The sequence below is a fragment of the Argopecten irradians genome, chromosome 9 (assembly GCF_041381155.1).
Source record: "Argopecten irradians isolate NY chromosome 9, Ai_NY, whole genome shotgun sequence".
In the NCBI taxonomy this organism is placed as follows: Eukaryota; Metazoa; Mollusca; class Bivalvia; order Pectinida; family Pectinidae; genus Argopecten; species Argopecten irradians.
Window position 1 is genome coordinate 4130234 of NC_091142.1, and position 137931 is coordinate 4268164.

Here is a 137931-nt window from a genome sequence, read left to right on the forward strand (position 1 = left end):
CTATTTAGTGATAAGGAATTAATTTGTTATTGATTGATTAATTTAAAATATAAATATAAACTTTATTTCTTTTACATCGATTGAGAAACAAGTTATACAACTTATGTAGATCACTTTCGATGGCCCGAATGTAAGCGCGCGAGGGGTCTTAGTGTGGGAGGAAACCGGAGTGCCCGGAGAAAATCCATGTGATCGGGCAGGTGACCCCTGACCTTTCCACGTCCGTGTTGGGGATCGAACCCCTGCCGGCTAATTGAAAGGCGAGCGGCTTAACCACTACACCACCCGATCACCCAATTAATTTAAAACTGATTTATATCAATTTAAATTCAATTTAATCATACAAAAACTTATTTATTTTTAAAATATTTGTAGAAGTTTAATGGTTTTTATATCACAGAGAAATCGGATTACCTGTAGATATTTTGTAACCTGTAATCATTATTGAAAGTGTTTATGTTATAGCTATAATTTGACAATTATGAAGAAATTAATAAATTTGATTAACACAATTAACATATCATTTACTTAAGTATGTAACAAATGCTAATTAATGTAATATAATGTCTTCTCTGACCAGTGTACAATTCATAACAACGTTCCTTCTAATGATGAAAATGTTGAAATTCCTTGTATCACCGATGTCGAAACTAATTCAGAAGAAGTGTGTAATATTTTTAAATCCTTGAACACAAATAAAGTAACTGGTCCTGACAGCATAGGCAATTTTATATTGAAACATTGTTCAGAATCACTGTGTCAAATCTGGTCTCATATCTTTAATATTTCCCTTAGATCGGGTTGCTTTCCAACCATATGGAAAACAGCCCAGGTTTGTCCTATTCACAAGAAAGGCACCAAACAAGACGTGGCAAATTACCGTCCTATATCACTCTTATCAAATATCTCAAAATGTCTCGAAAAAATAGTCTATAAACGCATTTATAACTTTCTCGTGGTAAACAATCTTCTCATTAAGGAAAATTCTGGTTTAAAAAAAAACGATTCTACAATTAACCAATTATTAAAGATTACTCACAAAATTTACAAAAGCATTGATGACGGAAAAGATGTATGTTCCGTGTTTTTGGACGTTTCCAAGGCATTTGATAAGGTATGGCATGAAGCTCTTATATATAAACTAGAGAATATTGGTATCAAAGGAAATTTACTTAATTGGCTCAAAAGCTATCTTAAAAATAGAAATCAATTTGTTGTTTTAAATGGTCAATCATCAGAACGTAGGTATACCAACTCTGGTGTACCACAGGGCTCTATACTTGGCCCTTTACATATTTTTATATATGTTAATGACATTAATGTAGGGATTCTTTCGGACATCAATTTATTTGCAGACGACACTTCTCTCTCGTCAGAAATTAATAACCCACACTGTATTAATAAGTTAAATAAGGATCTTTCTACTCTCTCAAATTGGGCAAAGCGTTGGTTAGTAACTTTTAATGCAACGAAAACAGAACTTGTCATATTCACCAAAAAGCGCACTCTAAATAACCCTGATCTTCAGCTCAATAATATTACTATCAATCACGTCAACACACACAAACATCTTGGCATATCATTATCTGGAAACCTAAGCTGGCATGTGCATATATCTGATATTGTAGCAAAGGCTAATAAAATATTAAACATATTACAGTCATTATCGTACATAATATCACGTGTCGGTCTTGAAAAGCTATATAAATCTATGGTAAAATCTATCCTGGAATATGGTTGTATTCTATTTGATAACTGCAATCAGTATGAATCCGACCTTATTGAAAATGTCCAGCGACGGGCTGCTCTAATCTGTACAGGGGGGTATAAGGTAACAAAATATACAAAAATTTTAACTGAGCTTGGCTGGGAGCTACTAAGTGATAGAAGGAAGTATTTTAGACTTAAAATGTTATCTAAAATTAAACATGATCTCGCTCCTCCATATTTGAAATCACTCTGTCCACTTCTTTCACAGCGGACTCCAAACTACAATTTCAGAAATTCTCATACACTACTTCCAGTTCCTTCCAAAAAAAACATTCTATCACCAATCTTTCTTTCCAAAAACTATTAGAGACTGGAACAATCTTCCCGAACACATAAGGAATAAACCCACTCTTAACTCTTTTTCACAAGCACTATCAAAACTTTCGACTCCAAAATCAAATCCAATAAATACGCATTGGCATGGAAAAGGTAAAATCAATCAATGTAGATTAGGAATGGGCCTCAGTGCCCTAAACAAACATAGATTTTCTTACAAATTGACACCAAATAAATATTGTGATTTATGTGTAGAGTCTCCTGAGGATGAAAAACACTTCTTTTCATTATGTCCTAGATTTATAATCCCACGTACAAAGCTAATTCAAAATACTTGTAAAGAGCTGGCTCCAAATGTCAATCCTGACCTTATCATCAATCTCATACCTGATATCTTTGTCAAAATTTTATTATATGGCTCTGAAGATAATACCGATTCATCAAACAAAATTATTTTTGATTCCGTTTTCGAATACATCATCGACTCCAAAAGATTCTAAATAATTATTTCTTTACACTTCATTTCCCCTTCCATCTGCATCTGCATTGCTCTCTCCCCCTCCTTCGCCTGTCTCTCTCTAAGTCTCACCCTCTTCTCTCTCGATTTTTTTCTCCCTCTTCCCTTTCTCATTTTTTTTCTTTTTTTGTCATGGAATGTTTGTGTGAGTGAGAGTGTGTGCGTTATTCTAATGTATTGTCATGTATATATTGTATTGTCATATGTGTCGCGGAGAGCATCTAGTAGCCCTAGGGCTGTGTGCAATCCTCGTTAAAGAAATAAATAATTAGAACATATAATGTCTCGGAACATGAGAAAGTTTTCAACATTTTCAACATTATATCGAAAAAAAATATTCCCTCCAATTTCTATGAATTATATTAATACCACCTGTATGATAAATTACATTCACTTTTAAAACCCCTTTCTTTAGGATTTTTACCTAAATAAACAATATTTATGACTTAAAATTATTATATATTTGTTTCTCTCTTATGTAAGAATTATTTGATAAAGTAAGGTATCTGTAAATCAAAGTTTGTTTTTTTTGCATTGATTTTGCTTTACAGACAGATGAAAACAGGTTTACAGCCATGGCCTAAGTGTTATGTGTATTACCTTATCTCAGGTTTGACTGCAAAATCCAAAACTCACACATACATGTACATATCTTTTTAGTCCAAGAACCAGAATAAATATCACATGATATGCATTATATATAATCCAATAAGGACGGTGACTGGCACAAATCATAACACGACACAAACATTCTAGTTCACATGCTCCATTTGTCCACTATCAGGGCTAATGTTCAACTGTGAACCTGTATTTAACACAAAACAAATATCCGTGTGTTATGTAGAATGGTCATTTCCTTAAAATGTGATGAGTTTTAAAGAGCCATCCACATACTTTACCATTTTGAGGTCCGAGAGAGTTATTTATCATTATTTGTAATTGATAAATGTCTAACACAATCCACTTTATTCTTTGCTTGTTGTGTAATAGTCTTGCCCGCCACATCCACTTTTGTTTAAACATTGCACCCTGGCTCATTTATGTCGAGTCAACTAGAGATGACTTCATTATGTCATAGTCACCCACATTCAGTGTCCATTAATCCTTCCAATTTTTCCCTCCAGTTTGTGTTGATACATCAGAATCTAACCTGTTCAGTAGTGTCAGCCTTGCATGCCCTAGTTTTCATATCTATAATTAACCTCCGAGGGAAAGGGATGGTCAGTCATCTCATGGGGCTTGAAAGTATAAACAGACCTAGGGACTCTCAGTGTCATGTTTCAGCAAAATGTTGATTTTCTAGCCACCAGACTCCAAGTTATTGAGAAGACTTTCTCAACAGAGTTCCTCACTAGATTATCTAAATGAGACAAATTTAAGTGACGTTTTCAATATTCTAGAGACTGGTCACGCCAGTCTATTATGATATACATCACAACTGTTTCAACATTGGTTCATAATTTTATGTAAAATTATTTATTTAATATACATTGTAATGTTATTCTCTAGAAAATGATTATGCTGTACATTAAATGTCTTAAACTTAATCAGAACTGTTTAGGTATAGCATAATTATTCAATGTGATTCAACAATCTTCTGGATTCTCTAGGCAATAGACGATCATATTTTTAATATTAACCGTCAAAAAGGTTTTTTTTTTTCATTTTTTCACAATTTTATTTACTTCATGGTGTGTAGATCACGTTTACAAAATATTAAAGACGTAGGATAAAGCATTTAAGAGATATGCGACTTTGAATGAGGCAACATGTAGATTCATTAATGACAAAATTAGCGACGTCAAATCATCACGTCATGAATATTGACGTCATGTCACAAGGCTGCCAATGACGTTACATAAAACATACAGGTGCATATGACTATGCTTTGGACTGGTCTTTAACACCTGTAATTTATCAAAAAATGGTTTAGCTCGATCATTTTTACATGAAGCTACACCGGTACATTGTCCGTTCTATCTATCAAAATATAAGATAATCTGTGACACGTACATGTAACAATCTAATTCTACGATGTGACGGGGTGAAGCACTGCCTGCTATGTGTAACAAAATATTTTCGCGTTTGATTTAGTTTCATGGTTTGGAATTTTAAAATGTTTTCGTTGGTAGATATATTCATGGTTCGACAATGATACCATTAATAAATCAAATATGATATTTTTTTTAATATTCATGGTTCCAGAGCAACCGCCAAAAGAACAAATTCACGAGGAAAAATTTCATGCAATGATATTGATTTGTATGTTCGTATTTAAAAAGTCAAATATCTGTGCATTTGATTAAAGTGTACATGTATATGCTTCCAGATTCTTTTAACTAGAATGTTGGCATACGAATAGCATTAATGGAGTGACCGATGAGATATATACCGAAGAAGTCAAATAATATTACATTTATGCATGAACAGCTTTTTATCTACATGCACATGGATGCGTATGCGCTCATGTGGTAAGAATTGACGAAGTCTGAATAGATGATGTTAATAAAACCGTCAAAACTAAATTGAATGTGGATTAAATTATCAAATAGAAAGACTAATGTATGAAACATCGTATTCGGGTTAGATGAGGTTTTCAAAGTAGTAGTGAATAGAGCCCGAACCCTCCGATCTCTTTGCGTTCACCCTTGGAAACCACAGTGTACATGTCTAAACATCCGTCGTATAGGCTGATTACGTTGGTAACCAGTAATATATATTTTCAATTCCCCATGTTCCTTTCCGTATGACCGGAATAATGTCGTTCTATCTCATCCAATATACGGCATATAATATATACAATTATGCGGATTTATATATATATTGTTATACCTATACATTCAAGATCCATCTTGTTTTTGTATCAGTTGTTCTTAATCTGATTATAGTGTGCTGGTTTGTTAAATGGTTTTTTAAACGATATGACGTGGACAGTTCATACATGCACTCGGGATCGAGCAAAGTGGTTACAATATCTAGCACTCAGGAAATGGTGGTGGGGAAGGAAGTTATTATGGTTAACAAAGGCAAATCAGTTTAAAAAACTGTTGTTTTTTTTTAATCAGATCAACATTTAAAACAATAAAACGATGTAGGGATGCCTTTTACTGTTTTGTTCTGTTAAATGTGTATTTTAAGTCAACTATTTAGATTTCTTAAACTGTGAATCAGGAAGTGTTCGTAGTTATCCGATTCACACATTTTAAATTTTATATCATGTAGATATACAACTGGATTTAGTATACTGACCCATTATGGCACATAAAACAAAAACCTGTGGATGGAGTGATCAAATTTAAGAAACAATTGATCGCATTTACATTTCAGACTCTTTCCTTTCAATATATCTTATAGACAACTCAAGAACTAAACATATTTTTAGAGTTCTACTTTATATATATTTCGGATAAAAAATGTTAAGAGAAATTGCAATACACACGATTGGAAAAAGACGAAAAAAACGTTTCAAACAGAGGGTTCTGAGAATTAGTAACAGTTTATATCTGAGAGATCCTTGTGATCCACGTTTCTTTTTAATATTATTTCAATATTTAAAGGTATTGTTGGAAAAAACAACTCATTTAATTGCTATAAGAGATATATTGAAATAACTTTTAATACCCAAAACTAATCCATGATATTCGGGAAAATTAAAAATTTTGCCACGAATGTCACACAATTAAATAAAAGAAAAAACGTTCCACTAGTGATATCTTTTATTAAGTCTTATATACATGTTATTCCTTTATTAAAAAAATTTAGTTAAAAAAACCAGATTATTCTCAATTTTTATCTTTTCATTATTCCATATTGGTGATATTAATACCGCGGTTTTATTATCAATATTTGTGAAATATTTCAACCTTAAATTGTACCATGATTTAAAAACATCTATCCAGAAAACATTTTTATCCTTTTCATTACTATATTCAAGTAGTCATTGCCACATTTGGCCAAAAAAAGAAAATTTACCTTTGTTTTCAGAATCACACTCCATTTACTTTTTGTTCTATAAAGGCTACTTATCCAAGTAATTTTCAAAGCATTGATCTATGCCACTAAGTGAACCATTTTAAGGCCACCATCCAAATATCATCTGGTAATTACATCTTTCTTAACTTTATACTTGTTACTATTCCACAAAAAATTGAAAAGAATTGAGTTCAACTGTTTGACATCAGGATTGGGTAAAGAAATAAAAAGGTGATTCAACTGAGAAATAAAAAGAGATTTAATAAGTGTGATTCTACCAAGAGGTGTGAGATTTCTTATATCCCATACCTTTATTAAACTTTTAATTTTTACTAATTTTTTATCATAGTTCAATTTTGGAATTCTGTATAGGTCAACATGAAAGTCTGTGTCGAGAAGTGTAAATTTATTGTCTCCCCATTTTAAATTTAGGTCCGGAAGAAGTGTATCATTGCTATATATTTTACTTCCAATAAAAAATTGCGACAGCCACGCATTAACTTAAAAATTGATGATAAGTTTCCCCCTTGATTGACAGCAGAAGTAGCATTTCAATGTAATTTTTTTATCCATTTTCTCATATCTGTACCAAAGTTAAAATATTTTAGTGATTTATCAATAAATTTCCATGAAACTGAGTCAAAAGGTTTTTCAAAGTTTATGGTAAGTAACATTCCATGTATGTCGTGTTCTTCTGCAAATTGCATAATATCATATACAAGTCTAGGGTTTTCACCTAAATATCGCTCTGATATAAAACCTGTTTGATCAGAATTGATTATTTTACTTAGAACTTTCTTCATCCTATTTGCAATTGACCCAAAAGCAATTTTATATACCGTATTTAGTAGAGAAATAGGCCGCCAGTTTTTAATGAAGTATTTAGATTTATTTGCTTTAGGGATACAAGTGATGATTCCCTGACACAGAGTAACTGGAAGTTGTCTATGTGGAAATCCATAATTGATTGACCTCACTACAAAAATACCTAACTGGTTCCAAAAAACATTTTTAAAAAATCAGGTGTGTAACCATCAGAGCCAGGGCTCTTACCATTTTTCATTGTTTAAGTGTACCGCTGCTTCATTTAAAGTTATCAATCCTTCTAGACTTAAAGATTCTATATAGTTTAATTTGGGGACATCCAAATCTTTCAAAAAAAAAAAACATTTCAATCAACCTCTTCAATATCCTTTCCCACAGAGTATAATTGTTTGTAAAATGATTCAACTTCATATAAAATTTCAGATTTATTTGTAATAAATTCCCCATTGTTTTTTTCTGTATTTTAGGAAGGATTTTAGATGTAAAATTTCTGTTAACTAGATAGAGAAAAAAAATTGTTGATTTTCCCCTTCCTCTAATCATAAGGCTTTTGCTCTAATCATACTTCCTTTTGTTTTCTCTAATCTGATATCTTGCAGCTCATTTTTTTTCGAATATAATCGTCACAGTCAACCATATTGTTATTTTTCAATTCTTGGATTTCAATTTTTAAATTGTTTTCTCTTAAGTTAATTTGTTTTTTCTTGTGTGACGAGTAAGAAATAGATCTGCCCCTGATTTCCATTAATGCTGTTTCCAAAAATAGTTGGTCACTTATAATAAACTGCAAGTCTTCATTTCGAATATTAAACATATTGTTAATGTTATAAGTTTGTAAACAATATTGAGATTTAACAGAAAGAATAATATCATTTACTAAATTTTTAATATCCCTGGTCTTGTAACAAAGAATTATTAAATTTCCAAAGTCCTTTATCCTTTTTTGAAATCATTAAATTTTGATGTAATTTTAGAAAAGAATGGTCAGATCTATAACCAGATTCAATTGAAGCATCTAAAACACTCGATGATAAATTTTGTGACACAAGAAAAAAAATATAATTTTGATTGTTTTAGAGGGTTGTGTTTTCGCCAAGTGTAACGCCTTACATAGGTATGTTGTTGCCTAAACACATCAACTAAATCTAAAGTTTCTATTAAATCCAGAACCTTTTCCCGAGCTTTTGAATTGTAAGTATTTAAATTGGTAATGATATAGTATTCCATTTGTAATATCTAGGATCAATCGAGCCACTTTGAATTTGCAGCTTTCAAAAACATCCGATTTTTTAGCACATAAGTAAACTGATTAATCATGGTACAGTATAGCTTGTCAGAAACGACGGTCCTTGTATATTCCATGTGTATTTTGAAGTGGTTAGATGACATTTTCGGTATTAATTTATAGAGTAATTAGACACATTTACCTGTATTATCGGTAACCGAAATCCTAGTTTAACAAACAAAAACTGCTTTTCCATTTAAGTCACATCTTGTTTAGACAAGCTACGCTGTTCTTACATTTTACATTGTACATGTTAATATGTACAGTTATTATCAATGCCCATGCCTACACAAAATATAGAACATATGTACAAAAAACGTATAGTACATTTGTAGATGCATTGATACATTGAACATATTATAGCTCAGTTCCATTGTGGCATTTAATAAATTAATAACAAAATCTCCATTTGAGATGATTGTATATGCACAGATATGTAATTTGATATAAAACAGCTTATTAGCCAGTGGATTAATCAATAAAAAAATAAAGGAATAAAAGTTTGGAGAAAAAAGACTTAAATACATAACAATTATGTAAAGATGTACGAAAGGGTGGTGGAGGGCAAATTTAAACGTTTTCATCTTGCTATTTTTCAACAAATGGTTTAGACAGATTGTAAAAATTACTTTATGTTCCATATAAAAACGATAATACTATCGAGTTGTTCTCAATTCCCCTGTAGGTAGCACATATGTGAAATCTGCTAGGTTTTATGCCGACAAAACTCAAATGCATATATCGTCGAAAATTGAGCATTTATTAAATGCTGATGAATTAATCGATAAAAAACCATGCGCGTAAAAGGTTAAGTGATTATTTTTGAAAAAAAACACCACAAACTTAACTGATAAACAGCATGGTGATCACTCAAATGACCCCAACGGTGTGGATTTTATATGAGTTGCTAGAGAATGTAGAAGTATATTTTCAATTGTGAGATTTTATCAGGTTCCAAGGGAGAGTGAAATGGGACGAAATTTCAAAGCTACTCTAAACCACAATATACCAGAGAGTTCGGGCGCGAACATAGCAATGCATGCTAGCCAATTTGGGTACTATACATTGTATTTTATGGCGGAAAGATATTATGACACATATTAAGGTAATAACGTTCACGTAGACGAGAAACTAGTTTTCATCACGTTATAAATATTATATAAAAGTAACGGAATAAGCAATCATTTTGATCTAATTTTCAAAAGACACTCGCTAAAGCTGGTGTGTGTTCAAAGTTTGATCATTAACTAACTAGAGTTTCATAAACATGATAACAATTGTCATTTGTTGGAGAATCTCTATCAAAATGCGAGTTATTGTATATGAATGCACAGTTGCCTGTAAGAGCCGCTGATCCTTAGCGATCTAAGTAATTATCAATAGGATGTAAAGAAAATAACAAAACCAGGCAATGAACCCGATTCTATATCGATTTTAGCTTTCCTAATTAAATTAAATCTAGTTTTAACATACTATTTGACTAACATATAAGTTCATCTTCTTTCCATCTGGTGGTTTTTATAGATCGTTATATAAGCACTTTTTCTCATCATGTTAAGACATATATAGGCGGAGATGCTCTGTATACACATTACACAAGGAATGAGGTCCTTTGATATCGATAATCTTTGTTGTTGAATGATCTTTAATATATGTGCCAGTTAAGCTGTTGTAGTTTCTCTGCAAAAGGCATTGAACGTTTGGTCTATATCATTGAATTCCTTTGAAACGATAATATTGTTCACGAATTTGAAAGAATTTATCTATTTTATGATGTTTAAACGTGTTGTTTATGTCTTCAAACTTTGATAATACTTCTTTTTATTTACAAAAACTAATATCTCCAAAAGGTTTAAATGTTGGAAGCAATATGTATTTAAGATATTAAGTGATTTATTGCAAGCCAAGCAAAAAGGATATGGAAATGGATAAAAAAATAATCCCAATTAATTTTATGTTATATATATTAAATGTAAGTGTCTGTAAACACAAAAAATATTATCCTAACATCTCAGATTTATAGATCAACGGACAACTGATAAAGGGTGTATCTTATTTTCAACTATATGGTCCTAAAAGGCGACTGAATTTGACATCATTTCTTGCTTTCTTGCTTTCCTCTTTTTACATCTCCCTTGACACCGCCTCACTATTGGCCTGGGGTTCAGTGACCGTCTTTCTGCCTAGCTCTGGATTTTATATCCTGATCGAAACACGTTTTTGAAAGTGGTAGTTTCAACAACTGCTTATCGCTCAGTATAAAGGGAGTGGGACGACTGGTTCGCCCGTTGTCAGTGTAATGTGACCGGTATGTGTATTCACTGGTGTCTCTTGCCTCAATGAGAATTTCAAAAAATGATTTCCACAAATTGCAAAGACCACATTGGCGCTACACACACCCGGCCATATAGATAAGACGGTTGTCCTTTTATTTCACGGATCTATATTAAGTAATTAATATTTGATAACACATGAAGTTTAGATGCGTTATAACCTATTTCTTATACTTTCACAATGAAATATAACGTTGAGCAGAAAAGCGCTTTTGACCAATCGGAATACAGCATTGACAATTTTGATTGTTACATTATTATGTTATGCACAGAAATATTTTAAAATAGAAATTTGATGTTTTGCTCACAAAAATACGATGTACTAATTCAATTGCGCAATTACCTTTGGCAGAACTAATAGTGATGGTCTTCTGTAATTAGAAGAGATAAAACAAATATGAAAACTAGAATATGCTCTATATTTTTATGAATACCAGTAATATTTCTTCTCGTGAGGTGAAAACTTTTTTTCACTCGTGCTTCGCACACGTGAATAGTGTAAAAAATGTCAACCTCATTCGATTGAATATAATTGATATTCATCAAGAAACAAGGAACATTCTCTATATATATCAGTTCGAATGTCCTGATATTTTTTTCGTTATATGTGTACATATATGAATTAGGAAATAATTGGAAATTGTAAAAGAATGTTTAATTTTTCGACAGAAATATTTTTTGTTATCGTTTGGTGTCAGAAAAAATACTATACAAAGACTAATTCCGTTCAATACAAATTGAACTAATAATTTAAGTAAAATTGTATTATTACATTTGTACCTATTATCGCTGAAGATAATGAAGAAGATTTTATAAAAGTAGGTGGTGTAATTTACATTACCAATATTACTCATATTTCGAGTCATATATGTCCAATCCCTTCTAAAATAACTCTTCCTTATATTACTACTGCAATGTCTAACTGTATTGCTTAAACGTATTTTGCATTTATATGATTCAGATGCAACATTTATCTACAGAGTGGATGGTGAATACTTAGGTGATGTGTAAAAAAAAAAAAATGAACAACATTTTAATTTCAATAATGTAAAAGCGAGGACCAAATTACCTAAACTTGTCACATCATGGGCTTCTCTCTTCAGCAATGGTCTTGTCATTGCTGTTATTGTAAATGAATAACATTCAAACACCAGAACCATTTATTGGCATTATGTAACTAAACCTTTCAAATGAACCAGCAAATCAATAATGAAATGCACCACGACACGTCTCCTGCTTGCCAGAGAGAGAGCCCAATATATAATCCTAAATGGAATGAAAGAAATACCTATGTCACGCGGGAAAAAATCCAGCAAGTAAGCACGGAACTTCATCGATTATCATTATCGCTGTATATCATTACATAGATAGCAATATTTGATGTAACTGTATATAACTTCTTTGATAAAACAACAACAAATAAACCTCACAGGGTCATAACAGTGATAATACCCGGACGTTAAACGCATTCTTTCAATATTAAAGATTACGGGTTAATAATGGCTTCGAGTATTTTGATATATAAACTTAAAGACAAAACATATCCTGATCTTGCTCAAACACCAAACAGTAGCATTAAAGAAAACAAATACAAGTTAACATTAACGGACAACTGAAAAATAAACTCAGACTGTAGCATATCCAGGATACCAATTACAGATTACAATGTGGCAAACTCAAGCGTTCATAACATATATCACCTTGCATATTTCAATGAGGACACTAAACAGGCTTAACCAATCAATACTTAAATAAACAGACATACAAACAGTATAAATAAACCTGCTGCCCCTATTGCACGATCGTAAAAGGTGACTAAATTAAGTTTCACATTTGTATTATTCCTCCTTACCTATTTGACTTTCTTCTTCCAAAAGTCTATCTCGATACCACCGCTCACCGCTTATGATAAAAGCTCGAGTCTGACCCCTTACTGAGACAGGTCATATTATGTAAAAGTAGTATTGTCTGCTCATGGTGCTAAGCCTATAGGGAAAGAGACGACTGGTCAGTATAATGTGACTGGTTGGGGTGTATTAATTGTTCTGTGGCATCGGCGGTATGCAGTGATATAATACTAAATATGGTAAGGTTTCTACTCATAAAAGGGTCCGCAGCACTAACATACTGTTGTGTACTTAAGATATGTATATTGCATATGACGAAAAATGCTATTTAATTTCAGGGTTAGAATTATTTTTCTTATAAGTTATCTACACATAACATAGTTTCTAAAATTGCTAAATTAAGATCTTTGAAACGGATCACAATTGTGAAAAGAGACAACACGACTATACTGCAGTTTCTCCCTCAAAACATGCACAAATATACCCTGTAACACACTGCATACACGAGTAGACTTTCTCAAATGACGCTGACTGTTAATAGGACGTTAATCGCAATCATTTAACCACTAACTCCAATTCATTTCATAATTTATATGGAATAGTTCATGTTGACCTTCATTCGATTGATTTTCATTAGAACCTAAGGATTTTTCTTTCGTGTTACAGGAATAAAAGACCATATATGTTAATATAAGACAAAGAACCCAACCACAAGATAGCAAACATTGTATAACAAATAAAACGATTTATGAGGTAAATGCCTTTGTGAACAATCAGACTGAAACTTTGTTCTGAAAATCAGGTCCCATGATTGATCACACAGTAAATAACCCTTTGCTGCATGCACGTGCAACTTACTTAGTGTTTGCAAAATGTGCATATCAAATAATACAATAAATTGTGATTCGTTTTTAATGGGTATTCTCTAGATGACTGGAACGAAATCTTATTTGTATATTTGCAATAACACTATGAGGCACGTCATATCAATGTGATATTTTACGAATGACATTTTACATTGAAATACGTAAAACACAACGACGAAGCAAACATGCCGAATATGCATCCAGTTTTCTTTAATATGTTATTGAATAAAAATAAAAACTAAACGGGACAGGTGGGCGAACATATGGAACACCGTTTTTTTTCTAGAATGAGATAAGAAAACACCACCTTAGTAAAATAACATTACAGATATATCTATATCCAGGTTCAGACGATAACATCTTTTAGTACTCATTTTTATTGACACATTGGCGAGTCATTATTATTGAATTACATTCCTCTTTGTCGCGGTTATCAAGTGATTGCTAAGGAAAAATAACTTAATAATCCCGAGTGTAAGATATCTTTACGTGTTTCATAGTTTCGTGACATCATCATTATATGCGGCAAAATCATCAACAATGTTTACCTGATGGCGTCGCAATAAAAAAAACTTCTAAACGTTTGACCCTTGCGGAAGATATAAGTATCAATACCTATTAGGACAATCCTTGTACGACCCTATCAATCAACTAACAGATATTGTTTCTTTGATGACATACGTATAAAGTTCTAACACGATATTAGCACTTTTGAAAAGCGGGTCATTTTTCCAAGGATGATTGGAAAGATATAACAATCAAAATATATAAAACGAAATACACTATTAGTATCTGTATACTGTCAGTGATTTTGTGAAAGGAGTAGATATGATAGGACCAGTATTTGGCCTTAATTTTTCAGGCCGAAAAAATATTAACTCTGATCTACATCAATTTCACATCAACAAATACTCTCATACTTGCCATTCATCAAAACATATTTTTTTATAACCATGTACACGATGTGCTCCACCTATGACGTCATCAAATTGATGATTTTCCTCTTCTCGCCTAATATGGCTAGAAATTCATCATCTTTAGGTTAGAAAAGGCTTGAAATGGATTTGGCCGCCACCTTGGATCAACTTTATATTTTACATGGATATGCGGAAATACACGATACACAACGTGTGAAAATCTCTTTCTGCTCCACGAAGGCGGCCACATTCATTTTTAGAGAAAACCACTCAAAAAGTATGATTTTTCAAGGATTTTTGTGAAAAATGGAGGGGAAACTGCATGTTGATGACGTCATAGTGAACATAATTGGCACATGCGGGATATTTTCGGGATGTAATGTGTTAGCAAATGTATTCAACTGTTATATGGCAAAATATGTTGTTCTTTACTGGAGAATTAATTTTGGGGCCATATTCGAGTCTTAACGTACCTTCTCCTTTGTGACCGTCCTTAATAAGTAATTTTACTAGTTCCTTTTGTGCCTCGATGAAGGGGTTGATTACCTTTAGAATTCGACATTATTTTGCACACACTGTTGGATTTACTACTTTGCCCAATAATTATTACAAACTAGTTGTATCCTACCAATATAAGTCTGTAAGGACCCAATGTTTTCTCGAATACAACCGTTGATATTACTTCTTTGACCCATACCATTTACATACAGAGTAATTTATTGTAATGATCAAACGCCTGGCGTAATCTACAGTGCCAGGTTATAAATAAAACTTTTTGGCGATAACACGATCACACACATAACGACTTTCACTCCAAACTCTCAATACAGAGCCGTGAGTAGAGGTACGTACATGTATTGAATGTTTTCATAATAATTTATTGTATGATAACTATAGCGCATGATGTAGTAAGTCAATTTTGATAGTTTTGAACATTTTGTTAATGGCTTAAGGTACATATTTGCTACCGTGCACACCTCTAAGAAAGGTACTGGTAAATGTTTTCTAGTTTAGTCTAAATGGTCTATTACGTTTCGGAAACAAACCATAATCAAAAAAAGTATTGCATAAGAGAATATTGACATGAATGATAGGATGAAGATAAGCGCCAAATAAATGTCATTTGCACTTAATATGTACATCTTTGCCAACGGTCAATTTACAGGATGTTTTGGTCAATTAGAATTTAGGTATTGATGTTTTTAGTATAATTTTGAATGACCAAATACTTCCATGATAATTGGTTTATATATCCAATATTTATTCCAGGTATATATCAATGTGAGGCAGCGAAGGTTTGAAAATGGAAACGGATTGTCCTCTTCTATGGAGGATTTTATTATTATTACTCATTCCGTTTTTTGTATCAGGTAATGAACAGTTCGTTTTTCTCGCAGTTAATCGGAATCAGTAGTTTCGATGTAAAAATGATAAATTTCATTTATAAATTATGAATGAATTTTCGGAAATGTAATAGTTCCCAAACAAGTGACTATTGGTCATCATGTCTATCCCACTCGAGTTAGTTAACACTAACATTTTAGCTTTGCTATACCAAACTGCACAAAAAGAAAATTTTGGGTCTTTAGTATATCTCGAATTGAACTCTAAAAGTATATAGTAGTAGTACCATTTTTTGTCATCTTTCATAATTTCAGAAAGCTATTATCGTTTACCTTGTGTTTACTTTGTTTTCAGGAGTGAGATTTAACGTAAAAATAAAAACCGGGTCTAGATCATTAGCCGGAACTTCAGCTAATGTAAAGATAGACATAGAGGGAACAGCAGGCAATGCAAACTCAGAGTATTTGGGCGATGACTTCGACCGTGGAGATACCGACCATACACAAGTGAATATTAATGTTGGGAAAATAAACAGGATTACTGTATACCATGACAACAGTGGAGCTGCGCCAGGCTGGTACTTGGATTATGTATGTACACTCACTCTGTATTTCTATTTGTTAAATAAGTTTATATGTCAATTGAAAAGTTAAATCCCCCCCAAAAATGCCATATCTATGTTTATTTGCATATGTGTTTCAAGAACATATTAGATACATATATATATATACATATAAAGGTGCATTCATGCGGATAGACATATATAAATAGTTTATTTGACCTGATAATTTATTTTCTTTATTTGAACTATTGAAAAATAAACATCGTATTAAAGTTGCATGTGTTTACTGTGGTTTAGATCGAAATGTACGATATGTCAGCACGTCTTACATATACGTTTGAATGTAATTGCTGGGTGAAGCACGGAGACCGACGAACCATGAACTCTAAAGGTACAATTTTCCTTTGTATCTATTGCTATTGATTATGTTAATCATCCATACAATCTAATACCAGGGTGGTAAATAATACTTTCGTCAAGTCTTTTGCGATCTCGAAACCCACTAATCTATTTTATTCAGTAAAGCAGATATTATGATAATCTAGAATATTGCTCATATTTTTTGAAAACTAAACTTTATCAAAAATCAAGCATCATTGTAGCCGTTTTATGTACAATTGTTTACCACACAGTGGTTCGTTATCATATCAAGATAAAACATATATTTTTTTTTGGTTTTACAGAATGTTACTATTACAAACCAATTGCCAACTGCCTATCGACCCCTATCAGAGTACAGTGCCACATTGGGAGATGCCCAAGGTGTATGGAAGGGTACTTTATCGACAGATATTCATGTAGCTGTAAGCAAATTATTGATTAGCTCAATATATGTTCTAGCATACATATTCCTTCATAAGTTCATGTACCGAGCGATATCTGATACGGTTTGTGAGGGACTATTAACAGCTAGGGTCATGTAAGGACGTGCCAGATTTGTTATTAGAGGAAAGCCAGAGTAGAGGAAAGCTCTGCATTCATGAAAAAATACGCCTTCTATTTCTTTTTTCTGTTATATGTATTTCTTTATCTTAACCTAAAACACAAAATGGCTTGTGAATGGGTATGTGAGACACTTGAATATCTCAATAATGTCTGAATATGTCCCTTATATAGAAAGAAGTGTTCTTGGAGATGTATGTTCCTTGGATAAGAAAATGCTAATAATATATATATAAATGAAATAAAATATATAACATACATTTTGTATGCATTTAATCATTATACTCACATCGCTTCAGGAGGATCTGACAATATGCCATAAAGGGCTATGGTCTGGTGACCTTTCTGATCGACCAATAAAAATTCTACCTCCCTGCCGTCAAAATATCTTTGCGTGTGTAGTCATCTCGATCAAAGAACACGGCATAGCTATATACTCGTATATATACGTATGCTGCGACAAAATGTTTTTCTCAGCTGATACGACTAGGCGATTAAAAATCATTTTATCCGAATTGTGGGGAAAATGAAGATCATGATCATAATTAACGGGATCCTTGATGGGATGTTGTCAGATCCACTATTGCACGGGCTGATAATAATAATCTAGATTTTATCAGATTGATTTTTTCTCTCTCGTACTGACACTACCTATTATTCTAGCGTGTGGAAGTATACCCGACTGTAGTAATACGTTATGTCGGAGTCGGTCAGACCGCTGGTGTACACGGTGTAGAGATGCTGACCTGTTCAAACTGGACAACGGAGGAAGGTCATGCGCAAGTAAATATAACAAAATGAAAATGTGTATAGTATGTATATATACTTATACATATACATATCAAAGAAACACAATTTAACAAAGGATGACAATTTCTTTAATATATCTCTATTAAACACAATATATCTTTGTTGATCCAAAGCTTTAATTTGAATTGCCTGTTGAAATTGTACCTCGCTGATGATACTTGTAAAAAAGGTATAAATGAATGTACGATTGTCAGAGGAAACTTTGATTGCTAAATTATGTATTCGCGAATCTGTAAAAAATGGCGATACTCTATACAGAAAATGTCACCATGTCTTTAAGCTAGGTGAATCTGGTTTTGTACATTTTGATCGTTTTAATCAGTTTTAGCCTTTGTTTGATATTTTTTTTCCATTTGCATCACCACTTTACATTCACTTCCAACCTCCTTCTACTATATAAACTAACCAAGCCAAATTTAGTCTATGGGGTATATTTGACAACTAAAACGTGGCCATTTTGAAATCATTAATGTGGATATGATAACGTCAACTGATCACCGTCAAAATGGCTGTTCCATCTGGTGGATTAAATCGTCGTTGGTTAACAGTTTTGATGGCAATTAAGCAATGGTAATGTATAGACCCCAAAGTTAAGTTGATAATGTAAATATATATATATATTAAACTATCTTCCTATAGCCCGCATTACGAAGATTGTCTGCAAAGCTCTGGCATCTATATATACCATAGATCCCATAGAAATACAGTGTAATGCTTAAACATTTTAATAACTGTTGATTGTTAGTAATTATTAATAACAGTAAATAACTGTACATTTAGTAGTGTTCGACTGTTTTAGGAACGTGTTCGTGGGAGGACCGGTGGTGTTGGCCCGGGACGTGTGGAAGTCCGGATACTCACAACTACGCCAGGAATTGTACATGTGATAGCACTAACTTCAGGAGAGTGTACGATTCCACACAGGCCAAATGTGAATGTAAGTCAAATATATCAGATACTTTAATTAATTGATATATTGCTTCTGAAATAATGCTCTATGAAATAGAAGGTTAATTAACTTTACATGACATATAACATATAATGTAAACAATAGATTTCAGATTTTGCGCACCAGTAGACAAAAAGAAAAAAAAACTCACGGAAAAAAATGTGTCAAAGACCAATTATTAAACAAATTATCATGTCTATATTTCTATATCACATAAATAAAGTCGCCACGAAAATTAGATGATTTCAAATCTGTATTCAAAATATGCATTTATATGCAAGGCCAAAGATTGATAGAAAATGTGTATTTCAATTCATTACAATTTCCCTTTAATTTGTTGGTATTCAAAGTGACGAAGGTCCCTGAAGTTGTGACTTGCCGAATGAAAATCATCGACCAACGCAACGACGAACGCATGTCTCTAGTGCCAGCTGGACAACCGAATGATTGCTCCAATCAACAGGACTTTTACGGCAACATACAAGTCAAGAAAGTGGAAACAGAGACAAAATTCGATCTTGTAGTTGACGTAACTCACCTCGATGCTCTAAAGCCACATTTCGTTACCGACTATGCATTCGGTGTCACTGATGTTAAATTTCACATCGTGAAAAAGCCATTGACAGGTAATTGATATAAAGTGTAAGTAAATATGTGACTTGCTGTAAAGAAGACTGTACATGATATTGTCCGTTAATATAATCAATAAATGAAGCTAGTGCTAATTGTTTACATCAAATCTAAAACATAATATTATTTATGAATGTATGCTATAATTTTTTTTTTTGTTTTGTTTGTTTGTTATATCTTTTTTTTTTTTTTTTTTTTTTTTGTATTTACAAATTTTTGAAAATGCTGGGATTGGCAGCGAATATCGTCATGTGTTACTTAATAGACATGTTCTATCTGATGCAGGTCCGGAAATAGTTACCACTTTTTCAATCAAAGAGGACAGATACAGTACAAACCCTTGTAGTGTCGTGTCGTATGACCGCGTTATGAACAACTCCTTCAGAAACGGTGATATGGATAACGGACAAAGGTAAGATAACCAATTTTATTATTACACAATAATATCTCCATATGAACAGTCCTCAAAACCAATGTTTATGGAAAGGTTTTTGTATTTGATTGAGATTGGAAGGTAAAACACTAGGGCAGCAAGCAATGGCAAATAATGTGTACCTTATGTCCTCGACGATATGTGGTAAATGCTTGTCACCAACAGTCCGTTTAGTGGTTATGATAGGAAAACCCAGAAGAAATACTGAGGACAACAATCTGCATATTTCCGTAATACTTAAATGATATGAGACCCAAGTGTGTGATTCTTCCTCTTTACAGAGGATTTTCACTGATTGAACAATATTTTTGAGAATCAAATAATGTCATATGTGACGGTATTACTCTCAAAATGGTATTTCCCTGCCTTAGCTTATAGGATCAGTCACATCCCAGTTAACGACATAACATTTTCAATTTATAAGCAGACGAATAACGCGTATATTCACTATGGTATTGGAATATTAAAGGATGCCAGCAGCATGCTGCTTTAAAGAAGTTTTTGTTTTATTGTGAAAGGCTCTGTCTGCGATTTGAAGTTCGTGGAGGCGGCCATTTTGTGTCAAGGAATGTCCAAACACATGCCATACATTCAGTACCATACCCTAAAACTTCCTCTACGAGGGAATTATGTTATTGGTATGATAATGCATCACCAGAACACTGCCTGGAGCATTCCTCCTGTGCTACAGAACCACTGGACACGACCAGTCGTATCCTGACAAGTCGGGACTTCACAGTGACCTTAACAGGCTGGAATGACCCCTCTCCTGTACCGGGAGATCCAAAGTTCGCTTCCGGTATACACACATACGTGGTTAACATGTATGAAGTTAAAAAATCTGGGTATGATTTCCTTGACGTTGCCAGAATTCCTGTTATACCGGCAGTACATAAAGAGAAGTTATCTCCGGTAAATATCAGCATTCCCTCCAATTTACCAAATCCAGCTATGTACGCTATAGTATTAGAAGTGACGGACATTGCTAACAATGTGCGACAAGCTCGAAGATTCGTCATGTTTGACAATTCATCAACCGTAACCTCGCGGGATGACAAACATTTCTATTCCACAACAGCCTCTAAGAAAACCAGCCACAGGTGGCAAACAAACCTTGGACAGATATGTTACTCCTGGACCGACAAATACTACAACGACAAATTCCATACTCTGAATCTTCTAAAACCAATACGAAACGATCCTCATGGCTTGATATCTGGTGTGTACGAACAAACAACTGGAATCCTACCCGTATCAGGAACTGAAAATATCCACGGCATTACGAGGTTTTACTACACACTAAGACGGGATGAGATGGTAATAAATAAGGCAGATGTTCCTGACTTTACGTCACAGAAATTATGTGTCTCACCAAAACTAACTGATGGGGAAACTTATCGTTTAGATTTAGTAGCAGAAGATGTGATGACCCATACCTATACTGACTCCCTGGTTACTTACATTGACTCCAGTGAACCTGACATAGTCGATATTTGGCTTGAGAAAGACGGATATGAGCGACTCTTTGTACATAACAGTATCGACTTGTCTAAAATGATTCTCACATTCGAGGCTTCTGATATACACAGTGGTATTCACTCCGTAGACTGGTCTCTTGGTACAATTTTTGGAGGGAACGATATTGGACAGGGCTCCATTGGTGTACAGCGGCTCGGCCCGAACGTAAGTATCTCTTCATTTCTTTCGTGTGAATGTCCCGCCAAGACCGTTATATTAGAACAATGACACATGTTAATTTAAATGCTCCCAGCCATCAACATGTACTTCTTTGACTGGCACTGACATGTGGTGGACGAAAAATATTAAAAGTGTAGTCAGATCCATGTTGACTTTATTTCATCTTAATTTGAAAACCCTTGTTTGATCCACGTACAGGCCAAAGTTAAAATACGATACTTTTATCCTGTAGTAGAACGCAGCATCTGTTTAAACGCAAACGTCATAAGTCATTAGTCCATTACCAATTGGCCATTGGAAAATAAATATCTGATAATGTTTCGAAAACAGGTGAACTGATGTCGTATTGTGAAATCAACAATTGGATTTATATTTCAGATCACTTGTCCGGATGCTGTACTGGCGTGTTACTGTCCTTCTGTAGGAGTTTGCTCCTTTAACAATTTCACGCTCCATCTGAACTCACTCGTCCACAACCACACCCATAAAGGAAATCACAACCGCCAGTACCACTTTACCATAACAGTTACCAATATAGCTCAACTTGTCTCTGTAGAACATTTAGAAATCCTGGCTGACGACTCGCCACCCGCCCCGGGGGTTGTGATGGAAGGGACGGTCGGGTCACCAGACATAGACTACACGAGTGATGAGATAATTACTGTTAACTGGGCCGGATTCATTGATCACGAGAGTGGTATAAAGTTGTATAAGGTCGGACTGTCGACAGAGTGTTTGGAAATTACAAAGTTTGGACAATTGCATGACAATGTCACGAGTAATGGAACTTCTATCCTGGAGACAACGTTAACATCATCTCGTTCTTTCTCTACCAGTAGATGGGAAGTTCTACGTGACTGTAGTGGCTTACAACAACGCCATGGAACCATCAAAGCCTGTCTGCTCGGATGGTATCATTCTGGACAGGACTAAACCAAAGTTGGTCAACTTTACGTTACAGAGTGCGACTATGAGAGAGACCTTTCTATGTTCTGATGGTAGCGCCTGGTTCATCACAGCAAACTTAACGAAACACGAAATACGTGACAAAGCGTGCAGTGAAAAGTGTAAGAACTCTACATCAGATAACTTTGTCTCGAGTCTTCCCAGGGACATAAGGGATATAAAATACGATCTTACTCCGACCTGCAACATAAGTGCTTCATATGGTACTATCTATCTCCCGATCGATTTGATTAACCTAAAATGGGATGTAATCGAGGATGAAAGCCAAACCCACGAGGCATTCTTTGGGATAGGCTCAACAAAGGATTGTGGATCTTCTCCAGATGTAATAGGTTACCAGAAAACTCATCACAAATATTTCTACAAGAAACGACACACTGGCCTTAGTAACGGAGATGAGTTCTACATCTTCATCAGAGTTACCAACAGTGCCGGCCTTGGTACGACGGCTGTGATTGGTCCGGTTCTACTGGATGAGTCCCCTCCCGTCTGTCCTATGATCCTGATACCAAGTATCCATGACGACATTTTGTTTATCAACTGGACCAATGGAGAGTTCCGTGATAGTGATCAACATGAGGACATATCGTCCTTTAACTACCGGATTGGTAAATTGGTTTACTTCGTATTTCTTCATTGGTAACCTTGCTAGATCTAAAAAATCAAATAGGAACGATATACTTGAACTAGAAAAATATAGTTAAAGAAAGTATGTTCTACAACACTTTGTTTATTAGCAATTAACAATTTTTCATTTCTTAACTGCAGAGTCAATTTCATGACTGGTGCCTCCTTTAATTTTCAGGCCGTGACGGGAAACTAGTGTCCGGATTTATCCTTCTTCCTAACACTGGATGTAATGGGAGTAAGTGCTTCAACATTGACGTGTCAGATATACAAGCCTACGACATCCATGCAGGATGTGAATTCTATATTGAAATTTATGCCTTTAATAACGCCGGTTATTACTGTACTGTCGATACCGAACCATTCTATCTTCCATCGATTCTGCCTCCTGGTCATGGGATCGTTTTTGACATCACACCTGGTAACATCTCCCCTCACAAGAGCTACGATGACGTCGATATAGCGTTAGCGTCATCTCAAGTTTGTGTTACGTGGGAGGGATTTGAACATCATGGCGGTGTTTCCTATGAATTCGGAGTTGGACAATCTCCTGGAACTGATGATGTGGTTTCGTTTCACCAAATCAGCAATACCGGCGTTCATTGTGATACAGTTACTAACCTGACCAAGTATACACAGTATTTCTCAACAGTCCGAGCGTCGTCAACAGGAGGAAAAAGGGTCGGAATCTCGGACGGTTTAATCATGGTCAACGAAGATAATATTGATTCTTCAATCCTACAGGTTTATGATGGGCAAGGATGTTCTGGACGCGCACACATTCTAAAAGAAACCGTGTTTTCAACAAAAGAATTAGCCTTTATTCCAGCCGACACAAATTTCCATATTGGACATACATATACCTTTATAGCAAACGCGAGCGTTTCCATTCTTAGCGAAGAAGCTATCATTCACACTCAGAGACAGATAAAACAACTATATTACACAGCTTTTACACCAATGGTTCGCTCCCCTCGCTTCAACGTGTCATCCAATGACGATAAGAATTATCATGTCAGATTATACGTTGCTGACTGCGTCATCGATCATGACATCATGTTTGCATCTAATCGGGTGTCAGTCTACTGGGACAATGATGATTTCCATCAGTATGTATCACATTACGAAGTAGAACTCCGGGTGGTATCACGTGACAATGCATCACAAACTGATCTCGTGACATTGGCGTACGGCAAAACGTCTGGTAATACCGCGGTCTACAGTTTTAATGACGTATCGTTAAGATCCGGGAGGTATATTATTTCAGTCAGACCTTGTATTCGGGAGATGTGCTTGAAATGGACCAGTTCTGACGGATTTGTAGTCACGGATGCTACGTATGATGAGTTTAGTGTAGAGGCTAACTTGCATAAAACAGGAGACGCGTGTTCAAGTGTTAGCCTAACAATATCAGATATTGAATGTCCATCCGGAATAGATCAGGGGTGTGATGTTATTGCGCGGTGGGGAATATTTAAGGACAACACAGCCACACTACAAGTTACACCATGGATTGCACATCAAATATCTGAAAACCAAACAGAAAATTTCATGGTGAGTTTATTTGTTTTTAAATTACAATGCTCCGTTAAAAAATATACCATGATATTTTTTATATATAGTAATGTTTTTTATATATTATATATTGCTTTTTACCCGTTTCGTGATCTTGTCATTTTAGTTTATATATTTGATGAATCACTTTATTTACAGATCTCACATTGTATCAAGATCCCACTGTATCCTCACCAGACATTGTTTACATGTGTTGAACTTTACTGCCCTTTGGGAACCTCTGGCTTACAATGCGTCCCTTTAACAGTATCAGAGGATCCCAACAGCTTCGACAAGACGGCTCTGTACGAGGTAGACTCTGATTCAGATGTTGTCAGGGAAATAAGGAACTTCATCCACGCTTCAAATTTAGGAAAAAGACTCGCGTCGTTACATGAGGCCGAACTAGACTTCTCTGCAAAGCCTGTTCGTGTTGGCGGGATAATACTTGGATTGGAGGATCGCCAAGTCACATGGTATCTACTGAAGGATAAAATGAACCAATCATTCACGTGTGACGATAATCCCCTGTGTGTAACTGTCCATCAAACTGTTGGAGGATTTTGTCCTTTTCAGGGGATTGTACTTGAAAACGAAATAATCCACTACATCTGTGCAGAGATAGAAAGCTATACAACTCCAAATGGACAGATACTCCCTGCCTTTCAGACTTGTGGTGATGGGTTCGTTTTTGACGAAAATCCGCCCGAGAAAGGTGACGTCATTATTATATCACAGAACGGGTACATCACTAACAACAGACATATGCTGGTCCACTGGGATGGGTTTAAGGATTTCCATGGTTACAAAGACCTGGGATACCCGGACAGTATATCCAGATATGAATATTCAATAGGTAAGATGGTTAGATCATAGTTTCTTCACTGTATGTTGAAAAGCTGCATTGAATTGCAATGAATGAAATATATATTTTTTCCGATTATTATTGCTTTGTTCATGTTTTTGGGTTTGTTTAGTTGTTTTCTTTTTTTCTTTTTATTTTTCTTTTTTTGTGGGGGAGATATACAATTTCTTACAACATTAATATCCTCTATTTCAAAGGAAGCAATCCATATGGAGAAGACGTTGTTGCCAGGAAGACAATCGGTCATTCGAATTCCGTGAAAATCATCAGTCCGAATCTCCATCCGGGTTCCACGTATTATGCCACCGTTACCGGTATGACTTTTATTAGTTCACATTTAAGACACAAAGAACACATCAATCATTACATGTTGATAATCTGTTTTGTATACATTGTATTATTTGCCTTACTAATGTGCTTTATTTTTTTTTTAATTATCTATCTACAAGCATTTGATCACGTGGGCCATTCAAGCACAGTTGTCTCCCCTGGAGTTCTGTATGACGACACGCCCCCTGTACGTGGATCGTTACATGTTGGAACCTATCTGATGTCAAAAGACTTTATTGAGTCAGAGGTCCACGTGCACTGGACAGGTTTCGATGACGACGATAGTGGAATCGATAGGATACAGGTGGGAATTGGATCAACCAAATCGGAAACAGATATCGTGAGCTTCCGGAACTTTTCCGGGAAATGCGCCATATTTACTGACCTCTCTCACTACCATGACGGACATGACTATTATGCTATCATTCTGGTGAGTAACTTTTCTTGTATTCAGAGTGACAAGACACAATCAATTATCGTGTAAGATATACAATTTATGAATCAGACACTTTTTTAGATTATCTTTTTGTGTTTTTCATTCAGGTGACAAACAAAGCGGGACTGTCAGTTCTGTCAGCGTCAGAATCGTTTGTTATAGATAAATCCCCTCCTACAAAAGGCACAGTCCAAGATGGAGTTGACGTTCAATCGGTAATGCAATTTTGTGCAATTATCTGAACTGTTTCATGAAGTGAAGAATTAATAAGACTGTTACTGATTGAAGTATATGATTGTTATAAAAATTACTATCAATATGGTTTTCATGGCGAAACATATGGGTTTTTTAAATGCAAAAAAATCGTGAGGGATCTAGCGATCAATGATTGTTCATGGCTTTCTATTATCATCATGAAAACTGTAAGGAAACAAATTGCTTAAGTTATTATAGACGAAAATGAAATAAAAAAAAAGTGGAAAAATATGTGCGGTCAATGGATCTTCGTTGTCATTTATATTTTATTGTATTTACAGCCGGACATTGACTTTCAAGCTAACACGACACATGCTGGATGTCATTGGTCCGGATTCAGTGACCCTCATTCCGGACTATTGTATTATACAGCAGGTCTAGGTACCCAGCCGTCAGAGGATGACGTCAGGACCATGACTTCAACTGGAACACAGACAGGTAAGAATGAAGTAATATCACATATGTCAGGTATATATATACAAGGATTCAATTTCTGATATTTATTCTAAATGCTTTGACATGGATATACAAGTGTGTATTATAATAATGCATATTTAGAACTTTTGCATCAGTTGTAATCGTTCCTTTATACGACAAACATTGTAATATGATATATATGAATATCAGAAAAATCAGAAGCAATATGACTTAAATCATTACACCAAAAGCAAATTGATTGTTACATCCATAGAAGGATAATGAAATGATAAAACCAAATGTAAAATTGGTTTGACAGTAATACGCTGGCAGCATACACTTGTCCCGGGAGCACAGTATTTCTGTAACGTACAAGCGTGTAACGGAGCTGGATTATGTACATCAGTGTCATCCAATGGCTTTACTACAGACACTTCTCCACCAGTCCCAGGTGTCGTCCATGTAGGAATTGATGGACATCACTCCAGATACTGGCCTCATCCGTAAGTAAAACAATAAATTACTACGCATGCTATGGTAGTTAATGATGTACCACAAAAGAAAATTAAAAATGAGATAATTTCTTTATTCCTCATAAACCTATTCACCGAAACAATTTATTTTCCAAATACCAGGAGAGGTTGGGAATAGCATGCAATCCACGGTTATCATTTCTTTGGGTAGCACGTGACGTCATATATGTGCTACATTAGAACCATTCGAAAAGTTCTCTCAATGCACCCTTTCCCTGTATATTACAATTTAAACATTTGGCGTGAAATTGCACGTTATAACAAATATTTGGGTTCTGTATGTTAATACAGTTTTAAATTATAATAGCTTTGTAAGAAATAAAGCTCCCAGTGGGTTACCGAACTAAGGTACATAGTCACCAGATCAACACAAAACGGTCCATTTTAACAATTCATATTGGATTCTTGAATATTCATTTTAAAAGTAACCGGCGGTCAAAATGTTATATATCCGTGTAAATCATTGAAAACATTTGCAACAATAAATTGTGAATCAGAGCAATTACAACGCGGAATCTGTAAACACTGTGTCGTCATCGTGACGTCATCAGATTTTATTGTGATGCATTAATTGCAACGATATAAAATATCGTACAAAATTGTATCTTTTGCAAAGTGTCCTCTGAATGATAGGCGACAATAACTCATATGCGTAATCTGTTATGTAGTTTTGCTATGCAAATATATCCCTATGGTAGACAAATTTGGTAACAACATAAAAAAATGTTCTATTTTGGTACAGAGATACGATTCAAGCCCAGTGGTTTGGCTTCTCTGATGTGGAATCTGGGATAAGAAGGTACGAAGTGTGTATCCGAAATATTGATAATGAAACATGTGACGTTTTACCTTTCACCAATTTCCTCCTGGCCGACTATATGACTATCCCAGTCACCCTTCCACTAGACAAGACCCTGTGTGTGATCGTCAGGGCAGAAAACCATCTTGGAATGTCTACGGAAAGCGTCTCCGACAGCTTCGTCGTGGATCCAACCCCACCAATACTGGTCACCAAACCAATTATCCATACTGAAGAAGGATACACTTCACTGAACAATTTGTATCAATTTGACCCTTCTGTTCTTAAACTTTCATGGAAGTTTCAAGATTCCGAAAGTCCTATTGTAAAGCACATTGTTTCAATCACAACGCATCACGAAGGTCACACACCAGTAGAAAACATCCACTTAACGAATATTAACGAACTACGTATGTCACTTCCAAATAAAGACTGGCTTAAACCAGGAGATACGTACATCGCAAGAGTGACAGCTTGTAACGAGGCAGGACTTTGTACTTCTGAGAAGTCAAATAGCCTTCCTATAGACCCAACTCCTCCTCATCTTGGTGGAATCACTGAGCCGATGACCTGGTACTCTATAACTGAATCAAATATTACAGTGTCAGCAATAAACATCACTTTATCTGGATTCATAGATGTGGAATCTGGTGTCAAGCTGTACCACGTGACCGTTAGTAAGACATACAGCGGATCTGAGCTTAGTGACGGCGTTATTTCCTTTACACCATCAGGCTCTGGGATAGAAACCATCCAAGTCTTATTGAATGACACAATCGATGCAGGACAGTTACTGATAATCACAGTTTGGGCTGAAAACTTTGCTGGACTTCAAAGTGAAGATGGTAAAGTGACAGTGACTGCTGTGTCCTCAAGTCCTACTAATAAACATGGAGAACTGGAAATTCTAAAACATTCCTGTGATGTACATTATTGTAACAAGGATTGTACGTGTGCTGTTGTAGGACAAAAATGTCACGATGTTGACGTACCCACTGAGTGTGAGAGAGACAACACAAGTTCCTCTATATCATTGTATATTGATGTCATACATGGATCCGTAAATACCCTGATATCGGCGTCTTCAGCTTGTATATCTGCTCGCTGGACAATAAACGGGTCAGATGTCGAGGACATCAAGAGATTCGAATGGAGCATAGGACAAAATGATATGCCCGTTGGAACTGGAATATTTGATCCCCTGTATGAAAATCTGTGGTATGACATCGGAAAACAAACATCAATTGTTCATTGTTTGAGAGGTGAACGCTACCTTAAGCATGGAGCTAGTTATGTGGTCTACGTCAGAGTTTGGATGTCTGCATCAGAGTTTATTGTGTTTACGTCATCTCCGATTGAAATCGATAACACCCCTCCATCTGTAAGGAAAGGTAGTTATATCAGAGAAAATGGCCGAGGGTCTTGTGACCGTGACCTTGACATTACCACGACACTGGATTCGTTAACTGCATGTTGGGGAAAAGTATTTAGTGACCATCAAAGTGGAATCTATTCCTTCTTGGTGTCTCTGGGAACCATTCCAGGAGGTAAGATATTTAGGTCTCATACAAAGTCAGTTGCTATCTTATTTATCATTTCAAAAATGTCAATAAATGATTATTAAAATAACCAAGCTGTTTCTTTATAGTAACCTATAATACATTACTTCTTCCCGTGTTGATTGCTTGATACATTGACAACTATTTTGAGCGAATTTTGCCATCACTGAACTTCTGCATCATTTGTTTTGACAGCTGATGACATCATAACCATTGATGACGTAGGTTTGAACACTTCAATGTCCTGGTCTGACTTGACTCTATCTCCAGGAACAAAATATTACGTCACCGTCACGGCTACAAATCAAGTCGGACTCCATATAACGCTTGTATCGGATGGTGTATTGGTCGACCAAGAAAATCCCTATACAGGTGAAGTGTTTAATACAGCGAAGTTCTATAATTCACACTCTCAAAATTATCAAGATGTTGGAGTGTCGTTCCGAGGATTCGCAGACCGTCATTCAGCCATCAAAACGTTTCTTGTGGCTTTCGACAGATCAGGAAATGGAAGCCAAGAACTGTTAAAATTTGAAAGAATCGGTATACAGAATACACACCGTTATACGAATATGAATCTTACAGATGGACATTGGTATAGATTTGCTGTGAAAGCATTGGATGCTGCGGGATTTGAAAGTGAAACAATATTTTCGCCTCAGTTCATGTATGATTCTTCAACGCCAACTGGATTTGCACCGTGCGAGTACACGAATCTATTTAACGAAACATTAGAATCAGAAAACGGAACTTTAGTTTGGACGAAACCGCTAGTCAACAACACGCACCCATCTGTGTATAGAGTTCATTTGGTATTTACTGAGATTGAAGACGGTGAATTGGTCGAAATTTCGTTTGAAGATCAAAGACACATGTATCCCATTCAATCTAATATGTTCGATGCCAATGAAGTTCATGCATCGTTTCTGAGTTCGCCACTCTTTAACGACGACCGAAACATTGTTGTACAAATGGACAAATTAGACACCAATGTAAACGTGCAGCTTCTGATAGATGTTAGTGACAACATCACACTTACAAACAACACCGACAATTCTGTGATCGTGCGACAAGTTTCGCCATCAGAGCTTCACGTTACTGTCAACGTACTCGACGAAGAAAGTGGAATCAAAAACATTTTTGTGGGGGCAGGTTCCACACGCGGCGGGTTTCAGATCCATCCGTTAGTTATTGTGCCATGGTCATCAACACTCTTCACAGAGGCACTGCACGGACAGGAGGTACATATCACCGCTATAGCAGAAAACCACGCCGGAGATCGGAGTCACTTTCACGCCAGTCCTGTTATCGTGGATCACACACCACCACAGATATCAAACACAAAGATGACAATAAACTACAAACAAATATCGGAACAGACATTGACCAAGGTCACCCTTACTTGGGAGGTGACTGACGCAGAAAGTAAAATAACTCAGTGTGCCTGTGCGATAGGTATGTCTATGTAATAATATTGATAAATATGGCATATCATGTGCATTAGTTTTAGAGTTTTTCTGACTATATACCATAAAATCACAAATAATAACTAAGTACTCTATATCGATAAACATACGTGAATGTCTTAAATGTGAGTCAATGCATTTTTATTTCTGTTTCAGTGGATGACGACAACATACCAATATATGACGGTATAGATGTCTCACTCAGACAGTTTGTTACACCATCGATTCCTCTTACACATGGTACAATGATATCCGCTCACGTCACATGTTACAACGATGCTAACATGAAACAAGTGACTACTGTTGGACCGAAACTTATTTCTTATCTTCCTCCAGACGTGAAGGAAGGTGAAATATCCTTCGTAACAACAGCTGAGACATCGGCCGGAATTCCTGTTACCTGTCCGAGTTCACCATTAATGTTTACCTGGGAAGGTATCGACGACTCATTTGGAATCGAAGGCTATTCGTACCGTATCATCCAGGGTGACCGGGTTACAAAGGACTGGGAGGACACGGAGATGCGGACCTCGGTATCGGTAGAGGACATCAGTCTCACAGACAACCGTCTGTACACTGTGGAAGTCATGGCCAGTAACTACGCTGGGGTTCATAGCGAGGCCATCAACGCCTCTATTCTCGTCCTCGGGCATGCTCCTATTCTCACAGGTTAGTGTAAAGTTATCGTCGTCCTCAGATAAATGCACTTGCTATTTGTTCATAATTTTTAGGAGTGAACATGGATCAAAAGAACAAGAAAATATCAATTTTGTAACGGATTGCTAGTTTAAACGTCATGATAAATAATTTTTTATGATTTGATCATATATTAATTTCTAAAGGAAGTATCGCCAGATATCAAAGAAATAATGTATCGTCGTGCATGATTTACGTCTTAATAATGATTATCAAGAAATTCATGATTGATGACATTTTGTTTTACAAAATTGTATCTGTGAGGTGTGAACACGCTTGAAGAAAGCTTCTTTAGCGACTTATCTATAACGCCTAACCGAAATAATGCATGAATGACCAATTCATACAGAGTATATTTACATAATTATTAGTTATGACAATGTAACGGTAAAATGTACATCTCAGGTTATCTAACCTTTGTTATTTATCACATTCAGGTAAATATCCACGAATCACAAGAACAGGCAAGACTTTAGATGTTTCATGGAATGACGTTTTTTCTGTACGACCTGAATTACAGCCTTCATACACCGTTACATTGGGGTCAGAAGAGGGTTTTACCGACATTGCAAGTCATAAACATTTACAAGAGCAGCGACACTTGTTTGATGTCTCCTATACCGGGAATGGCGTATTCACCATCATAACCTGTACATACATAACAGGGACATCGGACGTGTTTCGTGGGAGGGTGACAGTCTCATAGAACAGCTTGTGTGCTTTTAGTTTATTGCATTATCTGTATTCTTTTCTTTAATGATTCACTGGCTATGCTGATTTGTGACTTTGATTATTATATGGAATGACTTTGACCAATCCATAAACAGATATAACAATGTGTTTTGAAAAAGTATCTGTAATGGAAATGTGCATTTCACTAAGCTGCATTAATCTTTTCATGTATAGATTTATGCTTCAAATGAATAAAATGCTTATCTCTAAGAAACGTTGTCTTTGTTTTCACTTGTGTCTATAAGGGAAAATTTAGAAAAAAACGTTAATTCAGATAGCTCCAGGACTCTACTTAATAAGAAAGTTACTCAGATAAATGGATTTGAGCCTTCCATTGTTCCAAGATGAAGAACCTACAATGAATCTCCATTTTATGAAGCAGAATAGTCACTTGATATATATTAACATATTATGTGCCATGCTTCTTTGAAGTTTATTTAACATACACATATTGATTTCCTAATATACTACCTAGCCATAAAAATCTTGCATGGAGAATTCTCGACTTAAAGGCTACCTATGATATCGAAGACGGTAACAAAAAATACCAACGGACACGGAATCAAAAGATAGAGTTATGAAATAATTAGCATTTGAATTTTTAAATTCTGGTTGGAAAGACAAACTTTTGATAAGAAAAAAAACATGTAACATTGAATGATTTGCTTTGAAAGGGTAATTTTGACTGTAGCTATGGGTAAATTAACTGTTATCATATTACTATATAATACCTATCTATAATATTCCACATGTACACAGACTTTAGACAGCAAAATCCATTTTGTAATGCAAAGGGTCTTAATGAAGTTTAAAAGGGTAATTACCACGAAGCAAAATATGACATAAATATATTGTTCTACATTTCTTATGAAACATATAACAAGACATTTTGACAAATTCCATGATATTGTTTAGTGTTTTGATTTATACCGCTGAAATTCCAAATCGTCGACCAATACGTTTAAGCAGGTATAACATGTATGCTGTACCCATAACCGAGCCAAAGTCACGTACGTTAATCAGATGCAATACATAACAGTTGGGAGTTTGTGAAATTATATTTAGACAAGAACATGCACCTAATAACTTAAACACTACTGTTAGAGCGATTTGAGTAGTTCTAGACAAAAATGTTTTACTACACTGGCAAGGGCCGGGTTCAGCATACAAGACGTCCGACCACAATGCGTAATGGCGGACAGCAAGCGAGTTGGAACATTTCACATACATTTCACTATTTTTCTTGCATATCACAGTAAAATCAACTAATCTAATTTCCATTTGAACTGGTTTGTTTCCAATAGATATATGCAAATTTTAATATACTCTTAGACTGAATTGTCCTTTTAATACTTAAGACCACATAAATTAAAACGATGTTCATCTGCCAAGTTAAAGCAGAAGTAAGGGATGACAGATTAAGCGTTTTGAGGTCTGTCTACTTGAAGACATTGACAAAATAGCTGTTGTCACTCTGCACTAAAATGAAACATATTGCATATATATTTTTATGATTGCAATGAAATCATTATCGAAATCAAACTAATAATCAATACATTAATAAATGTAAGCTTCTGCTTGTTTTTCTTTGAGTCACATGTTTTGAGTCTACTTAAAAGATGATTGTAGGATGGTTTACCTTATATTTCTCATCAAACACCAAAGTGGTGTGGTTTTGTATGTATAGTGTAATTATGCAATAATTTATTCAAATTTTTAACGATAATTTTCATTGTTTTAATTTGTTTATTGTAACATCCCATCAAAGAAAACATGATATTGCCGTTTGTAACGTCGCTTCTGCGTGATACAAAAGGGAATTATTTCTTAAGAAAAGTGTCCCTGATTAAGGTTTTTTTAAGAGATAATCTCAAATATATTGAATTATATGGATTAATTTCTATTTTTATAATCAATCTTTCTTTGTTTTCATACTTAATCTAGATTTCTAATTGGTCAATTTCTCCCATGCAACTATGAAAAAAATGGGCGTACATCATACATTATCGTGACGTCACAATTGAAACATTGACATTGCGTATTGATTTGGAAAAAAAATCTTGAAAAACCAATGGAAACGTATTAAAACGTATTTTCTTTCATGATAAGTTTTTAATTAAATATAAGCATTCATAACACTATTTCTTTAATTTCATCTGATTATTAAAATCCTACTACTAATCCGAAAATACAGCTGCCTTAACCCGAAATCCTGCATGTATGTAAGCGAATTTTTTTTATCTATACACATTTTATATTTAAAATGCATGTGTAAGCAAGGTTTTTTTATCTAAATCACAGTGCAATATTTCTGAAGGAATAAAACCTTATGTTTTTGACAACGAAATAACATACCCCGGTTGCGAACCCTTATTTCACCTCAAAGGTTTCATTTTAAATTTGAGTCTGAAGTGTTTAAAGTATTACAGGTTTTGATAATTGACTGGCGTGTCGATCGATTACCTTTCTTTCGTGGGGTCTGATAATCTTCACATAGATAATGATATTTACTTTTACATCAAGGTTAGATTTCTTTAAACTCAGAGTAAATAAATCTCACATTTAAGTGTCAGCGATAACACCCGGAAGTAAAAACATTAATTCCAATCGATTGAAAACTAACCAATAATCATCGACAGTCTTTTCAAATAAAAGAGACCAGAGATCATGTTATATCAGTAAATCTTGATAAGAAAAAATATATGAGAATGAACTAGCTGTACTCACTGCTAATTGTTATTGACGATCTCAATTAAAAACGATATAATGCATCTCTTTGTTTTTGTTTTATTTCCCATAAGAGATATAGAATAGATTTTAATATTTAGGAAAAGTCAGAGCAAAGTCTACTATTATCACCTACTATGTAATAGTTACCTTTTGCTGTGGAATAGTTTGTGAACTATTCCACGGGAAAAGGTAACTATTCCACAGTTGAAGGTAAATGTAGAGACCAGTGAAATAGCTTAGCATGTAGTCTGAAATACATCCTCATTCACTAAATCCACGGAGAGTTGGATTAAAGATTAACCCATGCACTTGTCAACGTTGTCGTGGTGTATTTGTAAACTTATTTTCATAATACCGATATATACAATTTTCATCACTTCATTCAAAAATAAATTTTATCATTTCTTTCACAGCCTCTGTATTCAAAATCAAGAAAAGAATTCACTTAAACAAATCCAGAGGAGAGAAGATTAAGAATAAATTCCATGAGACAAATGCTGATTTATCTGCCAAAATGAAATTACAGACTGATGCAATGCTTGACATGATTTTTCCATATTTCGTTATCCAGATCACTTCATATTCCATAAAAATGGCATCTATCAAACAAATTTACATCCCAAAACCTTTCATTAGGAAAATAATCCCAAACGCTATGCACCGATAGTATTATGATCCAAAAAATGGGAATATTCTGTTTGTTTGGTTTTTCTGTTTGTTTGGTTTTTTTTTTTTTTTTTTTGGTAAATTTTGATTACCGGTAGCTCCCTCTAAGGGCTGTGCTTCATGGGAAAAGATTTTTGTCCAAATCACTTAAAATTTATATCCAGAAATCATCACTTCTGTGTTCAAAATCTGCATACAGAGCTACATATGTATGGTCCTCCATGTTGAACTGTGAAAACTAAACCGAGTTAATGTTTCAGTGTGAGTACCATATAGTACCTGTGAATGGTTCTTTAAAAAAAACATGCAAATCATGATTCTTGTTTTCCGAATGAGGTAATTAAATGAATCATGAATAGGTTTCAAGGTTTAAATAGGTAGTAAGGCTTAACCTGGAGCTGTGGAATAATTAAATAATACCCAGTGTAATGGTGGAGAGTACCAGTGACTTTTCGGTGCCATGCTTTAGTATGAGAAACACCTCAAACTGTGGAATAGTCAAGATAATGAAAAATTCTCGGCCCTTACGGGCCTCGAACAATTCTTGACTATTCCACAGTTTTCGGTGTTTCTCCTATACTTATATACTTAATACAATGTACTATGTAATCAACCGAATAAACCTGAGTGCAGCGCTATTTAAAATTAGTAATATAAACATTTGACGAGTGACATATATCGATTTTTTGGGTGCCGTAGATCGTGGGCTCGAGGCCCGGACAGGGCACAAGTCAATAAATTGTCATCCTTTGTTAAATTGTGTTTCTTTGATATGTTAGACACAATGTGTCATATGCACTATGTGCTGTTGTTGATCCAAAGGTCTAATTTGAATTCCCTGTTGAACTTGTACTTCGTTGATGATTAGAAAGAATTGCCAACTGTGACATATTCATTCTTCCCTAAATTAAATTAATATCATTGGTGACTTTTAGACTCAAATAGCGGATTGCTAGTCGGATGCAGTCGAATGTCATCCCGCCGCCACAAATTTAATTTGCTGTGTACCCGACGTAAAAGACAATGTTTAAATATTTTTTATACAAAATTTTTTTGAGATCTCTTTATGTATGTCTTTTAGTATCTGAAAATGATTTATATTTCTGTTTTTTCACAATACAACGAGATGACAAAGTAAACAAAACGCTCAAATATAATGAAATTTAACTAATTTATATCTGTTTCGTTTTATTAATTCGTTTATTAGTAAATTTTACCATTATGTTTTGGAAATAACATGGACAGAGTCGTTGCTTGGAAACAAGATAATGTTCCTTTGTTCCTTAGAGTTCGTTACAAGCGAGTTTTATTCTAACCATTGCCCAATCAATGCATTTATCAGGGCTGTGTCCTAAGACCATCATTTTTTTATAATTGTTTTTTCCCAAATATTTTCATACATATGTACATAAAAGATAATGCATAATCACACTTACTACACACATTTAAACACATATAGTAGTATAGCTTGTATTTCATATTGTAGGCTATCATCACTTATACTCATTACCCATCACAGTTATTGTGAAATTTCGTTACTTGTTTTTGAGCTTGTTATATCTTTCAATCCCAATATTCATTGTCATTTACGCTTACCAGATATAGGATATATTTATACCCCATTCTATACACATGACATTTTATATTCACACACACAAAAATTGTCAGACAGATACGGCGTATTATTCCATACGAAAACTATTCCTTCATTGAGTTTATTTTGAATAGATAATCTAAAATAGATCGAATTATAAGCATTAATTTCTATTTTTATGATCGATTTTTCTTTGATTCATACTAAATCTAGCTCTCTGATTTGTCGATTTTTTCTTACAACTATGAAAATAATGGCACCAAAATCCGACGTTATCGTGACGTCACAATAGAAACATTGACGTTGCGTATTGATTTGGACAATAATCCCTTGAAAAAGCAATGGAATCGTATTAAAATTTATTTTATTTGAACATTAGTTTTTAATAATATGATCATTGATATCACTATTTCTTTAATTTCATCTGGTTATGAAAAAAAAGTGTTTGCAAAGAATCTACTACGCGGATTCATACAGTTTGCAGAGATTTTTTTATTTTACCCTGGTGAAGTTAAAAAAGTTACATGAAATGTTATAGATATAAAAAAAGAAACAAGAGTATGTTTTCCGCATAAACTGCCTCGCGGTCTATCCATAGTACACTCATATTGTTTGGTTGTTTCTTCTTACCTACAACTGTATTCCACTTACATACAGCTTCCTCAACCAAACATCGCACAGAAAAAAACGCTTTTAAGTAATGACATTTAAATGCCATTTAATCCAAACAATGATACACATTTTGCATTAATATTGCATGTGTAAGCAATATTTTTTACCTAAATAACAGTGCAATATTTCTGAAGGAATAAAACACCACAGTAACATTTTGTTATTGACAGCGTTATAACATAACCCGATTTCGAACACTTTGTTTCAACTCAAAGGGTTCAATTTAAATTTTAGTTGAAGGTGTTTAAAGTATTACAGGTTCTGAAAAATGACTGGCGTGTCGATCGATTACCTGTCTTTCGTGTGGTCTGATAATCTTCACATAGATAATGATATTTACTTTTACATTAAGGTAAAGTTTTTGTAAACTCAGGGTAAATAATTCTCCTATTATGTGTCAGCGATAACACTAGGAAGTAAATTCATGATAATTCTATTCGATTGAAAACGAACCAATAATCATAGACAGTCATTTCAAATGAAAGAGACCAGAGAAATATTGATAGAAATATAGGAAAAAATATATTAGAATAAACTATATGTACCTACTTACAGATAATTTTAATTAACGAAATCAATTAAAAACGATAACAATGCCGTGAGCGTTATCAATATTTGGTTTCATTTCCCATAATGGATATAGAACAGTTTTCAACTGGTACTAATTTAATATATTTAATACTGTGTGATTAACCAAGTAAGCCTGACTACAACGCTTTATAGTATTACTACTAATATAATCGGGCAGTTGCCAGGTACTGACCGCTGGTCGGTGGTTTACTCCAGGTACTCCGGTTTTCCTCCATCAATAAACCTGCCACGTCCATACATGATACTGGCTGTTAATAGGACGTTAAACAAATAAAACCAGTAATATAATCAGTTGTACAACGCGTGCTATATAACGAACTTTCTTCTATTATAAATTCAGTCTTGTCTCGGTTCATTTAATTCTATTAAGAATTAAACACTAACGAATGTTAACGAATATTGATAACCGCACTTCTGGTGAGGGCAATATTTCTCTGTCTTACCGAGGGCAAGACGCCATATGTAAACATCGTGCCGTGTTGAACTTTGACCTAATCATCATTTCAGTCAGATTTCACGCTGTTATCACACTTTTAATTCGCTGTTTAACCGACGAAATGGTCTGTGATTAAATGGTTTTGATACAATATTTGTTAATATCTCTTTATGCATGATTTTAAGTATCTCGAAATTATATAGATTCTTGTTTTTCACAGTACAACGAGTTTAACAGATTATCAGTCTGTCAACAAAACCCTCCAATCTGATACTCAATTTAATTAAGCAATACCCATCATCATGGTGTCCCTTAGCGTTGTCTTCTAAGACGATCGGTTTCTTTTTTTTTAATAACCATGCAAAAGAAATGTTGCTATTGAAACTATATCAACTTTATACTACAAAACACTAAAGACTTGTGATTTGGTAAATGCGGTGCGATCCACTTCAATTCAAAAGTGCCAACATAAATCAGAGTGAAGTATGTTAAGTACTAAAATATTTGTCAACTTAACTGGTATTCTCATTGATAATGTCAAACTCGTCGGACCTAAAATCTAGGCTTGGGTATTTACTTTATATTAAGTTGATGATTTATAAGTTTATTGTAAATAAATCTCATCGCTGGGCGTCACTGATAACACCCGGTAGTAATTTGATTCAAAAATAATTATTCGATATTTTTCGATAGCTTTTGTTACCAAAATAGCGATAATGGTTGAATGATACTTGTGAATAAGTAAATGAGACAAATTAATGCTTATGTTTGATTAAGAAAGGAAGCGTCAGGAAACGACTTTTTTAATGTATCTTTTTTATCACGAAACAGATATACATTTCAGAACAATTTAAACATAGCATGACCTAAGAAAATATATTTGTACAGTAACACCGTGCTCCGAAAACAGTGTTTTGTGTCTATTTTCTTTCTTAACCCGAATCATAAACTAACAAGGATGCATTATATTTGGCTATGAATTTCTAACTTGTTAACTGGATAAACTAATTTGCCCCGTCTTAAATAGCGTAATCGATAACACAAACAATAAGTTTTATCGCATAGTCCGCCTGATATCCACTGATTTCACACATTATTTTCTTCATATGTCACTAAAATAATATGAACTGTAACGCCTTTCATTGACTGGTAATTCATTATGAAATCATTAACGGACACAATAAAATGACATATGTCGGGACTTCGCGGATGACAGGACTAAATGACGGGATTTTGGCAATAAATCTGAACCTGAGATTATTCCAAATAAATGATGATGTAGCTATGAGATAAAAAGTATCTTAAATTCGTTTTCATTTTGTATGAATTTATGAAACTCGTCTCGAATATAAAATATTTGCTCACCGAAGGTTCGCAAAAATCAAATTTCTTAGGTTCGTTTTATCAAACCGCATATGACATGAACACATGATAATATTTCAATTTATGTATATACTCTAAATGATAAATTTTGCGGAAGGAATGTAATCGGCTTTGGAAAACACCATTGTTTATCGAAATCAACAGCAAACCAATCCAAACAATGCTTCTGATTGAATAAACATATCAACACGATTGTAAAGTACTTTTTATCTATCAATACGTGTTTGAGCTAATTGATTATAATTACGTGTATATAAAAGTAGGTTCTGTGACTGTAAGCTTATTTGTATTTTGCACATCAGCATGCCTTAGTTGTCACAGGCGAAGGTTTTATTAAATGACCTTCAATAGGATGATAGTTCGATCGTAACTTTAGCTATAGTAATCATGGGACAAGGAAGTAATTCCAACCGTGTGGACAAAACAAAACGTGTTTTATCCACACGGTTGGAATTACTTCCTTGTCCCATAACGTTTTGTTTTGTCCACACGGTTGGAATTACTTCCTTGTCCCATATTTACCATTTGAAGTAATTTGTATCCAACAGACTTTTGATTGCATCCTGTGTCACCTGGAAAATCCTGCTGATATTACTTCTTTTAACCCTTATAGCAACCATGGCTACATTATCAGTGACATGTTTCTCCAACCATTCACTGATTTGTCACCAGTTTTAGGCGTGGGAGATTTCTCTGTCAACTCCTAGGGTATGACACGACAACAGAACCATTGAACTATCGTCTCTTCCTGTTCTTTTGTATATGTGAGAACAAAATAATTCCCTACCTACATGTATGAGGATGTGACAACAAAATTACATCCCTCAAGGGAATTCCTGAATGTCCTATCATCGGCAAGCCTCGGGTTGGACGTTCATGAATTTTCCTTGGGTAGTGATTTCGTTGGCACACCTTCTAGATAGGGACAGTTTCTATTAATCAACTCGTGTTTATTAGATAGAAATCTTAATGCATTGATTTTTACTCATACACTTTATATAAATTCCGTGGGTGTAGAATTTTGCGATATACTGTTTGGAACTAACTCGCTAGGAATTATTCCATTGCAGCCTATGAAAGCGTTATTTACGAAATTAAAAGTCCCATAAAATACTAGCAACTCTATAATCCTGTAAACAAACTTCCTTTCGCGGTCATTAAATTTCGCTGTTTTCATTTCAAATCAAGTTTGCAAAGATTAATATTCTCAATAAATAGGAGGAATCACTATCAATAAATAGGATGTAGATAGTATTTCGCGAAAGTAAATCACACGCGAAAGTAAATCACGCGCGAAAGTAAATCACGCGCGAAAGTAAATCACACGCAAAAGAAACTTGGTTTGCAGTATCATATTGTGTATCATAATATATTTTATAATATGATGATACCGTCCGAGACATGTATGTGATAATTTTGTTTCAATTAGTCTGAGAGATTGAACTTTATCATATTCATTGATAAACACAAAAATTGTCTAAGTGCAAGCGTTTTATTGTTCAACAATTAATATCTCATTCAAAGAATCTGTGCCATTTTATAGGTGTTTGTAATTAGTATTTCTCTGTTAAGTCTTGATAATGTTGTTTTTATTTTATACAAATGAAACTTCATAACTTTACCAAAGAGAAAACAAAATTACTACATTGATTGTTCTCTGAATATTTATGTTAATTATCTATCTATTGAAATTATAAAACATGCTTGATAATTCGATTCCATTACACACATATATGGCCAATCAGTTATTGATAGCAAACCTACATTCCTATACATCTACTTCAGCCAGTTGCTTATTGCTCATCTTCACAACGTTTCCGCTGCTTTGCTGACGTTTAAAAAGTGATTGATAGCCTTTCATTTCAACCGGATTACGCATAATTCCTGGTGCTAAAATAGGACTATCTAACAGATTCAGCGGTTCAACATCGTGTTCCTGAAGCATCCTTGGTATCGGTTCCGAATCCATCTGCACCTTGGCTGGCGGAGGATCCTCGTCTTGAACGTCGATAGGATTGTCAGTCCCTGTTTTCGATAACAAGTTTGAGCCGAGGAAGATAGACTTGGCGGAGGCCATTCCCGGATTGAGCTGGCTTGTTGATCCTTGATTCCACAATTCGTCCTCTAAACTCCACGTGCTGTAAATAAAACATGATTATATCCACTTACACATTGGTCATTCAGGCATAATAATAAGATTACTGTAAGAGAATAGGCATTTCCTGCTGTTCGATTCCTTCTCAATTATATTGTGTATAAAATAAAAATTATGTTGCTATCGCATAATTCTGTATCGTGTCTTAAAACTATATATGTGTTATATTTACCTATAGACGCAAATCATGAAGGAAAGAGTAATTAAGATGTATCCGTCTTTCGTAATAATTTATTTGAAAGTGCAACTCGAGCAAATGTTACTTTTAGATATATCTTTTTTCGTTTGTAACATTTGAAAAAGTCAATGATTATCTTACCTATCCACGCGTACAGTGTACTTCTTCAGCTTTTTGTACCTGTAGACAATGAAGATGCATAACCCAGCTACAACAATACTGGAACAGAGAATTATAGCTGTTAGTTTCCCGGCGTTGATCTTACATGTGAAGAAGGCGATGTGATCAGTGCAGTCATAAAGAGGAGGACAGGGGTCGTCGGCACATTCGTTGATTTCCTCGTCACACCATTGTTTGTGGTACCCAGAATTACAGGTGCATGTATACATGTCATAGCTGTCAGCTCTTGCGCTGTCATTACAAGGGGAATTGCCGTTATCTGCCTGTGTACATCTGCCATAGTTACAAGGTGAAATAAGCACAAACACATGTAAGTCTATTCTAGCTGTCCTTTGGCCACCTCTGTCGCTGCCAATCATTTTATAATGTAAATGCCCATGGAAATCAGTCTCCGTTTTAATCCTCAAATCGGTGCGTTTGTATGAGGCACTTTGACTAGGCGTAAATGTGTTATTCGGTACAATGGGATCAGCCGAGTCTTCTTGGACAAGACGCGCTCCGGTTGGATGCATCTCACGGCTAACGAACGTCAGGCTCTCCCCTACGTCAGCGTCAACCATCAGCAGAGATCCAATATGGTGTTTCGTATTGTTACCTTCTAGGAAAATAACAATTTCAGCGTCTAAATGATCCGCCAGTGTAAAGTTATCATTATGGGAGAGGAACCCTACAACTGGTGGGTCATCTACTTCAGTCACGTGTACCGTTATGACCTTTGACACTGGATGGCTGTTACTACAGGGTGAAGTCCCCTGTGCTTCGATTTCAATATATATTTGTCCAGAAAACTCTTGTGGTGGTATGAAAGTCAGTAACCCGTCAGCAGTGACTGTTAATTGGCCTGCTAATGGTTGCTTGCTGGAGAATGTCACTGGGTCATTTTCTGCATCAGACCATGTTAATTGGTGAATTATTGTAGTGTCCTCCGCGGTATGTATGACGTCAGTTGTGATGTTGGGTGGGGTATTAAAACACGTGCTGCGCATCGTAAATAGTCCAAATTGGAATGGTGACGTCAGTGCAGTATCCGCGGCAGCAGCACGTTTCTGTCTAGTAACATCATCTTTACCTTTACCAACGAGTGTTTTATGGCATACCTGTAATAAACCATACCGTATTGATAAAAACATGTAGTGGGTATAACGAACGCGATTTAATGAAATTGCGAAATCATTCTGTTGTTTTTGGCGTATGGAACGAAATACAATTATGTACAGTACATGTATTAAAGTCCGCAATTTTTAATTGCATTATCGGGGGTTGCTTTTATTTTTTTTGCAAACGTTGTTATCGCTTTTCACATCAATGCAATCCAGAATAACAAGAAATTTAACTTGATTTTTTTTTTAAATTATTGTACTAGCATATTTCAATAGTTACATTTCCTGATATCTTTTCTCATATATGATTAATACAAGTAATTTTTATGAACCATATTGACTGCAAGCAAATGCTTCCATAGGCTTGTTTTAAAATGTGAAATGGTGACCGTGTGTAATATGCAACCTTACCTTTGTTATCAGATATGTGCCGTTGTTTAGTTTATTTATGCTTTCAGGATCACATTCCTCTTGAACATGTAACCATTTTCCGTCCTCTGTGAAAACGAATCTAGTTTAATATCGGTATGAGCATACGTGAAAATATAATTGTTCTGCCATTTTATCGGCATTTTATACAATTTTATGTAGGTCTTGAGCCGAATATCGACTTTATACCCTAAAACGCTAGAATACTCCGGACTAGTATACGAGCAAACACCAAATTTGAAAATTGACAGAAAGAATTATGCATACCGAAACAAAAAATATAATTAATTTGCTTTAAAGATTGTTCTATTTCAAAGGCAAAAACATATCTCAAATTAACTTAATATAGATTTTACTATTTTAATTATGCATTCCGGAATAAAATACATATCATTATTTTGCTTTCAGAAATTGTTCTAAACGCGAAAAGATATTGGCGAAATTAAATTAGAAATAGACGAAAATATGTCTGATTTGATAATGTGTATAGAATACTATTTATACTATAAAACCACATGTATATTTACCAGTTGTAGGGTTATCCCAAACAGCCAGGGCGGGCACTGTGTCGTCGTTATAATCAGCCGCGTTGATCCTGACGCTGATCTTCATTTCTAGTTCGGATGACTCGATAACCGGCATCGGAGAAATGAAAAATGACAGTCCCTGGTAGTCCTGGAGTCTAAGAAAAAATATTTTGCCTTTAAGAACTACAAAATGATATTGGGAAATTTAAAATACGATTCCAACCTCATAGCATACCATCCAATAGCCATTACATTGCTTTGTGATCCATTTATTACCTAAACGAACTCTATTGTCTATAATAAATATACGACAACACAATACTACAATGCGCCCTATATCAGAGTATTGATTTACCTGTTTGTGAGAAGTCTTGATGTATACATCATTGTAGTTTTAGGGTCGACTATTGAAGGAGAAAACTCGTCGGACGCATCAGTGCCGTAATTCTTTGTGACGTCAACGGTCGAAAGAGAGCCTATCATTATACCACTGCGACGTGCTATGATACAGGAAAGAAGGATGTTTTTAAAACAAAATACACGTAATACTGACAATAATTTGATTATGCATCATATCACTTGATCATTGAAGTTATGAGTTTGAAGGAAGCTATGTAAATAACACATAGTTCAAACAAAGGATACAGACTCTTTTTATTATCCTGAAGGATATTACATATACGTCGTACTAAAATCAATAATTATCTATTATTGCCTGGTTGAGAGGGCACTATTGCCTCATAGTATTGACGAGGGATGGAATAGTCCCACTATCCCATCACGAGACAATACTATGAGGCAAAAGTGTCCTTTCAACCAGGCCATAATGGGTTTAGTACATCACCCCCACATGTGACTCGCTTTCATGGCATCATAACAGAAGCACGTCAAGCGACACTTCACAACACTTCACAACGCTATCTTCATTTCGACACCACGTTGTTACATTACTAGTACAACATATGAAATATGTGTTTCTATAACAGGATTCAGTTTCATGAAGATTGAAAGTAGAAGAATATAGAACAAGAGTAAACTGTCTTCTGTAGAAAAGCAACATTTGCTTCCATCCCCGCACACAATAGCCTGTGCGCCATCTTTACGTCTTGATCGAAACACAACGTTATATTGACGTCATGCAATGGTGACGTCACAATGCATCCACGTTCAATTTTGCGCCACATCAATAGTGGCCGCTTGCCCTGGCACTATTTCACATATTACGAATACCGCTGAAGAAAAATTTAATTCAATATATGCCTGATTTATTCACAAAAATCTTCACAAAAAGCCTTAACAGCCATACATTTATACGAGAAAAACAAAGATTGCTTCAAACAAACCTTTTATCTCGATGATCACATTAGCATTATCCGTAGATGTCGACGTTTGCTCCAGTTTCTTAATTGTTCCATCTGAAGCCATCATCAGTGTTATTTCTTCGCTTTCATTCAACATCAGCCGGAAATCCTTGCGACCTTTCAGGACATTTTTATAAGATTTTTAATTTACTATTTAACATTTTAGGTAAAATTTTTGCTTAACAGTTCAAGCATAATTTAATAATCTTTAAAAAAAAATACGAAAGCAAACAAACAACATTTTTTTATTGTGTAAGCAGGAAATAAACATATTTCTATAACAAACTGGTAATAATAAGTCTAAAACAAATACATATGCCAATACCGCCCAATTAAATATATACATTTTTTCTTGCGCAATGCTTGATAACTCTATATGCCATCCGCCATGTAAATTTTGCAAGCGCATAAGCGTGTTATCACCAATGACCTTTAAAATGGCGTTTTAAGGCTGCTTAAATAATTACGTGTTGATTGCTGTAAACAGTAAAGCATAAAATAACATCTTTCTGTAACATACGTGTGATACATGTAGGTTTCATGGGAATTGCACTTCTCAGGTGAGATCTCCCCACAGCCACGAGTGAGTGATGAAGACAGCGACCAGGCTCCAGTAGGAAAGTAGATCCGCCATGTGTGTTGTTTGGATGATCTCGGAATTTTGACACGGTTGAGTTCATGTTGGTGCCGTTGAACCAGAAATGTCCGTGGATAATTTCTGCCTGTCCCGTTTTTGATATGCCAGCCTTGATCATAGGTAGAATGTCAGACGTGTTCTCAGTTGTTCCAATACTCCACTCTGTACTCAAGAAAAATAAAATAGAAAAAATATAATTGCAGAATAAGTATGGAAGACAATATTTTTCTTAGTTGCATATACAATCAAGTCATAACTAGAGATAACTTAGTTAACGCCTTGTGCTTATGTTTGTCTAACAAATATATATTTTCATGCCAGTTGATACTTCAATAAAATAAAATCACAAAATCTGACAAAAACTATTGCACATTTGTTCTTAAAAATGTATGATATGCTAAGACCTTTTAACAATAACATAATATTATAATCGTATTAAATATATCATTCAGTTACTCTACACCAGACAATTTTATTCTTACCGTACACATCGGCTATATCATTTTTACTATTCCATGCCACGCCGAAACTGTCCTCGACTTCTGTGAATGACACATCTTTAATGGGATTGCCATTTCCATCAGTAGCGTCATATTCGAATAAAGATTTCGATGCCACATGTTTGACATCTGGGGGATACAGCTCGACATTGAACTTACAAGAGAACCTTCCCGTCGTTCCTGCAGCATTGTAGGCCCAGACATTGAAGTAGTATGCATCGCCGTGGATGAAGAACTTGTCATCATCTAGGTAGATTTGACCATTGGTTGCCAAGCCAACGTCAGTCATATTGTATAAATCGGTGTCATTCTCAGAAGTTCCAATGCCGATAGAGTAGGAGTAAACCTCACTCTCAGGATCTATACAGGACCAGTAGGCCGCTACAGTGTTGTTGGATCCGATATACTCCGTAGGCTCGTCCATGCTGTTCAGGGGATCCAAACATCTGACATATTCACATATAGCTGGGGTTGTATCTACCATAATACCGTTGGATCTTGATACAGATTCCTGTCCGGCGAAGTTCACAGCCTTGATATTTACGTAATATGTATGCGTGTCCGTTATTTCATATTCGTATTCAGACCCATTACCAGGAGAAGCTATTGTAGGCAGTAAATCCAGGTCACCGATTTCAATTTTCATGAGATCAAAGTCACCTGGTAGACATGTTTCTGGACAGTGATCGAGACAATCTTGTTCACAAGGCAAACACATTGTCTGATACAGCCGCATAGCGGATACACTATCCGTTGAGTTTTCATTGTCAGTTACTCCTACCCATATCTCCTTTATGCTACTCTCACCATCATAAAATCCGGTTCCTTGCAAACAGGGTTTTCTGATATCGGTTGGAATGAGAATATGGGTAATTACAACCTCAGACCGGAAGGGATCGAATACGTCCTGGATGCCTGGTTCATTGTCGTTGTCATTTATCGTGTTAACAAAAGTTTTCAAACTTTGACCGAAATCGATTCCATTTGCAATCGCCTTAATGACTCCGTTTATATATAACTTAATATTGTATTTTAATTCATCGCGCGAAGATTCCGATACCAACGCAAATGTAACAATTTCTCGCGATTCATACGGATTTGCATCTAATGTGATCCATTCTTCTACATTTTTGTATTTGCCAACGACCCAAAACATAGCATCCCATATATCACTTCCATTCTGCTGTGTCCCCATAATACTTAAGCCGAAGCCGAACTGTTGAGGATTTGGAAGTTCGCCGTATTCGGTATCTGTGAAATTCCTGCCTTTAACAGTCGTAGTGCCGAACGTTGAGGGCGTTTGTGTGGTTGGCGTCGTGGGTTGCTGAGTTGTAGAAGAGTTAGATTCATCATCTGACTGCTCTGGTATCGTCATATTGAAACTCACCTCGTCGATGGTCGTTCTGTATGGTGGAGTATAATTAGTCGGGAAGAGCTGAGATTCCGATCCAAAAGAAATAATTGATACAATATTATCTCCCCTTGCTGCTTTTAACGATACTGTGTAGTTGCCAGGTATTAGAGAAAACTCAGTACTCTCCATTCCACTTTTGATAAATTTGGTTTGGGCCGTGTTATAACCTATTGTGAGAGTGGCTTTGGTTTCAGTAAAGTCGACGAATTCTGGACTGTATGGTGTGGCCATCTTTTCCCATGAAACACCACTTGAATTATGAGCGGGAAAGGTTGTTCTTTGATTCGGACAAAGGAAATCCTCTTGCGTTCTGGCAATAGCGATCCACGACGTTATTGTATCTTTGGAAGATTGAAACGTGGATATTGAAGACCAATCTGGAGTTATCTTCACATCACCATTTAGAGGGCCGGATGTGTCCACTCGGAATCTGGAACTGCTGACCGAGGAACTAAGTCCAGCCGTGTTGAGTGCGGTCAAATGCACGAAATAAAATGTGTTAGGCAATAACGATAACCGATACATTGTAGCTTTGGTATCCCCTGTCACTAATATTGAATCAACCTTGAATTCATCAGCAACGGTTTTCAAATCACAACTCGTCATTTGGTATAACGTTACCTCAAAGGATGCGATACTGCTTTCAGATTCTGTAAAGTTTCTCCATGAAACATCAAGTTTATCAAAATCAGCGACAAATAAGTCATCATTTCTGTCGTCTATCACGTTTCCGATTTGTAGTTCTATAGCCGTGAAATCAGGAGGAGTGGTGTCCACCAAAATAGCTGATGACGTCACAGACTGACACATATCGGCCTCGTTCTCAGCTACAACTGTGACGTAATAGGAATGACCATGCACCAGGTGAAGGTCTTGTATCTCCGCAAGAGTATCCAGCCCATACGAAGACATCGGTTTCTCATCAAACTGCTCAAATGATCTATACATTGTATCACATGCCGACGTGTTGTTATCACTATTAGATAAGTTGAATGCGGAACTGTTGCTGGAAACTCCGACAAGGTATTGTCTTATCCCTATATCAGACTGAAAATCTGTCCATGATGCAATTATTTTTGAAACGTCTGACTGCACATCTGGTGTTTCGATCGATCCTAGAACTATAAGATCTTTGAATCCTGCCTTGACGCCGTTCGAGGTTGATTTTTCTTGACTTCCAGCCATACTAGTAGCTCTAACTGTTACATAATACGTCACGCTCTGGGCTGTCAGGTTCAGATTACGGAACGTATAAGATGTGTTTAACCCTACGTTAACATAATAGTGAATATTTGATCTGGTTTTCTCGTAGCGATTATTATCACCTAATGCTACCTCATAGTATCTCACTGTCTGTGTAGGACTTCCGGTGTCGTCTCCAAAAGTGTCCCAATTAGCAGATAATTCCACGACGCTCTGCTGGTAGCTTATGTCCTCTTCTAGACCATCGCGGACATCGCCAGGGTTTGGTGGCTGGATACGGACAGTGACACCGTCGGACGCAGACGTGAATGTTCGATTTAAAGCGTCCCTGACTCTTATAATATTTATGTAAGTAAACCCATTCTTCAGACTGAATTCGTCACTATAAAATGTGTGTGCGTTCTCAACAACATCTTCGAAGTCTTTGATTACGTTTCCTAGGAGATCCTCGATTTTCCACTGTACCATTTCTATAGGACATGTATCAGAAAAGCGCCAGAATCCACGAATTGTGTTAAGACTACTTTGGTAATCTTCGTCCACTTCGGAGCCCCCATCACCAACGGTCAGCATGGGTCGAACACTGACCGTTACACTGTCCGAGTAGAACATTTTGGACAGACCGCCTTTATTTGTTACTCTTGCTGTCGCATAAAACATGTCCCCATGGCCAATGTCTAGGTTTCCAAAGAATATTTTACCCGTTGGTGAGATATCTTTATAGCGGCTAATATCAGTATGTCCAGGCTTGGAACCAAGTGCTACCTCCACCCTATGTAAGAAATTGCAAATTCAATGTAGCTTCATCATTCTATTTTTGTTCAACATCAACAATTTCGTTCAACCATATCAACCACGTTCTTTAAAAAAATGTATATACGAGATTGCCATATGCTATATGTAGAAGTACAACTTGAATTACAATAAAAATATTTGTTTTCGGATTACCATTTTGATTTAAGATTCAGTATGAAAAGCCATACTGACTGAAAACAACATATTTATCATGTGGGATACATGGAAATTTTCGGTGCCGACAGCAATAATTTTGTGACTGAATATCTAAATGTTTATATAGTGTCAAATAATCAGACAGAGGTAAGTCGAAAGTTTAAAATAGACAGTTTATGCATATGCATGGTATTTCGTTGTTAACATATCATTAGATATTCAATCTAAGTTTTGAATAATAAAAAATAGAGAATAAAACACACCAAATTACAGACCATTTAAAAAAAGAAATATAAAAGTAATAATATGTATGCTTACTTTTCGATTTCAGTTTCTTCGTCCGCGACATTCTCCACCAAGACTTCAACGTATGTCTGAGGGATTTGACATCTTTGATGAACAGTGATTTCTTCCCGAGACATTTTCGTTACAACTTTGACGCTAGCAGAAGACGGAGGGGTACGATCGACGGTAACAACTCGAACGTACGTCGTGTTTTGATGCAGGACATTTGAAATTGTTAGCTGCACTGAGACTTCTTTAATTGCTGTTTCAACCAAAAATTCAGCCACATCGACAGATGTCTTGCGTCTACCATGCGGTATATCCCGTCGGATGGGTACCTTGTTGTTAGGCGAAAAGAAATTTACTGTCAGTGATTTCACAACACTCTCTTCTTCAACGACGAATTCCCAAGAACATGCCACCATGGACCTTTTCACAGAGATTGCTTCGGTACATTTCAGAGAGCGAACCATAGGTGGTGATATATCGGCGATAACAGGATCAGTGTTCTTAATTTTGACATTACCAGCGGAATCTTCTAATTCTAAGGCCAAAAACGTAGCAATACCAGATTCAGGAGACAGGAAATCAGCTGGGGTTTTCATAGTCTCAATTAATTCGGTGTCTTTCACATCTGTCAGGAACGGAAGACTACCGGCAGAAATAGACATAGTATTAACAGCAGAGTCATCAGAAACATTCCACACGAGATTGAGAGAATCCGTATTAGATTGGTAAAACACATCTCCGTAATGTATATAATGTGTATCGTCGACTTCAGGCCCGATGTAGTTGATTTCCGGAGCCGAAGTGTCGAGTTTGATGCCGTCCGATGTAGATACTATATATTCCTCATTGCAGTTGTGACCAGGCAGAGCTCTAACAGTAACATAGTAGGTATCCCCTTCTGTAAAATCCATATGAATCTGAGCTTGTCCGTGTGACGAGTTGTGAACCATCAGTCCGTACCCAGTGTAAGGTAATACATCAGATTTGTAAGCATCAGAACCAATTGCCCATTCATACTTCCTGATGTCACACGCTTCACTTTCAAATCCAGCAAATGTCACGTCTAAGGAAGCCCGGTCGATAGTATAGTCGTCGTCGACATATTCCTCCCTACCATCAGATATTTGTCCCGGTACGTTTGCCTTGAGTACCACAATTGGTTTAGAGGAAACTACGTCCGATTCCAATCCAGCGCCGTTGGTTACTTTAACGGAAACATAGTATTCTGAATTTGATTCCGTAAACGTTTCAAGTTCGAGGTTGGAAACTGTCATGGTGATTTCGTCTCCTCTGTATTCTATAAAGTTTCCAGTGGTTGATAAATCTCCGGGGGATGTGCCGACTCCTACCCACACCTTGCTGATTCCACTTTCTGGATCCTGTCCAACCCAACTTAATGTTAAAATGTTAGGATCGGTATGTAACACTCTGTTTAAGTCGTCCAGTTCTTCATCTTTCATTGGAAGTCCTATATGTACCTAAAATCATACAATGAAAACAGAATTTGTAATACTTTTTTACATTGTTTCTGATACTATTCTTTTACTTTTTGCTATATCGATGCAGTACAGTTGCCATGTACTAACCGCTGGTTGGTTTTTTTTTTTCATGCAGTTTCGAGGACACACTTTAATTGATACTTTGTAAAATTAATTGTAATAGGTTTATTGATTTTACACTTTATATTTTCTCTTTTTATGATGAATACGGTACATTTTATCTTTGATACTCCAGTTGTTAGTATCACTACCGTAATATGCAAACCTAAAAGCTATACTGTCAACTTCATTTTTTTTTAATTTAAATCTACCTCATCATCCATGGTTGCATACAGAGTATTCAGTTTTGAAACAAAAAATATTCCAGTGTGGATATTGCGACAATAAACTAAACTGTGGAATATCGAGGTTGGGTTCACCAGTGTTTTTGAAGTCGTCAAGTACTTTCGAAGCAAACCAAAACCGAAGCATTACGATGATTGGGTGTGAATGATTATAAAACATTTCCATATATTGGTGCAATTTATGCAGTTAATTAAGTGTTTACATATACCTTTGTGAGTAACGGAGCTGTCCCATCAATCACGACCCCAAATGATTCGTGGGAGGTGGACAGAAGAGCGTGGTTTATGGCTGTCACAACAAGTGAGTACTTTGCACCGTCTACGAGATTTAGTTGATCAATTTCCATCTTGACCGGCCCGTCGTTCAGATCTGGATCTGTCGTCATGTATGGCGCACTTTTAGGCCACGCTTTATGTTTGCTGCCTTGATGTTGTCTGTTGATGAAATATCTGTATTCTTTGATGCCGGAATCATCATCTTCAAATAACCAGGATACATCTAGGTGGTCGTTAAAGCTTTGGTAGCGGTGTCCTGTCTCTGTGTCATGGAGGTAGTGCATGATTGGTGTTGTATGATCAACAATGAATCCGTCTGACGTCACTTCCACCGTAAGCCCCGCCCCATTCTCAGCAGTTACCACAAACTCTACCTCATCGCGATGATTCATGGCAATTGACCTTTCTGTAAATTGGGTCAGGTCATCCACCTCAAAAGTCTGAATATGTTTACTGTTGATGAATAAGGAAACATCATATTTGGAGATGTGGCTTTCAGGATCGGTGAAGTTATCCCAGTTACAGGATTTTGTAGCCCTTTCAGACGAAAAACCAATATCGCTTCCTATGTTTGATCCGTCGAACACAACGCCAGGCAGTGGGTGTGTAGTATCAATAAGTACTGAAATTTGATACAAAGTTTATATATCAGTTGATTAAAACACTGCTTCTTGCCGTTATTGTTCAATATATAGTAATTTTCATTGAAGGGAAACGTAAACTGACCGCTTGAGACAGTGTTTGATTAAAGCAATATTTCACGTTTTCTTTCAAAGTATTCGCAAATTTATGTCTTAAAGCACTGTTGCGAAATTACGTGAATTTGCGTATATCATAAAAATGTTAATCGCTACTTTCCAAACAATAAAATTATCATGACTTAAACATTATCATGACTTTAACACGAAATAAAATATGATACAAATGGTATATATAAATAATAATAACAACTCACCTCCGTCCGACGTGGTGCTGTTCCCTTTCGAGTTGATAGCTGCGTTGTACGCCTTCACAGTGGAATAGTATGTCGTGTTGTGTATCAAAGCAAGGTCCTCTACACACGATCGCTTGAAATGGTGGGTTAGGTTGTGGAAGGTAACAATGTTGTCTTTGCCAGGAGATGTACCAACGCCCCATATAAAGCTGTATATCAATGGGAAAACATAAAACTAACTATTGATTTTTTTTTTTTGCTATTGTAATACAGGATTTTTTTTTTTTAATTAAACATAAACAGTTATTCCGTAAAAAAAGATATTTTTGACTAGAGGTTTTGATAACCTTTGTAAGTCATAACAGAGAAAAAGAGAAATAGATCAAATTATGTTGAAATTGTCATTTGGAACCATAGATAATGATCAACAAAAGATTTAAGACTTTAAGATTGATGGAGCTGTGATTGTTGTAAAGTTGCCATCATAAAATAATTGGGAATTACACGTTGTTTACTGTATGATGTTGGTACTTGTTGTTACAAGTTTGCATACGTTATCTATCTTTATTCTCCTAACTAATCTAACGGAGTCTTAATTTTTTATATTAGTCAGATATTACGAAAACAATTGATCTAACCACTTGTATCGTCAAGGTATTTTTTTCTAAACAATATTCCAAATATTACAATAAGTATAAGTTTACAAGATACCGATATTACAGTTAAACACACTTGATACACTCGGTAAATAAAGCCAAATACATACTCTTTGATACCAGACTCTTCGTCATAGAACTTCACCCACTCGGCACATATAGTGGACGTATCCCACTGATAGTCTATGTCTGTGTCGAGTTTGTCGCCATCATGGACGACTCCCACACTGGGCGGGGTCAAATCAATTAGGATCTGTTCGTCACCATGCCGGGCGGTATTCAGGCCAACTGAAAAAATATAAGAAGAATAATTATACACGACAGTCACATAATATGCTTTATAACATGAAATATTTGTGAGTTCGTGTTGCCGTGGTGTGAAGCTTTCAAAGTGGGTAGAAATATTCGTGGTTGGGGTGTGGAATGACATTTAAACCGACACCTACGACGAAAATAACGAATATTTCTTCCTCAAATTATGTAATGTTACACACACAGTGCATTCCACAAAACCGACACCTACGACGAAAATAACGAATATTTCTTCCTCAAATTATGTAATGTTACACACACAGTGCATACACATATTCCTCTTTTTATTCTAGCATAATTTAAAACTGAATGTCGAAACCGTATGAACTTTCAATGAGGAAGTTATGAACAAAAGTCGAAATGAGAACATGATAAATGCGTAATGTAGATTGGATGTACAACCAACGTTTGGAATTGAATTCAAATTGTTTATGAATCATGGTATACATTTCATCTTTTAAACAACCATGTCTCCATTTCTAGTGAATATAGAGGAAATCACATGAACAATATGCTATAAACAAACCATTGTTGACTGCTCTGAGACGTAACCATGCTGGGATTCCATGACCAAGTCCGAGGTGCTCAATGGCCACATACGGCTCACCTCTTGTGATGTAAGTCTGTAGTTCATATCCTCGAATAGTGACGTCATGTTTTGTTTTACCAAGTCCAAAGTCAACTCTCGCAAGCTTAGAAAGTGGATCGGAAGCATTGAAATAAACTGCTAGAAGGTCGAAATCTTCGTCATAGAATATTTCAAGGACTTTAGTGAATATGGGTGGTGTCGTATCAACCGTGAACGGTGTACTATGGCAGACTGTTGTCACGAGAGCTCCGCCGAAGACGATGCTGTTCAGAGCTCTAACAGTGGTATAGTATTTGCCATCTTGGAGGTGAAGGTCCTTTTGGTAGCCGCTGTTTGTCCAGTACTTCTTACTCGAGTGATGTTGGTGTGGATCGGCCTCCCCCACGACATCCTGCGTACACATTGACTTCCCTACCATCCAGGTATAGCCCCAAATATCACTCTCGTCGTCATGGAAACCGTCAAAGTTCACTGTAATGACATATTACAATAATCAAAATTTAAAAAAAAACAGCTAAAATAGATATGTACATGTACGTTCAATGCTAATAATTGTGATCATGGTTTGTACGGAAACTTAAATTGAACGAACCTATTTCTTTTGTTTTCATTGAATCAACTGAACATTAGAAACAAATTATCAGCATGCATATAAATTCAAATATTAAAAAATGCATTACCTGAAGCTAAGTGGTTGTTGATGGTATATTTCTCGTCCTCTAGAGGTTTATGGCCGTTGAATACAGTTCGAGATTCCTCGTCATCAATTACCATCCTTAAATAATTAAACACATATGTCGAATCAGCTGTATAGGACAAGGCCTATAACATTGATTCATGTTAGCAAATCAAAACATATTTAGGCATAAAAAGTCATTGTCATGCGACCTTAACGACATGTTAAATTATATTTTTACATAATTGTCTTTTGGGTATAAGATTTTATGCATACATAAATTAATTTCTTTTAGGTATATTCTAGATTGGTTTGACAAGTTTAACAACCTATTAACATCAAGGTTCACTTAAGGAATGCACAAGCTTACATAGAAAGTAGAGTTGTCAATATCATCACCATTTAAAACAGACATTTCGCCTTACCTATGGTTTTCGTTCCACGTGACTTCCACACATCTCTGAGTAAGGGCTGCTGAACACCCACTGGCATGCATTGTCACTTTGGCGTCTGGTCCCAAAGGACCTGTGAACGGAGGCGTGAAGTCTACGGTGGTACCTACAGATGACAAATAGGCTGTATATCCTAATACATTGTTGACTTTAGCGTTGATATAATAAGCCGTAGCGTGAGCAAGGTCTAAATTCTCGTAGAGAACATATGAACTATGACCTACGCCAAGACGTTCGTAACTCTTATATGTCCCGCTCAGACGCAGTGAAGCTCTTGGTCCCTCTACAACTTCATGCAGGTCACATATTTCGGAATGGTATTCATAATCAAACGAAACGCACTTAATTGAATATTCCAAACAGAGCTTAGCACAATCTACGGCTGACCTTGCTTTAGCTGATTTAAAATTAGGAGCCGTGAGTTTACCATCCCGAGGGACTCCGAAATACTTTAGTTCGTCATTAACTCCATCTCGAGCTGTAGTCTTGTCAATATCAAGAGAATCCCAGGGTATGAATTCGCTGCCATATTGACCGGAACTAAATCCAAGAGCCTTTTCATGTGAAGGTATCAATGTGCTATCATCAAATACCACCACTGTTCCGCTGATTTTGTTGGGATGACTAGAGAATTTATACGATGGGTCCACTCTACCATCGGGAATAGTTGTATCATATGTTGGTAACATACAGTAGGAAAAGGCTTCCAGTCCTTGTGTGTTCCTAGCCTTCACTGTGAAGTATAGAGGTATACCACTTGGTAAGTCGTTGGTAGGTACTAGAAGAGACGCGCCACCCATTTCTGTCCAGTCTACTACATTTGTTCCACCGTGTTGTGTTCCGATTGCATATAATAGTGTTACTTGGCTTGTTTCGTCTAATGTTGAAACTTCTAGCTTAAAGGCAGCGTCAAGAGGACTTCGGTTTTGAACTTGCTCTAGCAAACATCCCCGAGGACCTTCACGCCTTTTTCTGGAACCTACAGTGTTCGGAGGAAATTCCGGTGGGGAGGAGTCCTCGCCTTTCATTGGTGTTGTAAAGATGTTCTTTTTAATTGTAGGTGTTGTGTATGACCAAATACTCTTATCAAATACTGTTACTGTCTTGAATAAAAGGAATATCTCTGCAAAACCCCTAAGGTCCAGTTTCAAGGGCACAAGAACAAGGTCCATCTTCGCTCTTTCGAAAAATATATAAATAGCATTTAAATGGCATATGTTGAAAAGAAAAATGACGGAATATGTTCCATGATAGCATCATACATTTCTCGTTAACATAATTTAAGTTCATGTCGTGACCCTGAAAAACAATGTTATCTCATATTCACATATTAAAGAATAATCTTAATATAAAGCTGATCAAAACAAATATACTTATTATATCAATGTATCAAAACATCATAAACTAGAGATATATTTATATCAAATAAAAATATATGAATATACATGTATTTTTCTTCCGCTATCAAAGTCTTGTTCGACTGGTCGGGACAGAACAACGAGGTGCATAATTAAAATTTTATGGGGATATTGTTTTTCTTTTTAATTGTATAAAGACTAAGGAAAAGATATGTAAACAAGAAATCTAAGAGTCACCTACATGTGCGTAATTGGTGCAATACGTAAAAACGCATATGTGGCAGTGTAGTGTGAACTTCTACATTGATTTTCAGATATATATATATGTATATTTCAAAATGATTATACCAATGATCCGATGATTTAAATAGTTTTCTTATTAGTTCTGATGTAGAAGATGGATACGTATCATCAAACCCATACTGTAGTTTCCATAGTTATCAACGTCCGATGAATGACTTGGATTACTGTACTTGTCTAAATACATATATGTACAAGCTCTTATCGTTACAACTTTGTATTTGCAGCTCCGACGTTGTTTAAAATATTTCATTTTTCCTCTACCGGCACAGACGCACGCCTGCAGCTGTCTGCCTATCATTCGCAATGTTTGACAAAATTGTTTTTCCAACAAAATCGGGATCTTAGAAACGCTTAAATTATCAAATTTATAATGCGTGCCGCATTCAAACGTTCAAATGACTTTGACGCTTTAATGCACTGGTTCGGGAATTTCCGATTTATTTATAGACAGATCGGACAATCTTTTTTTTCAGTAAATTTGTACCAATCGATCATTGTTTTATAGCGGATCACCTGGGTTACCAAGAAAATAATAACATTTATTTAGCATTACATATCTATATATAATCAAGATCCCAATATAAGTATTAGAGATCACTTTCGACCTATATCGAAAACTTACACGGGAATGATAAAATTAGCATTACCGTTACCATTTTCATAATTAAACTAATTAAATGTTTCTTTTTTGATCAACTATAATTTTAGAGTGCGATGGGTTTTTGTAGCAGTGGTTGCTGAATATTTAATATGCGAAAAGTGGGGAAATCTAGATATTTTCACTAAAGTTTATTATCGATATCTATAATGAAAACATGAGCATTTTTTTGTTATCTTCAAGAATTATCTCACAGTACTATTGATTTCCGTTTGATCTATTCCCCTTCCTATTTCCGTATTAATTTTCAAAGTCGGTACTCACGCTACATCCAGCGGAAACTTGCTGAATCCTATACTGCCCGTGGTAGGGAAACTCGTTTGTAATAGATAGCCGATAAGCTTTATACCTCCTTTGGCAAACCCCAAATTAATTGCAGCTGTACCCCAGACGGTCGCGCCCACGCCGGGAGTAACAGTTACCTTAGAAGATAAAAAAGATTATAACACAAACAGTACATGTGTCAAAATTAACTTTACAATGATATCAAAGTTTAAAGCTGATTTATAGGTAATTATCAATATCCTAAAAAGATAAATGATTATAATGTTAACGAATAAATAATTTAAAGCATTATGTTTACAACAAGATGTACGTATCTAACACATGTCAAATCTAGCAGTTCATAAGAGAATTACACCAAAATGTGCCATGAAATTTAAAAAAAATCCAGTCGTTCACACTAATGAAAAAAGATCCTAATAAAAAGACGCTTCACTCATTTTTGAATCACCTTTTTCAACATTGAGCAAAAATGTGAACACATTAAGGGAGGATGTTGGTTAGTTTTCCAGTAAATGTGTTTTCAGCGCAGATTTTGTTTTAAAATATGTTTCAAAATAAAAGTGTGTTCAGCTCAGATTTTGTTTAGTTTTACTGCAGTAAAAGTGTGTTCGGCACACATTTTGTTAAGTTACACGGTAAAGGTGTTTAGTATGAAACAAGGGTCTCACTTACTCTTGCTTTCATGCTAAGGAAGCAGACTCCCAGTGAAACATCAACGGTAAGCGATCCACCCGCTCCAAAACCTAATAGCAAAAAGGGTAATGTCAAAGAGATGTCAAACTTTAAAATTGATTTTATTATCTTATAATCGATTTCCTTTGTACCTGTTTTTAATTCGATATTGAATTGATTGGTCTATATCTTTTCTTCACGCCTCTATATGAAACATAAAACGAAATACGAGATTATAGTGACGTCACATTAGAGAGGAAAAATAATATCTAAGAAAATCGATTGAATCGTACATAACACGTGTTTTATTTTATAAAGTAGCATGAAAATAATAGTTACATTTATCTTTTGTATAAACATTGATATCACTATTATTATATTTTATTTTCGGTGATTGCTAAGTGTCAAACAGTTTGCAAACAAAAACCATTAAACTTCTATAAGATTGAAATTACAGTGACATCAATACTTGAATGTATATGTTTTCATTTTTATAAACACCGAGTCAATATTCATTTGTTCATTGCACAAACGCTGCATTCTCCATGGTACCGTGCTTTGATAAACAATCTTATTATTAATATGAAACATTAGATAATCTTTCTGACATGTTTTGAAGAAATGACATATCTTATATAAAACTTAAGGATCTTTCTATCCATATGGTGTTCTATCGCCCTTGTAAAATTTGAAATAATGACGTCGGCGACACCCTCGATGATCATGTTATCTAATCATGCGATATTATAAATATTTTTCATATGTGGATAGGAAGGAGAGGAATATTCTACATGAGGGTCACAAAATGATGTCACACCCAAGGCTTGCCGAGGGTTTTTCAATATATTGTGATCCCGAGGGTAGAATATCCCTATCCGTCATTTCCATGTATGAAAGTGTATTTTTCTCTTAACATCGATGCTTTATTGCAATTTTACTACTATGTATTTCCGCCATTTTGAAACAATTTAAAAAAGCGACTGCAAGTCAATTCTCCATATATGAATATTTTGCTAACACTGTGACATCACGAGGCTTTATTGCATGGGTAGCCATGCAATACAGCCTCGGATGACATGAGTGTATTGTCCTAGACCAACCAGAATTGCACGTGTTGGTATGAGAGGAAACACTATATGGACCTCAACAAATGTCCATAATTGGTATGTATGTCCTTTTCAGAATTTATGTGAGACGGATATATCCTGTAAGGAAAAACGCTGTCCTTACTGTGGATCATAAAATGTAGCTATTCAAAAAAACTAAACGGAGAAAGAAAGAGAAAGTCCACTTACCTAGAGTTAACGGAACAGGTCCAACCATAAAGAGGCTTTGTAAATTGAAAAATGTGATTTCAAACGGATCTATGGGAATGTCCACGTCGATACAGAAATCCATCTTGTCCTGAAATTCTTTGCCTAAGATTTTCAAAAGGCCTTTTGGGTTCTTGAAAAGCTGAAATATCGTAATGTCTGATATTTTCATCCATAAAATGAATAACTAAACCGCAAACACCAGTATCATTACCATTTTTCTTTCCATATCGGTGCTGAAAACTATAAAACTTATACAATAATACCACACTGACGACTTCTATTCAATTATATATATATATTTCGACGACTTTTTTTCTATAGCAATCCTTTCTATATTCCATGTATTTCTAATTTCTAACAGATTTTAACAAAACAAACAAATAACTGATATTTGGAATTTGCTTCAAAAGATGTAATTAATAAACAGTGATTTTCTCGCCTGAAGAGAAAAGATTAGTATCGAGATGTACGAACTTACCTCGGACACAACTGAATCTCGAATTTTTCCAATAAGATGCATGTCATGTGAATCCATGACGTCGTTTTGCGATATCGATAGAATCATATCACCGAGTGACATTTTTCCTATCTCAGGTAGAGAAATCCCTCCAAAACCGGAGCCTAAATGTGGTAGATGAATTCCAGAGCCTAAATTTGGTAAGCTGATGTTCGGTAAATGGATACCGGAGCCTAAATTTGGTATCGAGATACCGGAGCCTTAGTGCGGTAAAAGAAAAAAAAACACATTCGGTATGAATAGGCAAACAGAGAGACAGAAATATTCATTTCCTTTTTTTTGATTTAAATCGTATGTTCCTTTATATTTCATATTCATATTTTGTTCAATTCATATTCAATGTAAATTTTGAAAGGTCAATTATGAAGCTTAGTCATCTTTCTCCATTGGTTACAACATATCCTTTGCTGTCTAAAATGGTGAACTTCTAAGTTAACAAAAATGATAAATTCCAACTGATGCAGAAATATGAGTCAAATTAATTACATGAGTGGCAACGAGAACTATTGTTGAGCCACTGTTTTATTATCCTTTTTATAGTATAAGTTTTGACTGCAATTCTCTCATAAAACAATTTTGACTGTTTTAAACATCAATAAATCAGAGGATGCAGGCAGAGTTGACAGTCATGAGTTGCAATAATATTAAGTAGGTGATGTCTAAATCAATATGCAGTACTAAACATCAATGGCAAGATATCGAATATTTCAAAAAGCGAACGTTTTCAGCAAAATCAGTAAACACAATCGTGTTATGCTAAAACAAGATAAATGTCACTCTGATCCTTAATTACCATCTGTTTCTTAAATGTTTACCAAAATTCACCAACTAATAAATTGCATAAATTTTATTTCTACTCTAATAGATATTGATTAGAAATGAAAACAGGAAAACATGATTTTCTCCTTTTTCCCTTTGAAATTACCATGAACCCGGAAAAAATCGGATATGAATAGCACACAATATGCAGTTGACCCTAGGACATCTTCATACAAATATTTTGCTCATCACCGAGTGGCCGTAAAACTGCCAAAATTACCATTGCTTATGAGGAAACTCACCATCACAGTTGTCTACTCTCGGGAATTTGATGTCGGTTGTGATCTTTAGCCGTACAAGACAAGAAAGGAATTCTTCATGACAGAGGGTCACCTCGGCGCTCAGTATCACTTCGTTGTTAATGACGTCACCGTTGAAGATGAGATCGGCACTGAGTCCAGCAATTGTCAGTAAATGTATGCTATGATCATGACCTATAAGGAGAATATAAGCATTCCTGACAGGAAAATGGATCATAATGTGAATATGATAATGTATGGTATATAGCCGTCATCCATAATATAAATAATGATTCCCAAAGAAATCACTGTTGTGTATCATGTTAATCAAACGGTTTATCAGTTTTGAAAAAGAGACTCTCTAAAGCTCTTGTCTTTTTTTTTAATTTTAAAATAAATAACTAGCGTTTAGATAGACATTATATTCTCGTTTGCCTTCAGGTAAACGAACGACCATAAACTGCGTCATAATATGGTTTCGCCATAAAATCTAGTGCGTGACAGAGAGCCAATATTCTGTTGTATAATACTGCGAATAAGCAACTAACTGTTATACAGTAAATGTTATATAAAAAATACGCTATGAAAAGAAGTCCAGGGTTGAAAATCTTAATTAAGATATGTAGGAGTTGATTAATGAGAGGTGCTGTAGGTGTTTACACACTGGAGTGTGTAAACATCAACGTTAACTAACTGATATGGATTTTTTCTTAGGTTTATTGGATACAATAGCGTGTATTACCTTCACTCATATAATAAATACACTATCTTACTAAGTGTTCATTTCATTTGAGATTTTATGAAACGAGTCTTAGTTTTTTTTTAATTTTTGCAAGCCTTGGCGAGCAAATATTAAAACTTCGAGATGAGTTTCATAAAATCTCATATGAAATGAACTTTTTTAGATAAAAAACTTTTTTATCACATAACTACAAAAACCTATAAAAAGAATTTCACGTCAAAATGTATTCTGAAAATTTAGTGGAGGCCGCCATTTCATCCCACCGTCCTCGTAATCCTGACGTCATTTTATTGTGTCTAGCATCGCAATGGTTTTGCAGCCACTGAAAATTGTTCTAGGTCGTATTACACAAGTAACCTATGCAAAAATATCTTACAGGCAAAATCACAGGATATCAGGCGGATTACGTGATTAAAAGGTGTATGATTGTCACAGGTAGGATGTACACGATTTCCACGGAAGTGGATGTGTCGCCTGTATAGCATCACAAAAAATAGTTAGTTATTTACAGTTGAAAATATTGTTAAATAATTAGGTGAAGTTATCAAGTCCCGTTACTCTTGCAAATATTGATGGATCTGACCAGTATCGAACCCACCTAAGATCTCATTGATATTTATTTATTATGGCCAGGTTGAGAGGGCACTATTGCCTCATAGTATTGTCGAGGGATGGAATAGTACCCGAGCCGAAGGCGAGGGCACTATCCCATCACGAGACAATGCTATGAGACAATAATGCCCTTTCAACCAGGCCATAATGGGTTTAGTGCATCACCCTGACATGAGACCGTTTTTCATGTCATCGTAATAGACGCACGTCAAGCGATACCTCACGACGCTATTTTCATTTTCACACCATGTTGTTTTGTTTTGTTTTGTTTTGTTTAGTTTTACGTCCTATTAACAGCCAGGGTCATGTAAGGACGTGCCAGGTTTGTTGGTGGAGGAAAGCCGGAGTACCCGGAGAAAAACCACCGGTCAGCGGTCAGTACCTGGCAACTGCCCCACATGGGATTCGAACCCGCATCCCAGAGGTGGAGGGCTTGTGGTAATATGTAACACCATGTTGTTACGTTTAAAGTACAACATATGAATTGTCGCAGAAATCTTGGATTCTATAAAAACGGGATTCAGTTTCATGAAGATTAAAGGTAGATTCTAGATAAATATAGAACATGTGTGAATTGTCTTTTGTGGAAAAGCAACATTTGCTTCCTTCCCCGCACACAACAGCCTGTCCGCCATCTTGAAGTCTTGGTCGAAGCGCAACGTTATAATGATGTCTTGTAATGGTGACGTCACAATACATTCACGTTCAATTTCGCGCCTATTCAATAGTGCCCGCTTGCCCGGGCGGCACTATCTCAAATAGTAACCATGTGTGTAGCCAATCAGATTCAAGTAGTTTGTCACGTGATATACTCTAAAGCAATATACCAAATGTGGTTGAAATCGGATAGTAAATACTAAAAGTAATCGAGATTTTGACGATTTTAAGGTCTCGTTTCTCTTGCAAATATTGACGGATTTTGCCCAGTATCAAACCCATGTAAGATTTCATTGATATGAATCAATACATCAAATGTGGTTGAAATCGGACAATAAATACTAAAGTATTCGAACGGAAACCATGGATTTATCTGTTTTGACGATTTTAAAGTCACGTAACGTTTGCAAATATTCACGGATTTTGATACTTATTGAACTCATCCGAGATCTCATTGATATCAAACAATTTATAAAGTTTGGTTGAAATTGGATGATAAATTTTTAAGCTATCGACCGGAAATCATAGATTTATCTGTTTTGACGATTAAAAGTCTAGTATCTCTTACAAATATTGACGGATTTGGCCATTATCGAAATCGTTTGATATCACATTAATATAAAGCAATACACCAAATTTGGTTGGAAGCGGACAATAAATACTTAAGTTATCGCACGGAAACCGTTTCCCGGACGCCGACATAAGTAGTGATACAAAAGTGTCGCCCTTGCGTTGCAGGCGACACAAATACGGCATTTGACCGTCACCCATAATATAAAATTGAAGATGTAACCGTGACCGTCAAAAACATGATAAAAATATGACATATTACCGTAGTCTAAGTAGCAGTGTATGCTGTGCTAGTATTTCTATTATTTATTATTTTACTATATCAAACATTTACTTTAAATAACCATATCTTACCGTCTAAACCGATGCCATGGTCTGCAGAATTGACATTTATTTGAAGCTTCCAATCACATGGCCTTACACTGATATCGACAGACACCATTTTCATGACTGAACCATATGGCAGCATCAATTCACAAGATAATCCCAAACAGTCAGCGTGAACCTGGCATAAGTGCCCCATCCCTTTGTTCAGACCATCACGAAATGTTGGACAAACTAGTTATAAAAGAAAAGAAAAGAATCGAGATTTTTTCCTACTTTTTTTTGCTTCACAATACCAAAATATATGCATGATTGGACTCCAAAAAGTTTATATTAGCGTTAAAGTACTGTAGATGGTATCCTTATTGAGAGTCATGTCGCGAAACATAAACTCCCGCGAAACCAAAGCACTTCACGTTAGGGAAATCTTGCAATCATGCATCCGATATATTATATTACATGATTTTTTAAATGAACAAAAAATAAATCCAGGTTAATTATTACTACAACGCATTAAGATAATGGATGGTTTCACGTTTTGTTAAAAAATATAAAAACAGTTTTTTCCAAACTGAAAATAAAAATAAATAATCATTTTGATATTGATATATACGGTAACTTACTACTTTCAGTCATTGAGAACAGCTTGTTGATCATCGAGTACTTGTCTCCTAGCCCTTTTGCAGCACCACCGAGAACGTTCCGAAGTTGTGGAATTGATAATGATCCAGCGGGAAGAGATGGCATAGTGTTCATTGCCCCAGAAAGCTTATGAATGACGTTGTTGAAATCCGTCGCTAGTGCCGGACTTAGAATATCAGTTACTTTCGACACCGAATACTTCTTAAGATCGATGATATCCAAGATATTTGGTACTTTCATGCTAAAAATAAATAATAAAGTATGTTTTGTAGTGGTTTAAAGATGCTCCACCGCCGACAGAGCATAAATGGTATTCATCATTTGAACCATAATTGGTGTTTAATCGTGTATATTTATGCCTAATTAACACAAAAAATAGCATAAGATAATTTATTCGCCTTTGATGGATGCGCAATCATTACTTCATTCCATATAGTGCCACGGATTTTTTTCTGGATGCAATTAATTTTTTTTCATATTTTTAAAGTAAAATTAGAAGCTCAAACTTTTCAATGGTGGTAATGATGTAAAGTTAGTAACTTTTATAACTGAAGAAAAATACTAAATCGTCTGCTCCTGTTTTTGATAGTGAAAAAAATACCATTTGTCAGCGGTCGAGCATCTTTTAGTATAAAACCAACAATTAATATTAACAAGTTTTACAAACAAAATACTTAAATAATTCAGAGTTTAAGTTTCAACTAAAATATAAACGAAACTTTGAGCGACTATGGAAAAGGGGAAATCAAAATTAAGACCAAACATTCGAAACCGAACAAATTCATAATTAGAAATTGTCAAATGGCGATTAATGAATTAACCCACTTACCAGTCTTAACCCTTTTATTTAGGTAACAATGGTTCTGAGAATATATATTGACAATAGTTTTAAGTGATTTACTAGTAATTTTAAACCCTTACTTGTCTCCAGAAAACATATTTTTCAGGTCAGAAAATGAAGACAGCGAATCTTTCATTCCACTCAGGAAACCACTCCCGACGTTTTGCGATGAGTCTGGGTTAAAGTCCGGTTTGTATGCCGGCTCCTTGGCTGGGTCCATGTTATTGATGTCATTGTCGTTAATGCTGCTATCAACCTCCTCTGTCTCTTCATCGGCCCCCTCCTCATCTAACGCTCCGGCTTCGATGACCTGATCCATTATTATCAAAGACAGTTCGTTGCATTCTTCTATCCACTGCGGCATTGGCATGAGTCTATCCAAATACGGAGAGGGGTCGACGTAGTTGTAGTCTTCGTCTGGTCTTGGAGGACCCGTAATCCTCACTCTCATAGCCAAGTGGATATAATTGGGCATGCATGGAGATTTGTCGGCTCTTCCTATCTTTATACCTGCATCAACGTATGTCCCGTGAGCAGAGACGATTTTGTCAGGTTCGACATTATCTAGCACGATCTCGAAACTCTGAAAGTCGGCATCTGTAGGTATTATAAGGAGCTGTGTTGAAGACCTCTTGTACACCATTCCATTTACCGGACATGGAACCTGTGATTCGATTTAATATTTTAATTGTTATTGTGTTTTTCAAATATTTGAAAAATGCAAACATCAAACGACCGGTTCCTTTTTACAAATATGTTATGGTAACAATAATAACATAATAATTTACAATGTACAACTATATTCAGTCTTTTTTAAACGATTAAATGTATTAAAAATAATAGTCTGAAAAAGCAACAACAACCAAAAAAAAATAAAAGGCTGAAACAAACCGTTTACTGTTGATATTTTTTGACCTAATGTAATATTGACATCTATAATTCGCATGCAAACTCTTACATTATGATCATAAAATGAATATTGAATTAAAGATACTGTACCGCTGTCGAATGATATGATCCTGTCTCCAAAATAGGAGCAGACGAATTAATATTTTTCTTCGGTTGCAAACGTTCCTTACTTTATACGATTACCACAAATGAACAGTTTGAGATTAAAAATAATGAATTGCGTCACAAACAAACTCCATTAAAGTATGCCCTATATGGAATGAAGTACTGATTGTGCATTCACCAAAATAAAAACAAATTATTTGATATGTCTACTGTTTTAATTAGACAACATCAGTTATTTATAAATTACGAGTATCGTTTATGCTCTGTCAGCGGTGGAGCGTCATTAATGTCATAATGATGTACATCAACTTATTATATTGTTCATTGGTACAGTAACATATCAACAATTCCGAGGATCACTAATTGATGAAAATTAATGAACATACAGAATATACTCACCCTCGACCTTCTGTTGAGAATGACATTCACTCCTGTAGTTTTGTACAGTCCTGCAGAGTCAGTGGGCCACACTCCCTGTCCGCACTTGGCATCTTCTTCACGGCGACGTGTAGGGAATTTTATGTTAAACTTGGGACCAAATATCTTCTGTATCATTGACTTGGCTTTGATGATCCTGATTACGCAAACATGAAAATATAATAAGGTAGCAATCTCCAGATATCTCGTTATCAATATAATCGTATCAAGTTATTTTAGTTATCTTTTGGATCATTTATATGCTTAAAAAGTGGTTACTTTTAAATTAAACGCTACGATTAACCGGTACATAGGACAAATTAATTTCTGTATGACGTGATAATGTATGGTACGTAACAAACATCACGTTAAAATATGACGTTACAAGTATTAAAAGATAGGACTAATCGACGGTATATCGTACTTTGCAGACGTCGTTTTAGGATTTCGAAACCCCGTATTGACACCGTAAGACAGGCAAATTAATAATTCTGAATTTATGGTTTAATTGAAAGTAAGCTACATACATATCACGCAGGAATTCATATGTAGACTTGATTCCCTGAACCACATCCATGACTGAGTTAAACGTGTCTATGACTGGTTTGGCGAGTTCATATAAATCATTGAGTGGTCCCATCGCCTCTTTGAAGTCTTGAATCAGCTCCGCCTTGATTTCTCCTGCCTGTTCTTCCTGCAAATAAGTTACCAACTGAGTAAGCGTATCAGTAACATTGATTTTATCATGTAATAGAGCCGATTTCGATCACATTTTGACATTTTATAAAATTTCAACTAACATTGTAATACTTTACTTAATGAAATTACTCTTAACCACCAACGATAAAAACAGTCATTCCATTCACTTTATAAAGAGCGTACGATAAAGGAAACTCTATCTTAGGTTATATTTTTAATATACATATTTACGTTTATTAAGAACTACACATCTCCAGTATCAAAGCATTTTGTCCTTACCATATGTTCTATCCCATCGGACACAGTCATGGACACATGTTCTATTGTAGAACCGACTATTCCGTCAGGCCCTGGTTTTGCCAGTCGTGCTAAGAAGTCGTGAACGTCAGATATGATTCCAGCAACCTCTTCGCCGATTGTCATCCAGTAAGGTGTCTTACCTTTTATAACAAATAAGGATTGCAGGTAAAGATAGACAATTCATTATATATCACTCAATATTAATTGAGAAAATAAATTGCAAAATTGTTTAAGCTTATTATCATCCTGTTTAAAATGTATTAGGTTTTGGAAATTGAAACTGATCAGTTTACACATAAACTCTCTATAAAAAGCACATATCAATATTTAAAAGAACGTCAGAGAATCACTCTCACTTAACCTGCTTGTAATTAAATCGCACATTTAACAAGATATATATATAAATTATTCCTAATATCGATACCTTTTAGGAAGAAGCATGCATCGAGCACTTGATTTTTGACATCCAAGAACATTGAAATTGCCATTTTGATACTGAAAATGAAATGCAAAACAGACATTAAGCAAATACTTGTTAATATATAGATTGATAAAAACATATAAATGATTGGATTTTTTACTTGCGTACACAAAACGCGATTAGTACCTGTTAACTCAAAATTAATAAATCAAACATGTGATTTATTTAACCAACAAAATTGCAATTAACTAGCTACATAATCAAAGTCATATTATTTAATGCATTAATATCTCATACTTCATTAACGCCTTCGTCATTCCAGACATAGCTTGAGACGGGTTGGAGAGTACAGATTTGACAGACGAAATTATGGTAACGATTGAGTCCATTAACTGCTTGCCTATATATGGTAGTGTGATCGTTACAGCATCAACCACGGTCTGGCATCAAAAATGAAAAAAATGAAATTCAAATAATAATATAAAACCAAATTACATAGATAGAAAACCGATAATTTCGAATTGCATTACCTAGAGTTAACATTATTTTAGAATTATCTTATGGAAATTGTAAAAGTAAAAAAGAAAGATCCAATACAAAGTTATTTTGAATAAAGTGAATTCTATAAGGTTTTTTTATTTATATTTACATTGACGTTTCTTTCACTGTTGATAAACAAATGCATGTTAAGACTAAAATTAAATGATATGTCACCAAAGAACAAAAGAGTATTTCAACTCACATTATAAAACCCCATAATGTCATCTCTGACATCTTCAATAAATGTCTTGACGCGGACTACGACTCGTTTGATGTCATCTAGCCAGGGTAAGCCACCGAAGTCAGCAACCTTCTTCATCAGGGCCACAAACTTGTCTGCTGCTGCCTTAATCACCTGAGGTAGATTCTTCACAGCACTGACGAGGCTGTTGAACATTTTCTGAATACCTCCGTCTCTAAACGTCTGTACCATGGTTTTGAAATCGTGTACAGCTTTTTTTATTGGATCTACGGTGTTTTTCATAATGGTGTCAAATATGTTCACCAATTCTTTGACACCATTGATACCAAAATCCTAGAAAAAAACAAATTGTAATTTTGTGACAATCGTAAACAAATTAACGCTCATATTTGTCGAGAACGTATGATACCTACATGATATACTATTATTAAAATACTGATTAGGGATGCTATTTCGAAAGACAAATACCTTATTCCAGATACTTTTTTATCATCAAATGTGCCAGCGTTCTGTTAACTTACTGCATTCTCAAGAAATCAAGAGCGTTATTCAAGCATAAACTGTGTAATATTTAAACGTGATCGAGTGATTTTGATTTTTCATTCATTTCTGCTTTCATAGTTGAATCCAAACAATTTATCATTTCATTTAGCAATTGAATTATATGAGAGAAGAAAATCAATTGATTAACACTATCCATATAATCTATAATTCATTAACTGTATCATATACATAGATAATAAATCAATTTGTTTAGATTTTTATATTATATTACAACTATATAATTATATTTTTTCTAACAAAATCTTCAGTTTTTGATAAAATACCATATGCAAATAATATTAGTTTTCTGATAACGTTACAAATGGATCGAATTTAAACAATACCTCATTGTTTAATTACCTTGAGAACGTTGAGATCGTATCCAATGTGTCCCTGGTAGCAGGCTAAGGCGTTAAATACGTCGACTTTGATGTTCAACATACCACAGTAAGCCTTTATAAAGGCTGTATTGTACGAATCGATCAGAAAGTGACCCTGGAGAGGCTCTAGGGAAATATAGAAATACATTCACTGTTTATCATTGACCAGTGAGAGTATAAATAAGAAATATAAATAAATAAATAAAAAATAAAACAAATGAACAAAAAAACGTATTGTATGCATATCATGCTTAGATGGATTTTTGTCAATGCGTTTATTGTGCAATAAAAATAAAAAGACGAGCTCTTAAAACATTGTATAAATCAAGATTTCTTTGTACTCGTTTCTTTTAATATTGTTAATATGTACTTTCACTGGTTCGTAGAAATACTCAATCTCGATAATTCCCGACAAAACTTACTTAATTCTAGTTCCATCCTATTTCTTATTGTGAGTCCAAACGAAGCTCCAACATCACTAGATCCGATCTGTTTATCCCAGTTGATGCCCGGTATTGTAATAGCCATCCGAAAGCCTCCCGTCGTGTCAATATCGATGAGTCCTCGTTTAAGCCTCACTAGAGCCGGATATGAGTAGTTTTTCCTGCAATAATTCAGCAACTTGGTAAAATTTTTGTCTAAGAATTGATGCCTTTTATCGCATATTCCGAAATAGCATAAACGTTTTCCGTTGTCGTTCCTTTGTTAACAATCTTGTTCTCGGAGAAAAAAACACCGACCAGCGGTCAGTACCTGGCAACTGTCCTGCATAGGATTCGAACTCGCGACCAATCGGCGAAAAGTTTGTCTAGGTACCTTTACCACTAGGCCACCGCGGCCCCTTGATCTTCCCATATTTTGCTAAATAAGCAATTTTTTTTGCTAAATAGGCAAAATATTAACACATAGAAATAACTGAAAAGAATTATAGATTATGAAAGTACTTGTAGATACTTAAGAGACAGTCAACTTAGATAGTAGTTAAATGCTTCAAGAAATCCGGTTATTAGAGTTATCATGTGAAATGAGGTTGACATTAAGTATTCCCAGTACTAATAAAATACTTTGAAATATAAACAATGTATTCGAGTATAATAAGTTCGAGTTAATGTCATTGGATACTTGTGACATCCTTTCTCTTACCAAATGCTTAGTAAATCACAAAGTTGACTATACGTTTAATTGATCGGTAAAATCTTCAGTAAGCCAGTATTGTGTGAAAAAATAAATAAAGAAATATTTTAAAAGTGTTTTTGTCTATCAATGCATCAAGCATTACACCAAAAACAAAAACATGGCATATTATATTTGAAGTTACCTTCCATGCAGACTTTTCATTCATTCATCGGTAATAAGAAGTTTTATATATTTTTTGAGTGCGGGAGAGAGAAAAAAGAATAAGAAAGGAATACTTTGGAATGGAAGAGGGGAGACTTAAAATAATTTACTTACGTTAGTACCATATCATAATGTTCCGGGAGTAGAGTCTTCCCTCTCGGGTGATGGGTAAATGCCTTCAGCGAGAGTTCCTTCACTAAGTCATGGTCATCGTACAGGGCCGTATGCAGTAAGGCGTTAGCACTCTGAAATATATCCATAAATATTCATCTTTTACCGAAATTGACGTTATGTTCTCCTAATGTGAGTAAATATTTATCTTAAGACATAATATTTTAAAATTAAATTCGAAAAAAAAGAACAAATAATTTTCAAGAATGGTCATTATTGTATATTTATATCAGAAAATAATTCATAAATCTTTCAAACAATTGTTATTAAAATCTACAACTTTTGAAAAAATCTTAACATCAATATGAAGTTATATCAACTCATTTTATAATAAAATAGTTTTAGTCTTATCCAAATTTGTCTGACGGAGCACCACAGCATGGTGCTTTTTTAGTTTAACGTCCTATTAACAGCCAGGGTCATGTAAGGACGTGCCAGGTTTGTTAGGGAAGGGAAGCCGGAGTTCCCGGAGAAAACCCATCGACCAGCGGTCAGTACCAGGCAACTGCCCAACTTCGGATTCGAACTCGCGACCCAAAGGAGGAGGGCTTGTGGAAATATGTCTAGACATCTTAACCACTCGGCCACCGTGGCCCTTCAAGACATGGTAGTAAAATATAGATCGTATTCCTTGAACCAGTACGACTAAAATATTTCTGGGTCGCATAGGGTTACTTTAAAGACTACCCTGGACGGACATTAAAACTACATGTAGTGTCAATGAACGGATGAATATCACATATACGAATTTTAATAAGTCACACACCGTATGAAAAAATTGATTTGGATATAAGGATTTATGTTTGTAAAGTTTTTTTTATAATTTTTCTCATTACTAGACCTATTAATCATTTCAAAACCTTCTGTGCATGCTTCCCCGACCTTTGACCCGTTCATGAATATAAAAACTAGCAAAACACGTGCTTTATTACACGTGCGAGAATACGTAACACCCTCTTTTTTCGTACCTTGTTACACTTAAATTGCCTCAAACCGAGAACAGCAGCTCGTCTCCAGGAAGATGTCCCCTGGTTGGGTTGTAGATAAGATAGGATGTGATCCAAAGATCGCTCCATTCCCGAGTTCCCCAGGGAGTTGATGAACACCAGTTTAGTGACGATGTGGTTCATTCTGGGTCGATCCACTTCCGTCACGGATCGCTTCCTTCTTTGCTTAAGAATTGGTGCTGATTTAGCTGAAACGAAGTATCTTAGAATTATAGTGAGACAAAGAGGCATGTGATTGTGTCACTTCTTCCAAACATGTTCAACGTGAAACACGGACATGTATGGTAACAATACATACTTTCGTTATGAAGTCCAAGCCAAGCTTCTAATTTTGAAATTATGGTGTCAGATCTTTCTGGATCTGTCTTCCTGATGGCTTTAGCTAGGGATCCAAGTGTTAAACAAGCTCTCCTTTGGGTCTTCGTCAAAATCTCACTTCCTACAACATTCAATTAACAAACAGATGAAAATGTGACCTTCTGTTGTTTTTTTATTATTCATTTAATACAATTTTTATTTATATTTAATTCTGATTGAATTATTACCAAACCATTTGTATCATTTCTCACCATGAAACTCGTTGTCCTTCCCAAAACAAATATGCTCTATCTTCATCACCAGTTCCTGAAATAACCATCATCGTCGCCAGTTTAGAAATAAGTATGGAATTCGACAAGGTTGGTCTTTATATCAGCCTACTAAAAGCTATCATGCAATTTTAAAACAACCATCGACATCATGTAATGAAATAAATACGCCATTGTTTATGAAGAATAGTTTATAAATTATCTATGTATCGGAAGATGACTTTCCATTTAGCTAATATTTTTCATACTCTTAGGAAATAGAAACCAATGGGGATTTTTGTATCAATTCCCCCAAATATAAATTTATATATCCATGAAATAATTTATGAAAGAATATAAATAATCTTGATATTCCAAGAACGTGGAAACCACTGATCAACACTTTGAAGCAGATAAAACTGAAACAGATCTACATGAAACGAAATCCGAACAACAAAATTAATATATCAAATCTAAATTTAAATTGTTAGCTATAACATACGACTGTAAGAATGAGAACACATAATTGTGTCTATAATGATATAAGTAACAGACCAATAAGCTGTAACAGCACATAAATAAAACATATTATGATCAATAAACTGAACCTACATTCTTCATTTTACTCCTAGTAGAAAGTGATTGTAAAGGAGAAAAACAACAGGCATATATTCTGCATTCAAATTTTCATTTAAATTTAAGACAGGGAGAATGAGAAAAGCATAAGCTATACGATATACTGAGAAAAAAAACTAATAATAGATGTAATAAATAAATAACAAATATAAGGATTGTGAAAATGAGAAAGACATAATCTATACAATATATTGAAAAACACAAAAAAACAAATAACATATATAACTACATTCCATAGATTGCCTTTAAGGACAACGAGAAGGAGAAAAACAGAAGGTATACAATAATTATGTTATGAAAAAAATATTAATCAAAACAATTAAATCATATTTTGTTCCACTTACAGGCAATGGCGATTCTAAGTTGATTAGATGCACTAAGATTCTGAACGCCTCTTTTTCGTTGAATTCTTCTTCGCTCAGCGTCAGGTACTGAAGTAGCAGCCTCTGAGAAAACTCATCTCCCTTTCCTCCCACGAAATCAATGAACAGTGACCGCTGGTCAGCACAGACGGTATTGTTGACGTCGCAGACCACAGCCAAGGCTTGAGTTACCAGTGTCTCGTAGTCCTCATCATGGAGGCCGAAGACAATAGTCCGGAGTTGTCGCACGCATGCCGTCCTGTTCGCTGAATCTATTATATAGACAAATAAAACAATATTTTACAATTTGTACATACCGTTATTTACATCATAACAGATCTTAATTCTAAGCACAATGGCGATTAAACTATGACAAATTATAGCAAATTATATTTTTTCTGGCGATGTTTGTAAGAATGTCTTCAAAGAAATTTGAATCAGCCTATTTTAAAAAGGTCGGCATTGCCCATGTATCTAGTAAATAATTATCCATGTAAAAGGAAAGGGTCGGGGTGGATTTTACATAGTTTTAAATACTGGTTCGATTCCTGGTCGGGGCACTGGTCATGGATGTGTATTTTGTCTTGTTCTTAGCTATTGGCGCCCATTCAAAATAACCCTCGAAAGTCTGAGAGTCTCGGGTTGAGAATTAAGAAAAACAAGGGGAGCAGTGTAAAAATAGCGGGTCGACTTGCTTTTTACATAGACATAGTGTTAAAACGGCTTAGCCAATAAAGCATGTTTTTGGCTAAGTCGGTAGAGCCGCATATTTCCACACCGGAGACCCGGGTATGATTGCTGGTCGGTTAACTAGGTAGACATCATATTTGTTTGTCCCTGGTCTTCTTCATTTTATACATATTATTCTACGATTCTGTGGAACATATCCTACATGTGGTGTACCGTAATTTCCTGCATATTGACCACGGATTACATCAGCAAATGCTTTATGCAAGCTATATGTAGTAATTATTACGGGTTATCTTAATATAACTTTACGGAAACCATAGCATATGTATGATTTTGCTTCCCACGTACTATACTTTGGTCCGGGTAATACACATTAATTGATTTAACCATATTTCTTACTATTGTGAAATGTACTTTTAAAGGAAGACAGAAAGGTAACGCCGTATGCATTACACGATTTGCATGTGTAGTTGAACAGGAACGATCATATTGTTTGTTCGTACTTTAAAAATCAATATATCACTGTCAACAAGGGACAACATTTTCCCACACTTCCTTGTCCAGCATACCTACATATCAAATAATGACTTATTTATAGTACATCTTAACGTCGAGTTGAATAATAAAAGCTTTGAATACATTTCAAAATATGCATTGTAATGTTTACACGTGTCTTACGTAATTTGATTGATTATAGCTACCTGTTAGTGGCAGTGCAAACATATCATAACTAAACGTACAATACGGCATAAATCATATATCTTGTTAACTATACTTGTTAACTTCCTGATCTTGTATACTTTTGAACAATGTTATAACAATTGGTTTTCAAGCTGCCGACCAAACCGTCAGGATACCGCACGTGACTTTGCATTTTGTATTATGTATGCTACGACATTTTTAGCGGCATCGAATAGGCACACGTGCGCTTGCGAGCATGAGGCATGGCTACATACTGCCTGGCGATCGGCCAATGTTCATTTTAAGATATATATAAAAAATATACTTATTCCTGATGATTAAATTTCTATATATAAAAAAGTAAATGAATAAAAATGATAAAAATGATTTGTTCTTCAAGATATCTTTCGTACGGCAATAGGAGTACAATAGGGAACACCTTTAGCCATTTTATTATTTTCAGTATATATAGGTGATACGGTACATTATTCATTATTCGTGCCCTTTTATTTGAAGACATCGTTTACATTTGCTTGAGTCTAAACACATATATTTCTCACAAAATTTACTGGTGAATAAAAATTACCAAAAATCCTAAAAAAAAAGACAATATTATATACAAAACATATGGTTTATCTGTATACTAGTTGTTTTTTATTACATTACGATATCATCATACGATGCAATATATATGTAACATAGCCTGTTCATTGAAAATATCAAACTGTTCAACTTGAGCCACTTAAAACGAAACTCGGGACTGTAAACTATAAGAAATGAATATATATGAAATAGAATCTCTCATTTCTTATACACAGCAAATATTTCATCCCTCTTCCTGCAACATATTTTTGTAAAAGCAAATGCAAACTTTTTTTTTGCGCTGGCCTACAGTTTTCAAATTCTATATTATATTTAAGAGGGTGGATAATGAAAATTGTATTTGATGGTTTCACTCACGTTTATCTGGATTAGCCCGAATACATTTGAGAGCGGTTTCCATTTCTTCACTAATTTGCTGCAGCGTTGTTTTATTCACTTTCTGAAGCATAAATTCATGTAAAAAACCACAATGCTTTTGTATGGTAAAGATATACACAACAATATGATAGTACATCTACAAGTACTCATGTATTAGTATTACATATTGATCAGAATTATATTAAGTTAAACCTCTATGACATCACTGACTTATGATAAAAATGATACAATCTGAACACAGTAGATATTATACATATATTCCTTTATAAAATTTTGCCCTTGAAAATAAGATCTTGCATACCTTTTTTTGTATGTTCCACTATAAAGAAGTTACAAGCAGCCGTGTCGATTCTAATTATACAAGAAAATATGAGTGCATGGAATTTATCATCCTCGATACTCCAGGGGTTACTATCACTGACGATATATCCACTCCTGGAGTATCTTATAGTAAAACTGAAGGCAACACAGATAATTTAATCCTTTGATTATGTGCATCAAAGGAATTTTAAAACGGTACACAGTGGTTGACTGCTTTGAAATTTGGCGTCGCTCTCTCTTAAATATCCAAAGGAAGTATCTGCAGGCCTGTGTTTGGTCTTTTTTTCTCCTGAACTGCCTCCAGTTTTACTAGGTAGTCACGGGATAATCAGTAATAGTAACCCTTGTGATATCAAGGATGTGAATTTGTGCACTTAATCTTAATTACGCAAATGAAAATGTACCGAGGTACGTATTTTAAGTGTTCAATAAACTTACCCCAATCTGTGGCATGAGTTATTTCCAGCGGGAGGAGCACAAAATGAAAATATAAAATGTAAACAATATTATAAACATTTTAATATGGTATTTTAATAATAAACTAATATAGGTTTGACTTCATCAATATATGATTTAAACATACATTTATTCATTGAATTTCATTTTACTGAGTTATGTCAATTTTAAAAGGGAAGTTATATATACATCATTGAAATAGCTGTTCAATTATAGATTATTGGACAAAACGTCTGTTGAACATTTTGGAAATAACATGTTGGGTTGGAAAAACATATGACGGTTAGCTCTATATAGTGATAGCCTTCATTTAGTAAAACGTACCGATTTGATCTGAATGCTGTCATTGGCTAATGTAACAAGGTTTGGATCACTGTTGAATTCGACTGCATGAAGTCTGGTGGTAAAGCAAATAATAAGAATAATGAGCTCTAGTTCTTATTGAAACTCATGTAATAACACTATTGCACTGTAAACCCCTTTATTTTCGCGAGAGATACAAATGTTCGCGAGATTCTGCGCTAGAGATACAAACTTACGCGATACACTGCGCTAGAGATACAAATTTACGCGATATACTGCGCTAGAGATTCAAACTTACGCGATACACTGCGCTAGGGATACAAACTTACGCGATACACTGCACTAGAGATACAAACTTACGCGATACACTGCGCTAGAGATACAAATTTACGCGATATACTGCGCTAGAGATACAAATTTACGCGATATACTGCGCGAGACATACAAATTTATGCGATATACTGCGCGAGAGATACAAATTTACGCATCATACTGCGCGAGATATACAAATTTTCGCGAGCGAATTTTAACCCGAATTTTTGCAAATCGTATGCAGGTATTAAATTGAATACACAAATGTGTGCAAACGTGAATAAGATGGAAATAATGCAGTTGCGTGTACATATTGTATACAAAATAGTGGTTTAGAATAATACATTTAGATTTTGAACTTCATCAACTTGGGGCGTTTTAAACCCCTCTCGTATTTTTTTTAGTTGCAAAGTTTGTAAAGGTCATAAGGTTAAAATGATGACGGTTGGTATAGGATTCAGATAAAATAGATAAATGATTGTTCACCTTTTCTTTGTCAGCTGAAGCTTGGAGACTGCGTTAGAGGAAATTTGCGGAAAATCTGTAATATAAGTTTTTCTATTGTTGATAAAACCATTAAACTTGTGGTAGTATTTAATCTTAGATCTAGAGTGTTTAATGTTATCCTTTTTATTTACTTTTAGAGAACACACCTGATCTCTGCGAATATGTAAACATTACGTTATTAGGAAATACTACACGGATATTTAGAGGCGCATGTACTAGGGCTAGATTCATAGGTTCCAGAAATAAAAGCGACCCGTGACTTGTACTCTACCCTCATAGACCGTTTAGAACTTTCTCACCCCCTCGTTTTAATAGTGAATTGTCGGACAGCCTAGCCATTTTGCCAATCAATCGAATACTTGTGTTATTCGTGATTGTCTATATAAGAACTATATAACTTTGATATACTAACCTCCAGACGACCAATCTTGTATCGGCTCGGCATTCACAGCATTGGTACTGAGAGTATATATCGACATAATTAATTCTTACCATTACCCAGATGGATTTGGTTATTCGAAGATATTCATAAACTTATTCAACATACGAACTAGATCAATAATCGACGTTACTAGTGAGTATGAATCTACATAACATTGTTGTGTAAATTATTAGACTATAATTCAGATGCAAGGTGAACAACGTTCTCTTTTTAATTCAGCATGTTTCTGCGTAATTGAATAGAAACTGCCATATTATTACAGAATTATCAGAAGTAGAACAAAACATGAATGGTTAACTGTGTAAGGAATTAATATCACATTGGTTGTTCTTCCTTTCTGCGAGGACAAACTTTGTTTCTATGTACATTTTACTACGAGGAGACATATCAATTAGTTTAAAATCGGTGATTATCCTACCTTACATTACTAGACTTTGACTGTCGTAGTCTGATGGTGTCGTCTGCCATAACATACTTCACCGTTCCCAGGCTATTGTAGTGCATGGTCTGTAATGAACACACAACAATATGTTTGTGATTTATCAGTATATTAAATATTCTATGAACAAAGAAGATCAACAAAAATGGGAATAAATGTAATAATTTTGAATAAATACTAAGCTATTTGAATCCCTTAAAAACATTGATATTGAAGTAAGGATTGAGAATTGACGTCAGAAACCATGTATCAGATTAAACTTTTCTTCTAAAATGACCTATCAAATGTTAATCTTATGTTACCATTGACAATCAGTTCGCGATGTATCACTATAAATTACATATTGATATATTACTGTAAACTAACCTAATTTCGCAACATTAATTTTGCGTTTTTATTGTTTGACGACATTTTCGAGGCGATTATCTTTGTGATTTATAGTTGAACAACTGTAATTTTACATGTATTTGAACTGTCGTCTCGGCGATTATTTGTCACGAAATATACTCACTCGCAAAATAATCGCTCCCAAAAATAAGTAGGTTTTCAGTAGTTTCTTTAATTGGATATGTGACGTTGTCAATATAATCTGCGAATTAAATAAATTTCATATTTGTCATTATATCAGATGACATTTGTAACCCTTACTTTATTGTGGTTTCTGTGGACGTCAGCACTGCTGTTGTGGGATCGCCTCAGTACCATCCCCTGGGGACCACGTGTCACGCTATACTGGTGTTCCAGGTCACCGGCATGGTCCACCTCACGGTTGCTGAACTCACGTGGGTGGGTACGATGGATCTGTGAGTAAGATAATTGAACCTTGAAATCAGGAATTAATGTAAAGATCTGTGACGGAACGATTCATAAATAATCATACGATTGTCAGAAAAAAATATTCAGAATTATATATATCACGATATATCTTTCTGTTGATATGTATTGTGCGATTCACCAGAAATGTTTTGTATCTTCTAAGATAGATTTCTCGAAATACAACTATAATTATTATCCGGAAGCCTCAGCATAACCCACATTCCCTCCTTACTTAATCACATGAAGGATATCAGTACTGACCCCTACTAACATTAGCCTTTGCTGACAGAGTACAGGTCAGTATAAACCCTTACTTACGTTAGCTTTAGCTGACAGAGTACTGGTCAGTACTTTCTTCAGCGCTATCACTTCCTCGTCATCCGCGTGGTCATAGTGAACCATGGCAACAGTCCCGTCATCGTTCAATCGGAAATAAAACCTAGAAATATAAGTATCAGTAGGTGAAATATGACATAGTTTTATTATAGAATACTTCTATACAAGGCATGTGATAATTGCATTGAAAGAGACAAGAAACATTGTTTAGAATACATTGGCGATATTTCAATAAATAATAGCGTATGTTAAATGTTTATAATTAATATAATAGTGTGAACCCAGATAATAATATTTTTCTCAAAATATGGAAGAATAGTAATTTATAGTAGTACAAAATGCAGATAGAAATGTAATTATAATGCATGTTATTATTGCAGTTCACGTTGCGACAATCCAAATGCAACACATTGCAGATAGGTATTCAGTAATTACCTTTTAGACAAGTCCCATTGATGAGGGTTCTCAGCGACTGAAAATTAAACATTTAAATCTTTGTTTATATCTTCATTACTACATTGCTTCTTCATAACTTTAATACATAACATTTAACCAATCAGCGAGTACCTATCGCATTTTAGTGTTTTAGATTTTCAAACTATTTCAATGATATCGGTATATCTAAAGAGACAGATATCAGCGACCTATTATTGAACCATAGATAAAATGAAAACAAATAATTTTCAAGATATGTCTCCCACTTATTGCACCATATTGCATACATGTTTATTGGTACTGGTAATAATTGAACTTATCGACGTACTGAACAGATGTTCTTAATATTTGAAATGTACTCGTACAAAGTCTACCTTATTAAAATGTTTCCACCATTCATATTTTCAATCGCTAAATGATTATTTTCAGTTTTATAGATTTAAATCAGATAGATATTCATTAAAACCCCAAAAACGATTGTCTTAGGAAATCCAAATATCGACAATGTATGTACCACATTACGATATTTTATCTATCCCTTTGATACCCATCATGAGTAATAAACAACAGTTATATTTTTGTCAAAACTAGAAACAGGCTCCCATCATGGAACATTAAGTCACGAGTTCAATCATAAACAGTTTGTTGATTCAAAATCGTAAATTAAAATATATTGATTACATTGTAAGGGTTATATATATTATGCGTATGGTTATTTATCTATAATCTTTTCGGTGTATTGGCGTAAACAAAATCTGTATCAATAGCAGAGATAATATCATACCATTGGCATACATGGCTTGAAATAAATTTACAACGCCAAGCAAACTGTATGAATCTCTTTGCTAATCTATCCTGACAATGAAGATTCTTTTCTCTTCTGTGCCGCTTGTTAAAGTGATAGTCAACAACCGCGCGGTAATTAGGACGACAGCGGGAAACATCAGATGGCCCGCGTTTGGAAATTTACGACAAATTTAATTTGAAATTGCTTAGGAATTGTGACAATTTTAGTATTAAAGGTAGGCAAATACTTGCAGGGACGCTGCAGACATCAATTTCGTTCTATAGTTAAGGTTTAAAAATTAAAAACCGATTCGGTAAGGTATGTACCTTAAACCTGTTATATATGTACCATAGCCAAACAAATGTTTTGCTCTGGACGGAAGATAAGAATTTTAAGATTATTTCGTATAAATGAACGGTAGGTTTTAATTCTACATGGAGGAACCCATCAGGTGATAACAAACCGAGGCTGCCAGAGAAGTCTTTTTAATTATTTGGTGAAGAAACGAGCACGAAGGGAAGCATATGTTAGTTTAAAAAGTATGATAATAATATATAATTACATATGTAGTACATACACGATATAGAATACTTGGAAATTGGAAAACAAGCTTAAATCTCATATAAATCCAATTCCAGGTTGATATTTAAAAAAAATAACAATTTTGTATGAAGCTGCAAATACCATCCATAAATGATATGGAATTATTTCATGATGCAAATGTGTATGAGTAAAAGGACTTACTGTAACCATCCTCGGAGTGCTGTACAAAGCTATCCAGCATTAGTGAGTGGACATTCTCGGACGAGTGGTTAACGGGACGGATCCGAAACTAGATACGGAAAGGAAGTGTTAAAGTTATGATAGTTAAGCTAAAAGTATTTTGTTTTAAGATGAATCATTATTATAATGATATTTTAATTATAAACCGTATTATAACAACTGAAATTCTTGTTGACCAATTGGAACGATATTATTTGAAAACAATCTCCATCGGTAATTCACATTTTTATACCGGCAATACATACATACTAAACAATTATTTATAATGTAAAATTGAATTAAAGTAAAAAACATCAAACAAACATCTGTATTCTGTATAAACAATGAATTGCAATTAATGCTTTTTCAGCAATATTATATAAATAATTTAGTAATTAAAAAAAGTTATTCTTAAGCTTAAAACGTCGTCCTCATGTTTTCGATAACATTAGAGATAAGCCAAGTCATCAGATCTTAATAAATACAAATTATTGGAGAAATCAAATAGTTTGTTTTTGTGTTGTGTACAGAATAATTAAATACCATGTTGCTTTACATAACTTACCTTCATTATCGTAGTAAAATGATGCATACCAAAAAGATCCGACCTTGACGAATAGGTATAGAAATGATCGAAACCTTTCTCGAAGTAATATGCAACCCCCGGCTGACCAAGACAGCACACCAGAAGGACTACACACCCAAACTGTATAGGGCCCATTGTCGGTAACATTGTACAGGTAAATTGTCTACCTGCCTGCTAAACAGGTAGACTGAACTGACAGACTTGGTCGTCTATGGTTATAGCAAAAATGAGATAAGCATTATTAGTGGGCGTGGTTGTTTATTAGCTACGCCTACTATTGATTTTATATACTCATACCAACAAGTGTATATGTGTGATTGTGTTGATAAATCGATAATTTGATAGTTGAAACTAAACTATGGGCGTGGTTACATGAACCAATCATTTACAGTTTCCAATTGCAAGATTATCTCGGTTAACTTCCTTGTCGGTGAAATGGTTATAAATTTAAAACTCCGTGTAGGTTTTGTATACTTAATATATAAAATTTAAATACCGATCGTCAATCAAACTACGCTTTGTTGTAGACGAAAGCTCAGATATACGCCCTTCACTGTACCCGTAGTGAGTGGTAGGAAGTTGTATTCGTGCTGACATCATTCAAGACATGCTACTACAGCGGTACGCATGTATGCTGCATTCAGACACTTAGTATACCTACTGGAGTCATGTCTCAATTCTATAGTGTGCTAGTAATTGTAGGCAGTTTTCTGGTGCCGACAATTCTCGGTGAACACTTTCGGGAACAGTTTACATACCTAACTAACTCAGAGGACACCGTGTCTATTGATTCAGCAGGCAAACTAAGGTCTGTTATTGACCTGGACGACAGGGACACTGTCAAGGTAATCATTATAGATATCATTTTTATCTTTTAATTTATATTGCGTTCGTCAAAATTAAAACTCACATAACTTCCCTGTAATGCTGAACACTTATATTATATTTACAACAATAACAATGTTTAACAATGAACATTTCTATTTGCAATTAAGTTATTTATTTGTACTCAAATAAAGTTTAAATTCCATGAAAGAAATATCGGTATGATATAGCATTAAATTTTATGACGATGATTGTGGTTTTGTGGTATCTTGCATCCCGTTCTTAGCTCGCAATGTATAATTATTTAGCTAATGGATGGCTAACTCAGTCAGTTGTTGATTTCTGACCGAGTATTTCCCTTCACCTCCGTTATCAAAACTCAATGCCGATTTTATTGTAACCAATAAATCCATGTATATTAAACGGATAGTAACCTAAAAATAAAATCTTTATTTGTATATTATTCAAACGACATAAAAATGACAACTACATCTTGCACAATTTAACTCATAAATAACTGCCGCTATCGGATACTGAGGATATTGACTGGTATCATATGAATTATACCTCGAGTGCATAAAATAAGGATAACACCTTGAATAAAAAAAAACTCTTATTTTAAAAGAAGTGACACAGATTCATTTATTTTTTATAACTGTTATACGTTGGGTATATTTTTTTCGTGTATGTGTGTAATTTTTTCTAACAGAGAATACTATTTTAATGTTCTAACGTGGTCCTTATTGGACATACAACAAAATCTGTCTGAGACAATTCCATATTGTAAGAGTCATTGAACAGCTGCGTCCTTACTTAACGTATCTTTATGAGGATATATATATATAGTATAGCTTCATGACATTGATGTATTGGTACTGTAAATCAAAATCAAACTACTGTTATTATTTTACATGCATGATTCGTTATCTATGTCGTTTACATAGAAAAATGACAAAATTATCTAAGGTATGTTTTAAGTATATTATAAATATCCATTTGCTTTTATTAACGGAAGATTTAATTTTGTTAAATTCGCGGTATAGTTAATTCCCGTGAAATTAAATACCCGCAAATAAAAAGGAAAGAACATCAATAAAGGAAACCAGTATTGCATGATGTTATTATTACCAATAAACAAATGTAAGAGTATTATTCCCCAGAAATTAGTTTGAAACAGAAGACTGCGAATTTTTCTCCCGCAAAATTAAAAACAGAAATACATTACAGTATGTAGGACAATAAATATCCCCGCCTATGGAATTAGATCAGGGTGCGACATAATTGAATCGGTATAACAGTATATGGAAACCGTTGCAACATTACAGAAACAATATATGCAATTAGCTGGATAGCAGGGGATGGATCATTTAATCTCAGACAATTTAACAAAGTGTATAGAAATAAAGCCAGGTGATCTAAATAGATCATACCACCAACAAGAAAAATATTCCGGATGGTTTACGCCATAGAGCAGCTTTTTATCTTATTATGCTTATTATGTTTACCAAAAATATTCAATATGTGCTTACTTATTTTAGTTTCTACTTCATGATTATAATTTTATGTATTTTTCTTATTATACATGGCGATGTCAATATTCTTAAGAAATGTATGATATGTCACATAACACAAAGAATTATAAGTTTGGATTCAAGAAATTGAGTAACCTTTATTAATCTTTACCTAAAGTAATATATCCTTAATCTCCAATATTTCGAAAACATAAAATACACTCACAGTGAGGTATTTCAAAGTTTGTGTAGCAGATATCTCGAAATAGGGAATTACTAAAGTTTGACCATCAAATTTAACTTCTCATAACTCCACATGACCTGTGATCGGATCTTGTTATCAAGACCACAGCGTATATGACATGCAAATAGATCACTTTTTGTCATGAATTATACATTTCATTTCGAACTTATATATAACCAGTTTTCAGTATAGCTTCGTATTACTTCTTATTTTATGAGCAGTTTAAATATTTGTTTTTTATTGCCCTGAAGAGGATAAAATGTTCAGATCATAGAATTTCGGTGGCCCTGGTTGATAATGAGAACGTCAGTGTTTCGTGGTCGGCTGGTGATCTTGTGGTAGGGAGTGCTACAGACTCGTGTACGACTGGTAGCCTCCTGTCTGACTCTAGCAGGAGTGGAATATTCGCTAAAGTAGAGATCATTGAGCGATTTCAACGCCAGGTGGAGCTTCATGTCACACGAGCAAAGTACGTAGATTTTATCTTATATTTTCTATTACTCTTTGTGAAATCACTGATACATGTACTGTATATTATGTTTAGTATAACTTCACATAAGTATTCCAAAGGGAACATAATTTACAATATACATCATATAAACTGTCTCTGTTCCAAATTGTCAGGCGGCGTAACCTTTGTCTGGGAAATGAATCGCAGTCTACTGATCAAGTCAACATCTTGCTACCATCTTAATTTTCAAAAATTCTGAAAATCAAGATGGTAGCAAGATGGTGACTTGATCAGTAGACTGTGATTTATTACCCAGACGAAGGCTACGTACGCAGCCGAAAATTTGAAACAGAGACAATTTATATTCTGAACATTCTATTTTGAAAAACAATTCGATTCTTGTGATAAAATGTTCATTTTTGAAAAGTATTTCATATTGTTTTCAAGCATCGTAAATACGAGTCGTGTCCTAGGGGCCACAACTCTTGTTAAAATTTGAACATTTTAATGATTTTTTTTTATCTTAAATTATAAACATAAAATGTTTTTCTTTTCCATAAACTTTCAACTTTTATGAGACTTTCGGTAATTCCGGATAATAAAACCATTTAAATATCATGATTTAGCACAATGGAATTGATTGACGAGGCAGATATTCACATAACGGTAAACACTGACGTCCGTCCAGAGGTAAAAACAAGAGAGAAACGACACATAAGAAATGAAGCTTACAAATAGTTCATGTTTCTTTTAAGTACTAGTTTTATAAAGTTGAGATCTGTTCATCAAAATTTAGGCAAAATTCAACAGCTCTGTTAAATGAGTAAACTATTAACATTCACTTTGAACATTCGAAACGTTAACGTTCCGCTTCTGTAAATGCTTTCTATTATTCAGAATTTATTTTTTCAAAACTAACCGAATGTCGACACGAACTGTGAGGTTAATTTCACACACAAGTTTGCAATTTGTGAAAGGCATATTGTATTCGTTTAATAATTATTCTACGGGAACATTCAATGTTAAACTAAAGTAAGATTTAGATGCGCCTCAACTGAATTTAGTTTATTGAAGAAATCGAAAATTCACGACCTAATTAGTACCTCACATAGTTATTTAGATTAAATTATAAGTGTAAAGTCATAGACAAAACACGGATGGACATTCCTTTTCTTCGCCCCAATCGCGTCTATGGAAAATGATGCTTATATAAATCGTGAAATAAATGTTTTATGACAACTTAACGTCTGTATTCTCTGTTGTAAAATACACTTCGCTCTTACTTTAAAAACTTAAAAAGTAAAGATACGTTATTTTACCTTCAAGTAAAATTCTTTTTGGAGTTTTGTGTTTCGCTTGGCTACTGCATTTTTCCTCCTTTTCAGAAGTCTCTGGAGAGATATTGAAAATTTAAAATTCGTATGACATCATCATTGATAAATGTTTTGATTGGTTGATTAAATGATTATGTTAACATCTTATCAACAGTCAGGATCATTTAAAGACAAACTCTTGTGTATATGGTGTCTTGCGTGTGTGAAGTGACGTGCGTATTCTGGGATAATTCATCGTGTTGTGCCGGTTTGCATTAGTGGGAATTCTAGCCCATTTTATAGTGCTATCTCACTGAAGCATACCGCCAGAAACTTTTTTTTTTCATCCAATGAAATAAAATATGTACATTTACATTGAATTGATCAATTAAACACTTCGTATTGCGCTATTAGTTGACATGGTAATCAAATGCTATGTAATTTCCTCACAAACCTGTGTGTACAACTGTCTGTTCCCCTGTACATACATTGTCAGCATGTTTCACTTGCATAGTCTCAACTTTAATCTCATCTTTATATTGCCTGTTGTCAGTGTAATTGATGGTATCTGAAACACGTGAGAAATAATGTATTTACAAAAAGATCGAATTTTGCTGTCAGTGGTTGATTTTAATAAGAGTAGTAAAGTTACCGTAATTTTTATACTAACGAATCAAGATCAGCTTTTGATATTTTATTCCATAAATTACCAACATTTTCAGAATAACAATACTAACAATGCATATGTTTTAATGTTAATAAGAGCTGAAAATGGTTTTGTTAGTACTGCCAACATCCATTTATATCTACATCTACAGTGCAGTGCAGTGACTACATACGATAAGACCAATTTGTGGTCTACATTTTCATTTCACATTTTATAGTGTAATAAGAACTTATAAAGTTATTTCTGCATTTATATTCCAATCTCTACATTTAATATGAAAAGTTCTTCTAAACCCTTACTGATCTATAGGCTTAAAAATTCACATAGGTTCTGTTATATTTTAGACACTGTGATCATTTTCCTTCCACAAAATACACTTATAAACAAATTTGGAATTTTATTAAAAATTTTGAATTACACATCTATATAGTGAAATGTTAGTAGCATAGTGAACTTTATAAAGTAAAGGCGATTCATAATTACTACTAATTATTCCTCATCGAAATAATAATGTCGGTGGTTGGTTTAACTGGAAACAAATATCAAATATCTCTCTCGGAAACCACTTCTATCCATTTTCACTGTCGAGTATCACTTTCGAAACCTCTCGGGTGTTTTCATAACAGTTATTGTTAACAATTATCTGACAAAAAGAAATGTTTTGATACAGATTACGAGATGTTGATAAGATTTCATCACATTTGAATTTCTTGAAATAAATTATTTGAATTGCTGAATATTCATGTTGTATTTTTTTCATTTTGGTGAATGCCACTACTGTCCATTAAGTCTACTTTTTGTACTGGTAGTAAACTATAAAGTTTTATGCAGTCTTTGGTACGTGGAACTAAACCATATACAGTTACAAATTATGAATAATAAAACATGCAATGTCTTGGTATGAGGTAGACATGAAGATTGGTTTCCCCTTGAGAAAACATTATTTATCTCGGAGAAACGGAGAAAACTATATCCGTCACAATAGGGTCATAAATGTGTAATGTCAAATTTTCACAACGGAACGATACCGAACAACACCTACAGATGGAAAAGGCAATGCCATTAGGATACCTCGGTTAACAATCATTCTTTAAAATGATAGATATCTGTCTTTTCATGTTTTTTTTTAATTTAATCAAACTCCTTATGGACGTTTATTTCAACAAAAACTTAATGTGTGTTTCAGAAATATATATTTATACAATCTCTTACTCTCGTTTACTCAACTTCATTTTTGCAAACCCTAGTGTAATGAGCACGCTGTCTATAATAACGTGCTCTTGATAGATATATTTGACTGTTTATAGGAAATGCATCTAGTCCATACATTGATTGACAGTTGTTGGGATTGCCACTGCTCCAGAAGATGGTCCAGGTATCGCTATTACTCCACCATTCTCTACAGATACACTACTTCCGGTCTGACTAGCTATCTCTATTACTCCACCACTCTCGTTTGATATACTACTTCCGGTCTGACTAGCAGCGTCGCTATTACTCCACCACAGCGTTTGATACACTACTTCCGGTCTGACGCGTCCAACAGGGTAAAAGTTTTCCCATCAGCTGACTGACCCTGTCAGCTCCATCTGGATTTATGTTGCTATCTGTAATGTAATAGGCACAATGAATGGATTGATGTTACTATCTGTAATGTTATATATACAACGAACGGATTGATGTTACTGTTTGTAATGTTATAGACACAAGGGATGGATTGATGTTACTAACTGTAATGTTATAGACACCAATAATGGATCGGCTTTGTTTTCTGTAACTTTTTTAGAATAAAACTTCTCATAAACCTAGAGACATATTGGTCCTAATTTGCATATCGACGATGTGACCTTGTGACTTCTTATTACCATATATGTATTGTTATTTATTACCAGTTCTACATTCCAATGGGTTATATATGGTTTTGGTAAATAGATTTCATGGTCGCCCACGATCAATTTAAAGTTTTTGGTACATAATACTTTTTAAAATAGCGCTTATTCAATAAATAGATTCATATTCGCCTTTGATGTATTATATAAAGGTATATAAAAAGAAAAGAAATTATTTTTATGCTATAACATAGCAGTATATGTTATCTTTTAGGGGTATAAAAAATAAATGGTGATGTGGTTTTCCAGTTTTATTTTTATATTTTTCGTGAAAATAGAATAATTTCATTTGATAACTTTATAATTAATTCCATTGATAAAAATGATAAATCCCGATTACAATACAATATCAATTTGAGCGAATTATTATTTATTACTTTTAGTTATTATGGTTTCGGAATCTTACTCTGAAATATTATCAATCTGAAGATTGTCTGCTAAATAAAATAGGAGAATGCAAGACAGTTTTAAGAACAGATACACTTATTTCCCGATAAATATGAGAAATGTCTCATAGTATTATATTTTTCCTCATTCTTACTTTACAGAATCGTACTAATAGAAGAAGAAATTTCTACTTTGCAAATAAGGAAAGATACTATTTTGTATCTATTGTGTATTTGTCTTTAATTCCATCTCAATATACATCACATTACACCAGTATTTTAAGGATTTCTTTTCTACAATATATCTTTTTGACAGTTTATACTAATACACTGTATACTTAATATATTCAATTTGTAATAAATGTCGTAAAGTATGGCTGCTGAGAGCTACCCGTGAGTAGATTTTTGTTGTTGATAACTTGAGAGACTTCGTTTGACTCATTTGCCCCTCAAATTCCATAATGGCTGGTCTAATCTTTGATTTAGAAGCAGCCTAAATGTGTCTTCGGGAGCGAATAAGTTAAGATGCTCCACCGCCGAAAGGGCATAAACGATTCTAATCACTTAAATATTGATATGTCTGCTCCTGTTTGTATAGAGAAAAAATATTATATCTCAGTGTTGCAGCATCTTTAAGTTTCATATATTACTGAATCACTGAATTTCGTTTTGTTTTCTATCATTATTATTTCAAAATGTTAAACTAAGCTTGTGTTATCGCCCCTTCATATTCTGTTATTCAGTTTCTTATCATTTTTTTGTTTGTTGGTATTTAAAACCAAAGAAAGAAAATGTAAAATTAATTTAAAAAAGTAACAATTATGTTGATTAAAAATTATACCGGATTCTGCAAACAATTTTTTTCATAAACCGATAAAATTAAAAAATAGTGACATCAATGATTATAATTAATTTTACACTCTATTTGATAAAACAAAGAAAAAAATAATTATAATTAATATGGAACAACTAAAGATAAAAACTGAAAATAAATTTTACAAATATTTTGAACAGTCAGCAATCGTAGTTTAAAATTCATCTTATCATATTCTGTGTTTGCTGGTATGCAACTTAATTTAAACCGAAAGAAAGAAATGATAAAATTAAATGAAAAGGGTAATTATGATGATAAAAAAATGTACATGTTTATGGAATAACTATTAAAAGACAAAAACAAATAAGTAGTATTTTATCAAGCTTACCTATAGTGATGTTTACATCATTGCTAACTTCTGTCTGATCAGGTGTAAACGGCTGCCAAAGAAACAAGAAACAAAAAATAAATATATACATGCACAAACATCATAATCGAGCATATCCATTTCCAAAAATCAATAAATATTAATATTCTTTTCGAACATTAGAAATTGGGGACAACGGTGGCAGGGTAGATAAGATGTCCCGACATATTACCACAAGCCACATACCTTTAGGATCCCATATCAGACAGTTGGCAAGTACTGACCGCTGGACGGTGTTTTTTCTGGGTACTCCAGCTTTCCAGGCCTTTGCAAGCCTGGAACGTGCTAAGTTACCCTGGCTGTTGTTTAGTTTTTCCTCTCCCCCAACTTTGCCTTTGGCAGATTAGTGACATCTTTGATACCAATAGACAGTGATAGATTATACTTCTTAATAATACATACCTGCTGATCTCTATCCCTCGGGCCGGGGTTAGGCTCTATCCCTTGTAGTCGTAGCAACAGATCAATGAATGATACAGCCCCTTTCCTGTCTAGTTTGTCATGTGTAAGGCTATACCAAAAGCTGGTTACTTCTTTATATATGTACTCCGTGTTTGATAGAACATTTCTGGCTGTCACGTGAGTGAACGTGCCGACACGTGCACGGTACAGCGCCAAGTCAACACCCATGATTCCTAGGATGTAACAATGGAATAATGGTAATTTTAGCTATAAAATATTAACTTAATACTACACTAATCCGCTTTTCCTGGTTAAGTGTGTTTTAGACAATTATAAATACTGAAATCAATTGACCCGTCTGGTTATTAAATAACTCGTGTTTGAGCATCAAGTGTAGTGTCGTCAATATCAGTCGTATGTCAGTTCAAAACAATAGGCGTTGCTAAACACATGTAGGTCTACATGCATCAACTGTCCTAGCATTGTCAAGATTTAAAACATAGAGAAAATAGCGTCATATCTCGATATTTCCCCCGAAGATACAAAAATCTTAATTATATATATATATATATATATATGTGTGTGTGTGTGTGTGTGTGTGAGTGTGTGTACATATATATAAATATTTAATGAATAATGTAGTACAACCGATAAAAATACCATGTGAGTATCTAGTGTTTGAGCATCAAGTGCACGCTATCATAAATATCAACGAATCGTATGTTAGCTTAACACAACTGCGTAGGTAACCGCATTTAGGTACTATACAGACCCTTTTAAGTCAGACAAAATATTAGATGTGTACCCAAACACCGACGAAAGAAATATGAAATACTTACAATTGATATGTCAATCATCCATTACAATGTCCAAATCTAGATGTCAATTTATAGGCGGCTGAAAAATGTTCATTATGAGAGGTTGTCACTACTGCAGTTTCATGTTGATCTCCATGTCGCTAGTGTACTAAGGTTCAAAAGCGTTATCCAGTCATAGTTATAACTGATAAAGAAATTATGTATGGTGGCATATTTCTGCCACCTTTGCTTGCTGATATAGTTCAGCCATTATATCGACATAAGTTATGAAAAGATTTACTAGCATAAACTTACAAAAATAATGTCGACTTACTCGGTGACATAATAAATGCATGACAATGATGTATGGAGTCGGAAACTCGACCATTAGTCGTGTTATTGCTCAGATGTGACACCGAATGGTGATGCATTCCATCACCCAAAAATGTTTTTGAAAAGTAAAATTTTGGTGGAATATTGGAATACAACAAGATGATGACAAAGATCAAGTTAGAGGAGAAATTCGTTGACCGGCAATAGCCGTCGCACCATGTTAGTGTCAATTCATTTGAGGAAAATGATAAAGTCGATGTATATTTTTGACTTAGCCTAATCAATGTTTAAAATCCGCATCTCCTGGTGTTTCACCCCGCCCCGTATACCACAACAATACCATTTATAAGAATAATATTAATATGCCCAACAGCCTTGTGGTAGAATAATCTACAACACCATAGTTCGGGTATCTAGAACGCGACCTTTATATCAGATACAATATTTTAGTGGATTTGGTACTAGGGTAAAACGTTTACTTGAACTGTAATAGCACAATTTTATAAAAGTCAAACATACTTGGCTGAATGCTGGGTGGCATTTCCAATACAGGTTCAATGCTTAAACGTGTAAATGTGCACAATATTCCCATGCATAAATGTTGAACATACGTTACGGTAATGATCCCGTACTAGTAGTTATCAAATGCGTTTATTATATTATAGAAAATAAGATTCACAGCTCTGAAAACAGATTGGCATTATGAGTATTTACTCATTCGAACACTAGGTAGCGGTACAGAGAATTACATTTTGTATTAAGTATTGTTGACTTTTTTTACCTAAAATAATACGGCTGACAGAGAAGCTATATTACGTATATCAATTTCTTTTTTCATTATCTATAATATATCGAGAAAGAATCTCTATCAATGCAACATAAACCATGTGTTTATACCTCAATTCGTTTTCTTTTTAGCAAAACAAATATTTAAGTATTCAGTGTTATACTGACGAGTTACGAGTTCCTGTCCCGGCTGGCTCACAATGACGTAATTTGTTTGCTATTATAGGTTACACTTTCACTTTCGGTTTTATATAATGATCAATTTTGTAGATCCCTATCAAACGTTTTATTGGAATAGTTGGTGTTTTATCTCTACAGCCAGTAGATACTTTGGAGGAAAAGCCGGCACTTGTCTGTTTATATCAAGTTTAATGATTTTTTTTTTCAGTAAATCACCACCACTACTAACACCAGCTACTATAAAAATCGTATTTTTTATAAAACAGAAATAACATTGGTTGTATTTACAGACTGGGCCAATCGGCATAAAAAACAACATTTTAGTGTAACAAATCCATAGATATCCATATACTTATTTCATCTACTTTTTAATGTATTATAATAGAACAAAATTTCTTATCGACATATATGCAATTGTTAAGTAAATCTCCGAATTAATCATAGCAACTTGTAAAGTAAAGGTCCTTTTGAATACATACACCAATGTTAGTCCCGATAGAATTGTTATCTGATAGATAACGTCGTTCCTTATTATTAATATTTAACTTTTCCCTCTGGAATCTATTGAAGGCGGTTCAAACATGCAATTCTTAACGATATGCTTCGATGATGAGCAAACACCCGTGGTTATTTTTAAAGCACATTTTGATTTTTCATAATCACTTATGTCTCTATAATTACTGTGTAGGAATGACAAAGGTACCGAATGATACCCTTACAAAACAAAACTAAACTATAAGCTCAATTTTAAACTATAATAATATTCAATGCAATATTTTCTGTAAGATATTTTTGCTTTTATTATCTCCATTTCATACCGCGATATCAGACATTCGTTTTGTATATAATTTGTGATCCCCCTCACCTTAAGTATGAGTCCGATGAACCTTTTAATGAAATACAGAGCACATTTAATAAGAACTTACACCAGAGGAAAGATGGACGAACAGACAAAGTGTACGGATTCAATGTTTAAGATTAATGATTTTATATGTTTACTGTCTTTCTATCCTGCATGTAGCTTAGTCAGTGTATAAAAAAACTGCGAATGTTTTATTCAATGGACAATTTGGTTAGGTATCGGCACCTGAAACACCACAAAATTATAACCTGTACGTATAAATAGATCAATATCAGTGTATATATTCAGTATCTGGAAATGCCCGTTGTTGTAGCAAAACTGTTGAAATGTTAGGGTACATAACACACTCTATTGTATGAAGCTGTTTATTACTTCATACGAAACACAAGTCTGTGTGATAAATGTGCCAACAATAAATTATATGCGTGTATTGTATTTTAAGATACACATAATTTGTGTTTTTTTGTTTATATTTGTTTAATATTATTTACCAATAATACCATGGTTATTAGTGGTATAATGATTTGTTCTCTATGGTCTACAACGTTTTAAGGTAAAAAATTAATGTAATATGTAATATGATGGACGCAGGCATTAATAATATATAATAAAATTATACAAGATAGTCCATTTTCACATATGTGGAATGACATCTCTTCATAAACTTAGTAGTACAACAGTTATGAAAGGATGTTTATACTCTTTGTTTGTTTATTTTACTCTGTGTTTGTTTGTTGTACTCTTTGTTTGTTATACTCTTTGTTTGTTTGTTATACTCTTTGTTTGTTTGTTGTACTCTTTGTTTGTTATACTCTTTGTTTGTTATACTCTGTTGTTTGTTTGTTATACTCTTTGTTTGTTATTACTCTTTATTTGTTTGTTATACTCTTTGTTTGTATATATCTTTGTTTGTTATACTCTTTGTTTGTTATACTCTTTGATTGATTGTTATACTCTTTATGTTTGTTATACTCTTTGTTTGTTTGTTATACTCTTTTGTTTGTTATACTCTTTGTTTGTTATACTCTTGTTTGGTTTTACTCTTTGTTTGTTATACTCTTTGTTTGTTTGTTATAATCTTTGTTTGTTTACTCTTTGTTTGTTAAAACTCTTTTGTTTGTTTGTTATACTCTTTGTTTGTTTGTTATACTCTTTGTTTGTTTGTTTTACTCTTTTATTTGTTTGTTATATTCTTCATTTGTTATAATTTGTTTGTTTGTTAAACTCTTTGTTTTTTTTGTGTATACTCTTTGTTTTATATACTCTTTGTTTGTTTGTTATACTCTTTGTTTGTTTGTTACACACTTTGTTTGTTATACCCTTTTCTTTGTTTGGTATACTCTTTGTTTGTTATAACTTTTGGTTGTTTGTTATACTCTTTGTTTGTTTTATACATTTTGTGTGTTTGTTATACTCTTTTGTTTGTTTGTTGTTACTCTTTGTTTGTTTATACTCTTTGTTTGTTTGTTATACTCTTTGTTTTGTTTGTTGTACTCTTTGTTTGTTATACCTTTGTTTGTTTGTTATACTCTTTGTTTGTTATAATCTTTGTTTGTTATACTCTTTGTTTGCTATACTCTTTATTTGTTTGTTATACTCTTTGTTTGTTATACTCTTTGATTGTATTTGTTATACTTCTTTGTTTGTTATACTCTTTGTTGTGTTTGTTATACTCTTTGATTGTTGTGCTACTCTTTGTTTGTTTGTTATACTCTTGTTTGTTTGTTTTACTCTTTGTCTTGTTATACTCTTTGATTGATTGTTATACTCTGTTGTTTGTTATACTCTTTGTTTGTTTGTTATACTCTTTGTTTGTTATACTCTTTGTTTGTTTGTTTTATACTCTTTGTTTGTTATCTCTTTGTTTGTTATACTGTTTTTTTGTTTATACTCTTTGTTTGTTTGTTATTACTCTTTGTTTGTTATACTCTTTGGTTGTTACACGCACTTTGTGTTGTTAAACTGTTTGTTTGTTTGTTATACTCTTTGTTTGTTATACTCTTTTTTGTTTGTTATACTCTTTGTTTGTTATACTCTTTGATTGTTTGTTATACTCTTTGTTTGTTTGTTATACTCTTTGTTTGTTTGTTTTACTCTTCTTTGTTTGTTTGGTTATATTTCTTTATTTGTTATAATTTTGTTTGTTTGTTTGTTATACTCTTTGTTTTTTTTTGTTATTATACTCTTTGTTTTGTTATACTCTTTGTTTGTTTGTTATACTCTCTGTTTGTTTGTTACACACACTTTGTTTGTTATAATCTTTGTTTTGTTTGTTATAATCTTTGTTTTTGTTATACTCTTTTTTTGTTTGTTATACTCTTTGTTTGTTTTGTTATACTTTTTTTTTACTTTGTTTGTTGTTACTCTTTTGTTTGTTATTACTCTTTGTTTGTTTGTTATACTCTTTGTTTGTTATACTCTTTGTTTGTTTGTTTTACTCTTTGTTGGTTTGTTATACTCTTTGTTTGTTTGTTTATACTCTTTGTTTTGTTTGTTATACTCTTTGTTTGTTATTCTCTTTGTTTGTTTGTTATACTCTTTGTTTGTTATACTCTTTGTTTGTTTTGTTACTCTTTGTTTTGTTTTACTCTTTGTTTGTTTGTTATACTCTTTGTTTGTTTGTTATAACTCTTTGTTTGTTTGTTATACTCTTTGTTTGTTTGTTATACTCTTTGTTTGTTTGTGTTATACTCTTTGTTTTGTTTGTCTTTATACTCTTTGTTTGTTATACTCTTTGTTTGGTTTGTTTACTACACTTTGTTTGTTTGTTTTTACTCTTTGTTTGTTTGTTTTACTCTTTGTTTGTTTGTTATTACTCTTTGTTTGTTTGTTATACTCTTTGTTTGTTTGTTATACTCTTTGTTTGTTTGTTTTACTCTTTGTTTTTGTTTGTTGATACTCTTTGTTTGTTTGTTATACTCTTTGTTTGTTTTATTCTCTTTGTTTGTTTGTTATACTCTTTTTGTTTTTTTATTATACTCTTTGTTTTGTTTGTTATACTCTTTGTTTGTTACATACTGTGTTTGTTTTTACTATTTTTTGTTTGTTTGTTTGTTATACTCTTTGTTTGTTTGTTATACTCTTTGTTTTCTTTTTTTATACTCTTTGTTTGCTGTTCTCTTTGCGGTTTGTTATATCTTTGGTTTGTTTGTTATACTCTTTGTTTTATATACTCTTTGTTGGTTTTATTCTTTCGTTTGTTTTTTTTTTTTGCTATACTCTTTATTTTTTTTGTTAATACATCTATTGTTTTATATACTCTTTGTTTGATATACTCTTTGTTTGTTATAATTTTATTTGTTTTGTTATTTACTCTTTGTTTGTTTGTTTGTACTCTTTGTTTTATTGTTATACTCTTTGTTTTATATACTCTTTGTTTGTATACTCTTTGTTTGTTTGTTATACTGGTTTGTTTGTTTTGTTACTCTTTGTTTGTTATACCTTCTTGTTTGTTGTGTTATACTCTTTGTTTGTTATACTCTTTTGTTTGTTTATCTTTGTTTTTGTTATACTCTTTATTTGTTTGTTAACTCTTTGTTTGTTTGTTATACTCTTTGTTTGTTTGTTATACTCTTTGTTTGTTATACTCTTTGTTTGTTATACTTTTTGTTTGTTTGTTATACTCTTTGTTTGTTTGTTACTTTTGTTTGTTTGTTGTTTGTTGTATACTCTTTGATTTTGTTATACTCTTTTTTGTTGTTTACTTTTGTTTGTTTGTTATACTCTTTGTTGTTGTTACTCTTTGATCTTTGTTTGTTTGTTTTTACTCTTTGTTTGGTTTGTTATACTCTTTGTTTGTTTATATACTTTGTTATACTCTTTGTTTGTTATACTCTTTGTTTGTTTGTTGTACTCTTTGTTTGTTATACTTTGTTCTTGTTATACTCTTTATTTGTTATACTCTTTGTTTGTTTGTTAAAGCTTTGTTGTTTGTTAATCTTTGTTTGTTATACTCTTTGTTTGTTATACTCTTTGTTTGTTATTACCTTTCTTTGTTTGTTATACCTTTGTTTGTTATACTCTTTGTTTGTTATACTCTTTGTTTGTTATACTCTTTGTTTGTTATACTCTTTGTTTGTTTGTTTTACTCTTTGTTTGTTTGTTATACTCTTTGTTTGTTGTTATACTCTTTGTTTGTTATACTCTTTGATTGATTGTTATACTCTTTATTTGTTATACTCTTTGTTTGTTTGTTATACTCTTTGGTTGTTATACTCTTTGTTTGTTATACTCTTTGTTTGTTATACTCTTTGTTTGTTATACTCTTTGTTTGTTATACTGTTTGTTTGTTACTGTTTGTTTGTTTGTTATACTGTTTGTTTGTTTGTTATACTCTTTGTTTGTTATACTCTTTGTTTATTACTCTTTGTTTGTTATACTGTTTTTTGTTTGTTATACTCTTTGTTTGTTATACTCTTTGTTTGTTATACTCTTTGTTTGTTTGTTATACTCTTTGTTTGTTTGTTATACTCTTTGTTTGTTTGTTTTACTCTTTTTGTTGTTATTTCTTTGTTTTTTGTTATATAATTGTTTTGTTTTGTTTGTTTATACTCTTTGTTTGTTTTTTTGTTATACTCTTTGTTTTTTGTTACTCTTGTTTGTTTGTTATACTCTTGTTTGTTTTTACACACTTTGTTTGTTTTACTCTTTGTTTGTTTGTTATACTCTTTGTTTGTTATACTCTTTTTTTGTTTGTTATACTCTTTGTTTGTTACACATTTTTGTTTGTTTGTTATACTCTTTGTTTGTTATACTCTTTGTTCGTTTGTTATACTCTTTGTTTGTTATTCTCTTTGTTTGTTTGTTTTACTCTTTGTTGGTTTGTTATACTCTTTGTTTGTTTGTTATACTCTTTGTTTGTTATTCTCTTTGTTTGTTTGTTTATACTCTTTGTTTTTTTTGTTATAGTCTTTCTTTGTTTGTTTGTTTTTTGTTATACTCTTTGTTTGTTATTCTCTTTGTTTGTTTGTTATACTCTTTGTTTTTTTGTTATACTCTTTGTTTGTTTGTTATACTCTTTGTTTGTTATACTCTTTGTTTGTTTGTTTTACTCTTTGTTTTTTTTGTTATACTCTTTGTTTGTTAGTTATACTCTTTGTTTTTTTTGTTATACTCTTTGTTTGCTATTCTCTTTGCTGGTTTGTTATACTCTTGGTTTGTTTGTTATACTCTTTGTTTTATATACTCTTTGTTGGTTTGCTATACTCTTTGTTGTTTTTTTTTTTTGCTATACTCTTTTTTTTTTTTTTTATTTTTTGTTTTGTTATACTCTTTGTTTTATATACTCTTTGTTTGTTATACTCTTTATTTGGTTGTTATACTCTTTGTTTGTTTGCTGTACTCTTTGTTTTATATACTCTTTGTTTTATATACTCTTTGTTTGTTATACTCTTTGTTTGTTTGTTATACTCTTTGTTTGTTACAAACTTTGTTTGTCTGTTATTCTCTTTGTTTGTTATACTCTTTTTTTGTTTTGTTTTTTATACTCTTTGTTTGTTTGTTATAATATTTGCTTCTATGTTATACTTTTTTGTTTGTTTGTTATAATCTTTGTTTGTTATACTTTTTTGTGTGTCGGACAATGTTCCACGGGGCCCTATGAATTCCATACACGAAACCGTCTTCCTCCTTCTCCTGTTTTCCTTTCGCTACCTTTCCCTTCCCTTTAGCTATCGCGTTCCTCCTTCGAAAGGTCGTACCTGATCTATACTTTATCCAATTAACTTTTATTATGCAGTTTTTTAAGACCATTCTTCTCTCTGTATCCTTTGAACCTAAAGTGACAATGATGGCACTGACAGTGGTATTTATGTTTATCTGGTTTTACTATCCGTACATTAGCATAGCATTCTTTAAATATTTCGTTTGTCTACAATTAACAGTTCACTGCCATTCCCATGATAATACTCAAAGACTCAAAACACCATCATGATTTTCTTTTTCTTGCCATCTCTTCTGATTAAACCGAATCCATCTTGATAGTGACTGGTGCATTCATCGCTTTTAATTTCAATAGTTCTTCTTTTGCAATGTCTCTTACTATCGATTCTTCACAATTTGTATTAAATAATAACTACAATTTTGATGTTCTTGTTTCATAAAAGTTCATACTCTTTGGTTTGTTATACTGTTTGTTTGTTATACTGTTTGTTTGTTATACTGTTTGTTTGTTTGTTATACTCTTTGTTTGTTATACTCTTTGTTTGTTTGTTATACTCTTTGTTTGTTATACTCTTTGTTTGTTATACTCTTTGTTTGTTATACTCTTTGTTTGTTTGTTATACTCTTTGTTTGTTATACTCTTTGTTTGTTTGTTATACTCTTTGTTTGTTATACTCTTTGTTTGTTATACTCTTTGTTTGTTATACTCTTTGTTTGTTATACTGTTTGTTTGTTATACTGTTTGTTTGTTTGTTATACTCTTTATTTGTTATACTCTTTGGTTGTTATACTCTTTGTTTGTTATACTGTTTGTTTGTTTGTTATACTCTTGTTGTTATACTCTTTGTTTGTTATACTCTTTGTTTGTTATACTCTTTGTTGTTTGTTATACTCTTTGTTTGTTTGTTATACTCTTTTTGTTTGTTTTACTTTTGTTTGTTTGTTATATCTTTATTTGTTATAATTTGTTTGTTTGTTTGTTATACTCTTTGTTTTTTTTTATACTCTTTGTTTTATATACCTTGTTTGTTTTTACTTTTGTTTGTTTACAAACTTTGTTTTTTTATACTCTTTGTTTATTTGTTATACTCTTTGTTTGTTATACTCTTTGTTTGTTATACTCTTTCTTTGTTTGTTATACTCTTTGTTTGTTATACTCTTTGTTTGTTTGTTATACTCTTTGTTTGTTATACTCTTTGTTTGTTTTTTTTACTCTTTGTTTGTTTGTTATACTCTTTGTTTGTTTGTTATACTCTTTGTTTTTTGTTATACTCTTTGTTTGTTTGTTATACTCTTTGTTTGTTATTCTCTTTGTTTGTTTGTTATACTCTTTGTTTTTTTGTTATAGTCTTTGTTTGTTTGTTATACTCTTTGTTTTTTTGTTATACTCTTTGTTTGTTATTCTCTTTGTTGGTTTGTTATACTCTTTGTTTTTTTGTTATACTCTTTGTTTGTTATACTCTTTGTTTGTTACACACTGTGTTTGTTTGTTATACTCTTTGTTTGTTTGTTATAGTCTTTGTTTGTTAGTTATACTCTTTGGTTTTTTTTGTTATACTCTTTGTTTGCTATTCTCTTTGCTGGTTTGTTATACTCTTGGTTTGTTTGTTATACTCTTTGTTTTATATACTCTTTGTTGGTTTGCTATACTCTTTGTTTTTTTTTTGCTATACTCTTTATTTTTTTTTGTTATACTCTTTGGTTTTTTTTTGTTATACTCATTGTTTTATATACTCTTTGTTTTATATACTCTTTGTTTGTTATACTCTTTATTTGGTTGTTATACTCTTTGTTTGTTTGCTGTACTCTTTGTTTTATATACTCTTTGTTTTATATACTCTTTGTTTGTTATACTCTTTGTTTGTTTGTTATACTCTTTGTTTGTTACAAACTTTGTTTGTTTGTTATTCTCTTTGTTTGTTATACTCTTTTTTTGTTTTGTTTTTTATACTCTTTGTTTGTTTGTTATAATATTTGCTTCTATGTTATACTTTTTGTTTGTTTGTTATAATCTTTGTTTGTTATACTTTTTTGTGTGTCGGACAATGTTCCACGGGGCCCTATGAATTCCATACACGAAACCGTCTTCCTCCTGCTCCTGTTTTCCTTTCGCTACCTTTCCCTTCCCTTTAGCTATCGCGTTCCTCCTTCGAAAGGTCGTACCTGATCTATACTTTATCCAATTAACTTTTATTATGCAGTTTTTAAGACCATTCTTCTCTCTGTGTCCTTTGAACCTAAAGTGACAATGATGGCACTGACAGTGGTATTTATGTTTATCTGGTTTTACTATCCGTACATTAGCATAGCATTCTTTAAATATTTCGTTTGTCTACAATTAACAGTTCACTGCCATTCCCATGATAATACTCAAAGACTCAAAACACCATCATGATTTTCTTTTTCTTGCCATCTCTTCTGATTAAACCGAATCCATCTTGATAGTGACTGGTGCATTCATCGCTTTTAATTTCAATAGTTCTTCTTTTGCAATGTCTCTTACTATCGATTCTTCACAATTTGTATTAAATAGTAACTACAATTTTGATGTTCTTGTTTCATATAAGGTCATTCTTTCTTTAAATCTCTCATCATTTTTTTCTGTCTTTATACTACTTAAAAGGAAAAAATCGTGACGTTGCGTATTGATATGGAAGAGTAATAAATTCGAAAATAAATAGAGTCTTAATTTTAAACGTATTTGTTTTATCAAGACGTCTGAAAATTAATTATAAGCATTAATGTCGCTATCTTTTAACATCATCGGGGTTAGAAATAAATTATGTTTGCAAACTTTGATGAGAATCTGTTACGCTATCCTTAAATGATTCTTATTCGCAAATTAAACGACATTGAAATGTATGTCAGGCGTGAATTACGAAATTCAATCGTCACAACCTAGAACAATTCCGTCAAACTTTTATGATGTAAGATGGCTTTCCCGTCAATGTTTACAATACGCGTCCTAACTTAAAAGTATTGACGATCTAGTTTTAATCAGAATGTGTAAGCATAATTATGCAAATACGTGTTTCAAAGGTCATTTTATTTATGTGCAGCGTCAAACTCGGCTTGATATCAATGTGAAGTGCTCATTGTCTCAAAACCTAGGCACTCGCCATATGACTGATATGGGTCATGCGTAAGGATGACAAAACAGTTACTTTAGTAAAGCAGGTGCCAAACGAGTAATATGACCAAATATGTTAGCAAGTGCTATTTACTAAAGCAGTTGCCATGACAATCACCACAAATGTGTGTACAACTACATTTTAGTAAAGCAGTTGCCATGTCGGCTGATGTGGGCCATCGTAGATATTAATGTCTTTTTTATGTTGCTGCAATATATTCTATTTTACAATATTCAGGACACAGTCAATCGTGTCCCGAATGCCAAAAAAACATCACACAATGTAAAGATAGCAATAGAAATACAAAATGTACATTTTATTACAATGATGATGTTACAAAATTAAAAAATGCATCCAGCAAAATATTTCGTATTATTAGTATTAATAAAACAAGGTATTCGAGTTAAATGATTCCGCCTGTATTTATAAGCACAATGTCATGTACTTTGTACACAATAACTTAGAAAACAGTCAACATTTCTATACAACTGATGATTATTTCAAATATATATCGATGTATGATACTTCGTGTGAGACCCAGATGATTCTATGGCTCTGCTATTGTAAATATCTATTCTAACAACATCAACAACAACAATAACAATATTGTTCAGTAAAGAATCACAAGTCACATTTGAAATATCTGTAAGATAAATGGTCATAAAAAAAACAAGAATAATGTTTCTAATGTGTATCTGAGATCAATCTTTGTAGAGTAATTAATTTCCATGGTCCTTTAGAATTAAAACATATTTATTGGGAAACATTCTTGTCAGGGCGTTTAAGTCACATAGGATTACTGCCTGAAATAGTCAGTAAAAACACTCAACACAAAAACTCACAAATTATCTGTTCTGAATTATTCAAATATTCACGGATATTCTTATACTCAAATACTTAGCAAAATAAACTTTAAAATTAAACACGAAAATATACTTCTTTTATGATCAAGTCTATGGTAAGACATAACTATTTGAAAAATTGTAATAAATTCTGATGATTGTTTTTTCTAAAAATATACAAATATGAACTTAGTTGTCCTCTCGTAGGATATGGGTCAAAGATAAAGTATTAAAAAATCAATTTTCCAAAAATGTTATATTTCAATATAACTGTGACTCCTTTAAATATATTTATTATAACATATATAGTGCCACTGCGGTAAAATAAAAGTTACCACAGTAACAAGCATTATCATAGAGTAACAAAATAAACATTAAAGGCATAATTCTAGAGCAGTTACTACACATAAATAATGTAACATATTTACAAGCAGTTTTAAAACTCCTGTTTAAACAAGATATAATAAATCTTATTCCAACTGTACTTACCAGTATTTGTGTAGACAATGGGTAATGCTTTTTGTCCCAGACATCGACATAAGCCAAAACCGTAAATTTATTATTTCACTTTCGTCTATTTCATTTGTTAAGCCAACGGTAATGTTTCTCTGTATATTTGGAGTTGTACAAATGGATTACTCTGGACGGCTTACGAACGCATGATATACGAGGTAGGGTTCAATCGCCAGCGTCCATGCTGTAGAGAACGCCTGATATTTAGCAATTGCATTGTCACATATATTCGTGAACCTTTTTCGTAGACAATACAACGTATAAAATATATAGAGAGATGTTATTGATAATTTACCTGATAACCAACTTCAGAAGTCTTTTATGGGTATAATATTGTAACGAGTTCAAACAATGTTTGACATTCCATGATCTAAATTCTTAGCAAAATGGAATATTTCTAGTTTCTTACTATTGTGACAGATTTGCGAGTTTTTCCTCGTGGTTTTATAGAGATAGACACATGTAAAAACATAATACATAGTGTTTATTTCTATTGTTGCGTGCAACAGTGATGTTCTGTATTGTTGTTTAGATCTTGAAACTTTGCTTTATACTTGTTTATTGATTGAACTACTGTCATGAGAATACTGCATATACCTCAATGCGTAGACTTATGTAATCCCTGCATATCAGATATATTCACAAGGATCATCAGGGGAATCACCTTGGCCTGATTTAAAGTCAGTTTCAGACAATCTTTGTTTTCAAAGTTTGGGAGATATAGGGTCCGACATTGGCGTCTTATTTTGCTTCTGTAGAGGATTACATCATGAAATGTTTTTAGGTATTTTGTATCGATTTAGACATATTAGAATCTTACATGGGTCTGGGATAGGGCTAGCTCAACCCTAGTAAAAAATTTAAATCTTGTCAACCCGGGACAAGCATTGAGTTGACGGCCGAATTCTTTCACGAGGGTTGAGATGTCCACTTGATAGATCCATGTTTTATTCATTTGATTCACAGAAAGATGAAATCTCAGTCAAAATTTATGGTATCTACAATGCACGCCGCGGTTACGTCACATGTATTGATGACGTCACGTAATTATCTGGTGCGCATTAGCTGTGCTAATATTTTTATAATTTCGCGTTTCGAGTATCGCGCAATGTTGTGATACGGTAATATATATAGGAAACCAAGAAGCATTTACACAGAAATCGGGTATATAACAACGATTTTACAATGTCTTTGGCATTTAAATGCGAAGACCATAATAGTAAATTAGTAGTAGTATATTTCGGTTTGAACAGTGAATAAGATTAAATAAATACACAGTAAGAGATATTAATGCAAAGATTAACCGATACATAGATAAAGTTTATGCTGAATAAGATTTTTTTTTATAAAAGACACTGAAGCCAAAGCTATCATATTGCAAAGTGAATCCCGTGTGAAATCACGAAAATAAGATTACCCCTAAATATGTACATATACAGTATATTAGGCGACGTTTGTTAGGGTATAATTACCTATAAGAAGCGCTTAGTGTTTATATAAATCCCATGTCGTATATCACATCAATTCTTTATCAATTCACTCGGTAGTCATATATTTGTATATGAGATTACTATGACAACGATCGCGATGACTTTTCAGATAACATAAAGTTAACTGCTATCAAGAGATCCGCTGAATGTACTATTTCAAGTAATGCGTTCTGATTGAACTACATGACCCATATAGTATGTCACAGTAACTGAAGGAAACGTCTGTTGTGTAGGGGTTGTTGTATGGGAGTAACGTGCAAAATTGTTTCAGTTATAATTTCTATGGTCATCTAAAACAAAAGGAATTAAATGGGGGAAACGCTTTCGTTGTTGAGGAATTAAATATTCCGAACAATATGATTGCTAAGAATGTTAGATATTTTTTTACACAACAACGTATCAATCAAACGTCGATTTAGTTGTGTAGATATACACATAAAAAAGTTTTATAAACATAATTTGTGTGTGAAGACCAACTACGGGCAAACGACACACATTTTTATAGCAGTTACAATACGCCCATTGTATATAGAAACAAAACATTTCTTATAATAAAATAATTGATGCCCCCGTGATGGGATGACATGACGATTATACGTTTATTTTATTAGTGTACATTTCAAGTTCAACATGCTGTCGTTGACATTAATATACCACAGCCGTACCGCAAATTATTTATCTTCACTAATCGAGTGAATAACAGTCTTCAATTTTGTATGTAGGTATTATATTTGCACAGGAGAACACTTAGATGATGTCTTTATTATTCTCTATGTTAACTTCCCTGTACATTCAATTACAAATGGTCAACGTCAAACGCTCCTTTACATTCCTAAAGTAATTTTGTTGTCAATATATCACTTCTTATATCTACTTGAACATAACCAAGTTAACAAAAGTGATGATGCATCGGGTTTTATTTTAGACATTACTGTTGACCCGTAGATTGTTTTCTTTCGTGTGAAAATGTACATTTCATTTAATGTTGCATTTTCGTGTTGTGTTCCCTTGTCCTTTTCGAACTACTGCCTTTTCATAGTACTATCTCGCTGAAACATGTCACCTAAGACACTAACCAAACACCATACCCGATCACATTAACGTGACAACAGCCAACCAGTCGTCCCACTCTCTTTATGCCAGGCGCTTATTTTTATAATAAGCAGAAGCAGAAACTGCCATCTTCATGGAATTTGGTGTGTGTCGGCCAGGGGAGATAATTAAAATATAACCCAGAGCTATCCTCATAGGGACTAGCGCTCAAATAAGACTTAAGGTAAAGACGGTGTCGAGAGAGGCGATAGGAAGAAAAACGTCAGTTTTAAGGATATGAGAAAAGTTAAGATCCGTAGAGGACCTCAACAAATGGCAGAACAATTAAAATAGCCTGATTTCAAGCTTTCTCTTTTATTAATACATCGGCGAGACCACAAAAACAGATAGTTTACAGTGAAGACCACAAAAACAGATAATTTACAGTGAAGAAATGGTTAAAACCTATTTTTATAACTAATCCTAATATTACATTTGACGATAGTTGAATTTAACGTTTTCATTTAATCACCTATAAGAGATACTCCGTTATAGTTATATCGGATTCAATGCTTTTGGAATTTTAACTCCGTTTATCTGATTTAGAAAAGAGTGCATGAAATCAATAAACCTAAAGACAGTATTTCACCAAATAAAAGATTAAAGTATTCCATCGAACTATGAATTTTGAAGAATATTGTTTGGTAACTGTTAAAAAGCAGTCGTAAATTATTGACAGTCATTGTGTAAAGTTTGCCGAGGGAATCATCGATCAAAAACTTTATTGAATTTTCGATTCATGTTAAACTTAATGTACCCTTTGCACTCGAGCCTCTTTCATTAAATGAAGTACTAATCCATTTCATCTGAAAATTTTTAACGATATTATATCAACCATTTTATTTATTCCTTTTTGGGGGATTTTCGGGTTTTTTTCGGATTTTTTTTTTCGGATATGTATAGAGTTTTTATCAACGTTTTATCAAATAAGCCAAAGAAATTATTATTCAAATCAAGAATTGCACGGTAGCAGTTAAATGCGAAACGAAGATAGATGGAAAACTTTGTTTCGTTTTGCTTCCATAGTGACGTAGTGTACATTTACGTCGATTCCGGATACATGGAACTCTTCTGGATAGCCGGTAATCAAAAACAAAATGTTGATTTGGTCATGTGACCGCGAAAAATTTGGTGCACATTTTTCCATCATGGCGGTGACACTTAAAGGCAGTGAATATCAACGTCCAAGTAAAGGTTATTGTCGGTAATACCTGCTCGATAACGGAACAAATGTTAACTGTTTTACTTTGTGTTTCTTATTTGTTACCGATTTTTGGAGAAAAAAAATACCCTGGTAAGTAATGAAATATTTGTGAGTGAGACGTCAGATACTGTTGATTTCCAACTGCTAGAGGAGAGCTCCATTTGATGACGTAATTTAACTATCATTCCCTTGTCTGAGATCAATTTTCATGCATATTTGAATTGTATTTAATAAAATAGTGATCTGATCTGACATGTAATTTTCCACCCGTGTACAATCATATCATATGCCGCCATTTTGTTTCAAATGATCCCTGAGTAAAGTCACGGGGTGGTTTAAGTCACATGACTAACCAGACTGAATGTTGTATTCCGTAAACGGCGTATTGTGTATCTAGTTGTTTTTATGTCAATGACGAAGTGAATCTATACATTGTACTCATGATCAGTTTGCTGTTGTTTCCTACAAGTCTATCTAACGAGGGTTCTACTTCATATCCATATTTTATCTTCTTATGGGGTTCCGGTGATCGCGTAGTTAATGCATATATTATGTCTTCAAAACTCGATATCATGGATGCGAGGGTAAAACCCACGTCAGGTAGCTACCATTTTAGGGCTGCGCTTTTTCTACGGGTACTCTGCCTCCGAAACCTACCATGTCATTTAATCGTCATAGTGGCAGTGTAACTTTAAACAAAATAAGTCAGAAAAGGATGGAAACCAAAACATATCATCTAGTTTTTTTCCGCATTACGTTTGAGCTCTATCATGTAAAACCAAAATGATTATCTTGTAATAACGAGATAAGTTATGTCGTTATAACGAGACAGAAACCAACCCTAAATGACGCGTATCGGCTTCTTTGATTGTCGTGATTGTACGAGTAACGATTAGGGAATGTTAGATGCTACACATCTGCAACAAAAATATCAGTAAGCTAATATATACTATAATAGTTTTCATCAACTCTGGCAGTACATGATATCGACCTAAACATTATGACATAAAGCTGTCATATAAAGACTCCCATACAATACAAACCCGCTGCAGTCTGCCACGATCACCCTGTATAATTCCGCACTGCGCGTCTGATTTCCGGTTGTCTATTTCAAGTGATCGACTTTATAATTAACTTCAGAGTGCGTGGCGCTGAGGAAAAGGAAGCTGGTGATATGCTAAGTACATTTGCCTTTCTACAAAATGTATATAGAAGTTATCAGCATTGTTTGTGTGTGTTTAAGGTCACAATGATATCACACATGTCTCACATTTCTTTATAGACGCTTATAGTGACATGAGTTTACATTATTCGAATGATCTGAGGATCTTTTTTGTTTCTTCTTCTGTCATAACGTATTATTTGAGCTTCTGCACGAGTCATGCATGTCAGTCATCTTATGTAATGACACGGATGAGTGATCTTTCATCAGCTTATATAAACACTATTGGAATTATCTATATCTTTTAAGATTGCTGTCATTTTTGATGACCTAGTAACTTCTAGATATGTGATTATGCAATATTCTGTCAATGCTTTAACATAATGGCATTATTCTTTTCATTTTATTTTCATTTTATATTGTAAGATTAGAAAATGAGTAAAAGGTGTGCGAGACGTGTACTTCACATAAATGTAACCAGAGAAGCAATTACAGACCTATAATACAAAATTTTCATTTAACGTTTTTCCTGGCGTCTTATTTCCATCCACGAGATGTGGTTCACGTAAAAGTGCATATCTCTCGTACATTGTAAGTATAAGATATCTTTATCTATTGTTATAACAAAACTTTTGTACTTACGGTGTATTTGAGAATATGTACTGTAAGGTGAGGATCAGATGGAGGAAATAACAACTTTTATAATCATGCATTTTATCTTATAACTATATGAACCCTAAGCAGATGATTGATCGATTTATTGTATAATTTATAAGAGTCATATTCGGCATTTGTATATTACATAGATTTCTGCACTTGCGGGTAGGTATTGATTGTGACGTCATGATGTGTTTGCGAGCGTAAAGTCATACTTTTCAGAGAAAACGACGTGAGTTTCATTTTCAAAACAATGACGTCACATTAAGATACATACCCGGAATAGAGGTAACTCAATAATATACAAAGACGAAATCCCACACACCTGCCCGGGGTGTGTCACTTTTCTAGTTTATCAAACTAAGTTTTTGTTGCTTTACCGAAAAACGTGGTAAATCCGCTTCCTGTATCATCTCGTCAACTTCTCTCTCTCTGAGTTCATTTCTTAAATCTTTTATTGAGTATCGTAATTCACTTGCACTAATGTAGCCATTTCCGTCTTTATCAAATACTTTAAACGATTCTTCGAGTGCTTCCTCGGGATCCCGTTCCTCCTCTTTTGTATCATTATTTTACAAAACTCTTCAAACTCGACGGTACCATTACCTGGAAGACGAAATAATGTTTTGTTTCAGAAAAGAAAATTTTTTCTGGAAAAGAACGATATATATGGTAATACTTCATGTGTAAAATTTATTGTTGGAAAATTACTTTTAAACCTAACACATACTCTAGTCAGATTTTTCTATAAAATCACCTAGAGCGACAATTAAAGATATATATAGCACACAGAATAAGGTGCTTTGCAGTATATTACTGTTGTGAATCTGTCTGGGTTTTTTTATATAATTAAATTTAACGAGAAATCCATTTATCATAATTATCCATCTCGTTACATTTTGTAGGACCTTACCATCATTGTCAAGACGTGCTTGTGGTAAATCTGTATTTGCATATTATAGAGTAATCTACCCTAACGGGTAGGTATTGATTAATACGTCATGTGTTTGTGAGCGTAGCGTCATACTTTACGGAGAAAACGACGTGAATTGCGCTCACAAAATAATGACGTAACTATCGAAACCTACCCGCAAGGGAGCTAACTCTGTTATAGGCAAAGTCGGAATACCATATCAAGTCGGTTATTTTAGTGGGTGCCGGTAATTTTCGTGGGTCAAAATGTTCGCGATTGACAAAGATAACTAGAAAATCCTATTTTAGAGAATAAAATTTTCGCAATTTGCTTCATAGTTACAGGTAATTCAACTAATTGATAATATTTTGGGATCAACATTTCGCAATCACATCGAAATCTCGAAAATACAGTCACTCCAAAAATAACCAATTAAATGGTATTCCATGATCTTCAAGGCATCTCTTTTACGTTCCTATCATATCAACATTTTCTAAAACGTAAGTACACTTCACCGAGATGATCGAAAAAAAATTTATCTTCAAAAATTACCGCAAAAGTACGCCTTGTATTATAAAACGAAAAGGTTAGGAAATAATCCGAATTTAATTTTAAAAATCATTTACAAATTTTCGTATAACTTACTTATTTTAAATTCCAAAGAAGAAAACTAATCTTCTAATTGAATATGGGAAATGAGAGGAATATATAATTGTGACAAAAATTAAATTTTAGACCAATTTGATGTTTTTGTAAATCTCAAGTGACAGCAAGAATACCAAATAGAAGGTACAAGACCCCTTTGTTGATATCACAAAATCTAATTATGATTCAACTATAGTTACATCTAAATACTTTCTTCTACATTATACAATCTACATCGCGCATGAAATGAAAGTACAGTAAAATATATCGGGGAAGCTAGAGGCCAATAGACAAGAGATTGAAGAACACCTGCAGGGGACACACTCTGATGCGAAAAGGAACTTACCGCTTAGAGAGTGTTCCAGAATCCCTTCTTCTGAAGAACCATCAATTCAACTCGATACGAAGGAGCCAACTTGGAAGGAGATCACAGAAGTGGTCAGGAAGGCACGGACGGCATCAGCACTAGGACCTAGCGGCATACCATACATGGCCTACAAGATATGTCCGAAACTCCTGAAACGGTTGTGGAGACTTTTAAAGGTATATATGGAGGAAAGGCAAGATACCGGATAGCTGGTAAAAAGCCGAGGGAATATTTGTTCCGAAAGAGAAGGATTCTAAGAACATCTCACAATTCAGGACGATTTCTTTACTTGGTGTGGAGGGGAAGATCTTGTTTGCCATACTCGCCAGACGGATGACAACGTACATGACAGCAAATACGTTGATTCATCTGTGCAGAAAGGAGGGATCCCAGGATTCCCGGGGTGTGTTGAACACACGAGTGCCATCACCCAGCTCATCAGGGAAACTAAGATCAAGCACGGAGAACTCACTGTCATCTGGCTGGACCTCGCAAATGCCTATGGATCAATACCACACCAGTTGATCCATAATGCGTTGCAGCACTACCACATCAAGGACCACGTCAAGGGAATAATTAGGAGCTATCTCCGCAACATCAAGCTCCGATTCACAGTTGGAAATATGACCACAACGTGGAAGACGGTGGAGAAGGGAATCGTCACTGGCTGCACCATTTCGTTGATCCTGCTCGTGATGGGGATAAATCTGATTATCAAGGCAGCTGACAGAGAAGTAGAGGCCCGAAGACGTCGTCGGGGATTCGACTACCAACCAAAAGAGGCTTCATGGAGTTGACTGTTGAATGGGCAAGAATGAAATTCAAACCTAGGAAGTCACGGAGCTAAATCATCAAGAGAAGCAAGGTCACGGAGAAGTTCTCGATGTTTATCCAGGGCGAAGATATTCCCCTTATCGTCAACAACCCCATCTGGGAAAGTGGTTTGATACTAGCCTAAATGACTCTAACAACACCAGGAGGCAGCAAGGACAAGTGAAAGAATGACTAAGAACGATCGACAAGACAGGACTTCTAGGGACATTCAAGGCGTGTCTCTATAAGTACGGACTTCTACCTCGTCTGACGTGGACGCTCACATTGTATAAGGTTACCACAACGACGGTAGAGGCACCGGAAAGAACCACCAGCAAGTCCCTGCGAAAATGGCTAGGAGTACCCTCAAGCTTCACGAATGTTGGTCGGTACAGCTCAACAGCCAAACTACAGCTCTCAATTTCATCACTGGTTGAGGAGTTCAAGGTGGCTAAGGCAAGACAGGTTGTGGTATAACGATGCCTTGATATGGAAATTTTATTTAAAGATTTTAGTTAAAGTAAGCTATATATAATTTGATAATATGATTGACTAGTGTGAATATTCTTCAATACAACATATTAAGGTTATTACATATTACATGTTTATGTCACAACTGACCAGACACGAACATGTACTCGGACATGTAAAACTGACAAATCTGTCATGTTATGGCTTGGGGACATATACACGACGTATCATATGTATTTCTGAAATATGTGCCTGAAGAAGATTCACACTGGTCAATCATATTATCAAATTATATAGTTTATTTAACTTAAATCTTTAAATTAAATTTCAATATCAAGGCATCGTTATACCACATTAATTGTGATACCTTGATATGAAAATTTAATTTTACTTTTGTAGCATTATGATTTCAAATTTTAACTAATTTGAAACCGTATATCAGTAAACCTTCATAGATGGGGCTTGACTGAGACTCCACACTGTTCATTGTGCAACCGACCAGGGAACCTTGCGCATGTACTATCAGGATGCAATGTCGCCCTTACGCAAGGATGCTACAAATGGCACCATGACAAAGTGCTAAGGGAACTGGCTGATATTCTGGAGAGGGAGAGGGTTAAGAAGCGGAAGCCTGCTAAGGGTTGTACATGCATCAACTTTGTTCGAGGCAGGGGGGGGGACACACTTCTACAACTGTTCAACAGGGGAGAGTTCTTGACGGCGCACAGAACTGGGAGATGAGGGTCGATCTAGACAGGAGACTGGTACTCCCCGACATCATCCAGACCAATCTGCGCCAGATATCCTCATATGGTGAACGCAGGGAAAGAAGATGGTCATGTTGGAATTGACAGTTCCATCGGAAGAAAGACGTGAGGAGGCATTTGAACGAAAGAAGGGGAAGTATGAACAATTGGCAGTAGACCGACTGTCAAGAACAGCAGAGAGGTAGTCTAGCTGGCTGTGGTAGAGACAACAAGACATGAGCTGGAAGCTATCCACAGACGGGGAGTGATTTGGCCGATCACTGTCGACTCGCCATCTTGAGGTGGTTCCAGGTTATTAGTCGAAACATTTAGGGAGAGATGGACCTGGCTGATGACGTCTGTGGAGCTGCAATCAAGGGATTATATTATATTTAGGAAATATCTGTAACGATCGCACATGGGACAAAAATATAGTCAAGTGGTCTCTATATTGTCCCTTTGGTACCCAGGATTGTGGTCTTATAAAGCAGATAGTCTTTATACAGGGGTGTTTCTAAGGAAGTAGACGCTACATCGCTGTATTTCGTCTATGGATCGCGTTGATGTCGTGTCGCTTATCGCCTGTCGTCTATGACTTGTCGTTTAACTCCTTTATGGTTCATATCGCATTGTCTGATGATTATATGACCTTTTGAAAAGAAAAAATCACATACTAAAGTTCGCAATGCAATCAATGTGCTCTACACTCATCTATTTTATCGGGTACTGAAGTTATAGCTGATCGTTACGGAGATTTTCTATTGCTGTCTTGCCTTATCAAATCTTTACTACGGAGTAATGATGTAAAAAATATGTTAGGAAATAAAATAATCAAGAAGTTCTCCGCCTTTATCGACGATTGACTTCCATTTCAATTCAGTTCAACAACATAGTACATATCAACAAACACGCAAGAAAATTCTGTAAACTGACCTATTTTAAGATGTAGTTAATTTTTGCGTACTTCGCCCCCCCAAAAAAGGCGTAAAATTTGAAATAGATTTATACGCCGTAAACAAAAACAAAAACAATCGGGAACCTTCGGCACTTTCCGTTAAGAGTATTTTCTCGATTACGGAAAGGTTCGCGGTTGAAAAAAGCTGATTTACTGTAAATTGATTCGAAGAAAATGCGGTTCGCTAATAATCTAGTATTGAGATTTTTCATCAACATTTGTTATCTCCTCATCCGAACTGATCTTACTTATATTACTTATACGTCGTGTGTTTGAGGGATGGAATATCGGTGACCATTGCAAAAACAAACACAATTCTATGATACTCACAAGTAACGAATTAGTCCTTTATGCTTAATAGAGAAGAGAGAGTTTCTCAATTAGGGACCTGATTAAATGAGAGATATTGGTTTTTCATTCTGGCTAGATTTTCGTGGGTGAAACATTTTGCCGTTATTGTATTTGTTTCATGCTGCTCACGACTTAGCTATACAAGGGCACCAGAAGGTAACCTTTTTTTTCATTTTTGCCATTATGTTTATGGTTTAGGTCAGGACATAAAATTACATCAAATGGATTAGTCCCGTTTGTCAGCTGGTGAAGAAAAATCGAGCACTGTTCTGGTAGACGTCTTTGCCACCTTACAGAAAACCTTGGTTTCCAAATATAATGATAAGGAAGTCTGTTTCTTCTATGGTCGAGAAATATTTTTGATTTAGTCAGTTAAGTTATTTTTATAAATCCTTTAGTCATGATCATCAATTATGTGACAACTAAATGGGGCATGACTGCTTAACACCACAGCATTGTCTTTCTCTTGTAAACAACGTAATGACCTGACGCAGTTCCCACTACGAATACAATTTACATATAGAAATTACCTACAGATTTACATATCGAGCTTTAGAAACCTTATTGAGTGTTGGTGTGAAATCGCATTAAAGATCCGACTGTGGGTTTGTTATCTTGGGGTATAGTGTCCAGCTGTATTGTTTCCGTAATGAAGGTGGCAATGACATCGTCAATGTGACAGAATGAGCCGTCACGACTCCCATGTCAAGATGGTATTTTCAGGGCCATGAAAGAGACGCCGCGGAAGGAAGTCATTCTACAAACATAGAATTAGAAACGGCATTCCTGAGATTCCGGATGCAATCGGGACTATCAACAATCACTGATAGCCAGACAGAAGCCCCATTTATTCTTTGTATACGTAGGTGTGGGTAGTGACACTTTTGTTTATTTTTTCCTTGTTTGGGAAATAGTTTCCATTGTTTCAGATTGTAGTATTGACAAATTTCTTAAGATGAAGAAACTCAAGGTATCCGATTTCTGTCGCGTTTATTTTAATAAAACCATTTACAGTAAAACCGTATTAAGTGATCTCCTTCATTTAAAGACCACTTTCTGAAAACTTCAAAACCACACAGTCAACCATAGTGTACCGTTATACGACTCTTTTGATGTACATCAACAGACTAACTGTTTTATTCTGTTGCCTTCAGTTTTACTATGACATAGTCCAGGGGTGTAGAGATCGTAAGTGATCGTAACCCCTGGAATATGGAGGATGAAGAACCATATACTGGGAAAGCTTGTTATGTTTGAGTGACACAGACCTTGGTCTGATTGAGAAAGAAATAAAGGATATTTATCGACTAAATACCATCCACGTCCATAAAACCAAACAAAAGCTACTTCCGGAAAGATCATTATTGGGCAATGAAGCCGTGACTTAAAGTAAAAGCAACCCAAAAGCTAATATCCTGATACTTAAAACGATCAAATGGGCGAGAAAGCACAGAAAACCTAAGAACACTCTGTGTGTTGAGAATGTCGGTACTGGACCAGTTTTAGTTGTCACCAAAATCAGCCTGCTATGTGGCGTGCTACTCGATTCGCCCATTGCTCTACCAAGTGTAGAAACAAGCAAATCGGTCGATATAGAAAGAGACCACACTACCGCACAGTATCCGAGTTTATAGAAGGCATAACATATCTATATTAATAGATAATTTATTATTTTTAGTCGCTTGGAACAATGAAAACTGTTAGATGTTACAAACTGGTGTTCCGTTTATACCTTTACATTTTTTTTCAGCTTCTTTTTTGCTTAGAATTTCACATGATCTTTCGTTGAATAAACCGTTTATGTTAACTATCAAATGTGCAAAGGAATTCTTTTTTTCTTAACTCACATGATCGATGATAACACAAATAGAACATATATCTGGGTGGGAGTAAACAAACACTTCTGCAGATGGAGTGAGAGACGGCAAAGTCAATAGATGGAGCGATAAGTAACTTCCGATTGAAAACTTCCGGGTTTTTTGCTGCTCATTTTTTGAAATTCAGAATCAATCTTGAATGTTGATTGTAGTATATTTGCTGATTCCGTTATGAATTTTTATATTCATTTGTCAGGAATAGTTTGAAATATTATATTTCAATGGGCAAAACTATAAAATGACATTTAATATCAGACAAATAAGTGCAAATAACGTACAATTCATTTTTGTATACATTCTGGAGACTCAAACCTCGAAACTCCAGGAGTTACTTTCACTGTCGTTGAATCCACTCCTGGAATATCTCATCGTAAAAATAAAGGCTTTTCAAGAGAAAAACACAGGCCTGCAGAGACTTCCTTTAAAGATCACAGGGCTAACGAAGCTAAACTTCAAAACCACACAGTCGACAACAGTATACCGTTGTTCAATTCTTTTAATATTCATCAAAGGACCAAACACCTGTCTCTTCACACTGAGTTCATTTGCTATGAACAACAGTGAAAGTAACCTCTGGGATATGGTGGATGAACAAGAGCAAAAAACGACATATAAATTCCGGAGACTCCTGTAAAAGTACAAGAATAATATCACAGCCAAGCACTGTAGAATAGGAAATCCTTTTGTAGTGTCTCTGTTAGGCGTCACACAAATGCTATTCAAATCTTTTAGTATAAACCATAGTAATCATATTCAAGCATTAAATTCACTTTTTTAATTCAAAACGAACTGACACAATTATTTGGGAGGCTGAAGTTGGTTCCGAGTTCCGAGTTCCGTTTAAGCTAAACGGAACTCGGAACCAGTTCCGAGTTCCGTTTAAGGATTTTGTTTTTTAAACAAATTTAAAAAAGTTCAATTTATGTAATTTGAACATATTACAAATGTTTTCTGTTGTGTTTTTTTCATGGATAATTTGTGATAGAGCTAGTTTAAATACGTTTTCAAATAACATCTATTTCCGTTTAAGTAAAACGGAACTCGGAACCAGTTCCGTTTAAGGAGATTCTCTATCTTTTTAGATAAAAATTGTCAATGTGCTTTGGACATATTAGAAATGTTGCCTGTTGGCTTTTTTAATGGATTAATATTGGTAAATCCTCTTTAATTTAGTTTTCGATCAACTCCCATTTCCGAATTCCGTTTAAGTAAAACGTTCCGAGTTCCGTTTAATGAAATTTTCTATCATTTTGGATAAAATCATTCTATATGCCTAAGACATATGAGAAATGTTGCCAGTTGTCTTTTATCATGGGTTACTAGTGATGGATCTACTTTAATTCAGTTTTTGATCAACTCCTATCTCCCAGTTCCGTTTAAGTAAAACGGAACTCGGAACCAGTTCCGAGTTCCGTTTAAGGAAATTTTCTATCTATTTAGATGAAATCATTCTATATGCCTTAGACATATGAGCAATGTTGCCTGTTGTCTTTTTTCATCGGTTACTAGTGATGAATCCACTTTAATTCGGTTTTCGATCAACTCCTATTTCCCAGTTCCGTTTAAGTAAAACGGAACTCGGAACCAGTTCCGAGTTCCGTTTAAGGAAATTTTCTATCATTTTAGATAAAATCATTCAATATACCTAAGACATATGAATAATGTTGCCTGTTGTCATTTTTCATGGGTTACTAGTGGCAAATCCACTTTAATTTAGTTTTCGATCGACTTCCATTTCCCAGTTCCGTTTAAGTAAAACGGAACTCGGAACCAGTTCCGAGTTCCGTTTAAGGAAATTTTCTATCTATTTAGATGAAAATCTTTCTATATACCTAAGACATATGAGAAATGTTGCCTGTTGTCTTTTTTCATAGGTTACTAGTGATGAATCCACTTTAACTCAGTTTTCGATCAACTCCTATTTCCCAGTTCCGTTTAAGTAAAACGGAACTCGGAACCAGTTCCGAGTTCCGTTTAAGGAAATTTTCTATCTATTTAAATAAATTCATTCTATATGCCTAAGACATATGAGAAATGTTGCCTGTTGTCTTTTTTCATAGGTTACTAGTGATGAATCCACTTTAATTCGGTTTTCGATCAACTCCTATTTCCCAGTTCCGTTTAAGTAAAACGGAACTCGGAACCAGTTCCGAGTTCCGTTTAAGGAAATTATCTATCTATCATTTTAGATAAAATCATTCAATATACCTAAGACATATGAATAATGTTGCCTGTTGTCATTTTTCATGGGTTACTAGTGGCAAATCCAATTTAATTTAGTTTTCGATCGACTTCCATTTCCCAGTTCCGTTTAAGTAAAACGGAACTCGGAACCAGTTCCGAGTTCCGTTTAAGGAAATTTTCTATCTATTTAGATGAAATCATTCTATATACCTAAGACATATGAGAAATGTTGCCTATTGTCTTTTTTCATAGGTTACTAGTGATGAATCCACTTTAATTCAGTTTTCGATCAACTCCTATTTCCCAGTTCCGTTTAAGTAAAACGGAACTCGGAACCAGTTCCGATCCGTTTAAGGAAATTTTCTATCTATTTAAATAAATTCATTCTATATGCCTAAGACATATGAATAATGTTGCCTGTTGTCATTTTTCATGGGTTACTAGTGGCAAATCCACTTTAATTCGGTTTTCGATCAGCTCCTATTTCCCAGTTCCGTTTAAGTAAAACGGAACTCGGAACCAGTTCCGAGTTCCGTTTAAGGAAATTTTCTATCTATTTAGATGAAATCATTCTATATGCCTAAGACATATGAGCAATGTTGCCTGTTGTCTTTTTTCATCGGTTACTAGTGATGAATCCACTTTAATTCGGTTTTCGATCAACTCCTATTTCCCAGTTCCGTTTAAGGAAATTTTCTATCTATTTAGATAAATTCATTCTATATGCCTAAGACATATGAGCAATGTTGCCTGTTGTCTTTTTTCATCGGTTACTAGTGATGAATCCACTTTAATTCGGTTTTCGATCAACTCCTATTTCCCAGTTCCGTTTAAGGAAATTTTCTATCTATTTAGATAAAATCATTCTATATGCCTAAGACATATGAGAAATGTTGTCTGTTGTCTTTTTTCATGGGTTACTAGTGATGAATCCACTTTAATTTGGTTTTCGATCAACTCCTATTTCCCAGTTCCGTTTAAGTAAAACGGAACTCGGAACCAGTTCCGAGTTCCGTTTAAGGAAATTTTCTATCATTTTAGATAAAATCATTCAATATACCTAAGACATATGAATAATGTTGCCTGTTGTCATTTTTCATGGGTTACTAGTGGCAAATCCACTTTAATTTAGTTTTCGATCGACTTCCATTTCCCAGTTCCGTTTAAGTAAAACGGAACTCGGAACCAGTTCCGAGTTCCGTTTAAGGAAATTTTCTATCTATTTAGATAAAATCATTCTATATACCTAAGACATATGAGAAATGTTGCCAGTTGTCTTTTTTCATGGGTTAATAGTAATGAATCCACTTTAATTCAGTTTTCGATCAACTCCTATTTCCCAGTTCCGTTTAAGTAAAACGGAACTCGGAACCAGTTCCGAGTTCCGTTTAAGGAAATTTTCTATCTATTTAAATAAATTCATTCTATATGCCTAAGACATATGAGAAATGTTGCCTGTTGTCTTTTTTCATGGGTTACTAGTGGCAAATCCACTTTAATTCGGTTTTCGATCAGCTCCTATTTCCCAGTTCTGTTTAAGTAAAACGGAACTCGGAACCAGTTCCGAGTTCCGTTTAAGGAAATTTTCTATCTATTTAGATGAAATCATTCTATATGCCTTAGACATATGAGCAATGTTGCCTGTTGTCTTTTTTCATAGGTTACTAGTGATGAATCCACTTTAATTCGGTTTTCGATCAACTCCTATTTCCCAGTTCCGTTTAAGGAAATTTTCTATCTATTTAAATAAATTCATTCTATATGCCTAAGACATATGAGCAATGTTGCCTGTTGTCTTTTTTCATCGGTTACTAGTGATGAATCCACTTTAATTCGGTTTTCGATCAACTCCTATTTCCCAGTTCCGTTTAAGTAAAACGGAACTCGGAACCAGTTCCGAGTTCCGTTTAAGGAAATTTTCTATCATTTTAGATAAAATCATTCAATATACCTAAGACATATGAATAATGTTGCCTGTTGTCATTTTTCATGGGTTACTAGTGGCAAATCCACTTTAATTTAGTTTTCGATCGACTTCCATTTCCAGTAAAACGGAACTCGGAACCAGTTCTGAGTTCCGTTTAAGGAAATTTTCTATCTATTTAGATAAAATCATTCTATATACCTAAGACATATGAGAAATGTTGCCAGTTGTCTTTTTTCATGGGTTAATAGTAATGAATCCACTTTAATTCAGTTTTCGATCAACTCCTATTTCCCAGTTCCGTTTAAGTAAAACGGAACTCGGAACCAGTTCCGATCCGTTTAAGGAAATTTTCTATCTATTTAAATAAATTCATTCTATATGCCTAAGACATATGAATAATGTTGCCTGTTGTCATTTTTCATGGGTTACTAGTGGCAAATCTACTTTAATTTAGTTTTCGATCGACTTCCATTTCCCAGTTCCGTTTAAGTAAAACGGAACTCGGAACCAGTTCCGAGTTCCGTTTAAGGAAATTTTCTATCTATTTAGATAAAATCATTCTATATGCCTAAGACATATGAGAAATGTTGCCTGTTGTCTTTTTTCATAGGTTACTAGTGATGAATCCACTTTAATTCGGTTTTCGATCAACTCCTATTTCCCAGTTCCGTTTAAGTAAAACGGAACCAGTTCCGAGTTCCGTATAAGGAAATTTTCTATCTATTTAGATAAAATCATTCTATATGCCTAAGACATATGAGAAATGTTGCCTGTTGTCTTTTTTCATAGGTTACTAGTGATGAATCCACTTTAATTCGGTTTTCGATCAACTCCTATTTCCCAGTTCCGTTTAAGTAAAACGGAACTCGGAACCAGTTCCGAGTTCCGTTTAAGGAAATTTTCTATCATTTTAGATAAAATCATTCAATATACCTAAGACATATGAATAATGTTGCCTGTTGTCATTTTTCATGGGTTACTAGTGGCAAATCCACTTTAATTTAGTTTTCGATCGACTTCCATTTCCCAGTTCCAGTAAAACGGAACTCGGAACCAGTTCCGAGTTCCGTTTAAGGAAATTTTCTATCTATTTAGATAAAATCATTCTATATACCTAAGACATATGAGAAATGTTGCCAGTTGTCTTTTTTCATGGGTTACTAGTGATGAATCCACTTTAATTCAGTTTTCGATCAACTCCTATTTCCCAGTTCCGTTTAAGTAAAACGGAACTCGGAACCAGTTCCGAGTTCCGTTTAAGGAAATTTTCTATCTATTTAAATAAAATCATTCTATATGCCTAAGACATATGAAAATGTTGCCTGTTGTCTTTTTTCATGGGTTACTAGTGATGAATCCACTTTAATTCGGTTTTCGATCAACTCCTATTTCCCAGTTCCGTTTAAGTAAAACGGAACTCGGAACCAGTTCCGAGTTCCGTTTAAGGAAATTTTCTATCTATTTAGATAAAATCATTCTATATGCCTAAGACATATGAGAAATGTTGCCAGTTGTCTTTTTTCATGGGTTACTAGTGATGAATCCACTTTAATTCAGTTTTCGATCAACTCCTATTTCCCAGTTCCGTTTAAGTAAAACGGAACTCGGAACCAGTTCCGAGTTCCGTTTAAGGAAATTTTCTATCATTTTAGATAAAATCATTCTATATGCCTAAGACATATGAATAATGTTGCCTGTTGTCATTTTTCATGGGTTACTAGTGATGAATCCACTTTAATTCGGTTTTTGATCAACTCCTATTTCCCAGTTCCGTTTAAGCTAAACGGAACTCGGAACCAGTTCCGAGTTCCGTTTAAGTAAAACGGAACTCGGAACCAGTTCCGAGTTCCGTTTAAGGATTTTGTTTTTTAAACAAATTTTAAAAAATTCAATTTATGTAATTTGAACATATTACAAATGTTTTCTGTTGTGTTTTTTTCATGGATAATTTGTGATAGAGCTAGTTTAAATACGTTTTCAAATAACATCTATTTCCGTTTAAGTAAAACGGAACTCGGAACCAGTTCCGTTTAAGGAGATTCTCTATCTTTTTAGATAAAAATTGTCAATGTGCTTTGGACATATAAGAAATGTTGCCTGTTGGCTTTTTTAATGGATTAATATTGGTAAATCCTCTTTAATTTAGTTTTCGATCAATTCCCATTTCCGAGTTCCGTTTAAGTAAAACGGAACTCGGAACCAGTTCCGAGTTCCGTTTAAGGAAATTTTCTATCATTTTAGATAAAATCATTCTATATGCCTAAGACATATGAGAAATGTTGCCAGTTGTCTTTTTTCATGGGTTACTAGTGATGAATCCACTTTAATTCAGTTTTTGATCAACTCCTATTTCCCAGTTCCGTTTAAGTAAAACGGAACTCGGAACCAGTTCCGAGTTCCGTTTAAGGAAATTTTCTATCTATTTAGATAAAATCATTCTATATGCCTAAGACATATGAGAAATGTTGCCTGTTGTCTTTTTTCATCGGTTACTAGTGATGAATCCACTTTAATTCAGTTTTCGATCAACTCCCAGTTCCGAGTTCCGTTTAAGGAAATTTTCTATCATTTTGGATAAAATCATTCTATATGCCTAAGACATATGAGAAATGTTGCCAGTTGTCTTTTTTCATGGGTTACTAGTGATGAATCCACTTTAATTCAGTTTTCGATCAACTCCTATTTCCCAGTTCCGTTTAAGTAAAACGGAACTCGGAACCAGTTCCGAGTTCCGTTTAAGGAAATTTTCTATCTATTTAGATAAAATCATTCTATATGCCTAAGACATATGAGCAATGTTGCCTGTTGTCTTTTTTCATGGGTTACTAGTGATGAATCCACTTTAATTCGGTTTTCGATCAACTCCTATTTCCCAGTTCCGTTTAAGTAAAACGGAACTATCGTTTAATGAAATTTTCTATCATTTTAGATAAAATCATTCTATATGCCTAAGACATATGAGAAATGTTGCCTGTTGTCTTTTTTCATGGGTTACTAGTGATGAATCCACTTTAATTCAGTTTTCGATCAACTCCTATCTCCCAGTTCCGTTTAAGTAAAACGGAACTCGGAACCAGTTCCGAGTTCCGTTTAAGGAAATTTTCTATCTATTTAGATAAAATCATTCTATATACCTAAGACATATGAGAAATGTTGCCAGTTGTCTTTTTTCATGGGTTACTAGTGATGAATCCACTTTAATTCAGTTTTCGATCAACTCCTATCTCCCAGTTCCGTTTAAGTAAAACGGAACTCGGAACCAGTTCCGAGTTCCGTTTAAGGAAATTTTCTATCATTTTAGATAAAATCATTCAATATGCCTAAGACATATGAGCAATGTTGCCTGTTGTCTTTTTTCATCGGTTACTAGTGATGAATCCACTTTAATTCGGTTTTCGATCAACTCCTATTTCCCAGTTCCGTTTAAGTAAAACGGAACTCGGAACCAGTTCCGAGTTCCGTTTAAGGAAATTTTCTATCATTTTAGATAAAATCATTCTATATGCCTAAGACATATGAGAAATGTTGCCAAATAGTTTTCGATCAACTCCTATCTTCCAGTTCCGTTTAAAAAAACCGGAACTCGGAACTGGAAAGAATATGCCTAAGACATATGAGCAATGTTGCCAGTTGTCTTTTTTATGGGTTACTAGTGATGAATTTACTTTAATTCAGTTTTCGATCAACTTCCATTTCCGAGTTCCGTTTAAGTAAAACGGAACTCGGAACCAGTTCCGAGTTCCGTTTAAAGGTAGGTTTCGCCCAACCAAATAAATATTTTTTTATGAAATGCGATAAGCGGAAGAAAAGATGAAAAAACGTATTAAAATATCTCAATTTAATTTCTTTATGTGTTTGAGATTGAACAAATGTGTCTTGAATACAAAACTGAAGGAAATCCTTGATTTATTACGGTGTCCGTCAGACAAAATAATATGCAAATGAAGCTGCGATGGATTGTGTTGTCGAAGTTTGGCGCATGCGCATTGTCACGCACTAAAAGTAAACAAAATGGCAGAACGAAAGTGTGTGAGATGAAAAAAATTTATCTGAATCGGCAACAAAGTGGAGGAAATTATAATGGATTCGGTAGCACCCTAGGATATCTATAGGGAATTAAATTCAGAGATGGGATGTAGCAATAGAAGAAACAGAAGCCACATCTCAAGCGGAACTTGCCGGGACCTGTTGGGACTCGTGTAACGGCATTGCACGTGGTGAGTTAAAACAGCCGCAGACTAACTACATGTATATTTGGTGTACAAAGTTAGCGAGCGTATTTAAGTAACATGGGTTGTTTTAGATTATATAATATGTATAAACAGCCCCTCGCACTTCGATTTGTTGTTGTTGTTTTTTTAACTAAACATGCCGTGGCAAGACTGTCACTTCTATCTGACATTTTGTTGCACGCTTCCGTTTGTTGCTGCGGCCTCGTTTTGGAAAAAATACGTCATGTTCTATGTAAAGCTTGACTTCGCTCTATTTTTAGAGGAGTATTTTCCTGGTCAAGCTAGGCAACTGACCACCCATATTGTTCGCTGTATGCATTGAAAATGATCTGAAGATTATATCTATGTATAGGATAAATTTCAATTTCGTAGTCTTTATATTTCATTGGGCGAAACCTACCTTTAAGGAAATTTTCTATCATTTTGGATAAAAGCAGTCAATGTGCTTGGGACATAATAGAATTGTTGCCTGTTCCGAGTTACGTTGAAGAATTTTTTAATGAATAGACTACGAACCAGACCTGAGTTCCGTTTAGGCCGATGTTGGCGTAGACATTGCTGTTAAAGACTGAATATCCTGATGCTTATAATCGCATCGCAATACGGGTGCCTTTTAGTAATCAGGTTGTCCGTCTGCCTGTCGATCGGTCCGTCCGTCTGTATGGTTGTCTGTCCGCCTGTCAGTCCGGCTGTCTCGCTTTTTGTTACCACTATTTAATTGTTACCCTTTTATCTTAGAAAGTACCAACTGGATCGGTCTCAAATTTTATAGGTAGATTTCCCTTAGGATCTTGTTGTGCATATGACATTTTTGGATAGATCTATTAAAACAATGGCTCTGAAGGACATTAGTTGTCGATGGGCCATAAAACTCGTTCAAGCAAATTCATCAAGATGGCCAAGAGGCAGCCATCTTGTATTTTGATATTTACAGTTTAAAAAAAAGAAAAGATCTCTTTTTCCATTGTCAGAAATATATACTACTTTGGTAGGCGCCGATAATTCTCTGGGACCTTTTGTACTATACTGTCATCAATCTTTTTCGAGTGATAGCTTCAATTGTATATTCCATTTTCTAATCGTAATGTAGATTGAGCGGGGCCTTTTCTGATATGTCAGTGTTTTAGTTTTTTTACAGGAATCGTCTTCTGAACCTTCAATAACATAAAGTCACAGTAAAATTCTATATATCGTCGATTTCTTAAACGGAGCCAAAAACGAGGTCCCCGTTCCGTTTTAGATTACATGTATACCAAAAATAGGAACCAGACCTGAGTTCCTTTTAACCCCACGCTTGCAAATTCCATGTTAAAGCTGACGATGCAAGTTAAAAAATATATATTTGAGATTTAAAACATTTTTTTTTCAAATATCGTTTCTGAGACAACCCTTTGCGTTTCTAAGGACGGGCAGTCGCCATTTTGTTTGAACTCTGCTTGGATAGAAAACGCCTACCGGCCCCTAAATAAAGCGCATGGATCGACACACTTGCGCTCTATCATGTACATATAGACCTAGCAGTTGTCCACTGTGTATCACCTACTAATACGTAAAAAAACACTAACCTGTAAATCTGTGTAGGGCTTATTTTAGCAAGAATACATGTCAAATCCTCTAAGTTGTCATTTAGATGCTTGTCATAACCTAAATACAATCCCTGGATTGCAGCTCCACAGACGTCATCAGCCAGGTCCACCTCTCCTTGAACGTTTCGACTTTGAACGTCCTCAAAATGGCGAGTCGACAAAGGTTGGCCAAATCACTGCCCGTCTGTGGATAGTGTCCAGCTCATGTGTTGTCGTCTCCACCACAGCCAGCTGGACGACTTCTCTGCTGTTCTTGACAGTCGGTCCACTGCTGATTTTCTGTCTCTGCCCTTCACACCCAGTGCTGCAAACATGCTTCATGGGGAATGTGCAGGTAATCCTCTGCATCCTATCTCCACCCTAGGGCCCCGATGTCTCCTACAAATTCTTCATACTTCCCCTTCTTTCGCTCAAATGCCTCCTCACATCTTTCTTCCCATGGAACTGTCAATTCCACAGTGACCATTTTCTTTCCCTGCGTTGACCATATGAGGATATCTGGACGCAGATTGGTCTGGATGATTTCGGGGGATACCAGTCTTCTGTCTAGATCGACCCTCATCTCCCAGTTCTGTGCGCCGTCAAGGATACCCCCCTGGTGAACAGTTGAAGAAGTGTGTCCTCCCTCCTCGCCTCGTACAAAGTTGATGAATGTACAACCCTTAACAGGCTTCCGCTTCTAATCCTCTCCCTCTCCAGGATGTCAGTCAGTTCATTTAGCACCTTGTCATGGCGCCATCTGTAGCGTCCTTGCGTAAGGGCGACATTGTATCCTGATAGTACAAGCGCAAGGTTCCCTGGTCGGTTGCACAATGGACAGTCTGGAGTCTCAGTCAAGCCCCACCTATGGAGGTTAGTAGGCGAGGGAAGCAGGTCGTAAACTGACCTCAGCAGGAACTGGATTCGGCAAGGTTCCATAAGCCAGATGTCCGACCAAGACAGTCTTCTGTCTTTAGTTCCCCACCACGTCCATGCTCCCTTGGCTCCCAATATCCACCACTTTGGCCTTCCTGATTTCCTCCTCCCTTTTCCTGATGTTGTCCTGTACCATCTTCCTCTTGCCGGCTTTTTTTGATGTCCCCCAGCGCTGCACATGACTTGTACCCAGTCCCTGGCATCATACGCACGTTGTACCAACGATACCTTGATGTCTCAGGCGGCTCTCAGCTGCCTCTACTGCGTTGCTTGCAGACCATTTTCCTCCCCGTTCTCGTCTCTATGCCCGCGAATCTGATGTTATCGTCTTTTGAGTGCCTCACAGTCATCACCTGTCTTGCCTTAATCACCTTGAACTCCTCAACCAGTGATGAAATTGGGAGCTGTAGTTTGGCTGATGAGCTGTACAGGCCAACGCTCGTGAAGCTTGGGGGTACTGCTAGCCATCTTCGCAAGAACTTGCTGATGGTTCTTTCCAGTGCCTCTACTGTCGTTGTTGTAACCTCTTACAATGTGCGCGGCCACGTCAGACGAATCCTGGGATCCACGGAACCAGACCTGAGTTCCTTTTAACCCCATGCTTGCAAATTCCATGTTAAAGCTGACGATGCAAGTTTAAAAAAATATACATTTGAGATTTAAAACAATAATTTTTTTTTTCAAATATCGTTTCTGAGATAACCCTTTGCGTTTCTAAGGACGGGCAGTCGCCATTTTGTATTAACTCTGCTTGGATAGAACACGCCTACCGGCCCCTAAATAAAGCGCATGGATCAACACACTTGCGCTCAGTCATGTACATATAGACCAAGCAGCTGTCCACTGTGTATCACCTACTTATACGTAAAAATCCCACTTACCTGTAAATCTGTGTGGGGCTTATTTTAGCAAGAATACATGTCAAATCCTCTAAGTTGTCATTTAGATGCTTGACAAAATAAAATTCCAACACAAGTGAATAGAAATCCAAATTGATTATCATCGTACTCGATGCTCTCGACTGGCTATATACACGTGACGTAGCTGTCCCAAACGGGCGACAACTACCAAGGACACACACGTGTCGATGTAAGTGTAAATTTTGTATATATTGAAGTGTTTTATTAGTTCGTATTATACATATTTTGGGATCTAGCTGACAACACATTTATGTATTTCTTCATTGAAATCTTGTGAGTGCAGTGTTTATCTTCAGTTTGACATTGTTATTTGCAATATCACGGCATGTGTATCTTAGACCAGGTATGTTTAGAATGATGCACGTGTGTCAAGTCCCGTGCTTTTTTATAAGGGGTGGCCAGTGGTGGTTACTAAGCAGAGCAAAAGAAAAATGGCTGCCACTTTCTTGGATACAGCACCGTTATACAATGTAACTAGGGGATATCTCAAAAACAATTTTCGACAAAAATATTTCATTATATATATACATGTATATTTATTTAGTTTCAAATGCATGCTTTTCAACTTGCATTGTCAGCTTTAAGTTTACGTGCTTTTTTTACTGGCCAATGAGCGGAGTTCGTTTATTATGATTCCCAAATGTTTAATTAGAATATTTTATTGGACAATTTTGACGTTTTCTTATCCAACAAGGAATAACAGTCAAGGTCATTCATATTTAAACTCTTTTGAAGACGAATTCTTCTTCATCTCGCACGCATGGGTTAGCCAAACCGCATGACCTCTGGCCTAGAATCAGAGCATATCGGGATATACGTTATGCAGCCAGTAGCCGTTTTCGAGGAAATCAACCACACCGAAGATTTCGCATGCGACACGCTGATTTGAATGAGGACTCGGTTCTTTCTGTCTTGTTTTGAAGAAAATTCAGACATTGAAGGCCATTACCTCGCAGGGGTCAGCACCACCCAAGAAGAAGGCTAGATCTTCAGCTCCCAAGTGTACTGTGCGGTCGAAGTCAAAGCCTTGCTTCAAGGGCAACAGAAGGGTAAGAAGAGTATAAACCCTCAAGGGGACAGGGAGAAAAGTTCCTGATTAATTTTCCCCTCCTTGATCGTTCCATACGAAAGGTCTCTTCTGGAGAACTCAGATACAGCTCCTTCTCCTGCAGATGAGTCTTCGGGTTAGGAAACACCTAGGAGGGTCTCTATCTTCCTCGTCACTATCTTGTTGTAGCAGATCGACTGTTCGCCTTCCTCCCAAAGTCATTAGAAGGAAATCACACACGAGATCCACCATTTGCGTCAAGGTTTATCATCTTTCATCCATCGGGGGATCCAGAGAAAGCACTTGCCATTCAGGAGGAAGTAAGGACCACGCTTTAAAAGGGTGCGGTCGAGGAGGTACCTATGGTAGAATATACATCCGGCTTCTATTCAAGAATGTTTCTTATCCACAAGAAGTTGGGAGCGTCCCATCAGAAGCTGCTAGTTTTTACGGGATTTCTGCACTACGGGGAAGACATGTTCACATCTATTCTTTGGAGCGGAACACCCGTCTGGTCCTGAAACGTTTGATCAAAGTCGGCTTCATTCCTTCAAGACTCCGAGATGTACCCTTCCAGGACTTTGTCTTCAGAAACCGTTTCAACACAATTCAGGGTATTGTCCTTCCACCTTTGGAGAAATTCGAAAATGCCTCTTACTTTCATCTCGGCTGGTCCAACGTCAATATTCGTTGGTTTCAGTGTTTTGTGTTATATCAACGCATGGGGTTTCTCGGTGGTGTACTCTGAAAGGCAATTTAAAATATCCTGCAGGGGGTTTCGTTGTGTAGGCCAGCTCCAACCATGACCATGTTCACGGATGCGTTCACGGGAAGGTTGTTGGCTTACCTTGACAGAGCACAACGACATGCTGGAGATGATGGCTTTTCTGTTTGCTCTGCATGCTTAACAGAAGATTCTGCATTACAAGGGGGGTTTGTGTGACTACGAACAACTCTACAGATGTCGCGTATATAGAGAGAAAGGGAGATACGATATCACGTCCTTTGTGCCCTCGCTATCCGTATTTCCGTATTCTTCCCATCTGTCAGGAAATGCAGTTGACTATTTTAGACAAGCATCTTCCAGGAAGGTTGAATGATCTGGCGGATAATCTCTCCAGGCGCCACTAGCCGGTTCTAACAGAACGGCAACTAAATCCTTCGATCTTCGAGGGCATTTGTCATGCTTGGAAAATGCCTCACATAAACCTTTTTGCCACTTTCTTGAATAACCAGTTGCCAACATTTGTCTCTCAGTGCCAAACCAAATGGCTTGGGCTGTGGACGCACTATCTCTGAATTGGTAGGAATTGCATGCTTATGCAGTCCCGTCAATGCATGCTTATGTATTCCCGTCATTCAACCTGGTGGACAGGGTTCTACATATCGAAAGCATCATTGTCCCTCCTTCCGATAGCGCCACCGTGTCCGAGACAACACTGGTTTCCGGAGCTCTTGTCGTTTCTGGTGGATGTTCTTTGGTTTTCCCACCCAGAATCATGCTCCTGCGCAAGCCTAGGCCCGAGACGTTACATTCACGTCCTGAGATCGTCTACCTTCACTCATGGAAGTTTTTTCATGAGTCCTCTCTCAGACAGGCTTTTATTCGGATATGTCAGCTCGCATCGCCCGATCAATTAGGTCTTCCTCTTCTGCCGTCTACCAGTCACGATGAAAGATCTTCTGTGAGTGGTGTATCTTCAGAAAGATTGATCCGGTCATGGCCTCTGCCCAGCTGCTTGCGAGTTTCCTTATTCTTGTTGACTAGTGAGCGCCACCCTGTCCCTGGTAGTATTGCAGACTATCGCACAGATACTGCCAGTGTACTTTTCATGGTAGACCAGAGGTAGAAACTTCCATTTCTTTGTCTGCCTTGATTTGGGGGTTCAGTCTCGACAGGCATATGGTACAGTAGTTAGCTCCACAGTGGAACATAGAACACGTGTTATGGGGGCACCATAATGTTTGTAACGTTTAAGACTGTGTTCCTTCTTACTCTTGCCTGATGCCGCGGGAGGAGTGATATATGTGCATTGCCTATTCGCTCTTCGCGCCTTCGTTGGGCTAGATATACCTCTGCCATTACCATTCTCATTTATCATGTCGTTTCTTCTCGATGGGTCCTTGTTCCATGACATCATCTGCCGGTTGACGTGGTCAGTCTGCTTTCACTGACCTTCACTGTCTCTTTCCTCCCAATCAGATGGGCAGATTTCCTTGGGTGCGGTTGTGGTGACTCAGTCTCTGACTGCTCCTCCTCAGTAGACATTATATACATTTGTGGTTTTTAACTGTATACGAGAGCAGGTTTCACAATGGTGCACCTCTTTTCACAAGGAGGTATATCCATTTTTTATTCCTTTCCTTCGGGGGTTAATTTGCCATTTGACTAGGCTGACTTGCTTCGGACTCTCTACTACGGAAAGACGCTTTCGTATACTAAAGTTGTGGTAGCGTATTGCTGAACTGAAATTGAGATTTTTCAGTGAAAAACCAATTTTTACAATGTAATACTTTATGGGGTCCCACAGTAGTTTATCCCCTTTCCTCCTCAGTCATTTTCCTCTTATGGCTACATAAAGATTTTAGAAGAAGGGATACCACTCTATGTTACTCTCGTCAAATACGAGATAAGGTACGGTAGGGTAACGGGGTTCACAAATCTTATTTTTGTCAAGGCTACAAAGATTGGACAGATAGCGTGTTTGCATTCTAAACGTATGGATAATATTACTGTATATCATGAAGAGTGGTTTTACATTGATACACCTCAAATGTACATATGAAAGACTTCTTCTCTGAATCTAAGCACAGGATATAAGTCATATTGCAATGGTAGCATCTTTATTGGATGGGGATTCAAAATTATGCAAATGGTGTAGCTTACGTCCTTGGGTTCAGACCCCCGTTTATAAAAAAAAATGGTTCCACATCTCTCCAATGAAGCTTTAGACTAAATTAAAACTTTTCTTCATTCCTACAGAAGAAAATGGATTTTAAAGAATTTGCAATATTTCCACTACTAGTCCTCGCTCCTCAGGCCTCCTGGGGGCCAGGGCCACCGTTCACACAAGGAAGCTTCAGCCGAATTTTCGTCAAAATTCATTAAGCAATTCAGGACTAGTAGAGATTTTTTGTGAAAAAGTTGACAGACGAAGGACTGACAACGGAAACCAGAGGCCGCGGTATAACATAAGCTCACCGGCCCTTCGGGTCAGGTGAGCTGTTGCACGAAACTCGGGTTTGGTTTCTAGTTTAGTAAAAGGTTCAACGAATTTTTAAAGAAACTCAGGTTTGTGTGTCAGCTTCGTTTAAAAACTCAACGCTATAGAGATTTCCACTGTTTATCGATGATAAATGCTTCAATTACAATTAATTGATTACATTTGTAATTACGCATCTTATCATAAGTAGAATTAAAAATAAACAGAACCTCGCTCGCTGATCAAGGATGCAAGCATGAGGTTAAACGGAACTCGGGTCTAGTTCCGAGTTACGTTTAAGCTTAAACGGAACTGGGGTATGGGTGTTAGATATGTTTCAGAAAATACATTATGTGCTAAAGTGATTAATTCTGAGTTGTATCATTGCAGCAAAATCCAGAGTTCGATTCCAATATACAATATGTAATTAAACATGCAATTTGAGGTAGGAAACCTATTAAACGGAACTCGGCTCGTTGCAAAGTATTCGTGTTAAACGGACTCGGGTCTGGTTCCTAGTTCCGTTTTACTTAAACGGAACTCGGAACTGGAAGTCGATCGAAAACTAAATCAATGTGGATTTACCAATATTAATCCATTAAAAAAGTCAACAGGCAACATTTCTAATATGTCCAAAGCACTTTGACTGTTTTCATCTAAAATGATAGAGAATTTCCTTAAACGGAAACTCGGAACTGGTTCCTAGTTCCGTTTTACTTAAACGGAACTGGGAAATAGGAGTTGATCGAAAACTGAATTAAAGTGGATTCATCACTAGTAACCCATGAAAAAAAGACAACAGGCAACATTTCTCATATGTCTTAGGCATATAGAATGATTTTATCTAAAATGATAGAAAATTTCCTTAAACGGAACTCGGAACTGGTTCCGAGTTCCGTTTTACTTAAACGGAACTGGGAAATGGAAGTATATCGAAAACTAAATTAAAGTGGATTTGCCACTAGTAACCCATGAAAAATGACAACAGGCAACATTATTCATATGTCTTAGGCATATAGAATGATTTTATCTAAAATGATAGAAAATTTCCTTAAACGGAACTCGGAACTGGTTCCGAGTTCCGTTTTACTTAAACGGAACTGGGAAATGGAAGTCGATCGAAAACTAAATTAAAGTGGATTTGCCACTAGTAACCCATGAAAAATGACAACAGGCAACATTAT

At 34.8% G+C, this 137931-nt stretch overlaps 5 protein-coding genes and 1 long non-coding RNA gene across 7 annotated transcripts; 3 read left to right on the forward strand and 3 right to left on the reverse strand.

The window, feature by feature from the left end:
* Positions 1–19568: 19568 nt before the first annotated feature.
* Positions 19569–22833, forward strand: LOC138331251 (uncharacterized). Its single transcript, XM_069278755.1, has 4 exons — positions 19569–20257; positions 20797–21961; positions 22355–22690; positions 22816–22833. The coding sequence occupies exons 1-4, from the start codon at positions 20214–20216 to the stop codon at positions 22831–22833; spliced, it is 1563 nt and encodes a 520-aa protein (XP_069134856.1). The 5' UTR covers positions 19569–20213.
* LOC138331135 (uncharacterized) lies at positions 22805–33419 on the forward strand. Of its 2 annotated transcripts, XM_069278598.1 has the most exons (12): positions 22805–23550; positions 23748–25123; positions 25283–25979; positions 26186–26302; positions 26438–26748; positions 26862–26969; positions 27291–27447; positions 27746–27929; positions 28702–30305; positions 30513–31772; positions 31940–32452; positions 32917–33419. In XM_069278598.1, exons 1-12 carry the CDS (start codon positions 22857–22859, stop codon positions 33183–33185), a joined length of 7290 nt encoding a protein of 2429 aa, XP_069134699.1. In that variant the 5' UTR covers positions 22805–22856; the 3' UTR covers positions 33186–33419. The 2 variants fall into 2 exon arrangements, with proteins under 2 accessions (XP_069134699.1, XP_069134698.1); XM_069278597.1 differs by having other exon boundaries at positions 26186–26748.
* A 9337-nt stretch (positions 33420–42756) lies between these two features.
* On the reverse strand, positions 42757–86148 carry LOC138331255 (uncharacterized). The gene is made up of 46 exons (XM_069278761.1): positions 85935–86148; positions 85352–85439; positions 83821–83857; positions 83368–83488; positions 82882–83034; positions 82213–82301; positions 81765–81811; positions 81332–81386; positions 80555–80627; positions 79433–79514; positions 77084–77373; positions 76107–76161; positions 75836–75976; positions 75499–75725; positions 74474–74604; positions 73444–73625; positions 73002–73147; positions 72099–72431; positions 71654–71796; positions 71360–71430; positions 70915–71075; positions 70464–70630; positions 69919–70093; positions 68586–69169; positions 67646–67905; positions 67053–67256; positions 64121–64312; positions 63021–63259; positions 62522–62681; positions 61227–61297; positions 60534–60691; positions 57924–59129; positions 57503–57597; positions 56760–57293; positions 56032–56209; positions 55287–55474; positions 54265–54953; positions 52237–53690; positions 48333–51739; positions 47734–48012; positions 47196–47330; positions 46208–46352; positions 45853–46007; positions 45308–45393; positions 43758–44893; positions 42757–43421 (listed from the first exon to the last, which is right to left on the reverse strand). The coding sequence occupies exons 1-46, from the start codon at positions 86100–86102 to the stop codon at positions 43052–43054; spliced, it is 15060 nt and encodes a 5019-aa protein (XP_069134862.1). The 5' UTR covers positions 86103–86148; the 3' UTR covers positions 42757–43051.
* A 295-nt stretch (positions 86149–86443) lies between these two features.
* LOC138331263 (uncharacterized) lies at positions 86444–89724 on the forward strand. Its single transcript, XM_069278775.1, has 3 exons — positions 86444–86800; positions 88787–89004; positions 89613–89724. The coding sequence occupies exons 1-3, from the start codon at positions 86624–86626 to the stop codon at positions 89722–89724; spliced, it is 507 nt and encodes a 168-aa protein (XP_069134876.1). The 5' UTR covers positions 86444–86623.
* A 577-nt stretch (positions 89725–90301) lies between these two features.
* Positions 90302–92444, reverse strand: LOC138330801 (uncharacterized). Its single transcript, XR_011209592.1, has 3 exons — positions 92294–92444; positions 90754–90867; positions 90302–90377 (listed from the first exon to the last, which is right to left on the reverse strand). It is a non-coding gene; the product is annotated as an uncharacterized lncRNA (long non-coding RNA).
* A 16-nt stretch (positions 92445–92460) lies between these two features.
* Positions 92461–95835, reverse strand: LOC138331264 (uncharacterized). Its single transcript, XM_069278776.1, has 4 exons — positions 95724–95835; positions 94885–95117; positions 94444–94495; positions 92461–92573 (listed from the first exon to the last, which is right to left on the reverse strand). Exons 2-4 carry the CDS (start codon positions 95110–95112, stop codon positions 92461–92463), a joined length of 393 nt encoding a protein of 130 aa, XP_069134877.1. The 5' UTR covers positions 95113–95117; positions 95724–95835.
* Positions 95836–137931: the final 42096 nt, after the last annotated feature.

Bases quoted from the DNA above. Each gene is read 5' to 3' on its own strand.
- LOC138331263 (XM_069278775.1), top strand. From the start codon at position 86,624: ATGTCTCAATTCTATAGTGTGCTAGTAATTGTAGGCAGTTTTCTGGTG. The intron at 86,801-88,786 runs GTAATCATTATA...ATTGCCCTGAAG, and splicing joins ACGACAGGGACACTGTCAAG to AGGATAAAATGTTCAGATCA. The intron at 89,005-89,612 runs GTACGTAGATTT...ATCATGATTTAG, and splicing joins CTTCATGTCACACGAGCAAA to CACAATGGAATTGATTGACG.
- LOC138331135 (XM_069278597.1), top strand. From the start codon at position 22,857: ATGGAACCATCAAAGCCTGTCTGCTCGGATGGTATCATTCTGGACAGG. The intron at 26,749-26,861 runs GTGAGTAACTTT...TTTTTCATTCAG, and splicing joins ACTATTATGCTATCATTCTG to GTGACAAACAAAGCGGGACT. The intron at 32,453-32,916 runs GTTAGTGTAAAG...TATCACATTCAG, and splicing joins GCATGCTCCTATTCTCACAG to GTAAATATCCACGAATCACA.
- LOC138331264 (XM_069278776.1), bottom strand. From the start codon at position 95,112: ATGGGTGTTGACTTGGCGCTGTACCGTGCACGTGTCGGCACGTTCACT. The intron at 94,496-94,884 runs GTATGTATTATT...TTTCTTTGGCAG, and splicing joins CGAGGGATAGAGATCAGCAG to CCGTTTACACCTGATCAGAC. The intron at 92,574-94,443 runs GTAAGCTTGATA...ATTACATTACAG, and splicing joins TGATGTAAACATCACTATAG to ATAGCAACATAAATCCAGAT.
- LOC138331251 (XM_069278755.1), top strand. From the start codon at position 20,214: ATGAACAACTCCTTCAGAAACGGTGATATGGATAACGGACAAAG. The intron at 20,258-20,796 runs GTAAGATAACCA...TTATTGTGAAAG, and splicing joins GATATGGATAACGGACAAAG to GCTCTGTCTGCGATTTGAAG. The intron at 21,962-22,354 runs GTAAGTATCTCT...TTTATATTTCAG, and splicing joins TACAGCGGCTCGGCCCGAAC to ATCACTTGTCCGGATGCTGT.
- LOC138331255 (XM_069278761.1), bottom strand. From the start codon at position 86,102: ATGTTACCGACAATGGGCCCTATACAGTTTGGGTGTGTAGTCCTTCTG. The intron at 64,313-67,052 runs GTAAGATATGGT...TTCTCCTTATAG, and splicing joins CCATGGCATCGGTTTAGACG to GTCATGATCATAGCATACAT. The intron at 46,008-46,207 runs GTAAATCAATAC...ATTTTTTCTTAG, and splicing joins TCAAGACTTCTCACAAACAG to ACTCCAGGACTACCAGGGAC.